This window comes from Scomber japonicus, chromosome 20 (genome assembly GCF_027409825.1).
Source record: "Scomber japonicus isolate fScoJap1 chromosome 20, fScoJap1.pri, whole genome shotgun sequence".
Lineage (NCBI taxonomy): Eukaryota > Metazoa > Chordata > Actinopteri > Scombriformes > Scombridae > Scomber > Scomber japonicus.
In genome coordinates, this window is record NC_070597.1 from 11,874,664 (window position 1) to 11,996,559 (window position 121,896).

At 38.9% G+C, this 121,896-nt stretch overlaps 10 protein-coding genes across 11 annotated transcripts; 6 read left to right on the forward strand and 4 right to left on the reverse strand.

Moving 5' to 3' along the window:
* Positions 1 to 11,469: 11,469 nt before the first annotated feature.
* Positions 11,470 to 13,728, reverse strand: fbxl15 (F-box and leucine-rich repeat protein 15). 2 transcript variants are annotated; one of them, XM_053341434.1, is made up of 5 exons: positions 13,592 to 13,728; positions 13,096 to 13,255; positions 12,469 to 12,971; positions 12,113 to 12,339; positions 11,470 to 11,960 (listed from the first exon to the last, which is right to left on the reverse strand). In XM_053341434.1, exons 1-4 carry the CDS (start codon positions 13,615 to 13,617, stop codon positions 12,150 to 12,152), a joined length of 879 nt encoding a protein of 292 aa, XP_053197409.1. In that variant the 5' UTR covers positions 13,618 to 13,728; the 3' UTR covers positions 11,470 to 11,960; positions 12,113 to 12,149. The 2 variants fall into 2 exon arrangements, with proteins under 2 accessions (XP_053197409.1, XP_053197408.1); XM_053341433.1 differs by having other exon boundaries at positions 13,096 to 13,258.
* Positions 13,729 to 15,087: 1,359 nt separating this feature from the next.
* On the forward strand, positions 15,088 to 16,872 carry gpx9 (glutathione peroxidase 9). The gene is made up of 5 exons (XM_053341260.1): positions 15,088 to 15,219; positions 15,347 to 15,440; positions 16,358 to 16,488; positions 16,576 to 16,706; positions 16,815 to 16,872. The coding sequence occupies exons 1-5, from the start codon at positions 15,088 to 15,090 to the stop codon at positions 16,870 to 16,872; spliced, it is 546 nt and encodes a 181-aa protein (XP_053197235.1).
* An 800-nt stretch (positions 16,873 to 17,672) lies between these two features.
* On the forward strand, positions 17,673 to 20,745 carry ndufb8 (NADH:ubiquinone oxidoreductase subunit B8). The gene is made up of 5 exons (XM_053340872.1): positions 17,673 to 17,805; positions 18,044 to 18,170; positions 18,365 to 18,464; positions 19,049 to 19,204; positions 20,584 to 20,745. The coding sequence occupies exons 1-5, from the start codon at positions 17,673 to 17,675 to the stop codon at positions 20,674 to 20,676; spliced, it is 609 nt and encodes a 202-aa protein (XP_053196847.1). The 3' UTR covers positions 20,677 to 20,745.
* Positions 20,746 to 22,167: 1,422 nt separating this feature from the next.
* Positions 22,168 to 36,079, forward strand: sec31b (SEC31 homolog B, COPII coat complex component). The gene is made up of 26 exons (XM_053340871.1): positions 22,168 to 22,257; positions 22,919 to 23,027; positions 24,228 to 24,351; positions 24,738 to 24,933; positions 25,021 to 25,116; positions 25,688 to 25,828; positions 26,250 to 26,392; positions 26,494 to 26,593; positions 26,703 to 26,864; positions 27,083 to 27,235; positions 27,346 to 27,576; positions 27,668 to 27,742; positions 27,847 to 27,939; positions 28,958 to 29,075; positions 29,191 to 29,369; positions 29,485 to 29,611; positions 29,808 to 29,953; positions 30,680 to 30,853; positions 30,949 to 31,101; positions 31,216 to 31,408; positions 31,494 to 31,889; positions 32,757 to 32,815; positions 33,296 to 33,421; positions 33,522 to 33,641; positions 33,755 to 33,826; positions 34,557 to 36,079. The coding sequence occupies exons 2-26, from the start codon at positions 22,949 to 22,951 to the stop codon at positions 34,734 to 34,736; spliced, it is 3,636 nt and encodes a 1,211-aa protein (XP_053196846.1). The 5' UTR covers positions 22,168 to 22,257; positions 22,919 to 22,948; the 3' UTR covers positions 34,737 to 36,079.
* Positions 36,080 to 37,739: 1,660 nt separating this feature from the next.
* scd (stearoyl-CoA desaturase (delta-9-desaturase)) lies at positions 37,740 to 46,268 on the reverse strand. The gene is made up of 6 exons (XM_053340880.1): positions 46,113 to 46,268; positions 45,586 to 45,844; positions 44,554 to 44,684; positions 44,179 to 44,384; positions 43,483 to 43,715; positions 37,740 to 41,731 (listed from the first exon to the last, which is right to left on the reverse strand). Exons 2-6 carry the CDS (start codon positions 45,818 to 45,820, stop codon positions 41,532 to 41,534), a joined length of 1,005 nt encoding a protein of 334 aa, XP_053196855.1. The 5' UTR covers positions 45,821 to 45,844; positions 46,113 to 46,268; the 3' UTR covers positions 37,740 to 41,531.
* Positions 46,269 to 50,552: 4,284 nt separating this feature from the next.
* Positions 50,553 to 55,427, forward strand: dnajb12b (DnaJ heat shock protein family (Hsp40) member B12b). Its single transcript, XM_053341368.1, has 8 exons — positions 50,553 to 50,685; positions 52,960 to 53,137; positions 53,230 to 53,375; positions 53,754 to 53,927; positions 54,042 to 54,112; positions 54,346 to 54,455; positions 54,957 to 55,129; positions 55,273 to 55,427. The coding sequence occupies exons 1-8, from the start codon at positions 50,553 to 50,555 to the stop codon at positions 55,392 to 55,394; spliced, it is 1,107 nt and encodes a 368-aa protein (XP_053197343.1). The 3' UTR covers positions 55,395 to 55,427.
* A 2,084-nt stretch (positions 55,428 to 57,511) lies between these two features.
* On the reverse strand, positions 57,512 to 59,353 carry ddit4 (DNA-damage-inducible transcript 4). The gene is made up of 3 exons (XM_053341384.1): positions 59,227 to 59,353; positions 58,748 to 58,980; positions 57,512 to 58,639 (listed from the first exon to the last, which is right to left on the reverse strand). The coding sequence occupies exons 2-3, from the start codon at positions 58,962 to 58,964 to the stop codon at positions 58,140 to 58,142; spliced, it is 717 nt and encodes a 238-aa protein (XP_053197359.1). The 5' UTR covers positions 58,965 to 58,980; positions 59,227 to 59,353; the 3' UTR covers positions 57,512 to 58,139.
* Positions 59,354 to 61,472: 2,119 nt separating this feature from the next.
* Positions 61,473 to 64,847, reverse strand: anapc16 (anaphase promoting complex subunit 16). Its single transcript, XM_053341377.1, has 4 exons — positions 64,759 to 64,847; positions 63,697 to 63,850; positions 61,917 to 61,991; positions 61,473 to 61,813 (listed from the first exon to the last, which is right to left on the reverse strand). Exons 2-4 carry the CDS (start codon positions 63,836 to 63,838, stop codon positions 61,704 to 61,706), a joined length of 327 nt encoding a protein of 108 aa, XP_053197352.1. The 5' UTR covers positions 63,839 to 63,850; positions 64,759 to 64,847; the 3' UTR covers positions 61,473 to 61,703.
* A 171-nt stretch (positions 64,848 to 65,018) lies between these two features.
* On the forward strand, positions 65,019 to 78,266 carry ascc1 (activating signal cointegrator 1 complex subunit 1). The gene is made up of 10 exons (XM_053341157.1): positions 65,019 to 65,260; positions 65,959 to 66,061; positions 66,194 to 66,291; positions 66,381 to 66,559; positions 66,646 to 66,779; positions 67,270 to 67,389; positions 67,521 to 67,645; positions 68,269 to 68,342; positions 70,418 to 70,535; positions 77,211 to 78,266. The coding sequence occupies exons 1-9, from the start codon at positions 65,146 to 65,148 to the stop codon at positions 70,532 to 70,534; spliced, it is 1,065 nt and encodes a 354-aa protein (XP_053197132.1). The 5' UTR covers positions 65,019 to 65,145; the 3' UTR covers position 70,535; positions 77,211 to 78,266.
* Positions 78,267 to 82,123: 3,857 nt separating this feature from the next.
* On the forward strand, positions 82,124 to 121,265 carry LOC128381425 (testican-2-like). Its single transcript, XM_053341437.1, has 11 exons — positions 82,124 to 82,300; positions 101,527 to 101,535; positions 103,768 to 103,813; positions 111,333 to 111,447; positions 115,204 to 115,312; positions 115,844 to 115,958; positions 116,662 to 116,781; positions 116,928 to 117,146; positions 119,201 to 119,263; positions 120,205 to 120,342; positions 121,120 to 121,265. Exons 1-11 carry the CDS (start codon positions 82,124 to 82,126, stop codon positions 121,263 to 121,265), a joined length of 1,257 nt encoding a protein of 418 aa, XP_053197412.1.
* The last annotated feature ends 631 nt before the right edge of the window (positions 121,266 to 121,896 follow it).

Consider the following 121,896-nt stretch of genomic DNA (forward strand, 5'->3'; position numbering starts at 1 on the left):
TTTTAATGAATGGAAAACCAAAACAATACAATCAACATCACCAGAAGCAATGAATCATAAACCTGCACATAACTGACACACATACTCGTTCTATATAGGCTAAGTTAGCAGTAAATCGGACTCATGTAAGAGCAGCTAGTACAAAGAATGCCTGGTATTTGCCTTTAGCCTTGTTCTCTTACAAGACATATTTTATGATAATACCACAACGACGCAGAGTCATCGAGAGGTCCCAGTCTTTTGTGACCCCCCTACCTGCTGGCCTCAAACCTCCCATTTGCCTCTACTTATATTTCAACCTGCCTTGATATACCTATTTACCTGTCTGTGGGTGGTCCGGCTGGTACTAAAACAAATTCCCTTCCCCCCACACTGGCAGATCCAGCCATATAGTACCTGTTTATCCGATTTCAGGAAAAGGCTAAAGCTGCCCTCTTGTTTTGCAGTTTACGTCTTCGGTATGAAAGAGGCAGAAAAGGATTGAGGGTGGGCACATGGGAGGAGGGGATCATTCAGCAAAAAGTCCCCCTGGCCAGGCCTCAGGACCACCTAACCTGTGGCTTCTATTCCTGACCCCGTAATGTGTGTGTGGGAGGGGGGATATTACCTTTTCGCCGACAGTGCTTCCCCATATTCCCTGACCCCACAGAGACATTACAGTGGGCAAATATAAAGCAGGGCTTCATGAAGCCTGAGCTTATCTGGGCTCTGAAAGTATGTGAGACATGCCTGGGAACAAAAGGCCGTCTCTCAGACTGGGAGCAGGCCAAGGGGATCTCTTTCAGCAGCCACAGATTGCCCTGTGTTTTCTTAATTGACAGACCCCGGCCACATTTGATAGAAATGACATGCAGCTGGCAGGGAGCCCCGGCCTTCCAGGTAGACCACCTTTCAGCAGGAAAATTGTCCTCAATCTAGTTCATAAAGAAGTTCGATGGAGGTCTCTCAGCCTGTGCCATGAACATATTGTGCTGTGGTGGATTACACCTGCATGGGAAAAGTTGACTCTCCAGAGTGTGTGGTCAGCTTATGGCCTCATATCTGCACTGATGGACATGGTGGTATTTTACACTAACTAGATAAATTATGAATCAACATCTATTAGTTCACATATTTAGTTGGTAGTAGGTTAAATATTAAATGAGTGAATGAAACACCCACATTTAACAGTAGATACTCAGTGCTGGGGTACAGTGAGTAGGTGAGGCTTCATAAACCTATATGTTCCCCTTTCCCAGTCTGAGGAAAGCATGTCCTCAGCTGGCCAGATTCAGTATTGCACCCTTTGTTTTTTGTTTTTTAATAGGCCTGTCAATCAAGCCTGAAAGATGGAGCTGTTCTTTAAAGCAAATTTAAGCAGAATTACAAAATTGCCTGCTTGTGTAATCTGTACTTAGAGTTCTGTAAATTAATGCATCAATGTATAATTTTGATTTTGGTTGTTAAACTTATGGGATTTTAATTGTTGGGAAGCGGCATTCATTGAGGCAACTACCTGAGTACAGGTAGCCACTTAGTGCATCTGTTGGTAATAAGTTGTTTTATTGACTTATTGTTGGTGAAACGTCAAAAGGACCAAACCCTGAAAACTGCACACCGAAGAAGGCAATGCTGAAACACTGGTGCATGTATGTTTTTCTTGTGCTTGTGTTCAATAAATAAAATAAAATAAAATAAAAGCAAAATGCGAACCCTTTTCGGACTTTTACAACTTAAAGGCTAAAATGTAATTTCCAATACAATTCAATGCTATTTTACTCAGAAAATTTGATTTCCTTATTTGATTGATGCTTTATTGTGGTTTGTTTTCCTGTGGTTACTTTGTATACAGGATGTGTGGTTGTATAAAAAAAATGTCTGACGGTAAATTCTCTTTGAATTCTCAATCTCAGTGAGACTGTCTACTTCTTCCAACTCACTAGTCAGAGATGGTTTGCAGTATAAACATTATAGTTTCAATTAAGAATTGAAACATGCTGATACAGAAAATCTATAGATAGATTAAGACAAAATTATTTTTCAAATCTGAGATACCTAATGGAAAAAATATGTAACACTGTTTGTTAAAGGGTTAAATGAAGATATTTTGTGCAAAATTATACAAGTAACCACTAAAAGATGGGCCGATCAAGAATCTAAAGACGTACTGTTTCATGCTCACGGTCTGCGGATACAGTCAGTAAAAAAGACACATCTTTGATTTTAGCAAATGCAAATGAATCCCACTGATGTGCCAGCAATGACAAACAACAACATAAACTGCCAAAATGCCTTTGTCACGGCACATATTGTCAAAATCTCTCGTGTACATTTAGATGCCGGGCATCCCAAAGGCCTGAACTCCACAGAGAATAAAAAGGGGCCATATGGCATCCATGTCTCCAGCCCCAGTGATCCACTCAGGCTGCTTTCCCATCCGGTGTAGGAGAAAGGATTTCAGGGTGCCAAACAGTGTTGGTCCCCTGTGGATATTAGTGGGCCATGGAAGATAAGAAACTAGCCATCCCAGACAGCCAGTTCCATCAGCAGCAGATAAGAGCAGAAAAGGCCTCCGTGCCTCCACCTGAACCTCCACAGATCCACTTCAGGGCTTAATGTGGTGTGACTATAATCTCACAGCATTCATCCAAAAACAGATTTTTGTTTTTCATTTATATTTTGATTAATTTATGTTTAAATTAGCACAAACATATTGTTTCATAATCAGTCTAACAGTAAGCAGATTGTTTAGTTGCAGATATGAAATAAAAGCTTCTCTCTTTGCCACATAAAGCCCCTCCATAAAACAAAAGTCTTTAATAATCATCCAGGCAAAGCAAATGATCATAGATGGAGGACATTTGCATATAATCATCATTTAATGAACAATAAAGTTTTTCCACCTCTTGGAAAAGTGAGTGTCTGTGTGCATTATTTTTAAAAGTTTGCTATTTTGTACCACACATCTGCATCATTGGTTAAGACATAGAATAATTTAACTCAACATTATGAACATGGGCGCCTGGTCTGGTATCATTGTCCTCTATCTGATGAAATCGGAGGGAGGGGGGGCAGTTTTATATACCAATAAAACTATTTGCTTTCAAAAACCCCTGAGTGGTGAAAAGGCTACTCCTTTACAGACATTAAGTATGTTGTTTCTACACAAAGAAGGGCTCATTTTAGCCCTAGAGTGGTTCAGATGCATAATTTTACCAATAAAATTAAATTCAAATTTATAGTATTGCACTATTGTGACAACAGATTTATGTTCTTGTCAAAAATAGACAACATATCACATGATTTACATGTGTTTCCTATGTGTTTTCTTAGCATAAAGAAATATATAAAGTACCACTAAGCTTATAATCTGATGAAGGTATAGATCAGTACTGAACAGAAACACTGAGCGGTAAAAACATTCACAACACACACACACGAACACACACACACACACACACACACAAAGTATTAATGCATGTATAAAACACATGACTTACACTCTCTTATCTAAATGCACCATGCACAAAATAGCATGGTAACACTTGTTATTCTACTTTTAGTATGAAGAAAGTCTAAACTCTAGTTATTTACAGCTTATTGCTCAATATAGGCTACAGCTCAGCTTAAAAACAAACAATGAAGAAATTGTCACAAGCAAGTAGCCAAACCTCTATACACACATTCACACTTCAAACAACATCAACAAGTTACTGAACAACCAACCACTAAATGAAAAACTGTATGAAACTCTGTGCACACGTCCAAACAGCTCATTGTAATTGTTCAACACCAGCTTCACTGCAACAAGTTAACTACCTAAAGCACTATATCATCTGTGCTGCGTTGTTGTTAAGGAGATACATTCACACAACAGTCACAGAAAGACATTTAACCATCAGAGAATAAATAGCAACCAAAGACATGGAGAATGAGAGAAGGTGCATCTGACTCACTGTATCTGGAGATGAAGTAAACTTGCTACTTGTTGACCACGTCACCGTATTCCCGCCACTGACTTTAAATAAATATCAAAGACTTGTCTCCACTTCCTGCCGCCATGCGAAAGTGCAGCCAAGCAGCCAAAGTATCTCCGTTCAGGGCCCGCCCACTTCACCTGAGGAGGTTTGAGAGCGGATATCACAGCTGTCAATCATGACGTCACTCCCCTTCTTATTAATTAAAAACATTGGCAATTTAAAATGACAGAAACCACCATTGCTACTTTGAATTTATAGTTTGGCTCATGCCCCATCTGCTAACATGGAGCAGGTAACAGTATCTAGTGTTCGATTAAAAAAAACAAGAACAAAAAAACAGGTAAGTTAAACCCTTATTTAGTAAAAAGGACATTTTAATTGCTTTACCAGCTAGAGTGGTATTGATTTGTAGACGCAGTTTGGAAACTAGCATTGAACCAATGTGATGTCAATACTGTATTCTGGTTTAGCGTGCAAGTACAATGCACTGATGTAAGATGTGATACGATATGATAAGATAGGATATTCCTTTATTTGTCCCAAAGTGGGGACATTTACAGTACTGCAGCAGCTAAGTGAACACTAAAAAATAGGGTTACTCTCCTTCACACACCTTGAGTGAAGGAGTCTGTTACTGAATGAGCTCTACAATGTCCCACATGGGGTGGGAGTCATTGTTTATCAAAGTTGACAGCTTGGCCATCATTTCCCACAACCTCCACCAGGTCAAGGGGGCATCCCAGGACAAACCTTTATTTATCAGTTTATCCAGTCTGCAGTGGAGATGCTGCTGCCCCAGCAGACCTCCCCATAAAAGATGGCTGATGCCACCACAAGGTCCTCAGAAATTCCCCCTGCACACTAAATGATGAATACTGTGTTGTAATGTATTTTTGAAATATAATTGATAATAAAATAAGATTACTGTATATTCAAGGAATGTCATCAAATGATTTATTAATTATGTTAACATACATAACTTTCCACTGAGCCTCTGTTCAGAATAATCTATCTAGTTTATTGCAAAGCATCTGATATTTACAGTATATTTGGAGGTTCCTGTCCCCACTAACAGCTCAACTAAGATAAGCTTTATATCTAGCCTCAGTTGTCAGAGCCTGAAATCAAAGGTTAAATTACTGTGTACTGTTACCTTGTGACATTTTGAAAGTAAAAATTAAAACACTGTTTACTGTAACCGTATATAAGTGCCAAATCTGACACTGTGAAGGACACTGGGGAGATTGTGTTTTGTTGTATGTGACTTATTGCCTTGTCTGTGAAGCGTAGTTTTCTGTGTCAGCTGTGGGCATCAGTATGAGCTTTAAACATTTCTTTTACTGAATGTTCACAAATAGCCCGGAAAATATGTCTTGTGTCAAATGTACAAGTGTTAGTGTGCAAACAGACAGCTGCAACTGAGAAAATTACACGTCAGCAAAAACTGTTGAAAACACCTGATTATGAAATGCTTTTTGGAAGCAGCTACACACTACTCCTTAATCTTGTGTGATCTGAAACTTTATACACCAAGGACTCTGACTCTTAACTACTCTGAAGGGGACAAAGATATGAAAACTGATCATCTGAAAACTAGTGAATAAATCATGAAACAATGGATTACACAGAGGAAATATCAGCACTGAGATTATGCAACTAATCATCAATTTGGGACCAAAAACCACACTGGAAACATAGTTTTATTCTCACATTTCAGGCCTGAACTCAATGAACAAACCCAGCTCTCACTGCTAACACACTGACATGGTCCAGATTATTTTCCGATTGGGGATTCACACCCAGATAAAACTCTTCTTGTGCCCAGCACTGCCTGATGGAGCGCCTCTCTCTCTCTGGTATTGTGCCAGGCAGATCCTTTTCCCAGCTGGCTTTCTACACAGGGAACTTTTTTTTCCTTCCTAGAGGCCCAGTAAAGGCAGAGTGGGGAATTTTTGGGGGAAAAGATGGGTCACCACTTCCCTCCCCTGCCCTACAGATGCTGGTCGGTTAATGAAGTAACAACAAATTGGGCCGCGGGCTAATTTGGAGTGGCGTTTCCTGGCCCCTCTTGGCCCATAGAGATGTGTTTCATTTTCTCTTATCAGTGACTCAGTCATGTGGATTTACGCATGGACGCCTCTGTCTCCCCTGATCGCTGTGCTAATGGAAACTTCGTTAATGTCATTAATCTACAGGCCGAGACATGTACTAAACACATATTTTGCTGTTTGTGCTCCATTTGTGAAATAATGCTGAGAGCTGCTTTTACATCAGACTTTCTAGACAGTGAAGCAACAAAGCAGAAAAGAGACACAGTAGACAACTATTGTCAGATACTTTTGGTCTGCATTTTTTGAAGTGTTCAGGTGATATTAATCCTCTTGTGGCTTCAAACATATAGACTATATCCCATCCCAAGTTATTATATTCACCACACCCCACAAACTGTCCACTGTTGTCTCTCTTTGTCTTGAATCAGATCCTTACCTCCCTACAAAGTAAACGATGAGACGGCCTCTAGCATCTTTCAGTGTCCGCTAAGCGTAACAAGATGTGATCTGTGATTACGGCAGAATGCTGAACTCTGATCTCTGCTGGCTGGAGGACACAAGTTCAACACAGTTAGTAACAATTTAGCAGCCCAGCTTAGTCAGAGGGCAAAATGATCCTGCCAGGCTGAATCCTCATCATGCTTATTGTTGTAAATTGGGATGTTTATATTGCAGGTAAATTGAGCGTATCTATAAAACTTGGCCTCTGGGTACTAAAAGTCGGGCAGGAGGCTTGAGGTCAAAGTGGAGGACTGGCAGGAAGGAGGTCAATAACAGGACTACAGGCTAAGGAAGTATAGGAATGCACTTGCTTTTAAAGGACAAACAGAGTCATTATTGGTCAAGGTTATAAAATGAAACATCATCACAGTCATCTTAATGCATTTTAGAAGTTAAGCAGCAACTACCATGGCTTGAGGCTGAAGCCAGTGCAAAAAGTGTAACACCCTCAATGGCTGCTACTAGATGCTGGGAAAAAAAAATTGGCTCCTGTTGACTCCCATTCAAAAGGCATCAACAAGTCATTATAGTCCCACTTGCTACATTCAGAGCCCTCTAATAAGTGTGCTATTGGTCATTTTTGGGAATTATTTATAACATTTGAAGACTTATCATAGCTTTGATATCTGCTGTGTGGACATTGATAGACAGCTGTGATTGAAAATTGGCTCACTTACTGCTCTCTTCGGCTCCGGGACTCACACTGAGTCCAACTTTCTGAGCTTCTCTACATCTCTAAATTCTTTGTATGAAATGTCAAAACTATAAAATATTTGCCACAATTCATAATTTTGTTCCATAAAATAGTAAAACTTGCTGCTGTTGCTGTTGAACTGGACCAACACATTCTCCACCCAAGCAGTGAGTAGTTGTGAGTCAGACTGGTCGTGATGCTTTATTCACTCAAAGCAAATGAGGAAAAATGTCTTAATGAGTAGATAAACTATGTGAGTAGTAACCAGAGCTAGCTCACCATGTGTTTCCTGTCCAGTCTAGGGTTACAAGCAGAGTAATTAAAGAGATGCTAATGGGTCTGACAGTTATGAGTCTGAGGAAAGCTTCAAATGTCACTTCAATTAGATGGCACCTAGAAGATGTTTGGGGTGGCATCGTCACTCACGCCCCCCAGAGGCTGAAATCACAACTCCGCTTGGTCTGTCTCTCCACATAATAGGTGTTTTTCATTTAATCCTGACATCCATGACATACTGTACCAACACTCACGAGTTTGTCTTTCACAACCTTCAAAATCTCTCTAAACTGAGCCCCTTGCTGTTAAGTTTGACTGATTCTAAACATGCATGTTTATTCATGCTGATTTTAAAATCCAACATTATTTCTTGCTTGGTTGATCGACATTTTGATGGCCATGCTCACAAAGCCACTTTAATGTTGTCATTAGTTATGCTTCTCTGGTGGCCAAAAGATGGATCCTTAAGTCCCAGTTTCCAATAAGGTCGTATATGAATGGTTGGAGCAGATAAACTACATCAAATAAATGAAAGAAAGACTCATTCACTGATGGAAGACGGGAGGAAAAGTCTGTTAATTAAAAATATGAAAATGAACAAAATCTCTGACACAGTTTTTGGCCCATCTCTGTACAGCTGCAGTAATTCTCTCTCTTCCTTATACGAACATCATTTACTTAACAGGAAGCTGAAAAGTAACCAGTTTGATTATTTCTTCCTTAGCAGGATCTTAGTTTACACATAGTTAAGATTAAATTAATATTTTGCATTCATATAAATAATTAAAACTATTTTGATAATTACTTACTTTATTATTCAGTTGGTTAATGATACATTAAAATTGCTCCCATGCATTGTAATTGTATTTCTCTTGGTTTTCTAAACTAAAGTATTATCTTTTTTACAGGTTGTCTGACATTCATGCTTCAGGACAGAAGACAAATGGTAGTTTACAGTTTAACAGCTACTTAAAAGCAGAAAAACACTTAAGAAACATTATATTGTCACAAGGTTAATGGAAAAAATGTTGTTTACTGAAAGTGGTCTGAGAGCATAAAATGAGTGACACTGAAACAAAAGGACATATTTATTTATTTTACATTTTTACTTACTTTTACTATTTATTTGCCTTCGATTACGTATGGCGTATTGATGTATTTCACTGAGATATTTTCCTTTTTCCTCCCTCCTTATAAGACATACAATTTGTATTATGTGTACATGCTGCTACAGGTGGAAGGGTGGATGTGTGTGTTCTTCATCCTTCCTGCCGTCACAGTATTGCTTTTCAGTATATGTCTTTTTGTTTTGTTGCACAGTGTTGTATTTCCTGACAAAAAAAGGCTTTGTACCGTGGATGTGTTATCTGATTGTGTTGACAACCTTCAATGGGATAAAGGAAAAAAAAAGATTGAGAAAGAAAGAAACTGCAAATGGCAAACAGTAAATGTGTCCCCTGCAGATGAGTTTTGAGGAAACTTATGACAACATTTTTGTCATTTTAATCCACCTCAAAAAACAAGAGGATCAATCAGAATCTCCTCCTATACTTGTGTGTTTATAGTAACAACAAGCATGTCATACTTGCCATTTCTGTCAAGGAACAAATATACCTTATCAGAGCTCAAATCCAAACACCAAAGAAAAGAGAGACTTCGAAAAGAATATGACAGCCTTAATTGGACTTTTGTCACTGCAGACATTTTGACATGTCACGCTGGAAAAAGCACAGGTGTAAATAGTAAAATTAATTAAGGCTCCATTTCCATTTAGCTGCCTCCTTCTTTGGACAGTAGCTTAAAACTGAGCCACCGTCCTGCATGTTGTTAGTAACATTAGTGATTTTCTTGTTATAACAAGTCAAAATGTCTGCCGTGAAAAAGGCCTTTACTCTTTTTTTTTGTCCTTTTTAAGGATGATGGTCTGTTTTGTTAGTGAACCAGCTGTCACAGCACATATGAATGAAACTGATGAGCCTCGAAACAACATAAGCAGACTTTGAAAGCAGCCAGAGATTAAAATTAGATTTATTCTTAGTTTTAAGAAGTACAGTATATTGCATGCTGCCAGAGGCCAAAACTGCATACTGAATAACCAACTCATTGTTGTGCCTTGGTATGAAATGATCAGTTGCTATTGATCAATAATTTAGAAAAGTGCCAGATTATTGACAGGAAGACAAAATATGTGAGGCCGGCTATGTTTGAGAAATCCCCCCATACACTCAATCACTGGAACAGAAATTGCTCCGTGGTATATAATAACACGGCGATGTTTCTTTCCCCCCCTGCAGATCAATGCTAATTGAGGTCCTACATGATGAATGTAGTCTGAAACGTTTTTAACCCACTGACTGCCTAGCAACAACACAACACGGACAGGCCTCTGTTGGGTTCCTGCTTAACACTGAGGATGTTTTTTTTTCCACTGGTTGTTATAGTTGCAGAAGTTATGTTTTTACTTCAGTAAATATTCTGCTGTAAATTAAAATTCCCTTTCTGATACAAAAGTGTGTTATCTATTTTGTAACATTTGTAATTTTGAGGGTAAAAACTGTATGATGTCACCCAGACTTTTGTGTATCTTTGTTTGTAGAGTTGTTAAAATAAAAATATAAGTTGGTTAAATAAGGACGTCTACTCCACACATATGGCACATCAGTTTCTACATGAATTGAAATTTCAAGATTTTCTTTATAACTAATGACACTGTGTTGTCTCCTTGGAGGCATGGCGGTACAATATGATGATCAACACAGCTAACAGAAGGATGCTGGTCGATCCCTGAAGCCCTCCAAACACAACTCTCTGCTGGTGCAAATTCGGCTTGTGGACAGCACGCAGCAGATGGGCTAAACCATGCCATCAAGTGGAAAATAGACCTGTTGTGTTGTCACAGAGACAAGTTACAATATAGTCTGCCAATCGTACCACAAGAGGAAAGTATAAGAGGGATTTTTTTAGCACATAGCTGTGGCATCGAGAGGAAGCATTAATTCTTAGGGTGCATTCACTGCATCAAGTATTAACAAGATCATAACATTGTTTTTTCCCCACAATCTGCCTAAGAAGTCAAACATTTTCTCTTAAGTATAGAGAAAGAGAGTCTTGACCTTCTTCTTGAGCATAGATCCTGCATCTTTCACATTAAATATCACTATATGGTTCCAACATGTGCTGTAGTTTAGATGTCATGCAGCCTCTCAAACAACAGAATAACCAATATCCTGACTCATTGCTGCCACCTTGTGTCAGATTAAGTCACCTCATCTCAGAACACACCAGCACAATGCCTCGACAAAGGCCTGCCATGTTTGACAATCAAAGTACTAATACGAATGTTTAAACACAACTTTTTATTGAAAGAGAAGCAATCTGTGGACTGGGATGAAAAAAAGTGGATGAAGGTCATTCACCCAAAATCATGTTGCGGATACTTGAGTTGTTGTTTTTCTGTCTTTGACTTCTATATTCAGCACTGAAGACTGAATACATTACAAGTATCCCAAATATCCTTCCATGCAATTGTATGCTTCTTTATTGAGTAATAGTATAGCCATGGCACTAGACAATTGAATATTTTTAATATAATTCATTTACTGCATTACTGGGAAACAGCATCTACACACACATACTTTTGAAAGACGTAATGAGAAAGACTCAAAGAAATCATATACTTATTTCAAAGACTAGGCTATACAAGAATGCATTTAGTAACAATATGGACTGGGGGTTGCTTCACTCATGTCACAAAAATGTAATTTTCTAATTAACCCTAGTAGTAACTAGGTGTAGTTTTTGTGTAATAAGAGAAAAAACATTTTTAATGACAGTGAGGCCTGAGGATAATCCTGAGGATACTGTTTCTAGAAGACACGCAATCAACAGCACAAACAAAACTGCATTCACCTTTATTGTATTGCTGTTGCAGCTGAAGTCTCAGTAGTAGTGGAGACAATAAAACATATACAAATAAAACAGAATAAGTGACAGAATATTGAGGTTGGCACATACATGCAAAATAAAATGTTTAATTAAACTCAAACATGTTTTAATGTTTCTAAATGAAACATAAAATAACAGATTCTTACAATGTCCTATACACAAAGGACTGTTTAAAAATAAACAAAAACAAAACAAATCAAAATATGCTGTACTAAGAGTTGCCTTTTGAAAAAGTCACATTACAAACACTGAAAGATTAAGAAAAGGTTCAGTGATATGAACATGACACAGCAGTTCTTAAAAGTACATGGCTTTCTTCAGTCATATGCAAGAGAGGAGAATTGTTTTCAGTTTTTTCTTAAATAAGCATCTTTGATCACATTCCAGTGAGGTTTTTTTTTTGTCCACATTATTCTGCCACACAAACATAAGTGCAACACATCCATGTCTTCTTGGATTGTCTTCACATTTCTTCGAAGAATCGACATGTCCAAGTGAGGCAGCTGACACTGATGGCCTCTGTTGTGAAGACACCTGTAACACAGGAAGTTAAATGTTGATTACAAATGATCAGTTGTCACTGAAAATAGACAAATGGTTGACATGAGGCCCTGTCTGGATTTCTCACTTTTGAACATAAATATGTCAGAAGCTCACACAGTAGATGTACTACTGATAACACCTACCTGTGTGTACTTGTTGGACAGACTGATGGCCCTTTAGCTATATTTGGAGATTGATAAAGGGAGCAAACCCCAGCACATCCTGAAGAAGTACCAGCGCCCTCTGTAAAGGTGGCTCAACATCAATCACAACGTTGCGTTTCCGTAGAGGATCGAGGCTTGATTCTGTCACATTGTGACAGTGATTCACCTTCAGGGACTGCAACTTTGGGCAGTACTCTGCGAGCGTCCTGTGAGCACAGCATGCAAAAATCTTACAGATGGGTGCTCAAGTATGGTAAAACATGTCAAAGTGTGGGTAGAGTGGCAAAAAGTTAGCTGGATTACACTAGAGAAAAAGACATGATATGATGATATACCTGATGGACTGGTTCCTGACCCGCAGGCAACCTGTCAGGTCCAGCTGCTCCAAGCCCCTGCAGTTCTTGGCCACCTCCTCCACTGACTCATCAGTGACATTGGCATTGACTGCCAAAGATAGGGACGTCAACTTCAAACACTTCTTGGCCAGGTAGCAGATGGCGTCGTCCTTGAGCTGGCGGCAGGCGGTGAGGTCGATGGACTGCAGCCCCCCACAGTGGTCAGCCAGGCTGCGCAGGGACAGGCTGTCCACCCATTCGCAGTGTGCCAGGCCAAGGTGCTGGAGGTGCGTGCAACTCAAGGACACGGCCACAAGGGAGTGGCGAGTGAGACAAGCACACCCATTCATGTCCACTCTCAGCAGGTGCTGGTTCTGTCCGATAACTGGCAGCAGCTCCTTGTCCGTCACCCAGGTTGAACAGTTCTGAAGTGACAGACTCTGGAGAACTTTGTTGTCCTTTAACATCGAGCAAAACGCTTCCTTGGGGATGCATGGTCCAACCTGTGCATATCACAACAGAGCAGAGAACAGACTTGTTTTTATTCATGCACTGCAACGTAAATGTCTCTGCATATATATTTAAAGGCTGGAAAACATAAAACAACAACAACTCATCAGGACTTACCGGGGACAAATTAAAAGTCCTGCAGTTCGCTAGATACACCTGGATGAGGCTGTGGAACTGCTTACTCACCCTCTGCAAGCTGACAATGTGTTGCAGTGGCAAATGGCATAAAATGTGAGGAATTAATACATCCTCCCAGGGCAAATCCAAAAGATGACATCTGCTGGAGAAACACAAACCTTGTTTTACAGCCTGAACTTTGAAACTGCCTCCACAGCACTTCCACGGTAGCACAGTATAACAGTCCTACACTTTATCTAATGAGTAGTAACAGTGGCAGCAACATTACATTAGTAATAGTGAATGTCATGTCAGGCTTGTCGCGATAACTGGCTATGTACTTAAACCGAAGTCAGTTTCCATAAATAAACGGGAGCTTTATTTCTCAATGCCTTGGTTGTTGTTGCTAGCTGAGTAACATAGCTAACGTTAGCTCGCTGAAAGCCGCTCCAGCTGCTTTTAAGATACAAAATTCAGTATTTTAAGACACACTTACGTTCCCATTTTCACCTCTTCATCCATTCTGACTTGGCTATGTTATGCACAGTTTTTCAGGACGTATTGTTTTCCACAAAGATGCCAAAGCAGCATATTTCCCTTCATCATTTTGCAAACGATAGAAGAATAACCAAGCCCAATGCTGCCTTCGCTTACTGTCGGATGAATGTATGTTCAATTAAGATGGGGTGGCACATAAAGTATTAAACAATGCTGAATTAGACAACATATGGAAATTGAATCAGTGACGAGCAGTAATGATCACTGTGATGCAGATATTAACTCTTGTTATACATTGTAAACCATTCCCTACTTGTTCTATTAGTAAAGCACATTTTACCTAACTAAAATAATAACTATCACCACCTTGTGAATAAACAAAGAATTTATTGTCGTTTGAAAACAAAAGTATGTCTATATGAATATCGGAGACGTCGTATTTTGGGATATTTAGGTCTACTGTAAAGCTAGATGTAAGCGTTTACGAGGCACAAGTGAACGCAGCAGTTTTAACCTTCCGGGTTCACGTCAAAGATTATAAGGCACATACATTTAAGGCACTATGATCTTTATGTATGTATTTATTTATTTATTTACTTACTGACTGACTGACTGTCTGACTGACTGACTGACTGACTGACTGACTGACTGACTTACTGACTTACTTATTTTGTGCAGTTCCCTCATTACTATTTTTAAATATAGCCTATTATATGATTTAAATGTTGTGCCTGTAATTTCTTTCTATATCCTTTTTGAAATTGTTTAACTGTTTTTTTTTGGTGATGATTTTCCTATATGTGTGTATTATTTGTTTGTATTATGTATTTCAATATTTGGCCAATAAAGGTGAAGGGGGAAAAAACATATTGGTTTTATAATAACTCTTTCAAATGTTTTTAGACCCCCCTAAACTTTATAATTATACATTTGCCAGAATTAGTTGGTTTCCTGTTTTTCATCTATTGTGCACAAAATAATGTCATCAGTCTCAGCTTACAACAAACTAACTAGTTACAAAGTGACTTGTATATAGGTCTAATCAGTAAATAATTAAAATAATAGGCCACACTGTTTAGTTACAGTACAGAATAAAACACTGTGCACAATTGGGGAAGTAAGAGTAAAAAATCCTGTATTTTATCTACTGAAGTTCTCATCTTAAAGTTAGACTTCTTTTTGTAACTGTCAGTAGTAAAGAGGGAAAGAAGCTGCCAAATGAGTGTGTTCTTCAGACCCATACATGTTCATTTTGTTTATTTAATTTCTCTTCCAATTAGCTGTCACTGTAGCAGCCACGCTTCATGTTACATGTGTTGAACAAATGATGATCCTGCCAGCTCACCTCTGCCCAATAGAACAATGAAGCCAGTCATGCTGAACAATTGCTGACCCATGAGTTATGTTTCAGGGAATGAGACAAGCCAACAGGATAGCTGAGTGAATACTCACTCTTGACCGACTACAATCCCATATACAAGGTAGAGTCCCAGCATGGCTAATAATTCTATATTTGATTTCTCTGCTGAGAATCTGGATGGACAGCTGGTTCCGCTCAGTACCTTCAGGGGCAAGGTGCTTCTGATCGTCAACGTTGCCACCTTCTGAGGGTCAACAATAGAGGAGGTATATTCTGCAGGAGCACTGACTGATTACAGTCAGATAACATTATCTCATAACACATAACCGGTGTAGTCATTTATTGTATTAGAGGAATTTGATTTTGTGCTCTTTTCCCTCACTCACTCCTTAGTACCACCGACTGAATGCACTGATGGAAATGTTTGGTGACCTCAACTTCACCGTCCTCGGATTCTCCTGTAACCAATTTGGTCTTCAGGCACCTGGTAGGTACACTTTTTGTAATTTGACAGAGATGGCAAATAATTATTAAATGGACAATGATGAAAGTAGTAATCAGATTTTTTATAATAGTACAATCACACTGTACAAATCCTCTATTATACATAAAGGTTCTCTGTTTGAAATGTTTCTTAAGTGCCGAATTATATGAAACTAAATTAAAGGACCAGTGTGTAAGAGTTAGTGACATCTAGCTGTAAGGTTGCAGATTGCAACCCAATTAATACCCCTCCTCCACCCTCCCCTTCAATGAGTGTAGGAGAACCTATAGTGGCCGCAAAACTCACAAAAAAACACAAAAGGTTCTTTCTAGAACCAGTGTGTCCATAGAAACATGGCAGTGCATCATTCCAAGGTAATGAAAATACAACCATTCTTCTTTTTAGGTGATTACACACTAATTAAACATACTTATGAATATAATATTCCATTTCTTCCAAGTCCACAAGATGCCACTAAATTCTACACACTGCACCTATAAAGTATAGTAAAAGTATTCATATACAAAATTCTCATTGTCAGTGTTTTATGAATACATTATTGTATTTTTACTATTGATGCATTAACATGTGAGCAGTATTCTAATTGTGTAGTTAGTCCAAGTGAAGCTAATCTCATTATATCCACATTCATATGAAAGGTAAATGTAGTGGAGTAACAAGTAAAATATGTCCCACTGACACGTAATGGAGTAGAAATGTGAAGTACTATAAAACAGAAATACTAAAGTAGACTACAAATATGTCAAAAAGCACAATACGTTTGTGAATGTGCTTAGTGTAAATCCACTACTGCTATTTTAAAAAACTAAGACAAAGTTCTGAATACACACATTATGATTTTCATGATGCATAAGTTGGAAATACATCATGAGCAACTCTTTTTACTTCTATTTTCACAGAGCTGAATCATGAAACCTTAAATATTCTGAAGTATGTCAGACCTGGTTCAGGGTTCGTGCCAAAGTTTCCTGTCTTTAGTAAGGTTGAGGTGAATGGATTAAATGAAGAGCGGCTTTTCACCTATCTAAAGGTAACCTGCTTTGTATATAGGATTGAAATATACATAAATGATTAATGAATGAATCACTCATACTGATACTGTCATTACTCATCACAGGAATCTTTGCCATTTGTGAACCCTGTTATTGGAGATTTAAAGAAATTCTACTGGTCCCCAATTAAGGTTAATGATATTCGGTGGAATTTTGAGAAGTTCCTAATTGCTGCAAATGGCATGCCCTTCAAAAGGTAAAATCATACACAATAGACTTCATACTATAAACCTCAAAAGACCTACATTAGGTCTAACATAGATGTAGCTATTACAGTAGGTCTAATGTTTCATTTGTGCTGCAGGTATGACCTTCACTGTCCCATTGAGAAAGTGGAGAAGGACATTGCAGACCTTCTCTGATGGACTTTCTTTAATTTATCACCGGTGGCAGAGTGATGATCGCCCAGTAAATGCACATGTGCCCCTGAGCTGGATCTGATGGGAAGTGGAACAGGACTCAGAGCTTCAGTGCATTCACTCTGAGAACAAGTTCCCTTCAGCCACTGGAGGTGTTTTCATGTCACATCGCACTTTTCTCTGATATGATAAAATAAATATGAATTAAAATGTTATAAAACAAATCATCATGGAGTTATAATTTCTTTTGTTTTCACTCTTGATATTACTGTTATTAATAGATTCATACTAATTGGTGAGTGGGCTGTAGAACTGCAACGATTAATTGATTAATCCATTAGTTAGTAACTAGGTAACTATTTTGATAATCAAATAATAGTTATAGTTATATACTGATAATAATGATAGTAATTTTTCAAGTATAAACGACAAAAACCTGATGGTTACAGCTTTTTAAATGTAAAGATGAGCTGTTTTTACTTTATATATATGACAGCTAACTGAATATCCTTAACGTGTAACATTTTGCACTGTTAGTAAGACAAAACAAACAATCTGAAGACCTCACTTTTGCCTCTGAGAAATAGGAAACGATTAATCAGAACGGTCAGCATGGTCAGCAGTCACTACTACAACTTTAATGCAGACATATTGTATACTTTAGACTAATTTAGGCATGTCTTTATTTAATGGGGCTATTTGGTGTGCATTTTAGTACAGTTTTTTTATTTTGTTCAAACACAATTGTATGATTAGTTTTACGTATTTGGCCCTTATGTCAACCCATACTTCCAACCTCGCGCATGCGTACTTTTGTTTCGGTCAGTCAGCAGCAGCCAGTAAACATGGCTGGTGTTGGTTTCCGACGGTGGGCCCAAGCCCTCTCTACAGCCAAAAGGTCTGGCTTTCCAGCACTTCTGTCGGGAAGTAGAGCAGGTCAGTTATGTTATAACACTTTATAAAACTGTGTGATGAATCTCTTTGAAAATACATGTCAGATTTTAAAGTTTGAAGCCCCCGAACTGACATAACCTTGACATGCTAACGTTAGCTAAGTGGCTACCGCTGTTCTGAATGAGGGTAAAGGCAGGCTGAATAACATTTGTTGTTTCTCTCTGAAATTCTTTCTCTATGTGACCTGTTTTATTCGCATGTTCATGTATTGTTGTTTCAGCCTCTGCTTCGTCAAAGGGTAGCTTACCTGGTCCATATCCGAATACTCCTGAGGAGAGGGCAGCTGCTGCAAAGAAGTACAACATAAGGCTGGAGGACTATGAACCATATCCAGACAAAGGCGAGGGGTGAGAGTTATTATGAATGAATCTGACATTCGTAGTAGTTTAAACTGCATGTAATTTCTTTGTGGAGCGGAAAAGTATAGCATCCTCATGTTTGTGTTTACCAGATGCACATAGACTATTTTCTGAGACATCATCACCAGCAGCAGATAAGTATTTACATAGATGACAAATGCCATCATTGTGTGTTTTTGTAGCTACGGTGATTATCCAAAGCTTCCTGAAAGATCTCAGCAGGAGAGGGACCCCTGGTACCAATGGGACCACCCTGACCTGAGGAGGAACTGGGGCGAGCCGGTAAGATAATACTGATATTATATGCAACTGGATTATGTTAAATAAGTCACAGATAGATATACATTAGGGCGCATTTAGAAATAGTGTACCATTACATAGTTTGTCCATCACCAAGCAGTGACAAGTACATTTTTAATCTGTAAAATAGTTCCATTAATCTTGGTCCCTATTAATAAAGTAATATGTGTTTATATCAAATATTTTAGATTTCTCATCCTTTGATGTAAGCCTAAAAAATCTAAAATCCTAAATTTTAGTTATCTATCTTTCTTCAGGTCATTCAAAGATCATTTGCACATTGTTTCCTACACAATTGATAGTGTTTTAATGCTGCAGTAAAGACACATGAAACACAATGCCGACATAACATTGTGTAATCTCTGATAAAAATCATACATGCATAATTGTGTCTAGAAGGACCTTTGTTGCTTTATTTTTTAAGTGCATCATTTTATTCCTCTTTAAAGGATGTCTTATGTAGATAGTGTTCAGATCAGCTTATTTGCAGTTATTTCTGTACAATCACCAGTTGACGAAGAATAAATCGTTCTTATAGTTTGGGATTGCTCTCTGTCTGTTTTTAGATGCACTGGCATTTTGACATGTACATCAGGAACCGTGTGGATACATCTCCCAGCCCCGTGCCCTGGTCCTCGATGTGTAAACAACTGTTCGGTTTCATCGGGTTCATGTTGTTTATGTTCTACGTTGGGGAGGTATTCCCAGCTTACCAACCTGTTGTAAGTACAGACCGAGGCCTGAAGTTATGGTTCATGTTATAAAGTACTTTTCCAAGTGTGTGAAATGGCTTGGTCATCATAATTGTTTAAAAAAACTCTGTGGTTTGGGAAATTATTATCATGATTATTTTTTAATTAATTCTAATAACTCCTACACTTGCCACAGGTTCAGGACCAGAAACATTACAAACTCCCCAAATGATTAATGACTCTCTGTGTGCAGTGGTTATACTGCGCTGAACTGTGCCTTAGATGCACATACATACACTGTGTGTGTGGTGAATCCCATGAAGACTAGTCAATGCTTATGCTTGTGATAGTGGGGGAGAAAGGAAGATGTATATATCGTGTTAGTTGTTCCTCACCAACAGAATTGTCATCCCTGAAAGTCCAAGTAATATGGTTAGGTGGAGTAACTCAAATTTCTTTCCTGACTCTCCTGACTGATATATATGAAATTAAAAAAAAGTGTAACTTCCAATAGGTACATATGGAAATACTGCATGAAACTAATTGATTACATTTTTAAAGGTTCGCAGTTCTACTAACAAGCTGTGTAATTATGCCTGTTGGGATAAAGTAACAGTGTTATGTTGTCATATTTTGAATAAGCTTGGGTTGACAGCTGTACCCATTATCCAAAATGTTTTTAAGGAAAATATAATTAGACTTTTCTTCTCAAGCACTGCAGATATTTCAGTAGAATTAGCAAGTCATCTAGACATCTTTGAGTGTTTTAACTCATTACCTGTATATTACTTTGAATCTGAAACAAAATTTCAAACCTAACTTTGTTTAGTTGTCTGACTAACTTGTAAACTTAATTTGAGACACTTACTTTATTAAGCTGTCTGTGAGAGACAGTCAATTAACAAATTGATATTCTCAGTTTAATGGGCATATTTTTTAAAAAAATGCCTTTTCTTGTAAGCTATATATGACATGAATGCACATTTGTGAGTGATGATGTGATTTCAGATCTTTTCGTAAATCCTCACAAAATAGTTATTACGGTGTTAGGTGTCACTCAGCTTTAGAGAGATGGCCAAGTAGACATATATATGATTTACAACCAATATAACCATTTATAACTCATAACAATGTATTCAACAATGGACCCTGTTCATTGTATTTTGCAGTTTTCTGGCTGTCCCGTTGGTTTTGCAATCACTTAATGTCACTGTTTCCACATGAATGCTTTTAATCATTTCAAATACATTATGAGCAAGACTGTTAAGATAAAAAGGGAGTTCCATTAAGGTATATTCTTAGCAGTTTTTGGATGTTTTAGTACATATCTGTTTAGTACTGTGCCACCTGTACAGAAAATGTTTTGGATAACATGCACATTTTGATCAAAGCCTTTGTTTCTGTCCCAGGCACCGAAACAGTATCCCTACAACAACCTGTACTTGGAGAAAGGCGGAGATCCTGAGAAACAGCCTGAGGAAGTCAAGAATTATGAAATCTAAAGACTTCAACCTGATTCTACTTGTGTACATATATTTCTGTCAAGAATAAAGACTTAATGTTAACAGTTACCTCTGTGTTGCTGTTTTTTGTGTTGAATGAAAATGAACCTGCTAGAGGTTTTTGTTTTTTACATTAATTGGCGTTAAAGGACGGTCACAGTTTTTCAAGTCTGTCTTGAAACAACATATGAACACTGACAGATGTTTCCTCTTTAAATCCCCTTCAAATGTGCTTTCAATATATATGATGGGGTGGCCAAAATTCACTGAGTCCACACAGTCATTTGTGAAGAATTATCAACTGTCAAGGTTTTTGAAACATTTTTTTAAGTTTATGCAAAGCTTCAGCAGTCTTTTTATTTTAGCATCAAATTCAGTCAAATTATTGTAACAACACACCCAAAGTGGATGGAGTATCTACAAATCAGTCCAGTTTCCCTTGATTCAGTCTGTCCTCAATGACTGAAAATCTTCACAGACACATTATTCAGATTCAGCTTCGGATTACTTGATTCATCCCAGAGGGCAATTCAGTTTTTACATTCTACCCAGACGCTATAAATATAATAATAATAATTAATATTCTAAATATCTGGCTCAATATGACCTTTAATGAATGATCATACCAGCCATGCGAGAAAGTAAAAACAGTATATAAAACAACTATTTTGGTTAAGAAAAAATAAAATGTACAACAAAAAGAGGGACTTTGGCACTAAAAGACTGCAGTATTAAAAGATATCTACTTGATTTGTCTCATTTGGACAACTAGAGCTTCAGATTACTTTCAGACAAACTTTTAAATACATTTTTGCACAGAAGGAGGCTTATGGACCTAACCCCTCCCAACTCACTTATATGTTTAAGTGCATTGTGAATAGATCTTCTAATGTTCAATATGAACAGAAGGAAAGATTACGGTAAGAAAAAAACTGTTTCATTGTTCATTTGGGCACCTGACTGTTGTTTCATGACAGATTTTCACATACTGTTCATATTCTGACTCATAATTAGTCTCTACACCAATTCACATGAATAAATTCCCCATCAGTCATTAATACATGTTTGATAAATCTTATGGGGAAAAAAGACATTCACAATCACCAGTGCAGGAGAACATTTTATAGAATATGATGAATACAACATAATTTAATGCTGATTTTTTAAAAATTGTTCAATAAACAGGTCATATTTACTATATTTGTATATACAAAATGTGTATCAGCGGCACAAAAAAATTTAAGAATTTAAAGAAGGATGTATATTGATTCCATTTTTTGTATAATGTGAGTTTCATTAGTAAAAGTCTAGTTAAAAGACGTGCATACTGTAGGGTGTGTTTTTTTCACCTCCCACATGTTAAAAAACGGGTCAAATTTAAACTTAAGTGTGACATCGGGGTTACCTCAGGCCACGCGAGAAAAGTCTGCGTCGGCCACCGTAGCGCAGTGACAACACGGCAGAGCCCTTTGGTCTAATGCTAAGCTGCTAGCTGCTAGCTTGGCCGATGATCAGCAGCTAACAACTGTAGCTGTCTAGGTTGTGAATAGTGGCAGTCGGGCTGTGACTGAGACAGTTGACGTGAGTTACTCTTTTGAAACACCGCGTTAATCTTTTTTATTTTTTACTTTGCTGTCTTTAAACATATCTGATACAGACGCTTGTCTTTTCTGTTGAAATAGGATATAAGGGGTGGTGGCTGTTAGCTTGCTTGTTAGCTGGCTCTGATTAAGCACTGGGATTAAAGGGCCAGACACTGATAGCAAGATAAAAATAACACATATGACTTAAAACAAGAGTAAAACTCGGGTTAATATTGAGTTAAAGATAAATAATGGCTGCCAGCAGATTTTCGACTAACGATCATATGTGTGATATGCTCACTTGTTAGCTACAGTTTAGTTTAACCTAAGCTAATGATTAATTATTTTACAACCGGCTACAGTTTAATGGAGATAATGTCACTGCTGCTTAGGTTTTAATCACCCTGATGTTATCAACATACAGCTAATATTGTCACAGTAAACATTTTGTAGCTTTGAAATGGTTTGATCTGTAAACGTTAGCCAGACATTTCAGGAAATAGTCTGAGACATTCTGTCTGTATGGGTGGCACCCGGTGTCAAGGTAAAAAAAAAAACCCAACATGAATATTTGAGACGTGAGTGCAGATTTGTGTGTCACTAACAACAGTGAATGTAAGAAGTAAACCAGTGTGTTTTATTGAAATTCCTCTGTCCAGGATTTGAGACTTGAGCACCTGTAGAGGAAGATGAGGCTGAAGGAGATCCAGAGGACTGCCCACCAGGCGTGGAGTCCAGCCGGGCACCATCCTATCCACCTGGCCTTAGGTAGCTGTGATATACGACTCTTTACTATCTCTCCTAAACCAAATGACTGTTTACAAATCATGTCTGTCTTTACTATGTTTGCTTTGAGCTGCTTTAGCAGATTTAACAAGCAGTGGTTAGACTTGTTCTCATTCCAGTAGTGGAAGATGTACTGAGATCCTTTACTTAAAGACCCTCCTCCAGACATGTACTAAGACAGGGGAAGACCAGGATTTTATATGTTGTAAACTCATTTAAGAAAAAAAACAGATTTACAACACTGTTAATGATTGTATCTAAAGGGAAACACAGCATTTCTTTTCCACTGCTGAAAGTTGTTGAGTTCATGTATTAAACTTTAATTTCTGGAAAGATTATTGGACTTAATTTCAACACGATTACCTGTGCAGGTAGTATGACAGTTTTAATGCCTGTGCTGGTGTCAGGGCAGGATTAAATGCAACAAGTATGACAATAATTGGGATGCACGGGAGGCTTGTGTTTATTTTGCTATTTGTAGATTTATAAATAACTATGTTAATGTTTTGATGTAAACTATGAAAGTCAGGGCCAAATATTTCTGCTGCAGGGCCGAATTTAGCCCATGGGCCACTATTTGCTTACCTCTGCACTATTATATATATAGATTTAGCTTGGAACAATAATGTGTATCTGATATGTTTTTTCCACAATAAATATGAATACTACTTTAAAATAAAAGTTTAACTGCTGGAAACAAGATGACCCCTACTTCACAGTAAAGTAAATTTACAAAAGGCTTCAAGTTTCATCATACTTTTGTAAGTTGAATATTGGTCCACAGCTGGCTCCACACTAGTTGTTTACTTTGACCCATGTGAGGGGAGATGTGTATTTGGTGCAACAGCAAACAACACATAAACATCTGAAACATGTCAAGTGTTTCAGACACAAATACAAACTGATATTTTGTAAGAGACCACAAGCCCATGTCATTTATAATTGTGTCATTATGTCATTTATTGTAAAATATTCATTTGAAAGGTTACCAGTAGCTAAAACTGTCAAATAAATGTAATGGGTTAGAAAGTAGGATATTTCCTTCTGAAATGTGATGGAGTGGAAGTATAAAGTACTTATAGTGAAGATAGTATAGTAAAGTGCAAGTATCTTAAACTTGTGCTTGAGCAAATGCACTTAGTGTCATTTAATCATTGTCTGATTCCTCTTATCATTGAACAGGCACATCAGCACAGCAGCTGGATGCCTCTTTCAACACCACAGCTGCCCTGGAGATATTTGAGGTGGATTTTTCTGATCCCTCTCTGGACATGCAGCTTAAAGGGTCATTACCCACCTCAAACAGGTAAACTATACGAAGTCATGCAATTCCAATATTTATTTTGATATACAAATACCTCAAATTTATTTTATGCTTTTATTTAGACACATCAAAACCAAAGGCAAAAATCTCCAGTATTTTGGAAGAGCCCATGTAGACATTTTATGCACAGTTTGTATGAAATTATGGCAGATTTTAAAATGGAAAGGGATTTTTTTCACTCTAACCTATTATTTTACATTACCTGTGATTCATCTGCAAAAAAAAAAAAAAAAAAATATGGTTGATTTTTAGCGTAATAGGCAAAGAGTTAGAGAAATGAAGCATACAGCTGCATCCTTTGAGGCTGGCTCATCACTTTGTCATATGTGTCATTTACTTAAACTCACAATACTTCTCATGGTCCACAGGTTGCACAGTATCGTATGGGTGAATTTTGGAATGGGAGAAGATGGTATAGGAGGGAGACTGGTCGGTGGCAGTGAAAATGGCACATTAACTGTATATAACCCAGAGGCCATAATTAACTCTGGAGCTGAGACAATAGTGGGACAGTCTGACAAACACACAGGACCCGTCCGAGCACTTGATTTCAACCCTTTTCAGGTAAAAGTTGATTGGAGACAGTTAATCTTTTTAAATAATTTGTACTATACTTAACATAATTAATCCTTCTCAATTTATTCCTCTCAGAGTAATCTCCTCGCATCAGGAGCCAATGATTCAGAGATTTATATCTGGGATCTCAACAACTTCAGCAGTCCGATGACACCAGGAGCAAAGACACAGGTGGGTGACCACAGCTTCAATCTGTATCTTTTAAAGTTTACATTTTTTTAGGGATGAGCCGACTTGTTGTATAAATCAAAACACAAAAAAAGAACCCACAGTGTTAGACAGGCAGCTTTCTCTTTGTTTCTACACCTTGTAGTTTCATATGTGTGAGTTAAGAATGAAAGCCACAGGTTTATGTTTATGTTTTCTTTTAGGTGTATGGTGGGTGTAATTTTCTTTTTAGATAATGGAAATGATGAAAACATACTTGAGAGACATTTTCCATAATGTTTGAAAGGAATTTAAGTGTCCTTTTTTAATGTAATCATTTCATAAAAACAATAAAATCTTTAATTATGACTATACAAGCTGTCCTCTTTCATACATCTGTGATACTGCTGGATCTGGCACAATCACAATCTGACCTTAATCCTACTACTTACTGGGTGGCAATTTTAAGTTGGTACCATCACTGTTTTTTATGGCATTAGCCTGACGTATTATTATTTGAATATCAGGGATCTTTGTGTCTCAGACTTACTACTTGATATTTTGTGTCAGTAACAGCTTCTGTCTCTCCTTTCAGCCCGCTGAAGACGTCAGTGTCGTGTCCTGGAACCGGCAGGTCCAGCACATCCTGGCCTCTGCTAACCCCAGCGGGAAGGCAGTTGTGTGGGACTTAAGAAAGAACGAGCCCATCATCAAGATTAGTGACCACAGCAACAGGGTTGGTGGCTTTAAAATGAAACACAGCAAATCCCAAACTACATTCTGTTAATTCATTTCAAATTCATCCTGGCTGGACCAATCAGTAATATTGATCTCCTGGGAGAAGATGACCCTTTGAAATATATGCTGGTATCTGCAGTTACTTCTCTTTAGACAATAAGCCAGAGTAAACAGTTTGGGGAGGGGGTGGGTTAAGCATAAAAGCTAAACAAAACAGCAACTGGAATAACACAACTTTTTCATTGTGGCCGCCTATTAAATAAAAAACATACACAGCTAAAACTTTCACTTCCTCTACAAAAGTCTCACTACCTCATTAGAAAGTGGCGAGGGTGGAGAGAGGAAGGAGATTAATAATGAAGTTGATATATAGAAAATCCTTTTCATCATTGTAATTGTGATCTGTGATGTGTGTTCAGATGCACTGTTCAGGGATGCTCTGGCACCCTGAGGTCGCCACTCAGTTGGTGTTGGCCTCTGAAGACGACCGCCTGCCAGTCCTCCAGATGTGGGACCTTCGTTTTGCCACATCACCCCTTAAAGTCTTTGAGAATCACACAAGGTAAGACTTAAGCAGTTTATGTGTCGTGCTGTTCTCTTTTTTTTTTTGTGGCCATCTTGCAGAATATACAATATGTGCTTTGTATTATTATTTTCTTATAGGGGAATTCTGTCCATATCGTGGAGCCAAGCTGACCCAGAGCTCCTACTGAGTAGTGCTAAAGACAACCGGATCCTCTGCTGGAACCCAAACACTGCAGAGGTATAAGAGATTAAATGCTGCTTCTCTGTCATCCCTGAATTACTTCACCTTGTTATTATTATGCTTTGGTGATAACATAATACATCATGTGCAATTTATTTAATCCCAGGTCATCTATGAGCTTCCAACAACGAACCAGTGGTGTTTTGATGTCCAGTGGTGTCCCAGGAATCCAGCTTTGCTTTCAGCTGCCTCGTTTGATGGGAGAATCACTGTTTACTCTGTGATGGGAGGGAGCTTGAAGGCTCAGGAGCAAAGCGCCGCTGATAAGGTAGTGTTCTGTTCTGTTTTTATGTGATGTTTTTAATCCCAAAGGCCGTGTGCTGAGCTGTATTGTTTGTCCACAAGATGGTGCTCATGTGAAGGTTGACAAGATTGACAAATGAACTACTCTTAAAACGTGTATCGAATTTGGAAAAGTGTCTTATAACTGTGGAATTTCATCTAGAGAGTTGTGCTTGCTTTAACATTTAACATTTTATTTAACAGATATCCTCCTCATTTGATTCAATGGATCCCTTTGGTACAGGGCAGGTGCTCCCTCCCCTGCAAGTTCCTCAGCCTACAGTGCAGGACACCATAGTTCCCCCTCTGAAGAAGCCACCTAAGTGGGTGCGCAGGCCAGTGGGGGCTTCCTTTGCTGTAAGTACAAGGCTAACAATGTTCTGCACCCACCTTAATGAGAAGGACTTTGCTAAAAATGTCCCAATTCATTTAATTTATAGCTGACTTGTTGCTTTGTTTTGCTTCAGTTTGGTGGGAAACTCATAACCTTTGAGAATCCCAAGATGCCTCCAGTGCAGAGCCCCCAGCCCGTCCCCAGGCAAGTGTTTGTGAGCCAGGTTACCACGGAGACAGAGTTCCTCCAGCGCTCCAGGGAGCTGCAGGCGGCGCTGCAGTCGGGTACTTTCAACAACTACTGTCAGGCCAAGATTCAGCACGCCACGTCAGACGCTGAGCAGGACATATGGAAGTTCCTTCTGGTGGGCCCTCATGTCCTCCTGATAAGAAAGAAACATCATTAAATCTGTCACCCAGTGTGTGTGTTTAAGCTTTCACTGCCTCTGTTTACAGGTTAATTTTGAGGATGAAGCTCGCATTAAATTCCTCAGACTGTTGGGTTTCAGTAAAGATGAATTGGAGAAAAAGGTATATTTCCTCTGATACACTATTGTATTAGCATCAATTATAAGCATGTATCATACCTATGAATCATATTGTGTCTTACCTGTGAAACTGTTGTTATCTTTCAGATTTCAAAATGCCTGGGGAAGAATTTTCAACCCAATGGACATGCAGTTGATGCTGAAGACTTGGCAAAAAAGATGCTGCAACTCTCCACTGAGGTCAGCTGTTGTTCAGTTCAGAGCTTTATTGTCCTTCGAGGGGAACTTTGGTTTGCAGTGACAGTACAAACAACAACAAACACAACAAACATGAATAAATAAATAAACAGTGACATAACAAACATCATCTCAGCATACAGCACAACCAAACTTGATAAGTTCCTCCAAAAGTGGGTGGTCAGAGCTGGAGCTTTCTTTAAAACAAGCCTGTCAAAGATCTCTGAGAGAGAGAGAGAGCGAGCTGCTGCATGCCAATTATCTTACTGGCTTCTTTCACAATTTGGAACAGACGATTTTTGTTTTTCACTGACAAGTTTCCATGAAATGAAATTAAGCAATAACATTAAAATGGACTCAAAGGATTTATAAAATAAAACCATCAAAATCTTGTCAACATTAAAGGAATTTAGTCTGCGCAGAATGTATAATCCCTGCAGGCCCTTTTTGCAGATTGTTGATGTGTTGAGGTCGTGTCAGTTATCGATCACTGTCCCCAATGGCCCATGGTCAACCTCTCCATCCTGGAGCAGACTGACTAAGACTGTGTCGTCCACAGATTTCAAGAAGTGCCTGTCATTGTGGTGACTTCTGCAGTAATTTGTATATAAAATAAATAATAATTTCACCATACCAACATCAAGACTAAAAAAGGACACTAGTTTATGGCATAAGATGGGTGGCTGAATTGAGTTAAAAGCTGAAGAAAATAAAAGCAAATAAAAGTCTAGCATGAGTTTTCGTACCCTCAAGATGCTTGTAAATACAGGGGCACTGATAGTAAGTGGGGAGGTGACACTGTATTCACCCCACATATCAAATAAGTTACTTTAAACATTTGAAAAGTCATTTTCATCATCAAAACGTAAATAAAAATCATTAGATGCATTTGCAAGCTCTGATTTTTCAGTAAAACAGGCCAATATTAATTGGCCTGTTTTTCCTCTTTCAGACAAGATGATTATTTATAAATCTTTTTGGTCATTTTGATGTTAAATACTCCTTTTTTTTGTCTTTCCAGAGGTCTGATGAAGCAGCTTCAGTTGGTGACGCCAGAACATCAGGTTCTGTTTCCCCGGCAGACTTTTTCAGTCAAACTCCAAAGGAAAACACCAACTTCCAGATCCCTGTGTCATGTGGTAAAATCCCTCATCTGCATTTGCACTTCATTAGCTCTGTTTGGATATTTAACACCATGTCATTTTATGTGTGTTTCTGAGTGTGTGGCTAATCATTTTTTTTTTCTTTTTGCAGATACTGATGGTTTGATAAGCCAGGCTCTGCTGGTCGGTAACTTTGAGGGAGCTGTGGATCTGTGTCTTAACGACGGTCGCTATGCTGAAGCCATCCTGCTTGCTATCAGTGGAGGAGAAGAGCTGCTCAAGAAGACTCAGCAAAAATATCTAAGCAAGCAAAAGAACAGCATTTCAGTGGTGAGAAATTTGATGTTACTACATTTGTTTGATTGATGTTTGGTTGGTACAATCACTGGGGGGAATGTTTAAGCTCTATATTAACTTCATTTAACTCTTTTATCCTCAACTGCAGCTCATATCATCAGTGGTGACTCAGAACTGGAGGGACATTGTCCAGAGCTGTGAGCTTGACAATTGGAAAGAGGCCCTCGCTGCTCTGCTAACCTATGCCCATCCTGAAGACTTTGCCCGGCTTTGTGGTAGGTTACTCACAAGTGAAGCAGCACATTGTTCATGCTGTGACTTGCCTCACTTTCAGGAGCATTGCACCATTTTTATCCATACCTGTTTAACTTGCTGAATAACCTTTTTTTGTCTGAGCTCATCACCCCTGCTCTCATGTTAACCCCTCTTGCTGTTCTCAACACTTTTTATATCTGTTGTTCTTCTCGGTAGATACCTTGGGAGGCAGGTTGGAGCTAGAGGGGACAGAGAAGCGCTGCCTTCAAGCCTGTCTGTGTTACATATGCTCTGGGAACATCGAGAAGTTAGTGGAGTGCTGGGCCTTGCATAGAGATTGCTCCTCCCCTCTTGGTCTCGAGGTATAATCTCTTTTAAGTTTGATGTGGACATTATTTTAGTTTGTTTTTTTTGCACCAAGTACTTACATGTACACAGATCAGAAAAAAATGAACTATGTGGCAATGTTTCCCACAGAATCAGATTATATTTGTGGTGGTAGGTGATGGGAGGGGGGAGGGGGAGGGGGGGGGGGGGTTTAAGTGTGCCTATGTAGAAATTAATGGAATAATGTCATGATTTTAACCTCTTTAACTATTTTTAAAAAAGCAGCAGTAAACAAAGTTCACTGTCATTTGAGTAGAACATTCTAAGTTTACAACATGCATCTGAATGCACCATGAAGTCCGTTGTTAGCACAGTGTACGGTGCTGTACAAAGCAATGTAAAACCACACTCGGTCGTTTTTACATTTTTAGGTGGGAATTGCACCTCTCAAGTGCAGATGGTGTGACGTGCTGCAGGGTAAAAGCTCAGATGAGGGTGTCTTTGTGCAGTGGGTGTAGTACGAGTCAGTGCAGGCACATCCGCATCTTTTTTAGAAGTGAAAGAGTGCTTGAGCAGGGTGTGCAGCTCCAAAAATAGATTAAGTACTCGAAAAATGATCGAGAAGCCTATTGGAGTGCTTATTTGAGCCATTTGTATAAAGATTAAGCTGTAGGAGTAGAGTAGAATAGTAACCATAATAGATTTTTTACTTTATTACTTACTTACTGACATGTTTCTGTTTGTCCATTTTTACTTTCCAGGATCTGGTTGAGAAAGTAATGATGCTGCGTAAGTCAATTGAACGTCTCCGCAACAGCGAGGTGGCAGTCCAGAGCCCCATCCTGGCTGAGAAGCTAACCTGCTATGCTGGTATCCTGGCTGCAGAGGGCAGTCTGTCCACTGCTATGACCTACCTGCCCGAGAACTCGGACCAAGTAAGACGACCCAATTTCCAACACCAGAGTCATAGTATTTCTCTTTTTGGATTGCAATAAGTACATTTGTTTGTGCTTCATTTTGTGTTCTGCAGCCTGGGATCATGATGTTGAGAAACAGGCTGTTCCACGCTCAGGGAGAGGCTGCCACTGGACAGCAGCCTCCAAACTCTTTCAACAGAGTCAATGTGTCCACAGCCAAGCCTGCTCCTGCTGCTCAGACTCATGCACCAAAAGCACAAATTATGGTATAAATAGATTAGCAACCAAAAGCATAAAATCATTAATATATCTTGTTAAATTATCTTCTATTTATGGATCTTAGCACCTTTCTTGATTGTTTTTATTCTCTCCAACCTTAGGGTCAGTACCAGCCTTCTGCTCCTTCCCAGGCGGCTACACAACCGCAGCCTCCTCTGCCATCACTTTTTAACCCTCAAGCTGCTCCAACCAACACCGGGCCTGGCTTGCCACCTTCTTCTCATGTACTGCCGCCCAGTGTGACTCGCCCTGCCATGAGGCCTTCCTACCCCCAACATCCTGCTCCTGCTCCAGGTTTGATGCTGACTATTTGTGTTCTACTATCAATTATGTCAGACTGCTTTGATTTGCTGTAGTGACTTATGTGTCCTTTTTTTAGGTTTCCTTCCGCATCAGCCATTCCAGCCTCAGCCTGTGCCCATTGGCGGACCTTCAGCCTTCTCTCCTCCAGGTCCCACCATGCCAGGGGCTAATTTATCTGGACCTGTTCTACAGCCCCCTTCATCGAACCCTGGAGGCGCACCCCCATTGCCCAGCCCCGGGGTTCCACCGACAAGCTTCATGCCATCTACCTCTATGCCATCAGGCCCTTTGCCACCCAGCTCCCAGCCAGGAGCCCCAGTTCCCATGTACCCAGGGAGCCTCCACAACCAGGGGCCTGCACCCCCCATGGCTGGTCCCTATGCTCCTATGGGAACAGGCTATCCACAGGGAGGCCCTGGAGCTCCTGCTGTGAAGCCCTTTGGGGCCTCTGCTGTCGCTCCTCCTCCTACAGGTAGATACCATGTTGGTCACTTTATAGTCAAAAAAGCACAATTACATCAAGTAATTTCTCATCTACACGGCATTACAGATGTTAACAGCAATCTGTGTCTGATTATATTCATGAACCATGAATCATATTCATCTGTCCCCCTCATTTGACTTGCAGGATACTTTCCCTGGCTGAGTTCCCTGTGTGAACAACAAGGTGACAGGGTTAGGGTTGCACTGAGTTCACTGAAATCTACAGAGTAACCATAAAAAATGGAAATACCAGTACAGCTTAATACAATGCAACACAACATCCGTGCAATAAATTCTACCTGAGTTTTTGTTGAGACCACGTCTTTAGTTGCAGTTTATAATCAGTGGACTGTTGTTTTGGATTGTAATCCAGTGTACAGGCTTTCTATATTTTTCTGGTCACCTATTGTGTGTTCAGTCGTGTTTGCTTTTGCCGCTTGAATCGAGAGAGTGTATTTTTTTAATTTTGGATCATACATTGTCAGGCCCTTACAGATACCATTTACAATCATGAGAGTGAACTCAGATGGTTTAAAGATGCATACATGTTCCTGATGAAAAAGGTAGATATGAGGTGCTCATAATTATTGAGTAGTGGGCTGTTGTTGCTGTTGAGTGATTATAAGGCTGTTGCCTGAACATTTTTTTTGCCATATTTGCGGTTTTGTTTCTGCATTAACTGCCAGAATATGTTGCACATCTGGCAAGTTCTCACTTAAAGCATTTTTGCCATGTTGACTAACCTTGGCTCCAAGAGATTGTCTCACATAGACAATCTTGGACTGCGTGAGTGTGACCAGGGCCAGTAGAAAATGCCAATAGTCTTTTCTAATTGTCTCTTTGTCTTCTGATTTAGGACCTCAAGAAGGATGGAATGACCCACCAGCAGTACGAGGTGGACCCAGGAAGAAGAAGGTAACGCTGTGTCTAGTAATTGACAAAAACACTACAGAAAGAATCAGTCCCTGACTTCTTCTTCTTAATAATTTGCCAGTTCAACTAATGTCCATTTTTATATTATGTTAAATTAGAATGAATGCTTTTAGCAAGTATACAGTGTTCAGTCTATCTTATAAGCATGACAGTGAGCAGCAATTACATTTTTATGTATTTCTGTCACAAACTTTTGGAGGAACTTTTAACTTGTATATTACACGGTTGAATATCCACCTGAGAGGACAGATGGATCATGCAGTGTAGTAGTACTGGCAGAATGTAAATAAGTCAGCCCTTCAAGAGCATAATCCAATAATTTCAGTTTGTAACTACCTAACCAAAGCCAAATCCAGTTCTTGCAGCCCAAAAAGTTCCTGTAATGTAATCAGATCAGAGATGCTGATCACAGCTCCCTCTCTGTTATCTAACTATCTTCTCACTAACTGTGTTACCATGCAGGTCCCTGATAACTACACTCCACCAGCTCCCATCACTGCTCCTGTGATGGGATTCCCCGTGGAGGCCCCTCAGCCACACGAGCACGCCCAAGTCCCCCCCGGAGCCCCTCAGGAGCCCAGTGTGCAGGTCGGTGTTTGACAAGGGGTTGTTATCTCTATTCTCAGCAGCAACGCACACAGCAAACATGTCAACAGCAACCTTGGATTTGTGTACTTGTTTTCCTCAGCTCCTTCAGCAGCTGCCAGCAGAGCGGGTGGAGCAGAAAGAAATCCCCGCTGAGCACATGGTCCTCAAATCCACCTTTGACAGCCTGGTGCAGCGCTGCCAGCTAGCAGCAGGAGATCCAGTAAGTCTCATAGTCGGTCTTTGGCATCAAACAGATTGTATTTGCTTTGATGGAAGGACAACGTTGAGTTTATTAAATATGAAATGACTGAAAATATTTTTCCCTTTTTTCAGCAAACAAAAAGGAAACTTGATGATGCAGCCAAACGTTTGGGATACCTGTATGACAAGCTGAGAGAGCAGTCGGTAAGGAATTAAAAAATGCAAACAAAGGTTCAGTTCTTTATAGTCAGAGAAGGAAAAGAGATTTACAAAAAACTGATTGTTCTCAGCCATGTGCTGAAGTTAAAAGTGAACTGGTGAGTGTGTGTCTTCAGATCACAAGATTAGCTGAAATCATGAATCAACACGTTTGTTGCTCTCACTGAAACCTAACTGATTGGTCCTGTTTGTTATGTATGTCTCATTGACAAGTGATCATTAAACTCAAATCACATATAACATATTTTTCTCATGCGCTACATAGAAGTAGTTAATGGTGAGGTCTGTGGATTATCCTGAGGAACCGGGATATTGTTTCTGTCAAGACATGTTGAAGCTCGTTCTTCAAATATATTATTTGCAGCTTATAATAACATTTGCCTCCATGTATTTGGGAGGTGGCTGAAGTCTTTGTGACATATCTCACAACATGGACAGGTATTATCGAAACTAGACTAGATACCAGATAACAGTAAAGTACTTTTTGTAATTTGAGCATCTTGAAGTCAACAAATCACAAATCTTCATTGAAGTCAGCTGGATACATTCAGGATTTTGGCAGTTTATTAGATTAAACAAGTTTAGCAATCTGAGAATTTGTGATGTTACATAAACTGATACACATAAAGTTATAGTAGCTCTATTCAGAGCAGGCAGATCAGCTGACACATTTAACATAATAATGTTGTTTCTCTGACGATTTTATTTCTTTCAGCTCTCCCACAACATCCTTAACGGGCTCCACGAGATCGGCCGTTGCGTGGCGAGCCAGAACTACCAGCGGGGTCTGGAGGTCCACACCCATGTGGTCAGCAGCAGCAACTTCAGCGAGATCTCCGCCTTCATGCCCATCCTCAAAGTGGTCATGACCATCGCCAACAAGCTGGGTGTCTAACCCTGGAGACACCGCCCACCAGACTTCAGTGTTATCATATTGTTATATATGTATTTATTTCTCTCTCTCTTTTTTTTTTTTTTTTTTGACATAATGACGTGCTTTGATAATAAGAATAATTACAGATGATATTGCTGATTGTAGTCTCCATCACTCCATACATATTCCTTCCTAAGGATTTGGCTGATTTGGGCAGCAAGGTGGATGTTTTTGTAGAGATTTGTCGATGTTGCTGTGGTGATTTTACGATAAGATGAATGTATTCTGAAAGTTGTGATTCTGTGTAAATTCAACAGTTGATGTAATATAAAAAGAGTCAAATGCTGCAAAGTTTGAATTAAGGTTGTGCGGTCGTACAAGTCGGTACATTTTTGTCGTCCGTATGACACCACTACATATTTCTTCCCTGGCATCAGCAGACATTGAACCCCTATAGATACATTATTTTGATTTAATGCAAACAGTGCTCCATCTGCAGAAACTAAACATCTGGGACTATCAGCTTCTACATCCTAAAAAGTAGGGGTGAAAAAAAAATTGTGACAATAAAACTTCGGGGGTGCACTTCACATCCGTCTATCAGAGTACTTTGTACACGGGAGAAATGACTGATATTCTGATATTTCATGACAAACATCGAGAACATTTGAAACACTGTAACATACTGTAAGTACTGATTGTGCTCTTCATCTGCTGTAAACTGATTGTGTCCAGTGAATTGTGCCATGAGGGTTTTTGGGCCAAAGCACTGCAGAAGAATGTCATACAGTGATTGTCAAGTTGCTGTTTTTTTTTTCTCTTCCCCATTTTATGTTAACTTAACCCCCATTAGCACTGAGACTATGAATGACTGAGTCTTAACCTTCGAACTTGCTTCTGTGTGCATGTTTCTTATGTGAACTCTTTAACTGACTGCTGAGCTCACATGGCAGCTCTTAAACAAAAATTATATTAATTTATGTTGAACTGCAAATGATTTGAAATATGCATCCTCTGTGTTAGCCTCTCCCTCTGTTTAAAGATGCTTTAACTCATCTTTCCACCCAGGCTTCATCCTCTCCTTTTCTAACTCGGAATTGCGTTGTTGTTTTTTTTAAAAGTCATACTTGTTTTAGATTAGATCATACAATTATACCAACTTATATGAACTGATGAATGAAAAAAAATATGATATACTGAGGTTTGTAGCTGGACATTAAGCTGGATAGTTTGGTGTATCATGGCAGCAGAAGGCAGTAAAGTGCCTCAGTGTGCTCATTTTGGTTGCACAGATATTTATACAATCCATGTTGCTTTACTCATTTCAGTATCTTTTTTTCAAATAAAAATTCACTTCTAAAGTTTCCAGTCTTGATGAATTCTTCATTTATACCTCACAAAAAATATAAATTGATCACAAAAAGAACTCTGATCATACTCTAATCTACAAAACTATCGCACATTTCTACTACACATGTGATCAGTTTTAATAAGTCATAATATCAACAGCGGTATTTCCACATTTATGCAACTTTATAGTTTTACTCAATGAAATTAAAGAGGGAAAATGTGCTTTTGACTGCACTACATTTATTTGACAGCTGTTGTCACAGATTTTACACACAAAAACCAACAAATAAAGTGCAACAGTGTAAGTAGAAGTCAGAAAGCCCCTCCAGATGTGATTTTCCCACAAAAAGTTCAATTATTTAGTTAAAAATTGTTAAAAACCTCCCTCACTAAAACTACCAGCATCTATCAGTATGCAAACAGTATTATTTTTTTCTCATCTATTTTCCAAACCTTTCCCCCCTCCAGCAGATGAACGTGAAAAATATGGTGTCAACTGCACAGTTACAAACATTTAAATAACGACATCATTTTGAGTGGAGGCTGACTTTATGAAATACAACCATCACAACCACCTAATTACATGACATGAATTCATCCAAAACCCAATAATACAATGTATGTAGCCTATGTGTATAACATTATCATACTTGAAGTGGATGTTGCTGATGACACATCTCTATTATATAAACCAAGCCATTGTTTTATCACATATTATTGGATTTAGGGTTATCCTACTTTAGGCTATTTCCAATCTGAACAGTAGATGGCATCTGCTTAACATACTGGCATGTGTTTATCATGTCAGTGTCTCTATTCAACCCTCACACAACTGCTGAAACAGCACTTTTACTGTACTTTCTATACAAAACAATCACAGGTGGACAGCATTTGCTCGCAGCTTCTTTTTTCCTATTTTCGTTTGAAGCAATTGAACGCACCAAAATCAGCAGACTTTTCTCTGTTAAAGACTTGGAGGAGCGTTTCATTACTCATTCATTTTATTCACAGTCAAATCCCGAGGCAGTGTTGCTGCTGTGTAATGTCAGTTTGCAAGCTGGCACAGGTGGCTCATCCGCCCATTGGTCCAGGAGGATCACAAGTCAGGACCTCGCTTGTGATTGGCCGGCTGGAGTCAGACGCTGTGCGGAGTGTGGCGTGAATGTTTTTGGGGTATTTTGAACTGCAGTAACCTCGATCATGTAAGTCTGGTGTGATAGTAATATAATGCAACTTTAACCACACACACCACCACACCACTAGGGCCTGAGTCATGCAGATCTCTCCGTTTCTGGGACACAGGCTTGCAGGAGTTTGGCTCAAAGCACTGATTATTATAACTCCATGGAGACTAAATGCAGTTTATCCAAAAACTCATGTCACTTAGAAATAAAGAGCCTTCTAGGATGTGAAGGGCTTAAAGCTAGAACTATTATATCTGTTATTAATAAAGAAAAAATGTGTTGATTCATCGGTTAAGAATTTAAAAACACATTTATGTAATCTCAAAGTTTGAAGTGACGCCTTAAATTCCACATTTTATCAAATCAAAACAAAAATGTTCCCAAAAATGAAAGAAATAATAAACATTTGAGCAGCTGAAACTAGTGAATATGTTTTACTTTTACCCATCAACAAATTGATTAGTGAACTAATTCATTTCAGCATGGGGAGGGGGGGGGGGGGGGGGGGGATGAACTGGAATCAATTATAACTTGTCAGACTTCCTCAACCAGAGAAAGTGTGACGCAATAGCCTAAACTAGTCTCCTGTGAACACGCCGGTCCTACATTCCTCCCTGCCCTGTGTAAACCATTATACACATCTTGAGAGTGCTTTATTCATCTGCAAGTGAGAGGCTAATAACGGGCACTATTAAATAGTTGGGATATATTTGACTTGCCTACTCATGTCAGCAGAAAACTGGATGTTGTTCATCTCTTTTTTTTTTTACCACAGAAGGCAAAAACCCTGAGCAGAGGAACAGAAAATCCCCCCAGACAAATCCCAGCTAGATTCCTACCAGAAAAAACTGCAGATTGCCATCCTTTGCCTCCCTCTTACTTACAGGACCGGTTGAGGGTTATTCAGGTCATTTAGTTAAGTAAATGTTGCAATACCACAATGTAAAAATACCCTTATACAAGTAAAGCTTCTGTACTGAAACATTTACTGACTCCAGACTCTTAAATGTGAATACTTCTTGTGATGTTATATAATAGTTTACTGATCACTTTAAGGGGGGTGGGTGGGTTTTGGACTACTAGTTGGACAAAACAAGACATTTTCAATAGGATACCTTCATTATTTTCCAACATCTTATAAACAAAACAATGAATTGGGAAAATAATTACATCAATCAGCAAAAAAGATAAGAAATATTTCAGCTGTTAATCATCAAAAGTTAAAGCATGCGCTGTACAGACTGTACCATATGATACTCTATATTACTAATGCATGAGGTGTAAGTAGGAAGTCAATGTAGCTGGTGAAAGCAGAGCTAAAGTTTCATCATGTTTTATTAGCTGATCATATGTGTTGTGTGTGTGTGAAATCTTAATCTAAAATGAATCCAGTAGTGATTTTAAAATATGAAGAAAAAATGCAGCAGCCGAGTAATAAAGTAGAATATTTCCCTCTGAAGTGTATTAGAGTGGAAGTGCAGTATAAAGTTGCAGTAGATGCCTCTGGGTACTTTCCACATCTGACTCTGACTTCCTTTTTGTTTCTCAGTATTAGTACACTGGGTGTCTGCAGTGTATTGTAAATTGTGTGAAAGGTCACACTTAAAATATACTGCGGCATCAACACTCTACTTTCGAGTCAAACAGAAAACAGCAAACAGAAAGCTTCATCTCCAGCACTGTGATGCCCTGACAGTTTCTGGCCCCCTAAATGCTTCACAACAATCAAGATTAAATACTTCCTGTTTGCAGGTAGTCAAAATGTGATTGTGATCTTTACATTGCTCAAACATGCTTTAAGCTAATTAATGTAATTCAAAATGAATACAACTCTGACAAGTCATATCACCTATAAACATAACCTATAAATTACAAGTAGAGGTCCAGATGGCAGATAGGAGTTTTAAATTTGTACCAGACTCTAGTTGTGCCAAACATATTGAAAAGCAAAAGGCCAAATATATAATGTGGCAAATGAAGCTCTCTAGCCAGTTCAGAAAAAACTCAAGAATATGTACAGTGCAGCTTTAAATCTGAGAAAGTGAAGGGAGAGTATATGAAATAAGAAAAAAGAAGAGCAACAACTGTTTATGGAATTACGAGTGTATTGAAAATATTGTGAATATTATTTCAGAATAGAGTTACAGTTTGACATAATCATTCAGACTGACAACCTTTTGATCTCCTTTGTCATATTAGGAAAATGTTGATTTTGGCGCTCTGAACAGCAGGAGTTGTTTGCATGGCTTGTGATATCATCAGGGTGTTTGGTAAGTGCTCATCAGAACATTCCTCGTGACGGCACTTTTTTCGTTTTGGAACTTTTAAACATGGAGATGCTGTGATGGGTTAAAAACTAGTTGGCACATCCATCGGGGGGGGGGGGGGGGGGTTGTATTTTTGCAAGTTAAATCTCGGGGATTGAACCCATTTGTATCTGATTCTTCAGAGCGAACATCTGTCTTCTATTTGCATTTACAGCACCTCGGTGTTGCCATTGCTATGCCAAGTTGGGCCTAACTTAAAAATGCTTGTTTGGTTTAAGAATAAAAGCAATGTTCCACCTGGTGCTTCGGCCTGTAAACATGGACCTCGGTCAGATTCATTTTCTGATTCTTGAGCCTTTTTTTTTTTTTTTTTTTTTTTAAAACTGACAGGACATGAAGATCAGGAATGGATTCAAGTCATAAGGCATTAGGTAGTATCCTGACTCTTAGGAAAAAAAAAATAAGGTGCCTAAATTTGATATATTTTATGAGACTGTTTACCAAATCTTGGAATGCAGAAACTGGTTCTGGTTTGAGCAATAATTTTATGTCAATAAAAAAAAAAAACGAAATAAATACATAAATAAGATAATATAAGCATTCCGCACAACAGACTCAAAGATGAACATTAACATTGATGCACCTGAAATTTTTCAATGACAATCAGCCTTTGCAGGACATCAAAGGGAAACCAGACCCCCGTCTCACCACCGAGTCACCACGGCAACAGTTCTGGTGATCCAAAAGTGATGCAGCTCTGCAGCATGTTACAAAAATAGATGCGGTTCTGCCGACAGAACACCTCAGTACGGCACCTACAGTAATATCATCGTGCATGGGTGGCCATTTGTTTTGTAACACCAGGACTGTCGCGTGACTGGCTGCTGCGTCGACCAATGACATCAACCGGTGGTCTCTGCTGCAGATGTTTCAGGACAAAAGAGGGACGTTGTTGCATAAAGTCTTGAGAGGAAGCGAAGCCGCGCCGACACCACAAGGTTAAAAAACTTCCACAATCATGAAGCAATATCGACTTAGTGTGCTCTAGTGGACCGTAGAGATGGTTATAAAAATGTCACAAAATTGGCACTAAATATCTATTAAAAACACAAAAAAAGCCAATTAAAGCATCGCATTGCTCCAAGTTAAAATGACATTTATCATTTAGTGTTAATCTTGAATGGCAGTTTTGATTTAATGATAAATGTGCCCCTATATTGTCCTGAGAACTCTTGATCCAATCATCACACAGACTATCTCTGTGTTAAACTCTCTACACCTTCTACGTATTTGGTTTTCTGCAGAAGACAACCAAGTTATGCACAGAAACATGCAGCTGCACGGCTGGGTTTCCATGCAGTTTTGGCATGCTGGTTGTCAGGTCAAAGGAAGATGGTCTGGGTTCCCTCACATCTCCATTATGTGCCATATTTTCATATTTTCTTAAAGCCAAATCACTTTTTTTTTTTCTCCAGATCTTAAGAGCGCTCAAAAAGTTAATTTACATCAGAACTGTAAAATCTTGCTGTAATCAGCAATAAAAGGCAACAGTCTCCAATCAGTAATGGACCATATCAGTTGAAACATTGTCACTCTATAGTTGAGTGCTCCACTTGTTGATTAATAATTGAGTAATACTTACATAAAAATGATTGGCTACATGACTGACCTTGCATGAAGAATGCACACCAAAGTGGCAAAACAGCGGAGAATGAAGTTGACTTTTAAAATGAATCTACTTCAAAATCTAAAACATCTTTGCAAGACCTTAGCCTGACTGAACAATAGAAACCAAGGCCAAGAGCTTAGCAAAATGTGTGTTTTTTTATCCATCTTTAAAGAATTTCTTAAGTTACAGCTACAAAAACCACAAAAACAAGCAAAATGTGGTCAAGGCCCTCATGAAGCGGACTGTTATCCTCAGAGAATGAGAAATGTATAGCTGTCAAAGGACTGTGAAGCGTCTTCTTTTCGATTTCCTTCTTTGCCTTGAAGCTGATCACACTTTGTTAATCTTAGCCACTCCGGTGACTCCCATCTCCAGTGCGCTGCATTCGGGCCATGATCACCTCACGGGACACTCTCTTGCAGTCCTTGGCCAAGCCCAAGAAACACATGAAGTCGATGAAACAAGTGGTAAGGTTCAACTTGCAGCCAAACTCACTGGTTGCATAGTCATAAGGGAATGTGTGGTGGTAATTATGATATCCTTCTCCTGTAAGGAACAAGAAACAACAACAATTTAGACTAAAAATAACAATGTAGCAAGTTGTGTCAGGTATGTCACAAAAACAGAAATAATTACATGACTGACTGTAAACGATGATCCCTGTTACTCACGCTAATTAACTCCAGCAAAGAGCTTGTGTTTTGTCTCTCTGTCTATTAGTTACTTAGCAATATATCACCCAAAAATGCTGCCCAGATATCAGTGAGATTTGACTGAGAGACAGGCCACGGACCAAGAAAGACTTCATTCTTTTTCAGTTTAGATGGGTGGCCATTTGTTTTATGTTTTGGCCCATAACACTGGAATAATGACTCATGGTTAGCACAGCACTGAAGTCCCCATCAAACACTGCAGAGACCTGTAGTAGGGTTCAATTCAAACACAACAAATGCAATTGACTATGTTTAAGGTTGGGAATCTAGTGGGGTATTGTCCTTGTAGCTGCATTTGGGACTCCAACTGTTTGGTTGGGGCACAATCTTTTAAGCATACTGACGCTTCACAAGGTGCAGTGTGTAGGATTTAGTGGCATCTAGCAGAATGGACAGGGCAGAAATTAAACATAAATATTTAAATTAGTGTATAATCTTATCTATCTAATGTTTACTTAATCTTAAAATTAGGGCTAGGTCCATACGAAAAATTTGCGTCGACGTGTCGGATCAAAACAAAAAATGGCGGCAGTGTGTAGCAGCAGCAGCGAGAGTCAGAGAAAAGGACTCTAAAGAGAGAAAAGTAGACAGCAAAAACAGAGCTTTTAATCAAGAATGGACACTCTGTACCCTGTGTCTAGAGAGTGTCTACACAGGAGGCGTTCAGGTACATGGTTAAGTGTAGGTCACCCACGTTTTGGAAGTGCTCAGAGCCCAAATCACAATGACTGTAGCTAAGCACGTAAAAAGAAGGAAATGCTTCCACAGGCAGTTCAAGTCTCATCTATCTGGAGAGATTTTGGGAGCAATACTCTGATGGGATGTATTAAAGAAATGTTAAATAAATATTGAAATGTTATAAGAAATCAATGTTTTTTTTTTTAATATTCATACTGTGTAAATTGCTATAGTAATCAAATAATGGGAAAATAATCGATAATCGAAAAAACAATAGTTTAGGTAATCGAAAAATTCATTGTTCAATGAATTGAACCTTACCCTACTTAATATGAGTCACTTGTATCTACACAGGAAGCAGGTCTAATCTGACATTCACATCCTCTTCATGGTGACATAAAGTGGGTTGGGCTCTCTTTTTTCATTATTTATACAACTATTTCTGCCAATTTGTGTATAAGCTGTTTAAATGAATGCAACATTATGAATGGCTTCAAGGAAGGATTGCTCAAAAGTGTGGACAGTTATCCCCATTCATCATGTCTCTCCCCTCTCATTGTTTGCCAAAATTCTTTGAGGCTTTGATTCTCACTGCCCTAAATTTTGAAGCCAATGTGCAGCCAAATGTAGGCAGCATGTCCTCTTATCAACTCAAGGAAATCCTACAAAACTTCAAATCTAATTTTACACAATTTAATAATGTTCTAATACTCCCAAATAAGATTTAGGATTTAGATTGTATTCCCCAAAAATCCACATGAACAAGAATCAACACTGTAAAGCATTATCTTTTGAATTACTCATTTTAACTGTGCTGTACTTTGTGGCTTTAAGTTACTGCTCCGGTTCTCTCTATATATTTGCTTTTGTAACAAAGGAAGGGCCACGTTGACAATTCATTCATACCTATAGCGCTGAGCGTGACAAACTTGTTCTCCCTGGGGTTGATGTTCTTGTCATAGGGCCTGTTTCCCCACATGTGAGCCGCACTGTTGACCAGCCACGTGGCGTTCAGCACCATGGTGTACCTCATCACAGCCGGGATAAAGTATGCCACCCACAGAGTCTCTCCCCAGAAGTACCACGGCACAAACATGGGGATGAAGAAACACATGAGCAGCACAGAGGGCTTGTAATACCTGTTGAGGAGGCACAGCAGGTGGAGAATGAATAAAGCCGTTTACTTAACACACACAGAAATGCCCTACTTGTCAGACACGTGATTACTCACTTTATTACTCATCAGCACATGACACGGTTTTCACTGAAGCCAAAACTTGAGTCGATCTGAACATGCGTGAATTACATCATAGCGATTTTCACTTTGTTAAACAAGATGGATTAAAACAACTTGCACTGGAGACACAACTCTGCAGCAGTGGTCTGTAATATATAGTAGGTAGAAGAGGTTGTTTTTTCTTCCTTTATCACCCTTTAACTTGTATTCAAAATATTTACAGGAAATGCTATCATAAAACCCCAAATCTGCTTTACTACCATGTACACTACCTGCCAAAGAAGTAAAGTGCACTTTCTGTTAAATTTTAGCTAGCTTTAAATAAGGTTTAAAATTAATCATTGAATCATTGAAGAGCTACTTACGTTCTTTGAAACATTACAACTTTGTCAGCCAGCAGATCACTGAGCTCCAGCTTGCGGCCTTTCTCAATGACGTCAGGGTGTTTGCGCACTAAAAGCCAGCCAATGTGAGCGAAGAAGAAGCCCCGGACAGCGTTGTGAGGGTCGGCATCTGTCTCGGAATATTTGTGATGAACCCTGTGGTCTCGAGCCCATTCAAAGATATCATTCTGTGGGTTGAAGTTAAGACAGAGATTACACTGTGGACTCAACATGGTAGTTACTTACAGTCAATGAAAACAGCTATTATCATGAGTGACTTTAGCTTTAGGTGTGCACTTGTGCTAGTTGTGTGTAGACAAAAAAGACGGCAGATCTGTGTGATGCATTTTTAGATACCTGAAATGCCATGGAGTTAGCAACACCAAGAAAGATCTTTAGAGGTAATGTGGCCTTGTAGGATCTGTGACTCCACAGGCGGTGAGCTCCTGCAGTAACTCCTAAAGCACTTGTCAAAAAACAAAGAAAGGCTGTGGGGAGAGAGAGAGAGAGAGAGACATTAACTAATTAGTTTGACCACATTCTAGTCATTAAGTGGCATTAGCACTTCTTGCACTAATAACGCACACTACAACTGTGGAGGCAATCCAACAAGTGATGTTAAATTATTAACACACTACATCATTTACTCACAACACTGTATGTATATGTCCTGTATTTCTCACCAAAGACAGAATCATTGTGAATCAGTTTCAATATGTCCCTCTGAAAATGTTAAACTACATTATAATAGCTTCCCTGCACAACATTTCTAACTGAAAATTATTAAATTTAGCATTTGCCTGAACTGGTTTGTGCTCGTCTCTCGCTCCACAAGAGATTTAATAACCATGAACAAAGCAAGGCACGTTAAACAGATCTGTGACACTCACTGTGTAATGTAATTACTTCATGTGGGATGACAACTGATTGGATGCATAAAACCATTTGATGATTGCATGTGTGATAAAGGCCGGAAGCATTATAATCTATTCAGAAGAGGCTTCAAACAATGGGACAAACACACATCTCAGTTATCTTGAACAAAATGTGCAAATTAATGAAGAATTGTGCTTTTTTTTTTCTTTTTTAGCTTTGATATTTTACTACCACTTAAAAAAACACACATGTTCTGACTGGCATGGACTGTACATTTTTCAGTTTGACAATGCATGCTGTTACATCTCTAATCTCTAATGATACATTGCTTGATCTATAATCCCCCTCCATGCAGGATCATGCACAAATCTAAGCAATCACCTTTTTTTTGTGCATACACCAATGTGGGCGAACTTGATGACATAACAGCTGTGATGTATGCATTAACACTGACAGGAAATGCCAACTTGCAAATAACATTTTAACAGGTAGATTTATACTTTTTTTACTTACTCCAAAGCAAGGTCAAAGGAGCTGCTGAAGGGATGAGGCACATGCCGTACAGGGCACCTAAATGTAACACAATCATCAAGGCGACATTTTTCCATACGATGATCGTGGGAGGTTTGGGGCCTTCCTTCTCTTTGTATGTGTGATCAAACATATCTTCTCTGGTGGCCTCTGGAAGAACATTTCCATTGCTGGGCTTGTGCTGCTGCTTCTTCTCCAACGCCTCCGCCTCCGTCATTGTGGCTGCGGTCTGTGTGATGCTCTGAGCGGCAATAATAATAATATATTTTTAGAAAAAGGCAGACATCTTTCATTTTAATCTGTGTGGACATTAGCGAACGTCGTCATTGAGGCACGGTGAATGTTTTTTGTTTTTAATGCTAGCTAGCAACGATAAAGCTAGCTTGACGAGGAAGAGCACGTTAAGTAACGTTATATAGCAATGATGGTGACACGACGTTGCGTAACATTTATCACACAGCTGTGGTAGAGGGAGGAAAACATAACAAATACACATGTTAATAACTCACCTGACAGAAGCTAAACGAGAGGAGAGCTGTTAGACGGTGATGTCGCCGGTCTGCTCAACCCAAAACTAACAGAAAAAGGGAGAGTGATAGTCGACTCTGCAGCGGACGCATCGATGGCAGCTGGAGCTGGAGGTGCCTCGAGAAGCAGTTGACCAATCAGCGCTCAGATGCCGCCTCAAGCTCGGGTTCCGATTGGCTGCCTGTTTATCTGCTGTTCACCTTTTATTCATCCTCCTGCCAGATGTATATTTACCTCCTCTAGAGAGCAGCTGCTGCTGTCTAGACATGTATTGAATTAACCGCAATCATATATCTCCATTCAATCGTGGATTAAAAAAAAAGAAGGTACGAGCAGAAGCAATGAAGTGTTAAATCTGAGCTGAAAGTGGAATTAAAGAAACGTTCTTACTGAGCATTACACGCAGTGGTGGTAGAGGACCCCCGTCCACACAAGGAAAACACAGGCCATCCTCGTCCCAAACATATCAATAAAACATTAAAATATCATATGCAGGGTTGGGAAGGTTACTTTGGAAATGTAATAGGTTACAGATTACTAGTTACCCTATTCAAAATGTAATAAACGTATTGTAACTATGTCAATTACTTAATCAAAGTTACGTAACTTGTTAGATTTGATTACTTTTTGACGAATGTTTTCAACTCTTGGGGTAAGTGTGCCCATTAAGCCCACCAGAAGTTCAAATGTTTTTCATGGGGAGATCATTTCGTATAAATCCAGATTTATCTCTTATTTGAAAATGTATTCATTAATTCGTGTAGAGTTTGGAATACAAGTCTGGCTTAATTGGTACCATGACACCATTTAAGTCCACGTGCTTTCGAAATAACCACGTTACATGTAACCACGTTACTCCCAAACACTGATCATATTAGATAGGTGGTATGATTATTTTTTTTTAATTAAAAATCATGTAATAGTCAGTAAGGCCTGCTTAAAGCCTTATGTTCAACATTTTTCAAGTCATAAACAACAGTCAGGTGCTGACATGAATCATCCTCCTGGTAATTAAAAGATAGTCAGTGTGATCCACAAAAATCCACAGTGTGTGCTCACAGTCATTACGTGCAAAAATGCACTTAAAAGTAGATCCAAAGCTTAAGAGGCTTGAGTAGTCTGAGTTAGTCATAACAAGTGGGTATCAGCCACATGCACAGTTTTTAGCTTCAGATTTCCTCTTTGTGTTTCCTCAGACAGTAACCAAAAGAGGAACTTTGGCTGCACATAGACTGTGACGTTGAAAGACATCTAATGTACTTGAGTGGACTAATTTGGGCGTCTGAAGTTTCATTTTAGTTTCAGATTAACTTATTACAGAAAGAGATCTGTAGATTTTGGTCGCTATCACTTATTGTAAGTGCATTATGCAGGGATCTTTTAGTAGCCAGTATGAATGACTATAGTGAGGAAAAACCTATTTAAATATTCATTTGGTCACCTAGCTGTTGTTTTGAGACAGGCTTGAAACATTGTGAATCCAGCCTTTGAGTGCCATACCTACACCAAAATCTCTTTGGACTGATGGACTGGATGAATTTCCTTCAAAAAAGAACCACAGCTGTTGCTTGAAGGAAACACTTGTGCAGTTGCGAATAGGAAAGTAGTATTTTACAGACTACAGCTCACATTGTAAACTTGCACTTGAAAGTTTTATATTCACACCAGCAAATTCATAAACCAAAGTGCAATTAAAGCCACCGTAGACATCCTGAAACTCAGTCAGCTCCGTAAGGCCACAATAACTTTATCTATATGTAAGATAATGTCTTTTATATGAGCTAAACCCTCAAGCATCACCTTTATTTGTTTATTTATTCTGCTTTTCTGTGATATCTGAATCAGATTTTTTTTATCTTGTTGTTTCTATATTCTTATTGTAAATTTCATGTAGTTGATTAAAAATATGTATTTGAAAAAACATTTAGTGCCACAAATATGGGAGTTTTTTAGGATATGATATTTAGAAAATTATCATAGGAGAACAATTATACTGATGTTTTTATGCGGGAAGGCTTATTTATCTAAAATCTTGTTATTTTCTTTGTGTTCCTTTTAAACACTGCAGCACTTTGAGTTTCACTGCAAATGAAAAGTGTAGAACAAATTTAATGCATCATTATTTTCATTTAAACTGGCAAGTGGATAGGAATATTTCAGTCATACCAGTCATCTAGTCAATTTCAAAATGCTCTGGACTGTGTATTTCAATCAAATATAAAGCCAAAAGACTAACTGTACAGTGAGGTGATGTTAAGCTGTGGAGACACTTCACAGGACTCAAATTAATTTCCTCCACGCTTGACTACTGTCTATGTTTCTGACCTACATTTGAAAACAGACCATTTGTCTCCACTTAGAGGAGAAACAGGGCAGCGCAGAGAGCCTTTCATAATCCTAATAAAGAAGGTTTGGGTGTTGCCTCACAAATATCTCATTACCCATACACTAAGTAAGAGCTTATACACACACATTCTAACCTGTAAAACAGTGTCTTAAAAGTTCCAAGAATGATTGTATGTTTATTTAGCTCTGCACGCATTGATGCTGTGCTTCATGTATTTTGGCATTGTTACCACTAAAAGACTGTGGCAAGAGATTTTCAAGTTACAAAAGAAAGAATGAGAAATGTGCTTACATCATCTGTCTTATTATTATCTTAGCTGGGTTTCATATTCATAAATGCAACTTTGCCAACAAAACAATCCTCTTTTCTAATTTTTTTCATAAGTTCATATTGTTTTTATCCTTTATTGTTGTGCATTTCATTTTTTATTTATAAGTAAAAAGATTTTAAAAAATGAAAACAATGCTTGACTTCCTCAGATGGGGGTGTCTGGTGATAACAGCCAAAACATCCACTGACCCTGAGGCCCACCACTACTGATGATGTGTCCTATAATACAATAAGAATTATTATACAGATCTTTACATCTGAGGTAAATCTAGACATCTAAGAATTAGGAACTCAGACTGACTTTAAAAGCACCTCTTGGAACTAAAAGTTAAACAAAAGAAACCTGAAATTAGTCATTAAAAGACAAAAAGATATTAAAAGTTTTACATTAAAAAATGATCAGCAAGTTGAAATCCTATATAACACACAGGGACTCTTACTATCTTTCCGGGTATGAGACCTACTCCCACCACTTGAAAGCTTGATCACCTCCTTGGCTTGGCTGGTCTGGGTTTCATCTGCCTTGGTGTTCTGGTGTCATGTAAGCAGCGGCGAGAGCACGGCCAGCTCTGGTTTCCTGAGGGATTCAAAGTGTCAGAGCCCAAAAAAAATGAAATGAAGAGAACCAGTTGGAGAGGATTCTGCAGGACTCGGTATACTTTGAGAGATGAAATATGAAGACAGCTGTTTTCTTAAAGTCCATCTCAAGCTGTGTGTTGTCTTAGACTTCTCAGTGTACTGAATCATCTTTTGTATTTAGTGTCATCATGACTAACTCTTCTCAACAGACCTATGTAAAACTCTTCCAATCCATATAATCACAATGAATCGGATGATGAAGATCCAGTGTTGCAAAACTGACTTTGTAATGATTGGTAAGGTTTGAGGAGCAGTCCTGAACTCATTACACTTTCGGATGGTTTCACTCTCCTGCAGCTGTGTAGGACCTGAGACTGGTAACAGTGAAGAGGAAGAGGATCCCTCAGTAGAAATCATGTCAGACTTTATTTACCAGAGGGCTAACCTCCATTGTTTTTTTGTTTTTCATGTTCCTAAAAAGAAAATCAAATGACCAAAAGATACACAGACTAACAGGCATTAACTCAAGATTTAGGTGTATTTTCATTGAAATGATAGGCCTACCTGTTGACCATTTCTAGACATATGTGTAAAAGCTGTGATAATAAATTGGAATGAAAAAGGTCGAACACGGAATTGGGTGATAATTTATAGGCTACCTTATACCTTATGAACAGTAAAACCAGACTCAACTTTGACCCTGAAAGGACAAAAGGAAGACAATACGAGAGTTAGCCTATACAAACTTTAACTAAAGGTTTTACGTTATAGCCTGTAAAATGTACTTTTGTGATTGTGACATTTTTATAATAGGCCTATATTTTTATTCTGAACTGCAGACATGAACCCCAAGAACAGAGATGTTATATTTTCCAAAGAATAAAAGTACAAGGACAACTGAAAAACAAGTGCATGGTTGTTTCACTCTGAAGTCCACAGAAAGAGCAATTTACATCAATCTCTTTTCTTTTCTTTTTTTTGCACATAATGTTTTGCTGGATGTCATCTATGGAGAAGTTTGAAACACATATTTTGGGCCGTTTCTTGTTTATGCCCCAAAACTGGAACTATTTGCAGCCTCCAGATGGCGTCATCAGCCGGCGCCTTTATTTACTTCTGGTCCAGTTAGCTCTGAGTTAGCCGCCTCTGGTTAGCCGCTGCTGCAATGGAGGTAAACAGGGACGAGGCGGAGCGCTGCATTGACATTGCAACCGCGGCGTTAACCAACGAGCAGCTGGAGAAAGCGCAGAGGTTCCTGGAGAAAGCCCAGCGACTGTTCCCGACAGAGAAGGCGAAGGGTGAGTTACATAAATGATGGCCTATAACCGAGGTTAGCAGCATCACCTGCAGCATCACCTGCATCCCAGATGAGCTCTGCAGTGCATTTAACCGGGGCCTGTGATGGCAGACAAGCAAGCAGGCTCACTTCCTCTGCTCACATTGGTCATGTTGGGATTTCAAGACTAAGCATAATAGCAAATCACTCCTGCTGTGGCTATTAAATACTCTTCTTCTGCTTCTCAGCCTAAAACAGATGTGGTGATGCAGATGTGGTGATGTAAAGCTTAGAAGTCAGTCATCCTCAGGGAAAGATCCTTGGAAGCAATTCACAGTGGTATTCAGATCGTTTACTTGAGTAAAAGTAGAAATGCTGTCATCTAAAAATACTAATTAATAGTAAGAGTCTAGAATTCAAAATGTTATTTTAATAAAAGGTAAGGTAAGATAAGATGTATCCTTAATGATCCACCTTGGGAGAAATTCAAATTGACACAGTCGTACAGTGGGGGGGAAAATAGGAGCACAAGGGTGAAAGTGTACTACAAATAGGATCAAATCAATTAAATACTATATACAGGAAACGGGATCTTTTTGTAAGTAAATCTGCAATATATAAATGTGCAGTATGCAGAAGTTCCTGAGATCATATGTCAATGTTCCTGAGATTTACATAGAGAGTATACCCTCATACAGATAAAAAAAAAAGAATGTGCAAGTACATAAAGTATTATTAACAAAATGTACTTGAAGTATGCAGCCTGACTTCTTTTGAGTGTTATTATTATAGTATATCATATTGGTTGTTATTGTTGCTAACAAATACATGTAAGAGCATTGCAATGCTGTAGTCAATGTGTGTGGAGCCAATTTGAGATACTTTGGGTAAATTAATAGTAATAGCACTGCACCATATTATGTAAGTGTATATAATAAAAATAATAATAATATACACTTTATGTACAGTATATAGCATCTTTTAAAACAAAAAGCATATCACATTTTAAAACAGAAAGGAGCAGACCATTTAAACAACAGTTAGACTATTATATAAAACAAATAAATGTAGTGGAGTTGAAGGAGGAAGTAGCATTAAATGGGAATACACAAGTTAAGTACAAGTATCTCACTGTTTATCTTCAGTACTTGAGTAAATGTACTTAGTTAGATCCCACCACTGACAGTTGATATGGATGGTATATTATCTATATTGTGACAAATACTGTATAGCATGTTATTGTACAAGAGTATTGGATAAGAGACTAGCTATAATATTTTGGTTATTATGGTGTTAGGTGTTGTGGGTGAATAGTGTGTGTGGAGTTTACCTTACTATTTTAGTAGAGCTACATACATTATACCTGAATTTCTGTCTAAAAAATGTATTATTCATATTTATTTCCTTTTAATGTCAAGCAGTCATCTCTAAATGATTTAATTCCATTTTAATTTTACTATGTAAGGATGTTGTTACTGCAGGATTATGACACACAGCTCAAATGTGTTTTAGGGTGATTTTAAAGGCCTCACTACTGCTCGAGTTTTGCTACTGTGCTCTAAATTGTATTTAATTGTTTTAATGGTTAAATAGAGGGATTGTGCACATTAAGAAACACTGCTGCTGTAAATACACCAGAGATTGTCAAGAGGCTATTTTTCATCTGTAGTCCCTTGACAGATGTTACACAACCACCCTAAGAACAATATAAAATTAAAAGTGACAGTTATTTAGTTCATTTATATGCATGTAGAGCATTAATAAAAAGACAAGGGGTATTCATTCTATCAGATACCAATTAAAACATGCGACAGACACACAATAAAAGACAAAAATATTGGAAGAAATATGGACTGAATAAGACAACATTGTGCTGAATGATTAGACAGTAATTAAAACCTGCCAAGCAGAAGCACAGCTATTAAAGGGCATACAGTAGTTAAAATACATCAATCTGCCACAAAAAAGACATGCCCGTATATTTTAAAATTGGTCAATTAATAGAATAATCAGACTGTCGAGTAACAGTGGCTAATCTTTTGAATAAAATAGATAATAAAATCCAGTATTACCATAATGTAGTCTTTTTCATTGATTTGCAGCATTGTCACAATATTCATCTACACACAGATATTACATGTATAACTACTACTGTGTGGCAAAATCTCTTGCAGTTGAGAAATTTGCATCATCTCATGTGTCATAGCCGTGGTCAGAAATGACTTCATCACCCATGCTGAATGCTTGTTTAACTATTTTGTGATGATTGCAACACTGTTATCACTTGTGTTCATAGTACTGTTGGACCTAATAGCAAAGAATGGATTTACATCCAGACAAGGTGGTCACTCAGACTTCGGTGGGGTCTCGGGGCCTCGACAGCGGCAGACCACCAGTGAGGACAGCAGACCTGCAGAAAAGCCTGCAGACACCTCAAAATCCTACACTGCAGATCAAGTGGATGCTGTGAGGAGGTGACTAAGCCTGATCATTGTGTAAATTTGTGTCTTTACGGGCCTCTTGATGTACTGTGATATATTGAGAATTGTATATGATCCCTTCACAGGATAAAACAGTGTAAAGACTATTATGAAATTCTCGGGGTACAGAAAGACGCCGCTGAGGACGAACTCAAAAGATCATATAGAAAACTTGCACTGAAATTCCATCCGGACAAGAATCATGCCCCAGGAGCAACAGAGGCATTTAAAGGTAATCTGCATAAATGTATTAGTATATACAGTATCTCACAAAAGTGAGTACACCCCTCACTTTTTTGCAAATATTTTATTATATCTTTTCATGGGACTACACTATAGAAATGAAACTTTGATATGCGTGTACAGCTTGTATAGCTTATAGATTTACTGTTAAATTGTATCAAAGTTTCATTTCTATAGTGTTGTCCCATGAAAAGATATAATAAAATATTTGCAAAAATGTGAGGGGTGTACTCACTTCTGTGAGATACTGTAGGCTATAATTATGGGTACAGTAAATAGCATGTCAAAGATTTCTCAATTTACCCTTTTAGTCCTTCTTCATGATGCTCAAACATAACATGACTCCATAACTTGTCATTTCCAACAGCTATTGGTAATGCTTACGGCGTCCTGAGTAATGCCAACAAAAGAAGACAGTATGATCAGTGCGGAGAGGAGAGGAAGCATCCTTCAACACATGGACCAGACGATGGCAGCTTTGAGCCGGATATATCACCTGAAGACCTCTTTAATATGTTCTTTGGAGGAGGTTACCCATCAAGTATGTTTCACTCTTTTCTCTCTTTTCATAGCAAACTTGTGAGATGCAGTATTTTTATTGTAAAACTGATTATGATATATCTATGATGTCTTAACTGCATTTGGTTTAATGTAGGCAATGCCAATGCATACACCAATGGGAGGATGCGTTATCAAAGGCCAGAGAGAAGAGAGAGACAACGAGACGTAAGTTCAATGCTGTTGTTAGAGCTTCTGTACACTGCAGACGTGCAAATAATGTAATCTGCCATGTTAAACAGCAGAGGGAGACATTGACTCATCTTTGCCATCAGCTGCATTCTGTGTCTTTCAAACATGTTGACAGCAAAGAGCAAAGAAAGTGGTGGTGACTATGTGTTGAATCAGCTGTAATGTTGAGTGATTTGAAATGTTTTTTTTCTTGTTTATTCCTTTTACAGGGAGGCCTCGCTCTCTTCGTGCAGGTCATGCCCATCCTCATCCTGGTTATTGTGTCAGCCCTCAGTCAGATAATGGTGAACAGCCCCCCCTACAGCCTCAGCTACAGGCCGTGAGTGTGATCCCTGTTCTGAACGCCTGGCTAAGAAGGATGTAAAATAACACCGCTAACTGTTGTTTGCAAATTTGCCCCAGGGACTGTGATTTAAAGATTACCTTCATGTTACATAACCTGCAGCATAATGCATAATCCACCTCAGGTTTATTACATAATTGTGAGTTGTTATATTTTCATACTGTTGATTAACCAAATCAAAATATATTTTCTTTAATAATATTTGCAGTTATATTGCTCTCTGAGGCAGATCCATTGTTTTTGTTGTTTCATTTAAACGAATAGCATCTTAATGCTTCCTCTGTTAGTTCCAAATAATCACAGACCTCCTCTGTGCTTTTTAGGATTGCTGGCTCTGTGTGTTTGGCCTTTGTGTTTTTAGCCTTGTCTGTGAGCCATTACCAGCCATGAGTCATTTCAACATGCCAGATCTGTCATTCTTGTGCCGGCGGTCAGTCATATGATATGTCTCTCACACTTTGTCCCATCATCCGACAGGTCAGCAGGTTACACACAGAAAAGGCTGACTGAGACCCTGAAGGTGCCATACTATGTGGGGGACTCCTTCCCCAAAGAGTTCACAGGAGTGAATCTGAAGAATTTAGAGCGGACGGTAGAGGATGATTATATTTCCAACCTTCGCAACAATTGCTGGAAGGAGAAACAACAGAGTATGTTTGCCAGGAAGACCAATTATCCTTATTATTGACCATTTATTATGCCATTATCAGTTCTGGGAAAAGAGTTTAAATAATATTCTGCCCTATATATGCCCTCATAAATATTTCATGAATGTTTCTGTTGTTTCTTGCAGAGGAAGGCATGCTGTACAGAGCTCGATATTTTGGAGACACCGATTTGTACCAAAGAGCACAGAGAGCTCGCACACCAAGCTGCGCCAAGCTGTCTGAAATCTCAGCTTCATTACATGGTTGAGGCTGCTTTCATGATTAAAAAGCAAGTTCTTCACACTTAAGTTCTTGTTTCTGAACACATATGAAAAGATTTACCTGCATGATCAGAATAATTTCAAAAATTAAAGTTTTTTTTCTTTCTTTTTTTTTTCCTTTTTTGTCTACAGGTTTCCAGAATAACTACAAATTTATTATTGGCTGTAAATAAATGAGCTTTAACAATCTGAAGATGACTCAACAAGCAACACAAACAAACCAGCACCAACGTACATGGAAATATGGGAAACTGAAATGACCACATCCATGTTTTCTGTGGTGTTAGTATGTGGAATGAATAATGTTAATATATTGTTTTAAAAAAATAGAAAAGCCATTTCCAATAGCTTGTCCTCTAGACAAGTTATGGGTTTCGATAACCTCCAAGCTCCAGTTTTGACTGGGAGCCATGAAGCTGACAGAGCTCCCTTCATGGTTTTTGCACGAATGCAGTATGAAACCAGAAAAATAGTGAGGATAGATAATAGTTGTACGGAAGTCATTTATGTAGCAGTTGATTAGATTACACAGTGAACGCTTCCTCTTTTTTTATGCAGTCAAATCAGTAAGAGAGTTTTTGTCGTTTGACTTAAATTGCACATTGTAACCTTCTGAAACTATGCAGAAATAATGTGAATATACACTCACCTCTAGAGCTTGTCAAACACTTGAACACCTGTGATTTGTCCTCTTTGCTGTGTGTGTGTGTATGGAAATATTTATGACATGATCCATTTCACTTTGCCTCCTTTAACTGTATCAAGGGTAGAATCATAATACTGTAACATGATGGCTCCTCCATAACAAATGCCAAGAGAGAGACGTGCCTACCCACAAAGTGGGACTTTAAACAAGTTCTAGTTTTGGAGTGTAATGTCTCTGATAAATGTTTTGTGTTGGGAAAAGCAATTCTTTGTCATACTTTTATGTTAATAGAATGCTATTTATTGTTTAGTTATTTGTATTATTTATTGAAAAATGGATTATGAGACTAGGAAAATGGTACAGACCCTGCTCAATTTTTCCACCATGTTTTTACTCCCAGATGAAAATAAATATGGATGCCTAAACGTGTTGGGAGTGACTCATTGCAAAGAAGAGAACAAAACCTGGAGACAAAAGCTCAGTCAGCACATTCGGCACGCAAAATTTGCCGGCTGGCACTGCTGGCTGAAAGTGGGAACTGGAAACATGGCTGAATGCACGTTCACATTTTTGGGGGACGTGCAGCATGTGCTAGGCAGGAACTGCAGCGTCACATCCTCACCGCAAATGTACTCAGCTGTTTCCAGCAGCTGTTGCAGCTCCACTTTCCGATTTCCACTCACCAAATTTAGTTTTGACAATTGTGATACTTTCTCTTTAGATTTGAATCTTTCATTGCAGGGTATGACTTACCTGTCTGTAGATCAATGTCAGTAAATAGCTGCACATTATTCTTCACTCCAACAGGTATTTTAGTATAGACTGTCAAAAAACAGGCATCAAAGGATAGCTTCACAATGTTTTAACTCTCCTGAAACAATAGTCAGGTTCTCAAATGAACAGTGACATGTTTTTCTTGCAGTAATCATCCCTCTTCTTCATACTGGCCATTAAGAGATCCCCTCATAATGCATTTGCAATGTGAGCAATGGGGGAAAATACATAGCCCTTAGATGCAAAAATGCAGTTTAAGTTTGTTTAAACTAATATTTAAGCTGCCACTGAGCATGAAAGCACTGTCTATTGAGACACAACAGGGTAATTTTTTTAATTAAAAGACTAACTGTGGAAGAACTCCACTGTTGCCTCATATTATCTTGAGATCAACTTTAAACATACATCTTTGAACAAAAGCAGACTTGTGGTGAGAAAATGAGGGATGATTACAGTGAGCAAAACCTATGTTAGTGTTTATACCTGAGTATTGTTTTAAGTCAGACTTGAAAATTTGGTAACTTATCCTTTAATGTGGTCATTCATTACTTCCTTACACAGTACTTCTACTCACTTTGATTATATTCATAATCTCCCAAAATTGGACAGGAACCCTGAAATTGGATGTAAAATTGGAAATGGATGATTAGTTAAGAAAAGCGACAGAACATAGACTTGTTAAAAAAATAATTTATTTCTTGGAGTTCATGAGTACAAAAACAGTGCAATGTTATGAATATTTGAATATCAAATAAATAAAGTTGAAAGCAGGATAGGTCCACACAGATACAGGATCAAGTTACATTTGACTTCTTAGCCGCAGCTTGCACATACCTGCACAAGGCAAGCACTGGTAGGCCTTTGCTATTCAATTCAAGCAGTCACTAAGGTCCCTAGCGATTTGCTTGATGTACAATTCTACTAATTGCCATGTATAAAAAAAAAGAAGGAATACAATGGTCTTCAATGACTATAACCATATAGCTAGCTGCCATTTTATGGTTTCAATAGAAACTGAGGTACGCACTTTAATGCTTGCAAAATGCCTATTTACCATATAGCGTGATGGTTATGCATTTGAAAATCTGAATGTCAGTGAGGAGCAAGCATCAACTGCTCCACGTACCATAAACTGTGGCTCCTTTAAGGTAGGAACAATAGTCTACATCATGTCAAAGTCAATCCGTACACTTCAGAAGGCATCATATACATGTAGTTATAGTAATAAGGCCCTTCTGTGAGCTCAGCTGACATTTTGAAAATGCAAACAATAAAATGCTGATGTCCCTTGTTGCACCCCTGTTTGCATTTCTCAACACTCCTCAATGAGCAATTCTTCAGAGCAATACAGTTTCTTTTTGATCACGCGAAAACCAGTGCTAAGTTTAATAGCTTGTCTCACTACTGGAGTGGTAGGAGACTTTGTGCTAAAAAGTCCTTGGATTTTAGGCCACAGCCCATCAGACTCTAGACGCAGCACCAGAGTCAGCTGGAAGGTGGGGACAAGGTAGGGGTCCACAGATAGCTGTCCCATACTCTCACAGACGCCCCCTTGCTCCACGCAAAGGTCGATGAGAGCCCCTCTTAAACCGCAGGGCTCACTAGCTGCCAGGTGAAGGAGCTCCTGGCCGATGTGCTCCAGGAGTTTCTCGGGAATGAGCAGTTTGGTACATCGTAAGGCGCAGTCTGAGTCTTTGGCTTCTCTCAGGCTTCCTGCAATCAGCTCCACTACTTCTTTCAGGATGGTCTCCTCCATTGGGTCATAAAACAGGTCTTCATTAGAGGGAGTCAGATCACCGGAGACATCTGACACTGAAGAAAAAAAAGCACAATAGGTCAGTCAGAGCTGGAACAATGCATTAAGAAGAAAATCCAATTCACCTCTTAAAAATGATTAGACATGTTTGAAGCCTTGTTTACCTGAGTCTGAGAGATCACTCCTGCTGCCATTGTTGGACACAGAGTCTATGCTGCTGTTGTTGGCAGATGTGCTGAAATCAGTCAATCTTTGCACCAGTTTGCCCCAGGACAACCTCCTGGGACTGCTGTCCACTGGGGATGGAGGTGAGCTGCCAATATCAATGGGTGCAGAAAGAGCAGGCATGTTTGTCCTCTTTGCAGTATTCAAGTCTATCATCTGCTTCTGTGGTCAGCTGTTGGCGAGGAAACAAAGCAACAGATAAGCACTCAAAGTCAGGACACAAAACGATAGTTAAATGTTAAAATAAACATTAAAGTAACGAGCATTTTACGTGTGGATAATGTGAGGGAATGTATGAAAATGATAACTTTGCAGAAAGAACATCTTTGTTTGAAAGGTAGCTAACCCACCAGCTGTTTAAATGTTCATATTAGCTATCAAAACGAGCAAAAAATAGCATTAATAACACAGTACTTACAGCTTATTTGACAGCGAAGGTGCTGACGTCCGTTTTCGAAGTTGAAGAAGGTTATTTTTAATGGTTATTGTCTGCAAAAACAACTATCCGGAAACTTCTTCGTCCTGCGAAGCCTCCTTCTTCAGTCACCAGCTGCCAAGCTCTGCGGTTTAGGCTGCAACAATGCTTTTATAGAGTCTGTGAGGCCCCGCCTACCCCTCTCCAGCCAGCCAATCAAAAAGAGAGGCACGCCATCGGAGCTGTATCTTGCCTGGTAACATGCCAACAGAGAAGAAAGACAAACAGGAGAGAGGAGGAGGGAGGAGGAGAAGGGGGGGATGTGGTGGTGGTGATGAATAGCAGAGCCCAGTGTTATGGAAATGTACAGGGACTTGCCTGGGCTTGCAAGTATCATATTGTATTTCTTTGTTTAATGTCCCCCCACACCCCTCCATAAGCATTAATATAAATGCTTTTGCTGTATGTGCATCCACAGCATTATTGACTGTGGTTGAGTGTCAATGCATGCAAGGCTCAGCTGGTTCAGTGTTGCAATGCACATTACGTCACCTGTTTTGCTCAAGCATTACATCAGGGTTTTTCATCTGCCACAAAGCGATGCAAACAACACGTACCCGGCTGCAGTACTGAACACTAGGTACATCATGCAATTCTAATAAAAATGTTTTATATATGTCCTACATAAATAAATATGTGTAACACGTTAATGTATTTGCACTAAAATGGTACAACAATGAAAAAATCCATAGCAATAGGAATAGTTTATCTGACAGACTATTATTTAATCTTTTCTAGTATGGTTGCAATGATTATGCTATTAATTAATCAACAGGAAATGAATCGGCAACTGTTTTTGATATTTTGTTTTGTCATTTTGAGTCATTTACTCAGAAAAATGCTAAATTCTCTGGCTGCACCTTCTAAAATGTGCAGATTACCTGGTGTGTTTAGCTCTCTGTGATTGTAATCTGAATTTTGTTTTTGGGTTGTTGATTGCTAATCAGGATAAAACAAGATGCTTACTGTTGCATCTTGGCCTCTGGAAAAGAGTGATTGACATTTTTTTTTTTTTATCATTTTCTAACATTTTATAAACCAAATAACTAATTGTTAGTTGCAGTCTTAATCTCTAGAATGTATCATTACATAATGTTCTAAAAACTTGTTCTGGTGCTGCTATCAATGTGTTTTAAAGCATAAAACAAATTGCATGAGAATAAACTTAAAGATGTTAGTGACTTATTGTATGCCTGATGAATAAAAGAGCAAAATTCAACATAACTGTACAAATTTAGAGCAAAGGTGAAACCACTGCTGGCTGTGACATGACTCTTCTGTACATTGGTGATTGCTGAAAGAAAAGTTTTGGAGAGCAGCCAGATATACGCTGTTCTGCAGCACGTGAGTGGGCGTGGAACGTACTGTTCTTTATAGCTGAGAGGAACTGAAAGATGTAAACACGTGCAAGCACAGTATGTTCTCGGAGGGGATGTTATGAATTAGAAAAAACCGCATGTAGTTTTGATCAGGAAGAAAAAATGTTTGTTCTCTTTACATATACTGATACAGCAGCTTGTGTAAAATAGAAAAGACTCTCCAAATCTTAAGACTTATGAGGAAATAGAATTCCTTGAAAGGGTTTCGATGTGCTGTAAAAACAAACTTTTGAACTCTCTAAAGGGAAATCTAAGCTCCAGCCAGAGGTGTGTCTTGTAAGGTCCAGGGCCGTCCTTAGACATTTTACACTGAGAACAGTACATTCTGTACACTCCTGCCCCTCATTTGTATGAAAAAAACACCACCAACTGCATGTTTTCCTCATTGTCAACACAGCAGAGAAGAAACACCGGCCAATTACAACAATGAGTTTCAGACCTCAGCTCAGTCAAGTAGCATTTCCAACAACAGGACAAGCTATAAAACAGCAAGCAAACAAAACAGCAAGTGACCAAAGGAATGTCCAAGTATGACTTTATTTAGAGGCCCTCTTTGTTTTGCTCCAAGCGCTGTTAGAGCGAGCAGAGATGAGGACCCACAGTAAGACAACGAGAGACTTGAGCTGGCAGGTTTTCAGATTTAGGAGTTACAGTGCAGCTGGGTGCAAACACAATGCCTCATTTGACTGGATTTATTATTGTTTTCAAAGATATTATTTGCTTTAACATTGAGGCTAAGACCAGATTGAACCAGCAAAACACCTTTATTAGTCTGAACCAGTTGAAAAAACCCATTACAAGTTTAGTTAGAAGTATATGATAGTATTTTTATTGTTTAGCATTTTGCATCAAATAACAAAACAAAAAAAGTAAGCCATTGTTATACAATAGTAACAGTGATAAAATAATATATTTCACATTCAGTATCTCCAGATAATATTTCACACTTTAGATATAGAATAAAATGATAAAGAAGGAATATAATTTACGAACTAAAACAAACCATGATTTATTCACCAAAGGCATCTGGATCTTTTTTATTTAAGATGGTGTAAATCCCAGTAGTTGTTCGATTGGTTTGTACCTCCACTCGTCTGCTTCCAGCTCTTCCACCAAGCTTGCGAGTTTCTCCATTCTAGACACTTGTTGATCTGAATGAAGACACAGTAATTAATTCCGGTACCAGGTGGTTGGTTTTTTTATATATACGCAAACCAAAACAAACACATTTTGCATAAACAATTACTGGCTTACCGTGTTTAACCTGTTTCAGTGTTGAGGCAACTTGGTAACTGAACACAGACTCGCATAAAAATCTGTCGGAGCCATCTAAAAACAGACACAGAAAAAGAAAAGAAGTTAAATATTTGTGAAGATGACTGGCTCCTAAGCTGCTTTAAGTTACCCCAGAAAGTAAAACTTCAGGTTAGATATAATAAAACTTTCATTATTATGTAAATGACCCATTCAGAGTTGAGTGTCAATACTAATGAGATATAAAAAAGGAAAAAGAGGAAACCTGCAGCCTTACTTTGTCAGCCGTTTCTAACCTCACAGCAGTCTGTACTTTTTCTACCCGAGCCAAACTAACCACATCAGTGTGCTAAACAGCTAAACAGGCGACAGTGTAGGAGTAAAGAGGCAGATGGCCTTTTGCTCACTAAAACACATCTTATGTGGAGGGTAATGAAGAGTTATAGCATGAAGCCAGAGGTTGGGACACTGCTGGGCTTCGGGCCAACAGCTGTCTTTGGTTAAAGCCTGAAATACCAAAGATTTGACCAGTGTTTAATTTTAGCCTTTATGGTGCTGTGTGAGCCTTCAGTGAGAGGTGAAATGATTAGTTAATGAATTGATTAATCAACAGAAAAATAATTTTGTTAATTAATCGTTTGATTCATCTTTAAAGCTGAAATGACAAACATTATATAGTTGCAGCTTGTAAATTATGAGTATTTCCTGCTTTTTTTATGTTTAATATAACAGTATACTGAGTATTTGTAGGTGTAACAAGCAACTTTATATCATTACTTTGGCCTTTTTATGGCATTTTATGGATTAAAATAACCAACAAGGAAAATAATCATTGGTTGCAGCTTTAATTTAGCTAAGAGAAAGAGGTTAACCGCAAATCTTGTGATGTTGTTTTATCTGCAATCTGTTTGACTTATGTAATCATCAATTTTAAATTAGAAACTCTCGCAGTGATGAAAACTCAAGCATCTGCCTTTTTAAAAGATAAATATAAGCCAGCTGCCTCAAAGTACATCACAACTGGCTGCCATCTTTGTACGGTTGACAAACTTTGGAAGCGGGTTAAATATTGTGATTGTTACTCATCTCTACTGTGCAGCTTTTTTCTTTTTTTATATTGCAAACCAGTGATGTAAGAAGTATTCAGATACTTTATGTCAAAATACTATTAAAGTAGAAATACTCATTTTGTCTTCATTAGATTATTAATACTGAAGCATCAGTGTATAAGCAGCATGTTACTGTTTTAGATGCTGGACGTGGCGCTAGTTTGAACTACTTTATTTACAGATAGCTAATTTAATCCAGTGGTTGCCAACCTAGGTGTTTGGGCCCCTCCAAGGGTCATCAGATAAATGTGATTGGTCCCAAAATAAATAATTAGAGAGAAAAGAAAAACAAACAAAGTTGTGATAGACGATTCTGTTTTCAGTTTTGGGATTTCTCTCTCCAATCTTTGATTTTTGGTGAAATATTGGATCATTTCAATTTTTACTTAAATGAAACCAGGTGAGGCTAAATATAGATGTAGGAAGTACAACATTTTTCTCTCTGAAATGTAGTGGAGTGGAGTATAAAGTAACACAAAATGGAAGTACTCAAGTAAAGTACAAGAACCTCGAAGTTGTACTTAAGTACAGAATTTAAAGTAATTGTATTTCGTAACTTTGCACCACTCTTGTAGTCTGTAAATCTCACACTCCCTACTTAGATTAGAAAAGAGAGAGAGAGAGTTACAGACAGATACCTTCATAACTGTGTGTGTTTTCACTTATCTTACCTTCCATCATTTCACCTGCACCTTTAGGATACGTATACAGGACTTTTCTAGGAGGGATGAGCTCTGAAGCACTGAACCCGGAGCCAGTGACCGAGCTGCCACTGACACCTCCCGCAGAAGAGGACGACGAAGACGCTGCCATTGCTTTAGCAAACTATAAAACACACACAGAAATCACACAAACTGTCATCACCTCCACTAACAATGTGTGAAACCTGGGTTCAGTGAAAGTTACAACACCAACATACTAATGTTATCTTCAGTGTTGGAGAATAACTAGTTACATGGAACGGCATTACTTCATTTAATTACAAAATAAATGAAGCTGTAATCCGTTACAGTTAATGAGAAAAATGTGTACTTCAATTAGTTTTTGAAAATCTGAATGATTACAAAAGGGGGTTACATCTGAAGTCCAACCTTTAAGATTGTGCTCAGGAGTGTGTTTTCCTCATTTTAAATATTTTACATGTTACTGAATACATATATTTCTGTTTTAATACTTTGGAAACAATATATTTTAAACTATTTTTTTAAATAAATCATGATGTGGGCTTCAATGTTGTCGCAGTACCAATTAAGCCTTTTGACTTTTTCCAGTAAATATCTTTATTTTATATTACCATACCTACATGAACTAATTAATACATTTATACATCAAATAAGAGGTAAGTCTTGCTTTATAAGAAATTATCTCTCTTATACATCATGTCAGTATCCATGAAAAACATCTGAACTTATATTTTGGTGGGCTTATTTGGCAGACATACCCCAACACACTCGTTAGAACATTAGAAAAGTAATCTAATGTAATGAGTTACATTACTTTGATTAAGCAATACTTACATTACTATGACATTTTAAACAGAGTAACTAGTAATCTGTAGTCTATTACATTTCTACAGTAACCCTGTTTATATCATGCTACATTCAGATAACAAGCTATCAGCTAGTAGGTGCTAACAAGAAAACTATCCACATTACGCTAATAACCATTCACCTTTAATGTTAACAGTGAACAAAATGACATCAACTGCTCAATTTTCTACCAATGTGACTTACCCTCAATGCCCAAGTAGTTTTTTATAAAGACTTTAATATCCGCGCAGTTGTGGTTGTTGTTTGTTTTAGCTGTCGTAGCACCAGTCGACTAGCTTACGACAAATACGACGCTTTATGGTATTGCCAACAGCACTTATGATACAGATCTTACACTCATGTGGATGGGTCGCCTGCTTCTGTCGGACGGATTTGTCCTATAATGTCGTTTGTAGATCTTCAAACACATTACAACTTTCTATATGTGCCGTAAACCAGGACAACTGAGCCACTAACTACTTCGTTAGCTTGCTAAGTAAAGTCTTTGAAAAGGCTACATAAAAGCTAAATTGCACGTTTTTTAATGGTGTAGCTAAACTGCTGAGATTTCATTGACGTTATTATTACATTATGGATGTTTTGCGTCCACAACTTATAAATATAAATGGGAGAAAATATCGAAGAAACATCATTAAAGAAGAGCATTATGAGGAGGAGGAGGATTTCTCCTACATGGGACCACCAGGTGAGTTGAGACCTGTCAATACACTCATGAATATAGATAGATAGATACTTTATCGATCCTTCACAGGGAATTGATTGGTTTACAGCAACTACATCCACATTTAAGTCAGCCACACATAACATCACATAAAAACATATCTCTGACTCTATGACTCTAACTACAAATGTTGTTCTAATAAATCAAATATATGTGTGTCAGTGACAAATAAGGGTTGGCAAGATGAGCAATTCAAAAATATCTTTCAATTGTTTTAAAAACATGCATCAGGTTTATTAATTTTGTATGTGTATTTTTACCAAAAGTAAGACTGAATGCTCCTGAAAATGTCAAATGGTGTAACCACAAAAGAATGATAAAAATAAAAATATTTCATCCAACTACAGTGGACACTATGGTTACAGAACCATAGTGTTGCATTGCAAAAGTGGATTATATTTATTTTACATTTTAGTGCTGGTTATACTAATTAGACACTGAGTTGCATCATGTCATTGACCTGTGTGTGTGTGTGTGTGTGTGTGTGTGTGTGTGTGTGTGTGTATATATGTATGTATGTATATGTGTGTGTGTGTGTGTGTGTGTGTGTGTGATAAATTATTATAAAATATTTTGTGTGCAAAACATGCCAGTGAAAGTGCCACAACTTCTGGGAAAGAAACTGATGATATGTTTGTATATTTGTGGTTGACCATGTTTAGAGAGTGAGGAGCTTGCAGAAGATGAATCCTGTGATACACACTTAATTGAACAGACTGATAAAGGATTTCGCTGTGCCATTGATGTCCCAAGTGTCCTGTACAAGTGAGTACATGCTCTGCAGACATAATTATGATGGTTCTCTATCTTCCTCGACTTGATAAGCTTACAAGGTTTTGTTTGGGAACAGCATCATGTGTGTCTGTCGGTGTGTGTGTTTGCTTGTTTCTTCTACAGATACATCATAGGGAAAAAAGGAGAAACACGTAGACGTCTGGAGTCTGACACAAAGACATCTATCAACATCCCAAAACAAGGCATAGAAGGACAGATTGGTGAGGTTTAAGAGCAAATCATGATACTGGATCAGAGATCTTTCTGAAACATAATATTTTATCTCAGCTTTCTTTCATTCTTCTGACAGTTATCACAGGTTCCCACAAAGCCGCGGTCTCCTCTGCAGTCACACGAGTTGAGGTCCTCATTGAGAGTTTCCGGAAAAAGCAGCCCTTTACGCACTTCCTGTCATTTCCTCTAAATGACCCCAAAATTCAAGAGGGATTCCTGAAATTTAAAGATGACGTCATGCAGCAGTGTTCACAGGTGCAGAGGGAGCAGTAGCAGCCATAAGTTGTTTGCTCATTAAACCCTTAATTAATACAAATTCTTAAATTCAATCTTATGTGTAGGACCACGGAGTCGATGAAAGCATCTTTCAGAACCCTGCAAAGCTTCACCTGACAGTCGGCACCCTGGTTCTATTAAATGACATGGAAGTGAGAAAAGTGTGTGAGCATCTTCAGGACTGTCAAAACTTCATCAGGTAGGGGCTCAGACAAGGTTAATGTTCAGTGTCTTGCTGTTTTAGGTTTTTAGCAACACAGAGACTTTATGCTGAGGACTACATAGACTGTGGATTTTGGCAAATATTGAGAGACGAACTATCGCATGGTTGGTTTTGGTCTGTTCATTGGATTTATTACAAGAAGAGGAATATAGATTATCGCCAGCCTAATCCTTTAGTAACTAATGAACCTATGTCATTGGACCTTTTTCAAGATTAGATTTAGATTAGATGAGGTAATGTAGATTAGAGAAGATTATACTTTATTGTCAGATTCAGCTGAAATTTGCCTGCCACCACAAACCAACTCTATTTCACATACTGAGGAAAAAATACATACAATTCAGTGCAATGTATGCTGTTTTATTGCTGAACAGTCAGTCTCAAATATAAAAATACATAAAAATGAAGGTGACCTTATACTATAAACATGCTGTCAGTGTTGCATCATTGTGCTGTCTTCCATCAGGGACATCACAGAAGGAAAGCCTCTGCCTTTGGAGGTGACAGGTATAGAGTATATGAATGATGACCCAGCCATGGTGGATGTCTTATATGCCAAAGTCAATGTGAAAGACAGAACTGACAAGTAAGTTGAACAGTGACAAATCCTTTACTTTAAACACCTTTTCAAAGCTGCCTGTATATTCATCCTGCTTGACTTTCTGCTTTTCAGTCTATGTTTTAATATAAGCTTTTCACCATTCCACTACTCCTCAGGCTGCAGGTGATTGCAGACCGGCTGGTAGAGCACTTTGTTTCAGCAGGGCTGATGGTCAGAGAGTGGGACAGAGTCAAGTTGCACGGCACTGTGATGAACACACTGTTCAGAAAGGACTCCACAGGTGAGGACATGCTACACAGGCTAACCAACAGCTTATGTAAAAACAAAGTTATTGACCAGCTGTGATCACACCGGTAGCTGCTGCCCTGAACCTATTTGCCAACGTCCCCTTATTATCTTTTGGCTTGGACTGGAGCTGCAATGACGACAAAGCTGAGTCTTTAACAACTCCAACAACAAATACCTAAAGAGAGGCATCAGGCAGCTGGCGCTCTGTTTGGCTGCAGCTCTGTTTATGTGCACCAAGCTGTGTGTTTTCCAAGTACTCTGACAATGGCTTCATTCATTTTGGCCATGGATCAAGTCCAGCCCCAGTTCTCAAATTTGTACTGGGTTGACCAACAACACAGCACAAGGGAGCAGCCGTGTCACTGCTGACCATGTTTACCAGCATGTGGACAGCTCCTATTAAAATTCAGTGGTTTCTTTTTTTCTCCCTTGTTAGTTTCTCTTGGCTTCATGGAAATGAAATACTGCATGGTCTGAATTTCACAAACTAAATGACCTTTATTCTCACCTTACTGTTGCCCACTATAGCTGCCTGTAAACATGTGTATTTCATAAGGAGATAACATATCTGTATTTTATGGGTGTGTGTGACGTTGTTACACTGTTTTTTTCCAGTTGAAGACACGGGCGGCCAAGGAAGACAACCTATGAGCGAAAGAGAGGCTTTTGATGCCAGGAACATATTAAAGGTTAGACAAAATGTGCCTTTGCCTGCCACTTTAAATACTACTAAATTACACAACACACAGACTTGTATTCACTCCTTGACAGCTGTTACTATAGATAACAAATGCCCAGATATTTTTCATTGTGGTTTTGTTAGATTCCAGAAAAAAAACAACCCTGACTTGCATAAATATTGGGCTCACTTTAACATCCACCTGTTTGCTCTACTTAGAAGTGTTTTGGTGCATAGAGGATAATCAGGCTAGTTTTGGGACTGATCCACTTCCACATATTAAAGGATTTTATTCCCCAATTAACTGTGGTGTACGATATGCAATTAAATGTTTACCTGCTTCTTCTAAAGAGCCAGTCATGGTCACACCAATTTCAAATGACAATCATGTCTAATATTCATGACAATCCCTGTTTTTGGGTTCAGTTTTGGCTTAAATACTTTGATTTGGCTTTTTCACAGCACACATTTTGACTCGTTATAGTTGGGAACCGACAGGTGTTAAAAATGACATTAGCGAACACTCGATTCTATTCAGGAGTGCCAATGACCCTGTTATGACTTGTATTATGGCATGTGTCTCGGGTTATCTAATCGCAGTTGGACAGCTGAGATACATTGGCGATCACACCTATTATGTGTCTCCAGCTGACCATTTGTGTCCAGATTTTGTTGCTGCCTACGTCACTTCTGCTAGAAGGTGAAATGGCCCTGCTCACAGTTATTATGTCAGTCAGACAAGCGCCAGATTAGTTTTTTAGTGCACCTTAAAGAGCTAAAAGCAAATACATTTTTTTCAAAAACTAGCCCTAACCATTCAGATCATTCCAGCCATGTACATCTGTGCTCATTTCCATTACCAAAATAACCACCATGTCCTGCAGTGATGACCTAGTTTCCTGGTAGGTCCTTTCCAGGGCAGGGACACATCAGGACACATTAGCATTTAAAGTACATATGACATGTGGTCAAATGTGGTTTGAGTGATGGGATCACAATGTACTTACACTTGTATTTAGCGCTGTCCACTTGTGATCAGGTCACCTGAGAAGCATGTTAATGTCAGATGTAAACAGAGAGCCAGCCCCAGGACTCTGAGACTAAAGCATCTCAATCGAATTTAAAACATCATTAATTTAATTATTTAGACCTGTACTTGTCCTGCAGTGACATGTCAGTGTGTGAAAAAGGCTGAGTGTGTGCTTTAGTCCATGTTTATATGTCATTATCGAATTAGTAGGTTTTCACAAAGTTGTCTGGTGTCTGACAGACAAGATTAAATTACATGGAAATGATATTTTAATGTTAGATGAGCTGATCTGGCAGACATGCTGCATATAAACATTATTGTAGACAGTCCTGGTATCAGTTGTAAGCTAAATGTTTAATACAGGTGCCTAATTAATTATTTCCAATTAAATGAGAGGTCAGATGTATTCCTTACTTAAGTTTACAAAATGTACTGTTTTTCAAATGTATTTACAATGCTTTTGATCAAATTTAGCGTGCTAAAAGGAAAGGAAAAGCTTGAAAGGTTTGGATTGCTCTCCTTAACATTAGACAACAAACAACATATGATTTAATTAGTTTGGGATCTTGTTCTTAAGACAAGAACAAGAATACATCCTAGTTCAAAGAGAGGAGAGGTTTCATTCATTTTAAGAAATGCCCAGTAGAGCCAGACTATAAAATCCTCCACATGCACTTCCTGTTTCTTTGTATAGCAACTGAAATTAACACTGCAGATACAACAAGGTCTGAAATTCAACTCCCTCTCCTCTCTGGTAAAGAGCCAGTCTGTTAGTCTGTTTGAGAAACAAAATCTCTGATTTTCTTCTGAGTGAAAATGAAATAAAGGTGCCTACCAAATGCTCAGTCGCATGTAACCATGGTAACACCATGTTTGTGAGTGAAAGTTTATCTTCTTTTCCCCATACAGTTGAACAAGTTGGGTCAGCTTTTTAATCATAGTGCTGACTTTAACTTTATATTTGGAATAAATGTTATTCATGAATCATGATGAGCTAAAAATGATGTTAAGTCGTATGTGTCATTATTTTAAGATGTTTGCTGTTTTCATTACAGACATTTGGTGCTTATCGTTTCGGAGAGTTTGAGCTGAATACTGTCTTGCTGTCCCAGAGATATTCAACAGACTGCACAGGATACTACTCCTCTGCTGGAAGCATCAACTTCTCTTGAGGTATGCATATTCTGAGGTGGGAAATTAGATAAAGAAAGTATGTGTCTGTCATGGCAGATCATAGCTGCATTCATGATGGTTTTGTCCAGTAGGTGGCAGCATCATTCTTCTTTTTTTTTTAATTGCAAAGAACGACTCATACAGCATATCTAAAGCAAAGTCTTTGTTTTTAAAAACCCTTAGGGAGCAGTTTATGTGGAAAAATAAAATGATCAGAGTGCAGAATGATTGAAATTAGAGCTCATTCAAAAGATGAGACATGCATGCAAATCCATTCTGAAAAGCTTTAGGCTGCTTTAGGCTGTGTTTTTGTACTCTAGTCTCCAAACAGTTGACTGTCTTTAGGGAACCTGAGTCATCAACATCAACGTTAAAGACACAAAATAGATTGTAATAGAGCAGGTAATCAAAAGAAGACGTGAAACAAGCTTTAAACCTCCATCAAAAACTTCACTGTTTACCCTTAATTACTTTTGTCTCAATTTTGAAATGCTTGTCGAAAGATTGGAATGGAACTATTACTTTGTGGTTCTGTTCAAGCAAAGTAAGAGGTGGACTCATGCTTTAGAAGAGGCTTGGGTCAAATTAAGGGTTGTTGACTTGCAATACATATATAATAAATGATATGCAGTTTATCCAAAATACATCCAAAGAAAGTACAGTATTATTCTTCTTGCTGTCAAAAAAGAAACCTGGTCATTCTTGTTGAGGTGATTAGCTGGTACTTCTCACAAATGTTCAGGAAGTGTTACTGGCATGTTCTGAATTATTTAGGGTAGTCTTCCTGCACTGTCTTACCTGCACGTTAGCTGGAACGACTGATCAGAATTGTTTCACCATACGTCAGCTTCCGAATCTTGCTGCTCTATTTTGAGATACTCAGACATTTACAAAAGACATAGCGTGACTAAAGATTTCATGAGCGAGCAAGTAGTTTAAAAAAAAACCAAAATCGTCTTCGTTCATAGCTGTTGAAACATTCTGGTTGAGTTTCACACTAATCTGCATCCGTCCAGACACCACTCTAAGTCGAAACCAAGTATTTACCCATTTACTTTCATCTCACTGCCTCATGAATGTGTTAATACGTCACTGACATGATCTATTACACCAGTCTGGGCTTTTTCCATCTCTTTTATCCACCCCCCCCCCCCCCCTTCCCGCACGAACAGCAACCTCATTCCCACTCCCCGTCTGTCGAGTGTGTCAGCAAAATACAGACATCGGACTCAGAGCCTGGCCATTTGCTCTCGCTGTCAGAGCTTCTTCTTTTTTTTTTTTTTTTTTTTTTGTGCAGCCCTCCCCTCGTCTGGTGATGCTCTCTGCTTGGCATTCAGGAGGGTGATCGCAGAGCGGCCAAAAGTTACACTGATGTAAACTGAGGGCTCTTTTTGTTTGTCAGCTCTGCCGTCCCGTCTAGTCCACCCTCCCATCTGAGCAGTGGCGAGATACCCCCCCCCCCCCCCTTCCCCCCACCACCACCACCCGCCGCCACCTCCCGCCCACCACTCGTGCTCCTGGTGTATTGTCAACAGACGCCATTAGACAGGGACATGCAAATTTTGTCACCGGACAACAACAACCACCCAGCCGAGCCGACCAGGCGTTGTCTGTGGCATAACATTTATCTTCTCAGACTCAGGAAAGGGCCTAATTATACGCCCCCCTGTCTCCTGAGAGCATGCTTGTTAGTGGGTCAGGAGTACACATCCTGTGCAACGCCACTCTCAGGTAACAGATGAAGTGAGGACTCTGCAAATCACCAATAGTATTGCTAATAAGCATAAGAGAAAAACGATAGACGGAGAGAGAGAGAGAGAGAGAGAGAGAGAGAGAGTAGATGATTTGCAAGTTAATTAAATTCATTGAGACTGTGCATCCTTGTTTCTGTTGGCAGGGACATAATTAAGGATGCGTTGGACAGATGTCCTCGGTAATGATGGTACTGAAAACACATGAAGGAACATACGTCATCCCACAGACAGAAACTGAAGACAGATTTAATTTGTCATGAGATTTCACTAGATGTTGACACTTCATGTTTATTCAAATGGCCATATGTGGGTGTTATTTTTTTGCCATTAATTGAACAATCCATCTATAAAATATTACAAAAAATAGTGAAAAGTGTCTGTCACAGATTTCCAGAGCCCAAGGTAACATCTTTTAAATTTCTTTTTTTGTTTGTCCAACAGTCTAAAACCAGAGAGATGTTACCAGAGAGAAGCTGGGACTAGACAATATTTGGTATTTATAGTCGATAAATGACAGCAATTATCATTACGCATTTTTGTCATATCCTGGTACATATTTGTTTGATTTCCCCAGATCCATATTATGTCATATAAAAGGATTTGGACTGACTCCTGACAGAATCATGTAGTGATGCATGTCTGTGGGGTGAGCTTGATTATGCAGTGCCCGACATGCATATTTTTTTTTTCTGTCCGTGCTACATCTCTCTCACCCTAATTAGTCAGCTCAGCGTTTCCTGCTGCGGGAACATCCAACCTGACCCTTGAGATTTCGAGACTTGCATGTGTTTCTTGACGTGATAAATGAGATCCAAGTGTCAGTTTGTGTTTCCACAGACCTATTTTCCTCAGTGGATCTATGTCCCTATTTCTAAAGATCTAACAGGACACAAGAGCTAAATTTTAATTAAAATGTTAAACAGTTTAGTTAGTGTGTGTGTGTGTGTGTGTGTGTGTGTGTGTGTGTGTGTGTGTGTGTGTGTGTGTGTGTGTGTGTGTGTGTGCTTGTTTGCATGCGCTGATGAGTCAAAAGGGCTGTATATTTAGACAGCTGCTTCACTCCACTGCTGAAAACAAGCGCGTTTGCAGTGTATAACCACATGATTAGAACTTATTTTCCAATCCATTTACTTTTTTATTCTCTGTGTCAAAAGTGTGGCAAGAAGCTGCTTTGATTTCAAAAGAAGCAAAGCAATCACCGAGATGAGCCCAAAACACCCCAAAAAACTTTAGCTGAACCCTTCATTAACGAGAATTCATGGCATGTTTTCTAACTGAAGTTTTGTGTTATCTTGACCAAGTATTGTTTAGGCCTCTATCCAATTTACATATTTAATTTCATGCCAGTTTTCGAAGTAGCCTTTTTTTTATGAAAAGGCTGTTTTGAAATAGGTCTTGATCAATGTCGACGTTTTTTAGCACATTTTTGGTATTTTGATATTCAGAACCTTGCTATGCAGTTTTTCATAGTATAATTGGAAATTAAGTTTCATTCAGAAAGGCTGGCCTTAACGTCTGCTGGAGGAAAAAAAACAATGATGTTTGACAGACGTAACCTTTTAATACAGTGGATAAGTTTGATTTGCATGCTCGGACTAACTAAGAACACACATGAAATTGATAATTTCTAATTAGTTTTTAAGGTCACGTTAAGGTCACAAATGTTGTTGAGGTTCATTTGGCAGAGCGATGCATTGAATATTTTAAACCAAATCCAATTAACCGATAGATGGTAAAAGGGTGAACTTGACAGCGAAGAAGCACTAAGATGGCATTTCAGCAGGTAGCTTCATACTCCCAATGTCATGTTTTTTGTCTTAACAAGCTTGAATACCAAGATTGTTTTAAGAAGGCCTTTTGATTGATCAAACATATCTTAACACAAGCAACCAGAAAAGGGGCTCTATAAATGATGGTGCTCGACAAAAAGCCGACGAATCTTTCAAATTGGATATCGTTAGCGGTGAAATATGACAGCACGCCTTGCTTGGATTGTTCTCTTGTGTTAGATGTGACTCTCTGGTTGAATGTCACCGCTGTTTGAATTTCACACTAATCACTCTGTCACTAATGGGCATGAGCGGCCTTGACGGACAGGCAGGGCTAGTGTATTTGAAATGTCTAATCTGTGTCTCCAGCGAGTCGGCAGGTGATCCCTGCAGCAGCTCTTTATCATTCAGAGTGCCGAGTCTGGAGGCTGCCGGCAGCTGTCTGTGTCTGTTTACTGCTGGAGGCATTCACACAGAGAGGAGAGGCACAAAGCCGAGTGTGTTTGAACAGCAGGTAGTGATTCAGAGTTGCTGTTGACTTTATGTACACTTTGCACAATAAGAATTTAAAATAGGGCTGCGGCTAACTATTATTCTCATAATGGATTCATCTCTTTTATCATTTTTTTGCCAAGGTGAAGTCTTAAAATTGCTTGTTAGTCCAAAACTATAAAATATCCTGTGTACAGTGATACGAAACAGAGAAAATCAGCAAATCCTCACATTAGAAAATAGTGGATGTTTGGCATTTTCACTCCATAATTAGTTTAACTGATTCATCAAAAAGTTTGGCAGTCATCGACATCAGTCAGCACTGAAGCCCATAACATAAAGACTATAGAGGTAGGATGACATTATTTATAGCCCCCACTCAAAAGTGTATTTTGCTTATTGTTTGAGCTTCACTGTACAGAATGGTGTATGTGCAGTTTGACACTAGAAAGCTGTTTTCACATTCATCTGCTGAAGTGGGGAAAGTTCCTCTGTGCTCACCTAAAATCTGAGTTTAAGAAGAGTACCTACAAGCATTATTTGGGACATCACAACTAATTTGGAGCCAATTGTCATGCTCTATGCATTCTACACAGTGGGATGAGGAAAGATGAATCCTCCAGTGCACAAATAATAATGAGAATGGATTTCACCATGCAACATTTCTCAAATCCATTCATAGATTCTGTATTTTTCAATGAGGGAAAGCAGTCAATGTCAATTTAAGGATTATAATGAAGCAATTTAATTGTCTTTTGTGGGGGAAAAAAACATATTAGATACACATTATTGTTCAGTTAGTGTTATTTTAAAACATATCTGAAGAGGATCTTTACATTTCAAATGAATTTAGTCAGTCAGAATATTTTTTTTTTAAGTATTGATTCGTTAAGTTATTATATTTGTTTGCTATGTGGGGGCAGCAGAACAGGCTGTAAACACAACACTGATCTATTATCACTTAATACATACAGTTGTTATGGCAACTTTTACCTATTTACACATTCAGCAAACACAGAGCAACATTATCTACATTTGGAGTCGTGTTCCAAATGTAGATCTGGCCACCTGATGAATGTGATTCTCATATTCACTCTCCTTTTTGTCTCTGATTTGTTCTGCTGAGGGTTATGTGTGGCTGTTTGGTTCTGGGCAGATTGTATATAGTGGTTGTATCAGAGCTTTTTTAAGGAAATAACTTGCGAACAGAACCAAAGCAGTAAAGATCTGGACCATAAACCAAAAACAGCGAGCTGGAGGACACTCCACAGAGGTGATTGTCTGAGGGTTCGTCACTATAAGACTACGTTCACACCGCAGTTAAAAGTGACCTGAATCTGATTTTTGGAAATGTCAGATTCAATGCGACTTGTGCTGTTCACATTGTCAGAAACAAATCAGATATGGGTCACTTTTAACTGCAGTGTGAACATAGCCTAACTTGATGACATTATGTATCTTATCTCTGTATCACTCACACTGTGATGCATCCAGGTTTAAAAAGCAAGAGTTGAGATTCACTGCTCTTTGTATTAGAAGCTATCAAATCCTCCTCCTGGCGTCAAGTGTTTTATCCATCTCTCCAAAGTGTAGCAGTGTGAAATCCCTTAATACGTACACTTTATGCTGTTTCTTGTTGGTGGATTGCAGAGTGAGACTGATGGGGATTTGTCATTTATAGTAGTTGGTATAAGCTTGATAATACAGACTTAAAAATAAATCATGTGGTGAGACCGAGCATGTCTAGAGTTCAGAATATTAGCTAGCGTCTCTCTATTGTGTACATTTAATTGAAAAAGGTGCTGCGCTCTCCCTTCCCTGCTGCAGCTGCCCGCAGTGCAAAACAGCAGCTCCACTACTTGCCAGGCAAACTGCTGTCAGACTGCTCTCAACCAACTTGGCACTTTTAATAGCTGTATGACCCAGTTTGAATCCAATTGAATTAAATCTATACACATTTATAGCAGCTCCATTTTAATCTCACTTGAGATTACTTATTAAATGCCTCCCGATGTGGTTTATTCTCTGCTAAACTTTCAAAAGAACTTCTTCTGGTGGTTTTCCTATCCAGGAATTTATGCTTTCATGCTACTTTTTTTTTTTCATGTTCACTTTACAGCAGCTGAATAGCCATCAATCAGGCAGCAACTGCTTCACAAGTAAGCATGAGTTCTGGATGCTGTAGCAGAAATAGAAGAACAGAATGTGTTTATTTAATGGTGTATTATATCATATTCCTTTATGATTTGACATCCTGACTAAATATATGAAAATGTAAAATATATAGGCAGTCTTTTAACATTTTCTGTTCCTGCATGAGCATCATCATGTAACCTGTTTGTACTGTCAGTGTACATTGGATAATCAATAATATTATTAGCCATTCATCAATCAAAAATGACAAATATTCACATTTACAGCTTCTTAAATGTGAGTATTCTCTGCTTTATTTTGGTTCATATGATTGTGGATATATTGATCAGACATATCAAGCAGTTTTGAACACATTATTTTTCTCTATTTTTTGACATTTTATAGTCTATATCATGTGTCATTTAATTTAAAAAAAGAAACAGATTAGTTATTGATGGAAATAATGATTAGTTGCAATCCGAGTTTGCTCTGAAGTGCAAATGATGATCAGTGATTATGTGTTTCAGGTCATCGATGAGCATGGCAGCGGGATGAGAAGTGCTCAGTGTGGCCGGCTGATGAAGAAACTCTCTGATGTCAGGACAGTTTCCTTCAGATTTGTACAAGCTGAACATGAATGGATTTAATATCAAAGTGCCATTGCATATTTATTGACTGTTTTTGCTGAATTAAAACAGTTAAAATGACACTTGTTTCTGTTGTGTTTGGCAGAAATAAATAAATGTGTAAAGCAGCCATCCCTTAGACTGTTAAAATGAAGCGTGGTGCCAAAAATTCCTGAAGCGATCCTCACAGAGTTGCCATATGAGGATATGTACAGCCACGATAAACAGCAACGCTATTGTAAGACAGCAAAGGGATGTGCTGTGTTTACTGTTGGAACACAGCAAACATTCACAGATAAGCAACAATTCAAATTTTGCTGCACAGTCTTGTCTGGTGTTATTCAAATGAAGCTTTTCTACCCTCAACTCCTTTTGTGTAAAGTGATTGCGCTCGGTGAACAGAATAGATAAGTTTTATCAACATCTGCTTGGAGAGAAACAGAGAGAAACTGATGACATCAGTTAATCCCTTTTACAATTAAAGGCACTCTTCCACAGCGTGACTCCGATATGCAGAAGGAGATGTTAAACAAGCTGTGGAGCTGCTTCTATGTTGAAAATAGAATATGCCTGCACATCACGTCTGTTTCTTGGATGTGTGTTGGTGTAGTTTTGGTCAAATAAACTCAAACATTACTCCTGAAGCAATCCTCACGGGGCTGTTAATCATGTGAGAATGTGCTCAGACTCGATAAGGATATAAAAATACAAAAATGAAAGTCAAGTCAAGCATTAAAGCCAACTGGAGGAGACATTTAAATTTTTTTTTAATTAATTTGATTCTGTTAAAGAGGATCTGTCTTGTGAAACTTTGGGGTTAATCTCAGCTCACAAACATAGCTCACATTCAAATGGAGTCATGTTGCTATGGTAATTAATGCTGCAGATTAAACCTGCATCAGTTTATTTTTCTTCAGGTATCAAATTATAATGGAAAAGCCACAATGAAAAACACATGGCAAGAGTTGTATACACATACATTAGATGCCATATAAATTGCCCCCTTGTCATATTTTGGTGTGCTGACATTTCTTTCTTTTTAAAAGCTAAAACTGTTGCTGTGGACCCATTTCTCTAAATAAATATGTTTTGGAAATCTTTGCATCCTTTTCATCATTCAACAACAACATCACATGACTCCTTGCCACAAAGGAGCTGTCGAAACCTCAAGGGTGCACAAGAGCTGCAGTTAAATGCTGACAAGATTATCTGAGGTGTTTTTAAAGTGTCAATCTCAGATGCACTAATGACACTTTAAACTGGCATTACAGGTTGTTGTCCACTACTGTCATCAAGATAGAGTGACACAAAAAGTCACTCGGTAATCTGAAAAAGCTCACTGCTGAAATGATTAAACTGGTAGAGACATTGACCTTTGAGAGTTCAATCAGATTTCCTGAAGCAAGAACATGCTAGAAATCTTTTTTTTCTAGCATGTTACAGTATGTTCTATAAGTATAAAAATGGTTTGCTGTGATTACTAGCTCAGATTCCTTCAGGGGGTCTTGGCCACAGTGTTACTTTTTGTGATGGTGCAGGAGATGCAGTGGCAGTCTCAAGTTCATACAAGAACCCTCTGTAATTAGAAAGATCCTCTGAGTCTTCTGATCCCTAAAACCTACCATCTGAATCATGTTTTCCACTTGCCGTTGCTCCACTTGCACATGTAGGACTCCCTCAGGAGACTTCCTCTGCTACGGTCTAAAGAGAGCCGTCCAAATAACATCTCAGCCCTCAAACAATCTTTAAAAGCTAATGGTGCAAAGCAGAACACAGTCTTTAAATGCTTCTGAGCAACTCTGTAGAGCTGTGTGACCATTAATCTACAGCATATTCACCCTGAACATGACATGACTGATGAGGACCTCTTGATTAACACATCATGTCCGCAGCGCAGTGCTTTTGACGTGCACAGCTGGCTGACGCTGCAGGACATTTCTCCTGCCGCCCTTGCTTCCCAATCCCGGAGCTCTGCACATTCAGGAAAGCCTGCATCTGCCACATCAACTCTTTTGATGCCAGTGTCAGAGGAAGTTAGGGCAAGCTAAGCAGCATCACAGGAATGTGATCCTGCCCCCTGGCCACTCAGCCCCGGCCAATATTGGTAACCTTAAACTCAAATGACTCTGAGCTGAGCGCTGGATTATGTTTATCTTCATGGGGATGAAATAGAGAGCAGAGGGAGAGAGGGCATAGAGAGTTTAGGCAGCAGCAGGAATAACGTGAGCAGACTTGAAATGATGTGCAGGTGCAGCAAAACTCTGTAGGTCAGAGATTGTTGAGGGAAAAAGTATAACATATATTTTTAAACTTCTACAATCCTGCAGTCTCTTAGACAGATCCACCCTTATCATTGTTCAAACCAAAGAAAGATTAAAAAAAAAACAACAGATTCCAGTCCAGGTCTCAGGGTTTGAATATAAGACATGCTTTTGTGTTCATACATCTATAGAGTATTTCTATGTAGAGAAATTGAATCAGTCAAGAAGGAATTGTTACTGTGATAATATATCAACTTTTTGATGTATTTTAGCAGCCAGCAGAGACATAAAAGAAATCCCAGACAGCTAAATTGATTGATAATACACAGAAGGCTAACCTTTTTGGATATATTGGCTTTTCAAAGTGGTTCTTACCTTTGGATAAATTGACATACACTATGTATAAAAATGTCAAAACATTCATCAAGATACCATATGGCAACCAGCAGCTGTATGTGTGTATATCTGTGTATCCAGTGTCTGCTGTTTGCACTATATGTGTCTTTGATATATCTGTATATGTTTTAATTGTCTCTCTTGGATCCCTGTGTCTTCCCTCAGCCTTGAAATGATGTGTACAAAGACTTGAGGCAAAGCTTATGACTCTTACTTAAATTCAACTTGATCCTATGTTCATTTGTCTTTAACCCAATTACCACACAGTTAATAGGTGCCCACTGCCCAGCACCTCATTTGGCCCTGTTGTGACCTATATGGTGATAGAAGGGTATGGAAAAAGGGCTTATGTTTTGTATTATATTTCGTTTGCCTGGTTCTATTTGCTGAAATACAGAATGACGTCTTAATCATAAAAGAAGATAATAGCACCCAGTCGTAAATGCAGCAGACCTTTCTAAACTCCACTACTGGTTTTTAAAGGCCCTGGGGCTATCGGGTGTCAGTTCTGGTTCTGTCTTTGTTCTTCAATTGACTGAAATAAAGTCTTTTAAATACAACAGAACCTCATATTAAAAAAGAAGAAGTTGAGGGTTGGATATAATTGATTCACTCCACATTATGTGTGTGGTAGTGCATCTGTAAATTCAGGGAGAGAATATTGTATGAGCTGCTGTTAAACTTTAAAAATACCTAGTATTTGGGGAAAATGCTGGGTTTGCATTTTAATACTGAATTAGCACAAGATAAAACAGTGTCCTGAATAATTAATGTTAAGAAAGCAGCTCATTTATGAAGTTTAGACCACAGAGCTTTGATAAATATTTGCTCCAGGTATATCTGATAGAGATCCAGGTTTATCAGACACCTTATTGACACCTCTGATCTGAATCATTCTCTCCCAGTTCTGCCAATGACTGAGCACATTTTAATCTAAATTGAAACTTGTGTGCCCTCAGGCCTCCCAGGAGTCCTTCAGTGACCCTTAGCGGTGTATGAAGCCCTTTTATTTTAGTTAAGCTGCTTGCAATTTTCCCCGCATTGCCTCCAACTTAATTGTTTAATTGAGTCACCAGTTTTCACTGTCTGGTTGGAGCTCAGTTCAGAGAGACTTTATTGGCGTAAATATTAGACGAGCGCTGGCCTTCCGCCGAAAACGATTAAAAACAATGAATAAAATCTGATTGATCATCAGTGCAACAATAAACATCTGTTCCACTTGTATGATTCATTTGCAGTGTGACTATCAGGGAGCATGTGTGTTTATGTGTGTGGGCTGGTGTTTTAAACAAGAAAAAAAAAGACAGACTAAAAACACTGAAATAATGAAACCCAAGTAAGCAGAAATAAATGATTAGTGCAGGATCTAATTTCTCCTTTAACCCCTCCAATTCTCCTCTTCCCTATCTCAAATGCATATTCAATTTAAATTTGCTCTGTTGGCAAGAACGTCACACCACTATTGCCAATGCATCAGAAAGAATCAATGAAATGAAATAGCTTTAACATAACAGAAGCACTGACATATATAATTATACTATAGTATATTTATGAACTTATGTATAGGCTATAAATATTCAGTATATCCTGTGTCTGTGTGTGTGTGCCTGCGTGTGTGTAGTCTGTCTTAGGCTACTTTTAGGGACACATTTCAGATTGAGCACCAGTAAATTGGGCATGGCTTGTCCAGTTGGAGACAAAAGTCATGTCCTCAACAGGGGACAGAAATGATTCAGGGTAAGTCTTCAGGAAATTAATGTTAGTCAATGTAATGTCCCCATAAGTGACCATGAGTGTGTGTAGGTTATCCACTGTCCTTTTGATTGTGGCATATTGATACATATTGGGCAGCATTATAACTTCTCCTATTAATTAATTATTTTTTTATATTGAGAGGTATATTTAAGCTCTTACAGACTGGAATTTTAAAATTTTTAGTTGAACTCTCTGTGCTTTTCTCCTCTCCCTCTCATTCTCCTCCTCCTCCTCTCTCCTCTCCCTCTCTCTCTCTCTCTCTCATTTCCATTCAGTGTGTTGAAGCAGCAGCAGCAGCACCATCACCACCACCACCACCAGCAGCAGCAGTAGTCTTGTATGTGGATCCTTGGCTAGATGACAGCAGCAGGATACATCCCAGTCCCGAGCTGCCTGAGCAACATGGTCGCTGTGAGAGTCATCGCCTGCTTGTGCCTGCTGGTGGGCTTCTCGCTCCAGGTGGACGTGAAAAGTGGGAAAGAAGCAGGGAAAGCTGGGAATTTCATGGAAGATGAGCAATGGCTGTCAACCATCTCCCAGTACAGCCGTAAGATCAAGCACTGGAATCGCTTCAGAGACGTGAGTGGTGTATTCAGTGTAGTCAGAGCAGCGTGTCGTATCTTCTATGTGCTCGGTGCTGTGCTGTTGTTTGAGATGCTGCCTGTGGAGGCAACGCCGCTTGTTTTCTCAGGTGATTTTGCGCACAGTTAACTGTCGCTCTGAAGTGCACATTTTCACGCAATATTAGCAGATCCGTGCAACAGAAATACCTGAAAAAGAGGGAGGGGAATATAAAACAGTATTAGTGTGTTTAAAAAATGTGGATGCGCGTGCGTGTGTGCGTGCGCGTGGCCCTTTTTGCGTTTTTCCTCATCATTTTAGACATTGATTGCCCTCAAATTTACTGATATGTCAAACAGGCTGCTATTCTATACTCATATGGTTGTATGGACTCTATTTTTTTTTTTTTAAATCTACAGACACATAAGAGTGAATGAACTAAAAGGTAATTCATGACATTATTTCCAAGTCTCACAAGCCATTATAAAGCTCCTTTTGGGGAAACTGTGGTATCCAGAACAGTGTCTGTATTCCCTGATCAATACCCTCTGATGTGCCATATTGCACATAAAATGTAGGCTCACAGTTAGGAGGCTGTCAGATTAAAAAAAAAACCCCAAAAAACAAGACATCAGCTGTGTGCTGTCTCAATCACAAATATATGAGGATGCCAATAAGAGTAAAACCGTTCGTATTCTCATGTGGATCTGTTGTCTAGGCTGTCAATGGACAGATTTGTTTATTCTGTTCAGCACCATTCACTAGAGATAAAAGAATTTATCGTAATACAGAAAATGTACTTGAATTTTCAATAAATAAACTGAGAATTACATCTATCCAATCAGCCCCACACTCCAGACTATGGGTGGATGATATGGATATTATAACAATACAGCTTGATAGCAATATAAACCGAGAAAAACATTTCATAGATACAATAACCTGTTGGGAATGTCAGTTTTTAAATCATTGAATTAAATGCCTGCTCATTCATTTGCAACATAGTCTGCATTGGGCTGATACAGCTATATATATGAAAGCTACTTAAATATTAACAGTATCAGTATAGTAAAGAATCACAGTTCTTACTTGGTGTGTTTAAACCAGCAAAAATCTGCATTTACAACTAAAGGTTAACTGTTTTGAGTAAAAAAAATGTCTTTTGAAGGCTCCTGCCTACTGCTGTCTGCTTGCTGAGGCATCAAAATGTTTGTCCTTGATCACTAAAGATGAAGATACAGCAAATGTAACCCTCAAGAGACTCTGAGAACAAACCAGTTAACCTCTATTTTATATTGTCTTATCATATGTATACCACCTCAGTCCAGTCTAGGGATGCAACTAAGAGATAATCGATTACTTGTTTGGTCTATAAAATGTCCCTAAATGGTGAAAAATGCCTATCACTGTTTCTCAAAGCTCAAGGTGATGTCCTCAAATATCTTCCTTTGTTCCGAGCAACAGACTATAACCCAAAGATATTCAGTTTACTCCAATAGAAGCTTAAATAGCTCAATAGCTTAAAATCTTCAACTCATCATACCCTAAATAATATATCAGGGTATATATCACGAAATATCAATCACTCACTGAAACATTACATTTCCAGTTTATATGGTTAAACTCAACCAGTCTAACACAACAACTCTGTAATCAGTACTGCCTTCATTTAGATAATAATGTTCAGTTCTTGGCTGAAATCACTTATTAATACACTGATTCAACTTTATGATCATTTTGGATGCTGTGGTTTGTGGTGTTTCTGAATTGTGTTGCATTATATTGAGAGGTGTTTCTTACATGTAGTGTGATGCATATAGTAGGGTTGATATATTATTTCATCTAGCCTTTATTTTCACTGTCCTGTCATGAGTCAAAAAAACAATAAGCCAGGGAATATCATGCGTGATTCTGAGATTGTAGTGAGCATGGCTGGGAGGCTGTGACGCTGGGTGTGCCACACCAGTACAGTGATGACGGCTCCCTGGTGCCAAAAGACAGAAAACATGGCATGAATCAGGTTGCTAGAGATCTCTGAGGAGCAGTCGGGTAGCAACGGCTCAGATCCAAACCTCTACCTTGACAACCGGACAGTTGTTTGATCTTGTTGCTGAGAAATATCACCTCAGACAGATAGTCTTATCAATGATAGCCAGAGAGAAGATGTAATACCTTTGACTGCGCTTGCTGGCTTACAGGAATGTGTCCTAGAGCCCTGGGATCCTCAGGGAACGAGAAAGCCCAGTTAGAGAATTTGTACTTGAAATGCAAATTTGTGCAGTCATGCAAATTTGAATATTGTCTTCGGTGGTGTTTGGATTAGTTTGGCTGAAATGTCTGATTGGATCTGTGCTCGGCTTGAATGTTTGTGATTTCCCGAGGTTGGGTATTAGATGTGACTTCAATGTATTTATATTTAGTTGCATCTGGAATCTCAATGTGACAAATGCAAAATGTTTTGAGGAAACCATGACATCATTTTGTGATTGAAATAAACATAGAAATAGTTTTTAAAATGTTGTTGTGCGGCACAGCAATCAGGATTAAATGCTTTCACGAAAGTGGTTTAAAAGGGGATGGTCTTGGGGCCCCACATTTGATCTAGGGCCACAAAATGTGTAGTAAGATTACAGTTTATATTCTACAAGAATACTGAATGTATACATTGTCTGTTAAGGATGAAACAAATCATATGACCAATTAATCAGCTACAAAACATGAATAAATGTGAAAAATTCCCCCATACATTTCCCAGACCTCCTCAACTTGCTTGTTTTGAATGTTCAGTTGGAAAAAAAATTCAATTTACAACACTAATCTGCTGAATAAATTACTAAGATTAATCGATCAGTGATCATTTTTTGTCGATTGGCTACTTGATTAATTAATAAATGTTTCAACACTAGTGTCAGTAAAAGGTTTTCACTCTCCTATACTTTTTGCTTGATTTATTATTTTACCTCTTTGTCTCCCAGTAGATTAATTAAGCCTTTCTGCAGCTGATCATGAGAAGAAGACTCTTAAATGTCAAAGGGAAAACAAATCTGTTGATCAGTTTCATCAAAGCTTAATTAATCTGCTGTGATTCAAATTTGTAAAACTATAGAAGATGAAAAAGTCACAGGGTGGATACTTAATACAGCCACTTTGTGTGTCTGTGTGTGTGCGTGCGTGTGTGAAACTTCCTCAAAGTTTTGCATTAGCATACTGTGATATGATTTAGATGTAGCCACTAGAGGTCACTGCAGCCTGTGAACAGCATATGTTTTACACTTAAGGAGGGACTTATGGGTAAGAATAAGTGGCAACAACCTTGGCCTGAAATGACTACTGCCTACGCGGAAGTCCCTTAAAGTGTAATACCACTGACAGTGACTAGATACTGGCTCCAAAAAATCCCTGGCTCCAAAAGACTCCCATTTGAAAAGCATCAACTTCTCTCATGAAATACTAAGTCAATCTATTTTTCAATGATCCATTACTAGCTACACCATTTGTATGTTACCTACCCAACGTCATGCCCGCGGTAGCAGCTTGTCAATCACAACGTAGCCACACCCCAAAGCATACCCTGCTTTATCGTCTATTTTACTCTAAAGGCCATAATTTACAAAATGAACGTCATGCTGTATTGAAGAAGATATTAAACTAGCGATTGAGACCATGAACTCACTGGGAAGGGTTTATTAAGGTAATAAATCAAGTGAGATGTACATTCATTTTCTCATAGACTTCTATACAATCTGACTTCTTTTTGGAGCTGGTGGCGTCGCCCCCTGCTGGCTATAGATGGAATACAGGTTCAAGTCACTTCTGCGTTGGCTTCACTTTTCAGATCTGGAGCTACCTTCTTGAGTAGCGCAAACCATAAACCATAAACCAAAAATAAGGCATGTTGACATTTTTTCAATTATGTTGGTTTCTAACTGAACAAGAAAGCAATTTAACATTTCACATTTGTCACTATTGTATTTAAGTATTTTACTCAAATTTGAGAGCCGAGGCACACAACATAATCATGAGTTGGTAGTGGTTGTAGATTTGGCTCATTGTAATTCAAAATGGTTTCGATGGGTGTTGTGAAAGGATTGTGCCCTTGCTTAGTCCTGTGTGTCCATGTGAATCTATAGGTTCCCCATTAAAAACTAAGCAAATGTTGAACCACTGCACATGAAGAGCTGTGATACTGTAAGGAAGACAGGCAGCAGAGCTTGCTTGGTTCTGCTCAGATGGGATTGTTTTCTGATGTACCGGGCAGAGAAATGCACCATCTGAAATGTGAAGGGGTCATATTTGTTTACTAGCTGTCTTGGCAAACAGGTGGTGAGAAAACAGTGTGGAGGAAAATTCATGCTGCATCTAAATAAAACATGAAAAAAGTAAAATCATTACGTGGGCTTTATAAACACAGTAATGCCAGCTTGATTGATGTGAATGGTGTTTAAATTGGACCAGTGTACATATGATTATCCAGTACAGATACATAATGAGGAAATGTTGAAAGGAAGAACAATAAGACCCACAGCTGCAGAGGCAGGAAGTGTTGGGATAATCCACAGCAGGTTACAGGGTGTTATACAAGCTCCATTATGACTGGCATCGATGTTAAGACATCAAATCTCCCGTTGAAGATTCCCCCACATTCACGTTTGCACAGAATTCACCCACACAAAGCCGGCTGCACTATCCACAAATTAAGCTCAGCAGTAATTAATTAGCTGATTGTGTCTTCCTGAATCTACTCATCACTTTAAAAACCTCTTTGACTACTTTATGCATTTGTGATTTTTCATCCTAACACGAGTCCCACTTTGCATTCTGGTGTGTTCGGGTGGATCTGCTCAGGCCGCTGCTCATGTGAACAATACTGTGCTGTTCATTCATGGCCAGATTAGATTCTCGCATCTCGCTCTGTGAGCGGTGCAAAGAGGGAACTCATTAAGGAGCTGTGCAGCCTTTCAGCCACAGAGGGCTGTTTAAGATTTGCACCTGCTCCACTGCCAGCTACATTTTTAATGAGGGAAAATTGCTACATCTTTTTCAGGTAAATGGCTTCCTCGGCTCGTTTGGTTGTTAAGATTAGCAAAGAGCAAGTCAAAAATATGAGTGATTATTAGCCTTATCGGTGCATATGAATTAATTTATTTGATTTAAGACAGTGATAAATGCAATAATTAGATAACAATGAGCTTAAAATTTCACCCAAGCCTCTCAGTGTGCTTGAAGCTACATCCTCAATATTCAAGAAGTAATATACTGTATGTGGAGAAAGGCACTGAGAGAAAATAACTTAAATGTTTTACATATTACACATGCATAAGCGTTAGGGCTGCAACTAATAATTCCTTTCATTATTAATCTTATCTATTATTTTCTTTATTTTAAGATGTCAAAAACTAAGTAAACTAGTTAAGACTCTACAGCCATGCTAGCAGCTCTGTGAGGCTGCACAATGGTGCTTTGAGCTAAATGCTAACATCTGCATACTAAACATGCTCAAAATGACAATGCTAACATGCTGATGCTGAGCAGTTTATGATTGACCTCATCTTATTTTAGCATATAAGCATATGCTAATAAAAATTTTACCTGATAATTGTGTTAGAGTAAAAGTTAAGGAAACACCAATGTATAATCTTAATCTATCCAGTAGTTGTTTAGGTATGTGAGTGGTGGACAGACTGACTGACATTGTCATCCCTAGATCCATGTCACTAGCATGTATATTCAATTCATAATAATGAGTAACTGAAAAAATAGAAAAATCATTTGATAAGTTGGGGGATTTTTGACATTAAATGATAAATGAACAGTCAACATTCTTGATGATTAAATTTCTGTTCATTTTATCTACAGTGACATATAAGCAAGTGTACATGGCAGTGTTTAGGCTACATGAAGACAGCAAAGGATGGATTATCTAATCAATCCCTTCTCTGCTCTAATAAGCAACCTGGTGCTTCATCCATCCATGGACCGGCTACAGTCATTATTTATCTGTGTTACTGTGAATGAGATGTTGGCGATGGCCTGGTCACTGATCCTACATCAAAACAGCTCCTCTGTGAGAGCTCTTTGATAAATGCAGGACCAGAGTTCACTCTGTTTTTCTTCAGATGAAGAGCGAACATGATGCTGTTGCATCTTAAGTGACACTGAGCTCCTTTACTTAGCTCAAAGACACACTGCCAGCTGTGGGTTTCTCTGCTCCTGTCATCAACCTCAGCCATTTATTAGCCTCCCACAGGATTTATGCTCCAGTACTAATAGCCAGTGTAATTGCGGATATGAAAAATTAGAGTAAGAGAACAGTATGCAATTGTAGAAAATATGATAATGAGGCCTATTTCCAATAAAACGTGAATGGCAGTGCGGGGGTTGAAAATTAAGATGAGAGAAACCATAACTGTTAAATGAGCAAATAGTTATCTGTATTTCCTCTACTTTCTGAATCTGAAGATCAGGCTATTAAACCAACTATCTGTGGAATTCCACTTGGTGCACACTAATGAGATCAAAATGGCAGAAGCAGTGGAAAGAGTTGCTTTCTTGTCTTTGTGTCATCGCCGTGCATGTCTTTTGCTGGAGGTGAATGTCGGGGGGGATTTGCTGCAAGTGTTTGGACTGGACAGATACGATTCACAGTGGAAACAGAGAAGAAAGGAGATTCTGTTGGCTTCCCAACACAAGCGTGGGTGGCTCTTAATTGAGTGGAGAGGCTGTTAGTGTTGTTGCTCCTGTGGAAAAGCTCTTCTCGCCAGATAGCAATTTATGCTTTTAAAAAAAAAAGAGAGAAAAAAAAGCAAAGGAAACAGTGAGAGAAGCTCAACTGCTGCCTTGAACAGCAGGATGGCTTTTTCATAAGCGCAGCCATGTTTCGCAGCCCACAGATTGTCCAAATATACAAAATCTCTTTTCCTTTTTCACCATGACTGAGTACGACAAAGCAACTTGTTGTGATAGCACAGTATATATAGATTAATGTGTTTCATAATGGAGCCTGTCTGCACCTAATACATCAGTATATTAACACGCACATGCAGCAATGACGGCCTGAATTCTATCTTTTTTAGCTGTTAACTTCTCTGTGAGTTGCTGAAATGTCGGGCTGAATAATTAGCCTTTCCAAGGTTCTTCTGGCTCTATTGTTCATGCATTATTTATAGTGGCATCTGCCTGAGAGTTGTCTCTGTACTGGTGAGGCTCCTCTATGCCTTACTGCAGGCAAAGCGATTTTATGCTGCCACTCTGCTTGTCTGTCATGGCATGGTGGCACACCCATGACTCAAGTGATAATCCAGTTTTTTAACAATCTGAACTACGTCATCTCTTACTACGAGTTGGTTATAGAAACCGATGGAACATCCGTTTTTTTGCTCATTGTTTACAGGAGGATGTGCTTGCAAAGCTTCCCGAGGTTTAGAGTACACAAGCATAACATTAGACAAGAAACCAAAAATATAGACACTAAACAGCTGTATAAAACTAAAAGAACTAAAAACCATGAATCTACAACTTTACTTGCTGCAGTGGTGCTTTGAGCTTAATGCTAACATTACAGGAAAAGTGAGGAGATCATCAAAGTCAGTATCCTCTGGGCATCTCACATTTGCTTGTACATACTTTCCTCACAAACACTCCAGCTGTTATTGATATATTTCAGTTTGCATCAAAGTAGTGAACTGAGCGATGACATTGCCATCTCTGTAGCCAACACTGCTAGCCTGGCTAAAAAGTAGCAAGACAAAGTTTTAAAAAAGCAGGAAAATTTTAAGAAATGAAAAGACTATATTTTATGTTTACAACAGTAAAATTCATGCTGCTTATATTTGTAAAATACAATGATTGATGTGAGTGGAAAGAATGTCATCTTTCAGATAATTTAATGTAGGCCTGGAGACAGATTGACCTTTCTTGGCATTCCTAATAAGATTAAGTATATCTTTAAAATGTGTGTCACTTACAATTTAAAACTCATTTTATCTGTGATATATTTGATGTGAGCTGTGTTCTTCAGACAATTTTAGGTTTTTGAACAGATAATTGAATCTTTTGGCTTTCTATGCAGGATTAAGATTCAATAAAACTAGCACATAGAAATATATTATACAGGTTGGCTTAAAAAAATGTCACATGCATGTGATAAGAAATCCACCTGTATTTACCACCTGGAAATTCATACGCTACTTGACCGCAATGACATCCCTATCTGTTTATCTGCAATGACCTTTATTGTTATCTTGCACAGACAGGGGGGAGAAACCTCAGTTTACCCTTCACTGGGTAAATAGGCTTCATCTGCTGAAATCACACTCCAGTAAGGGTATAGTCATGGGACCTGTTATTTCAGTGGAAATTATAGATATAAAAAAAACCCAACCTGCAAACATAGCTGTGCATATATTAGTCAGGTGGAAATATATTGAGGCAGCAGAAAAGTGCTGTCCTGAATATATTCAAGTCTGCTTCAGGTGTTTTATGTTTGATAGATGTGTGTTTGTGGCCACCATTATTTTTATGAATCGCAGAGGACCGAGCTGCACTAGACACATGGTCTGAGCAAAAAAAAAACATATCACTTATGTTCAGTAACAATAGGTGTAATAATGCAAGGTGCCCAAGTTCAACCTGGCATTGATAGATTCTTTGCTTTAGGCCACAAATCACTCACTGTTGAAACAGCGGGGCAAGTACTGTACAATTAGGCCAGGCAGCCTTACAAAAACTTTAAGGACATGCTCTTGCCTGAGGAGAATTGGCCTTGTCTGTATGTTTGATTTTCACACGGGATGAGACGGGTGTCTGGCCGTGTTGAGCTTGACTGTCCCAGAGCTGCATATGGAGGAGCAGGGAGAGCTGAGTCTCCTCTCAGTATTAACTGTCAGAGTAGGAAAGAGGTGTCAAGGACATGCTTGGAAGGGACTGTGATCCTGTCTGTGTACAAGCTGTATTTAGTATGTGCGGCTTGTGGTGGATATATTTGTTTGTGTGTGTGTATGTGTGTGTGTTGGGGAGAGCGAGAGACAGAGACTGTTAATTTGTCGAGTTGGCAGGGTAATGGATACACACTACAAAGTCATATTGAAATGACCTTAAGCAAATTGTATAGCAGCGATAGGGTGCAGAGCTAAAGCGCTAATAGCTTTTTTCTCAGTTGAAAGAATCTGACAGAATCTCATTTATGCGTGATGTAGTCCCTCCTCAAGCCATAACGTGACATCTCAATGTGGCTCCCTGTTTTACTGTAATATCCCGCTGCCACTGCAGGAGATTAGCATTATCAGCAGCCACAACAACCCAATTTGTTCTCATTGCCATGGCAGACAGGGGGAATTAAATGTAATCAGCCAGCTAGCATATTTAACTTAGCTACCCCTGTGAGCTGTGTCATGCAGATCCCTGTGGCACTTCAACTGGGATGGTTATCATCATTATCTTCTCTTTACCATGCCGCTGGTTTCTAAATTCATACGTCTGACAGTTGTAAAGGAGCTCTGTAGCTTCTATGGACTTGTCATTGCAGACTAATTCATTTAAACAGCAGGCATAGCTGTTGAAAATTTGAAAACAGCCAATAAAATGATAATCACAGGCACTGATAGACTGATAGGCTTTGCTCAATACACGTGCTAATAGTGCTCTACAGCACGCTCAAACAGTTTCACAGCAGCTGCTCAGCAAAACCAAACAGGTTTTTGGCTACTGAGAAGATCCGATTCTGTATTTTTTGTGTTGTCTATAAATGCAATGAAAATGAAAAACCAAAACTAACTGCTTCCCAGTGCTGTCTGATTTCCCTTCCTTAACTGTGGCTATCAGCTCCAAGTACATACTGTAGTTTCCTACTCTTTAAAAATACGACACAAATATATATTCCTTTTTTTTCTCAGTAATTCTCTGAAACAGCTGGGCACTGCTGTGTACCTGCAATCAAATAGGTGTAAGTGGTATGAGCAAACAACACACCCTCTCATTCAGAAATCAACAAGAATAATGAATGAAATGAAACACAATGGCAATTAAGTGTGTTTTTAGCTGTAAGTGGAAGTGAAGTTTGAATAAATGATGAAGGGACATGTCAACCAACTAGTTTTTTAGGAGTAATGGAGGACTATGGCACAGAAGAATCAGGAGTTGGCTGCAATGACTTGTTAGTTGTTAGTAGGATCAATTCACAGTTGGTTTTGTTCTTTTCTTGGGATTTATTTATATTAAAAATACAGAATATCTCTATCCTTATCCTTTAAGAGATTTGCGTCTCTTGCTTAGGATCAAGTGGGACTCATTTTAAAAAAAGCATTACTCACTCACCTTTCTCCACTACACTTTGCATAATCTTTTATGTAACAAGAGGAAATATGAATATACAATTTGGGGAAAAGGGGGTTTAATACACAGTGGATTTATGAATAAAGAAAACATTTCAAGCAAGTTGAGATTGACACTTAAACACTAACAACATGATTTGAAGAAAGACTGTATTTGTCCACAAGAATACTATTGCCCCCCTTTGATTAGATTTATAGTTTTTGTAGGATCTACCACTTGTACTTTGACTAGCGATAATTAGGATAATTTCAAGTCAACATCTAAAAATATGTTGCGCCAGTCACTAGGTAACAAACAGTACAAAGAACAAGCCCATACAATAACAGTACAATTAGTAAAACAAACTGTAAAATTAATTTGTTTGTATTTATATTTCTTGCTGTGTTTTTATAGATTTACATAAATTAAATTAAGATTTAGAAAAAGAGGGCAGACTTGAATCTGGCCATCATATGTTTTCTGAATCCCTAAAAAATTCTAAATCAATCAGAAGTCTGTGATAACCAATTCATGAAGATAGCTTGTATTTTAAGTAGTAAAAACCCTGCTGGTCTTGTTTATCTCCAGGGACACAAAGTCAGTTTGTTAGAGTCTATTGGAGTGGAATTTATTTTCTTAGCAACCACCACATTCAATATTGATTTAAGTTTCCTGGATTAGAAGAGTGTGCCAACACCAAACAAGATTTAAGCTCATTCTTCTATGTATGTATGCTGATAACTTTTTGTGTTTGCAGATCAATACTGATGAGTCTAGCTACTACAAAGTGGAAAATAGCACACAGGCGTCAGGTGCTTTTGTTTCAGTGGAGCCACATGCTTCAGCTTGTCTTAGTATAGCTTTTTTTCTCCTTGCTAATATTGTATGCAGAAGCAGCGTGGCTCAGCACAGTAAAGACGGCCCTGCATAAGCTGCGAGCTCCCTGGGGCATCTGTGTTGAGCTCAACCTGAAGGCTCGCCTCTTCTCTTTCTGCTTCTTTGTTTTGCAAATGGGGGGAGGGAGCGATAAGATGCTGCAGAGTATCCGCCGTTCCAGGGTTCTGCTTGGCTCAGCAGCGGGGTCCAACAGAATCCATTTTTCTGCAACGCCGTCCTCCTCCTCTCCAATTACTGCACCTCTCAGAGCATGCAATGCCTTGATTCAACGGTGGAGTCTGTTACAGTGAAGTGAGCCTGGCCACTGTTTGATGTGTCACTTCATCAGTGATTTTTTAGACCACAGCTGAAGGGCTCCTGAGAATGGAAGAGGTTAATTTATGATGCAACTTCTTGAAATTAGGTCTTATTAGCCAATGGTTGCGGCTTAGAAGAAAAGCCTGTTGAAGGTCTTAATGCTTTCAGATTTGTCTCAGGCTGGAAAGAGCGTCATTTATATTAAATACACACAAACCGGCCTGTGACTTGACACAAAGTATTGCGACCAGTTAGTTAAATTGTCTGCATTCTTAGGCAAGAGCTAAACTAAACTCTCCAGTCAGCCTGATTATTTCTGCATTTCAGCACAGTGCAAATGTTTCAGATGGATGCACGCTTGACAGTCCACTACTTCGTGGCTCAGGAAGAGGGACGTGCCCTTCAGTGTGCAGAGATGGCTGCAGATTGTGCTTCGACCTGTACTGCATTGCAGGCAGGCGTCTTACCTTGTGAAACAACATGCGTCCTTCGCCTGCAGGCCCCTGAGCACACTGGCTCAAATGATCAATTTGATCCAGCTCTGTGTTGCTGGGCTGTGACTTAATCCCAAAATACTCTGGTGTTTTGTTGCAATCGAGACACCCCCATTTTTCCACATGGGTTACTCAATTTGTCTTGGGAGTGTAATAAAAAAAATAATGCGCCTTTCATGTGCACAGTATGTAATCACCTTTAACAGCCTGTAATACAATCATAGTTCATGGCAGCGTATGTCAGAGCATACATGGTGTAGAAATCTTAGACCTGTCACGGTTCAATATGAGAAACCCAAGGAATGGTTTCTTTATCCAGTCATGGCCACCACATAGGTTGGCATGTGGAATCAAAGGAGATGTAAAAATGTGTCCTTAGCTGTTTCTGTGTGATTTCTACCTCATGTTCAAGTGAAATTGCAATGTTTTGCCACTCTAAAGCCAGTGGGTTTCAGGCCGAAAGACATACAGCCTCATTTTGGAACACTCTAATGCATTTCTAAGTGGTTCAATCTGTGGTGGGTCCGCGCCATTAGTGTCTCTCCCATTTCTCTGTCGTTTTCAAAGACGGCAGGGTACAAACTGAGTGAGACATTACCTCCACCACTCAGGCCCCTGCTGAATCGGAGCGCCATAATGTCATGGCAAAGGCGAGATGCACTCCCGTTGTTCCCTGGTAACTACAGAGACACAGAGAGTGGAATGTAGATTCACGACAGCCTCCGCCTGTGTGCCCTTTTACAGCGATTTAAAGTAGGCAGGGAGACGTAGCTAATTCGGCTACATTAATCAGGCAAAGCACATTACTGTGCAAATGACGGCCGGAGTAATGATGAGCTGACAATGTCCTGCCAGTCAGAGAGTCAGACACACCTCGGTGATCTGATAGGATGACACGGCTCCAGCCTAGAGCTGAGCAATCAACTGAGGAACGCCTCTCTCAGGTTTCATTACAGACATGACCTGGTTCACAAGTCCATCCATCAGCTGGTGTTTATCTCGTCACCGCTACACTAAATGACTTCATGAAGCTGGATAAATGACAACTGGAGGAAATGCAAAATGTCCAGATCATCATTTAGCCTGTAACGCAGTGTTGTGGAGGATGAAACACACAGTAACTGTGCTGAGAGGGAAGGATTTTATTTACAAGGCAGAGTCTGTGAAGTAGAAACTCTGATATTTGAGTATGTGTGACTTAAGAAACATGGGTTTTTGAAGGCAGCACCAACACCAACACAGCACAAGTGTTGGTGCTGTTTAGAAATCTGTCCAGAAATCATATCGATCCAACATCAAAGTAGACACAGTGATAGATGAACATGCTGATTGAGTTTTTAGAGAAAAACCCACTCTAAGAATACTAGGGCTTTGAAAAAGTAGGAGTTATAGCCATTTCAATTTATCATGCTGCTGTTGTGCCACCTAAAAGCCAAATGCCATCAGTTTTGCAGGATCACTAAGTTGTGCGTTTGTCATCTAATTTTGGTTGCATTAGCGTGATTGATTCAACGCAGTTTAAGTCAAATAGGCCATAGAAGTAGGAAGCCAATTTTTGGAAAGCAGCTTGTAATGTCTGTTTAATTTATTGGGTTCATCCAGATGTAAAAAGTAGGACATTTGGGAAAGATTGGATGAAATTAACAGGTTGCACCTTGTTTTTAAATACATACAAAAATCAAATTGTAGAAACAGTGACTTGAGGTCTTACATGCGGTGGAGGATGTATTGAATGAGCAGTCTGTATGCTAAAATAAGCTAAGCTAAGCGCCTCCTGGCTCCAGCTTAAAATTTAACGTACAGACATGACAAAGGCAAAAAAGACCGCCTTCTTGGTGGAGGTAATGAAAATCTTTAATCATTTTATATTAAGTCAGGATGACCTATACATTAGAGCCTGTTTGGATACAGTGTCTCTTGATAAGAATCAGTCAACAAAAAATATGATATTTCTGAATTAGATGAGGAGATATGATGATCTGTGGTCAGAGAGGAGCTTATCTGGATGAGATAACGCTGATGTTTATCTGATATATAATATTCGTGTGTAGGTGGCGGTGTTGCGGTCTGTAAAATGTCCTGTCTTTTCATGAATTCTTTGACAGCCACCTTTGTTTGATGTCTCCACCATTTCCTCAGCAGACATGTGTTGAAGGTTTGTGTGTGTGTGCTTGCCCAAGTTTAGCTCTGTGTGCCTATGTGTCCTTTAGACCCCAGACTGTACCGACCCTGTCACATTACCGGGACAGATGAGCTGCAGTGATGGAGCGAGCAAGCAGGCTGAGTGCACGTGATGGATCATTGCAGTAGGGCGAGGAGATGCAGATTTTCACTGTGACATTTCTTTTACAGCGTGAGCGTTTCTCCGAGGAGCTGAAGTGAGGTCGTGCTCCGGCAGCTCTCAGCTCACACACTCAGAGTCAACAATCTTCTCTTCGACAATTCTGCTGTGCAGTTTTTTGAATCATATCTGTGGAGACAAGACCGTGGATATTCTCTTTATTATTAGAATACTAAATAGTTTGTATTAGAAGTGTGAAGTATTTTGGGCGTCGCCTGTGAATTGCACTTGACCTCTAACATTTAAACTCTGAATAAGCATTACTGATGACCCAACACCACTTTTTCAGATATCAGTTACACAACACTAAGTATTTTGTGGATGGATATCAACCCACTGATTATTTTTTCTTCTTCTGCTACAATGTTTATGAATGATAATCTCTACTTTTCGGAAGATAGCTATACAAAAACATGCTGCATACATTTTATGAGACTTAAATCGCATTATGTGAATGTACATAAGATTAATGTGACTCAGTACTCATTAGCTTGGAGCACCACTTTTTGCAATGCAGCAAAATAAAGCTGTGAGATGCACATTAGAGTTCCAAAAATCAGTTATAAAAGTCTTTGCATTTTCCAAACGTTTCTAAAGGAAATCTCTTAACTTGCATGGACTGATATTGAATCAATAACCAATAATTCCAAAAAAGAAACAATGACGAGTTTGTGGTAAGATGTTTTGAAATACGGAAAACAGTTGGTCATCGACTAACATGAGTTCTGCACTTGTCAGCTTGGCTTGGTTGCCTTTTGATGGGAGTTTCTCACTCTTCACTGTTTCTTGTTGTGGGGACACTTTTCTTCTCAATACTTGTTGCTTGTATGACTTTCTCATATTCCTTTTCACGATGCTTCTGCACAGTTGTGGTATCATATTGCAAAAGTGTGAAGTCTGTCATTTGGATGTTTTCCTCTTTTTGTGTAAACTATGATAACAGTGTCCTGGAGCTGTTATCACATGATATGTTGCTACAAAGTGTTGCTGTGCAAGTTTCGTGATCTATTTTTCAATGGTTATTATTGGGCTGTAACTTTTTTTTCAAACAATCTAAACCTGAACGTAGCCTTACCAGTGGGTAACCTTAGCAAGTCGGCAAGAGGACAGAGCATGTACCTGGAGTCACATTTCTCTTATTTGGTGGCAGCTAACCTCAATTCCAGCCCCAAGCTAGCACGTTCCAGACCAGTCTGTCCAATAAATGCACAGACCAAACTGATATCAACCCTCCAGCAAACTACCAGTAAGACAGCAAACAAGTCGACACCCAAATTGTTAAAATAATACAGCATTACTCAGATTAACTGTAATATAGTTAAGGCATTTCAGACATCAAATTACTGTAATGCATACTGCTGAACACTGAACATGAACAGTTTTTTACCTTAATGACTTTCCTAATGATCTTTTCTCCTGGTAACTAATCCAGTGTTGTGCTTGTATCAGACCAACATTGAATATTGGATTGGTGCATAACTGGCCAGCTAACAAGCCCAGCAGAGCGATTTAGAGCAGAAATTACCTGCTCTAAGATTAAAAGGTTCAGTTTACCCTTGTGGTTGTCATGCAGAGCAGGGATGAGTTAGTATGAACATTTTGGTCAGTGCTCAGGACAGGTGTGTGCCTGTGTGCAGCAGGGGGGTGACGTTAGGGTTGGCCGGTTCAGGGTTATCAGTGGTATTTATGTCACCAGCAGACCGGGGCTCAGTCGAGGTGAGATAGACGTTAACTCAGAGGAGCGCGGTCAGGCTTACGGCCAAATGCTGTCTGCCTAACACCGGCGAGTGGTCCAGGAGGAGCAGTCACAGCATCTGGATAGTCAAGCTCCATTAGCCTCTCGGCTCTGTTTTACACCGGCTGCATTACAGTCTTGTTGACAAATGGCAAAGAGGTGGTGTGTGTGATATGAATCACATAACTCAAGGGACCTCCACCATGAATATATACCTCCTTGCTCCCTGATCTTTCCCGTCCTCTCCCCCTCCCTCTTGTCTGGGCTTACTGCATACTGTAGCAGGAGCCTGGCTGGGATTCAGTGGGACAGCATTAGCTCTCAACCTTGGTGAAGGACTAAATGTAGCCTCAGCCTGGTGTCCTTGCTGTCACACTGCTGCTGGGAGAAGATAAGCACTCCTGCTTTAGGACACACTGTAGGGCTCTCATTGGTCCCTCCAGCAGTGTGAGCTGGGTAATTGCAGAAGCACTGCGAATAATTAATTAAGTAATCGTTACATCTGACGTGCGACATGCTACAGCAGTCATATCTTTGATGATGAGGGCAGCCGTTTTGGGGGATTTGATGATACTCCATATTTTTCCCAGTATTTGCAAAAGCACATTCTGAGACAAAAGGCTGGTTTAGCCATAGTTTACCTCTATACTGTGCCATCTCCCTGAAAGTTGAGTGTTAAACCTTTAAAATGCGGTGTAAAGATGCAGATCTGAAAAGAAAAGGCAATTTTATTCAGTGGATGTGGTGTTTACCTTTCATATGACATGTTTAGAGGTTTTTATGTTTTGTTTTTTCTCATATGACTCCAGCTGATTCAGAAAATTCTAAGATAGCAAACAGTGATATTGCTTCTGGTATATGTAGCACTGGAACATTTTAACTGCCACAGAGAAAATATTTCCCTCGAAGAAACAGTCTCCGAGGTGAAATCTAAAGTCCTGCTGCTGCTTGGTGATGAATACTTGCCTCAGTCTTTTAAAGCCTTCCGCTGACTTTTTGGCTTGTCCTTGTGCTGCCTGTAAATTGTTCGTAGTGATATACTAAGATGGTGTCACAGCACTGTTAAGTAGACAGGTATGACTGTGTGTGTGTGTGTGTGTGTGTGGACCAGGTATTCCTCATGTTATGGGGACATAAATCTGCTTACACATTGTGGGGACTCGCCTCCCTCATGGGGACAAAAAGCAAATAAATCATTGTAAAGCATTAATTTCAGGGTGAATACTTGGTTTACAGTTAGGTACATTTAGAGTTAAGGTTAGGCCTATAGTCAAGTAGGGGTTATGGTTAGGGTTCAGATGAGTCTCCAGGAAACAGTGGCGTGCACAGACTTTTTCAAGGGCAGGGTCGAAAAGAAAAAGAAAGGGCACATACAGTACGTTCTCGCCACTGAAGAGGACACTTTAGTGCGTGTTTTGCCACCCAAGAGGGCACCTTAGAACACGTTTTGGCTCCCAAGAGGGCACCTTAGCCCACGTTTTGGCTCCTAAGAGGGCACCCTAGCACGCTTTTTGGCTCCCAAGAGGGCACCTTAGCACACGTTTTGGCTCCCAAGAGGGCACCTTAGCACGCGTTTTGGCTCCCAAGAGGGCACTTTAGCACGTGTTTTTCAACAATTGGGCCGTGACCGCCTCCCCCTGCCCCTCCCTTGTGCACACCACTGCCAGGAAATTAATTTAAGTCAGTGTAATCTCTACTGAAGTGATGGAAACAACTGTGTGTGTATGTGTATAAGAACTGGGTTTATTTAATGTGTTGAATTGCTTAAATCAGGTGAAATGTAACAATTATACGTAATTATGGCACTTAAGAGTTTTTACATTACTGTTAAATTCACTTTGACTTCACTACCACTAGCTAATGTAGCTAATGCTGCTATTTTTTCTACTTGCGAATTACAGAGATAATATTTACCACTGAATTTTTTGGAATTAGTTCAACATAAAACTCTTGAAGACACCTATAATACTGAGGTACTCATACTGGTATAACTTGCTAGCCAAATATTTCCTCAGGTAACTTCTATTTAACACTGGTAGAGGAAATATTTGTGATAATTGAAGGTTACAGAAGAGTGTTGAGGGCTATGACCATGGTTCAATCATTCTTACATGTAATTACAGAGTAATCACAATGAAATGTAATCCCATCAACTCCTTCAGTTTGTGCAATAAGAAGGAAAAAACTGGATTTTGTTCTTTAAATTTTTGAAGTAGTGAGTTTTTCTTCAAGTGTAATGTCAGCTCCATTTTCTAGGTGGTGCACATGCTTAAAAGAATAAACAGAATTGACTTGTATGTTTACTTTCAATACATAAGTACATTGAAAATCAGTCAATTACTTTTGATACTTAAGCATATCAGATACTTAAAGTCTTAACTTCTACCAAAGTCATTTTCCTGGTAAGCTATCAGTACTTTTACTCAAATGTGGCTTTCATGTACTTTATCCACTACAGGCTGAAATAAACCATGCAGAGCTATATTTCTCGCAAACACACCAGAGCATTGAATGATGAAACACACAGGGAGAGGCTGTGGTGGGTATTGATGTGTAATGCCCTTGGATCGAAGCCTAGACGGTGAAATGGAATGAAAGGAAAGCAGTCACTCCCCTGTTAACTCAAGGTTGTACTTTACAGGAGCTATATCTGTCTGCGTTGTCAATGCTACGCTTAGTTAATGTGCACTATGTGTCTGCTGCAACTATAAAAAACATCTAAATCACATCTGCCTGTTGACTTTGAAGATTCCCACCAATTTGCCTGTATATTCCCAAGGCCGACGTGGTATGTCATGGCTTATCCACAACTTCCGAGTTGGCAGGGGGATGGCGTTTGGCAGTCGATTGTAAACACAGCCAGAGAATGAACCCTTAGTAATCGGGACCCCTGCCAGCTCATAGAAGTGGCAGCTGATCATCCTCGGTTAATAGGCGCTCATAATCCGCTGTGAATGTCTTATGTTGTCCCCTGAGAGGAGCGAGACTAAGGCATGTATTTGCAATCAGAGTGCATTAAGGGCTGACAGTTTAACTGCTGCCATAACTGTAATAAACCAGCCCACTGTTTGCATGCTGAATGGAAGCAAAATGAAAACTGAAAAGTGTTATTTTATCTCTAACAATGGCTCTCTCTTTCTTTCTCCCCCACTGCTGCTTGTCATTGCTACAGGAAGTCGAGGTTAGTGGCTCTTTTGTGAATGTGCACAAAGCATTTTATGTCTTTCTTTTGACATCTTTTTTAGACTGTAGGTGTCACCTGCCCTGTGAGTAACAGCTCATCTTGGCTAGAGTACAATAAGTACATCATAATACATCATTGTCAACTATAGTGGAAATTTGCCTTTGACTACAACTCAAAGGTGAAAACACTACAAAAATAATTTACATTAGAAGCAATAACATTTAAAATATGAATAACATCTGCATATTATAGGCATACTGACTCCTAGAAAAAAATAGTAAAGTACTGCCAATAGTGAAAGAAAACAAACACAACTGTAAAATGTATGTGGTATGATTCATAAATGGACATGTTCTTGTTTTTTGGCTTACAACCATCATTTCAGTCCAGAAAAGCCAAAATATGAACACAAATGCTACCTCTTTAATGCTGCACCCTGTGCACAGTATTTAAGATGCCTTCGGCTATCCTCTTTCAGCTTGACTTGAGAGCTCAGTCTTCGTGTCCCCAGAGCCGAATAAGACCGAGCTAAACTGAACAGACTTGATCCGCAGGGTCCTCTCTGGGCCTCGTGCCGAGTAGTAACCGCTTTATAGTTGATCCTCTCTGTCCTGACACAGAGAGAAATGGGTCAGAATGGATATGGCAGGGCGACGCTGAATTTTTATTATCGTTCCAGTGCAACTCCGCCAGGGACGCAGTCTAAAAAAAACAGAGTTAGTTTGCAAATATTCCCTTTGCAACAATGCAGGAGCTAAAATAGTTCAAGATTTTTTATATTTCTATAAGATTGCCTTGACTTTTTACTTGATGTTAGAAGCTACATCTACAACAACTACTGTCTGTGGTAAATAAATAATAAAGAAATAATGTATAATAATACAGACCTCTTCAAAACAAGAGCTGTCCTCGACGAGAGCGATGCAAATACACAAAGTTTTTCAGACAGCAAACTGTTCTGGAGCTTGAAAGGGACTGTTATCTGATAAAGATGACATATTTCTCTGGGTCTGAAAATTGCGAGAAACATTTGAGATAATGTACACATAGGTTTTTGGACATTTTAAAGTGTTAGTTACATATTATAGCTTAAAAAATGAAGTACTTAATGGACAAATTAAAAAAATTAAATAAAATTCAAAAGGGATTTTTTAAGAAGATACTGACTCATTCAGCCTGATGTCCTCAAGACATTCACACTGAGTTTGCAGGCTTTCAGAGCCAAAGTCACCTTCACAACAAATCCTTTCAGGGGGAAACAGCCGGGAGAGTCCAGTGTGACGATCTCAAGCTGCTCTGTGGCTCGTATGATGACAGCAGGTCTGAAATGTAGCCATGAACCAGACCAAGCAGTTAAAGGTTAAGATTTGTCCTTAAATGAACTGTTTGTTTGTTTTGGGTGCTGTTTAAAACTTAATTTTGAAACAAATATGACATTTTATTGATCTCCAAGATGAAATTAGGTGTTAACAAGAAACAGCCAGATAAAGATATAATAGGAAAAAAAACAGGCAGACAACTTCAACATGAGTGAACATTCAATACGGATGCGAATAAGTCAAAATATTATATTGATTTGGTTAACCAAGAAATGGTGTGTGTGTTATCTTGACTTAGACTTTTATCAATTCACAACTTGAAGTCATTTAAGATTTTTCTTAATTATTATTAATTATAATTGAATGTCGTCAGCAAAAATACACAATTTAATAGTCATGGTCAATGAATGACAGCCCTGACTGGCAGTTATAATCTCTTTTTGACATTTATTCATTGTTCTGTGACTGTGTGACCACTTTGTAAATGTCTATTCTCACTTTTATTAGGCAATTTAAAATAAATAAAGATTGATCCATCAGACTGTCACCAAAAGATCTCCCAGAATTTAATGGGATGGAAATAAGCAGAATTTAATTTAACCCTGGGTTTTAAAATATCTTCATGTCTTATTGTGTTTTGTGTTATGATAATTTGCTTTTTGCTCATTTGCTACCATGTCTTTATTATAAGAGCTTAATGCATTTGAATTGCTAAAATAAGACCCAGATTTAAACTGTCATTCGTGATGTGAAGCAGAGTTTCCACATCATTTTGCATGACTGTTACATTCCTTCATTATTTATGCTCCTCTGAATTCTCATTAAACATGAGTGCAAGAGCATGCTTCCTCCACTGTGTTGCCTAACATGAATTATTAAATCCATTAATGCAAATATGTTTTCTTTCCAGGATGACTACCTCAAAAACATGGAGGAGAACACAGGTTCTGATGAAAGTAAGTAAGAAAAAAAGACTTCCTGTGGCACTCATGTGTGTAGAGGATGGATGTGTGGGTTCATGGGAAGTTTTATATGTTTTCCATTTACAGCCTGAGTGCATGATACTGTACTGTATGCAGAGACAGCTTAATATTTAAATGGCTTTACTTAAACAGCCAGCTCCACTGCAAAAAAAAAAGCTACTGCAGTTCAGACTCTACCAGCATAATCAATGCTAAGTGCTGTCCGCCTTTATAAATCTGCTGTAGACAATGAAATAATGCGGTGCACATTATCGAAGTGCCAGCTTTTTTTAATTGAGGCAGTTGTCTGAGGTGATCCAACCTATGGTGAGCACTGGTCCAGGGTGTCAGAGCTTGTGGAGATGTGAGGACGCAGTTGTGATTCAGGAAAGCAAAGACTGAGCCTTCAGTTCGATCCATTAGTTTGAAAAGCCTGCTATAATTGCCTTTGTTGCTAAGGGCTCAACTCGAAACTCCCACCAGGCTCCATTTACCTCCATTGGGTCTGTTCCCAGCTGGAAAAAAAAATCTTACATTTAGAAAAATCAGCTGTGGAGGAGGAATGGAGACTATTTGAACACAGAGAACAGTTATGCATTATTTCAGTCAAACGGTCTTTTATTGAATAGAAATGAAACTGATGTAATTACAAAGCACTTAGAGAGTGCATACTTCTGAAAAAGTTGAACTTTTCTAATAATTACCCAAATCTTTGCATTTTGAAAAATGAATCAGCCTTTCTGAGACAGTGTCCTGGTTACTGTAGTTTTTTTAATTTTATTTTTTTACATTTGATCACTAATTTATAGCTGCTGATGACCTGAAATCTAATTGCTGTAAAGTCAGAAACTGGGGTTTAAAACCCAGCGGTGGTTTAGCCCAAACACAATCCCTGACATGTACAATTAATTGCCACTAGAGGTCACTGTCTCTGAGATTTAAGATGCACCTGTGCAGCTTTAATTGAGGTTAGTGGTAATAGAATGAAATGTAGGTGTACATAAACAGATGTTTGTAGTAACAGATAGTACATTGTAGGCAAGAAATTATGTATTGTAAGAGTTAAATAGCTACGTATAATTATCCATTCACCTGAAGCTTTAAATAACTGACAACAATATCATAGGTAAATAAGATTACTCCAACTGCAAAGGCTAATCAATAGATGTTAGTTGTGTATTTTAATAAGACAGAATTCTTAAATCTATTTAGCATTTGTAGGGGCAAATGATTTTACAAAATATGACCAATAAAAGTAATAATTATTGATGTGTAAACAAAAGTGATCATAATAGCATCATTATTTTCCTAGAAATTAATCAAATAGTAGGTTCTATAGAAAACCAATTTCCCATTTTACCTTTTTTGAGGGAACTTAGACACCTGGTTGTACATCAGTAAAGGTAACTGGTGTGTCATGTTGCCATTAATCAACTGTGCTGGGCAGATTTTAAGATAACTCCATAGTATATCTGCTTCAGCTGCAGTTCGACCTGTACATGCTTAATTATAGAAACACTGATCCTTGCATGCAGCTGTTGGTTCAACCTGTGCAAGTAGCTGCTTTAACTGAACTGCAGATGCTAACCCTTCTTTGTTGGAGGTAGTGAAGTGAAGTAGGAATCGTTTTACAGGTCAGGCTATAAAAGTATGTTTCATACATAGTGTAGCCAATTTAGTAGCCCCTTAGGGTTACCAGTGTGTTCCTGCTGCAAGGTGAGTGTGGGAGGTCGGGTATAGCACCACACCCACACTGACTCACTTAAAAGACATTGAAGACTTGCCTCAAAGGAGCGAGATGTAAGAACAAGCAGTTCCAGACGTTATCCCAGTCATCTGTTCTTACAACAGGGGGAATAACTAATGTAATCTCAAGAAAACGCCTCGCTTGCTGTAGTGTGGGCGATATTCATTTGAATACCATTGATTTCATCCCCGTCCCAGCTCCCACTGGGACTAATTCTGCAGACTTAATTGATCAGGGTCTTCTTCATTGCAAATTCAACAAGACAGCAGAAACTCTGGAAAAGGTGTACCTGCAAGCCCCGGATAGAACAAAAGACCTAACAAGACACTTCAGACACCGCTGGTGCTTTTTTTTTTAAAGTGAGCTGATTAAGACGTCAGCTCAGCCCTGCAGAGTCAGCTCTGTGTTTGAGGGTCATTGAAAAACAATAAGGTTGCCACTGCTCAGACTTAATAGAGGCGCTGTCATATTTGACCCCGAGTAAAAGAAATATTCTACTAATTGGACAAAAAAGAAAGCAATTGAACTTGCACAGCGACTTCAGAAAATTATTCAAGGTGTTATAAAAGTGAAATTAGAGCTGAACGTGTGTTGCATATTTACTAATTACTAGTAAATAATTTCATAGCTCCAGTGAAGTTGAATAAAAGCTGCAGGCTGCTTTAAGTCAGTAACCACCAATTAAATTGAAGGGTATTAAAGAGTCTTCCTAGATGACAGTAATTGCAAATCCAGTTGAAGCTAATTCACTTAAAGCTGTCAAATGGGCCCATCTCTCTCTTTTGCTTATCACAGGCAAATCTTTTGGTTTCAGACTGGTGCTACTGTAATTCTTGGCAGCCCGAGATTTTTTTTTTCAGAGCTTCTAAAATACTTTTTTATCAAATGAACTCTCTGACAATTTGACTATAAAGCAAATGGTTGAAAGCTTTTGATGGAGGATCCTGTCCGACTGCTAGACTTCACGCTCGGCAGAGAATTCAGAGCTCTGATGAGAGTGCAGACTGCAGCTTGCGGATGAGAAAGCAGCCGCGTTCTGATATGGTTTTGATCGAGGCGTAATAATAATAATCTCTGAGAAATTGGACGCTACCTCAGTGCAGTAACATCGCCTTGGCTGACATGATTATAGGGGGATTTAAAACTCGTAATGGCCTCTGCTCGTAGATGTCCCACACAGAAATCTCTAAAGCATCAGTGTGTGAACAACAATCAGGAGAGCTGGTTAACACACTTGATCTTTATTGCAAATTAAATCTTGTACTTGTATTTCCTTTCCAGTATATTGTGTAGGATGAGAATACCAAGGTTTTAAGCTGCTGTTTGGAGGAAGACTTGAAGGTGCATGAGAGCAGTGAGAGAGCTGCACGTCACTGTCTAAAATTATGCTGCAACACAGAGCTGTTTCTACGGGGATGAACAGTATAGGAACGTCGTGTTTAAGGTTGCAGGATTTTTTTTGAATAACAGATATTGTAAGGTTTAATCAATACACAGCTGGAGTAGGAATGTCCTTTTGTTGACTGGATGTCTTTGACTGCTTTATATTATAGGTCCCTTAATTTTCCACTGATATCCTAGAAATTTAACAGTTAATTTAATTTTTAGGGCATTTTACACATGGTGTTGCAGCTCAGTACAAATGAAATGAAAATAAATAAATAAATAAACGTAAATGAAATGAAAACGATAAATTGATTTAGTTAGTAAATGATAATTAAATAATTTCCTAAAATTCTAGCATGCAACTTTTGCACAGTTTAAACAAATATGATGTAATGTGAGATTTAGCAGTTTTTTTAACCTTTAGACAAAGCCAAGCTAGCTGTTTCATCCTGATTTCAGTTTTTATGCTAAGCTATTTTAACTGCTTTAATATCTCGGGGGATGATAGTGGCAGTGAAAGTGGTATCAACCTTCTCTGTCATTCTAAGAAATCAAAAAAGCGGAAAAAAATGCATTTCCCAAACATGTGGAACTATTCCTTGAAACACATTTTCCCATCATTTCGGACCTTTTCATTAAATCTATACATCTAATACATCTAAATCTAAACATATTAAGATTGCCTTTATTACTATTCTAGTTTTTCTAGGAATTCTCTCAAAAAGTTACAGTCACCACCAGCTGATCATAAAAATGTTCTGTGATTTAACTAACCTAAAGAAAAATGTAAGGCCTTGGTGTGGGTGTGTGCTTTGTGAATGCTGTCTTGTTTTATTTGATTCTTCCTCACATATGCATGGCTCACTGCCTGGCTCACTGCATGGCTCACTGCACCTCCTGTAGCTGTGGTTTCTGTGTAAGTAAATGGCAGGTAGTGACTGCTCAGTGGCCAAAAAATAATAAAATGGTACAGAAGAAAGATGAAATTACACCACACAAAAAAATACAGTGTTTGGTTCCTTGCACCCATAAAGGTTTATGGTCCTTGACTTGAACCTGCATTAAAGCAATGAAATATTAAACCTCATACTCTGATAGCAACCACCAACAAAATATACAGTGACAGTCTCTGTAATATAAACCTGAAGAAAGCCGGACTAAAAACTTGAATGATGAGTTTCACTGAAGATAACTGTGATCCACTGAGGCAGACGGAAAATATGAGATGTCTTCACTTTCTTTATTGCCGAGAAATAGTCAAAATTATATGTATGGCAACAGTTAATGTCTTCAATCAAAAAAGGAGCAGAAGACAAATGAATTCTCAGTCTGGATATTAGTCAGCCAGTGGGGTTAAATCATGACAGTGCAGAATACCTGAACAGATGAAAGGAATAAAAGTCAAGTGGTCACAAAATCTTATGGAATGACTGTTTCGAGTTTATGAGCTATCAGCACTGCCAGAAACCAGCTATCTGTCTTTGAGATTCTCTGCTGAGCCTAAATGCTACGTCTTGTATTTTTATGAGTTTCTACCCCAGTGTGAAGTGTAAGATAAACTGATTTGTAAATCAATTAAGATGGCATTATGCCAGTCGCCTCTCACTGATCCTAATGCCTTTTGCGTCTGACTATTTACCAGTTGTTGCCTTTGATGTGGGTCAAACATTTTTGGGAGCTGCCGGCTTATTTTTACATCAGTACAGCTGAAATCCTGGTTTACTTCAGGGTTAGTGTCTGATTTATGAACCTCTATTGCTCCATGTACTTCACACAGCAGAGGGTTTCATTCTTCTGTCCTGCTGTGAAGTAAAAAAAAAAACGGAAGGGGGGGGTTGTTCATATTGTAAGTCACACATTTTATTAAAGGCATAAACATCTTGTGATGAACCATCTTGTTTTCAAGGGGGTCCAAATATAAAGAAAATATAGTACATAAAGCAAAACAACCCACGTAGACCTACACATAACCAGAAAAAAGCTCTCCGAAGCCTAGCCACTTCCACACCCACGGATTTCCCCCAAAATGCCAAAATATGTACAGTAAATGTACATATTCCCATACTAAGCTCTATACCTACATTTGTATGTACCTACATATAAGAGATACATTATTTCCATATTCAAGTTTAATTAGAAGCAAAAGAGGCAAGAGTAGGTTGTTTGAAGATAAGTAAAGAGGTGTCTCAAAGAAATTAAAAGAGGTGAACTGGGCAAGTTGTTCCAGAGAGATGAAGCTTTGAATTTAAATGTGCATTTCCCAATTTCTTTAAAGATTCTACAGTGGGAAGAAGAAACAGTAGGAAGAAAAAAGGACACTCAGTATGCCGTAGACATACAATAATTATCAAATTATTTTCTTTCTTCTATCAACTATTTAAATTCCTCCACTTTCTCAAGTGGTGTCCCATCGATAAGAAATGAAATGACCAATCATTGCTAAAATGCAAAGAATTAGGTCTAGTGCCAAACAATATACTACAGTATAAGACTTCTTATTTACTAGAAGTTTGTTAAAAGAAAACAATTACTGAGTGGCATCAACATCAGACTGTAATGTACATTGAATTTGTGGGATGTCAGGCTTGGGCAAGTAAATCACAGTATCATCTGCATATAATCCGATATGACAATCAGAACAGATTTTTGGGAGATCATTAATAAAAATGAGGAATAGCAATGGCTCTAGAGATGAACATTGAAGTAACATCTTTTTCCATAAGCATACAATCTGTATGCAGATGACTGTCCTGAGAAGAGATCAAGATTTGAATTGAACCCAAGTAAAGAATACTATGAAAGACTAATAGCAAATAGTTTGCCGAGGAGAAGGCAGCGAACCCTGAATCCAACTAGAAAGAACTCAGAGGACATACTTCCACCAAGGCTGAACAGTCTTCTGAATTTATTATTGTTAATAATAGAATATGTTTTAAATTTGTTATGACAAAATTGTGGAAATATTAAAATGTCTTGTGATTTTTAAGAGTAACTATTTTTATAGTTTAATAATCCTGTTTGTTCTGACAACTAGTACTGCAGTGAAAAAAATAAAGTTTTGACTTCCGCTATGGTTTTCGGAGAGAACCCTATGTGGCCAAATCATGAAGTAACATAGAGAGATGCCTTTGCTATACTTGAAGATAAACCACTAGGGTTAGGGTTAGGGTTAGGGTTAGGTTACCAAAGACATAACTTCTCTATTAACACTGTGAACAAAAAAGCTGGTTGAACGCAAGTTAGCTTGGAAGTGGAGCAGGACTTTGGTTCTTTGCAAACTCTACCAGTATAGTCTCTTGCTTGGTTTTATCATAGCACAAAAACAACACAGGCACACAGCCTCCTTTTTGGACTCCCAAGTGTTGTCTTTTCATTCACTGATTCCACAAAACTCATCTGTTCCCTCATATTTTCCTCCTGTAGCATCAAAGTATCACCTAGTCGCCAGATTTGCAGGGATCTGGCTGGCAGCCACTTCGTCTGTTGACCATGTTCACGACAAAGCAGCTGCTCAAAGCTGAATCGAGATTTCACAGCTTAAATTTTACTCAGCGTCCACCACTTGCTACTCACTCTTAAATTTAAAAAATGTAAGTGCCTGTGAGTTTTCAGAGGCCTCTCCGGCAAGGCAGTAAATGGACAGAGACAGTGTGACATCCAGTTTTAGATGGCAATGACCACAGACTGAAGAAGGTGGAGGACACACAGCTATTTCCATCTCAGTCTATCACTGGGAAAGAAGTTGACATTGAACCATTCAACTCACGGAAGATAGAGAGGAATACTGGTGTTGGGGAAAATAAGAGAACATGGGAGACAAAGATGGAGTGCTTGTGTTTGTGTGTAAGAGAGAAAAGGCATGCCGGGGAGAGACAGTGATAAGTTGACATGGGGGAAGTGAGATGTGACAAGCCGAGAGAAAGAGATGCTCAATCAGGGCTGTCAGGTTTTCTTGCAATCAGAGACAGCTGCTGGAGACTGCTGGCAGTACTACGATGGGCTGCCTCACTAATGACAGCTAGGCGTCCATGTTTTCAGCAGTGCTGACTATAAAATCAATGGACTCATTTGTGCATACTGTTCATCCCACATTTCATGATTTTTATTGCATATGTCTGTATAAAAGATCATTTTAAACTATATAAATATACAGAATTTGATTATACAGCAGATAAAATAGTTGCCTTGTTTTTTCTTCTTGTCAGTATGTGCTATCAATCTGTTGAACAAATGCTCCATGTCAAAAGACAAATAAAAAACAGCCAGAAGCTGTGTTGTGTTTTTTTCTCGTGGAGGTGGCAAAACTAGAGAATTAAAGCAAAACACCCCAACTGTGATTGACACCTCTGGATTTTTAATGCTCTTGTTTTCTGTTTGCAGCCGTGGACACCACCAAGGACCCGTGCCAGAATGTGAAGTGCAGCCGCCATAAGGTGTGTGTCGCTCAGGGCTACCAGAGGGCCATGTGTGTCAATCGCAAGAAACTGGAGCACAGGTAGGTGGAGTTTCAGTCCTGAAATCAGATGGTGACTTGCTTCATGTTTTCAAGGCATGTCACCACTGTTTAAAAGATTTTTACATGGACGGGACAGACATTTCTGTGACGCTGGTGTCAACAGCCATTAGCTGTGTGCCAGTTAAAAGCTTTTCAGTGTCTAGTTGGAGAGCTATTGATTAAACTTGGTAACAGGGCCAGAGAGTGTCATGAGCCAGGAGTGATATCATTTCAGCTGCAACACTCACACTGAGCAATGACTAATTAACTGTGTGGTTGGAAGGTGGTAAAACCCAACAGAGACCGTTATAACAGCCATGCTACAATCACACACATGAGGAAGAGAATTTAAAACAAGGGTACATACCTCATGATTTATTAATGCATAACTATTACATGACTCATCATCGTCTAATGCATGATGAATCAGTGAACTCCTGTGACTCAGTATTAATTAATAATGAAGCCACTATTGCTCAGTTTAATTACTTAAAACTACATGGATCAGCAGTTTGTGAACTCATACATATGTGTAGTGAAACCAGACTCAAATTAAAAATATGATTAAATCAGGTGAAAACTGGCAAAAGTTAGACTGCTAAGTGCGGTTGATAAAAGCAAAATAGTTTTTTTATTTTTGTCCATAGCATGAACCACTGAACTGCCTAAACAACAGAAACTGGCTAAAGAGGCTTTGATCGGCTTCCTTGGCCATATGGTGTATTAATGTATGGTGTATCTGCATTTGAATTGCAGTTCACACATATGGTATACTTACAATCTGACCAACACTGACTTAAGGGTTTGGTGAAATCTAGGCTTACTCTGTGTTTGCGTCATATCGTACACATCATGAATACAAGCACATCAGAAGGAAAAATCGCTTGTGTTAGACTGTCTATTTGAAATATGGACAGCCGTGTTATCTCCCACTTGGCAAGAAGAACTGCACAAGTGTTAACAGCCCAGTGCCAAAATGTTCAAATCATTACTGTGGTTCAAGTAAATAAATATGATTCAAATACAATTTCTCATACTACGAGCTTTAATACTATTGATTCTGATATTTTCACCAGGTCTACCAGGTCCTGTTCTTTGAGGCTTTCCTCTAACCTCAAATCTGCTGAAACTAAGATTTCTTCAGGGGTTCCACAAGGGCCAATTCTTGAACATTTCCTTTTTCATTTCTACATGCTCCCTCTTGGCAACATTATAAAGAAACATAATAAATAATATTATTCATATGAATGATACACAACTGCTCTGTCTTCTGAAGAACCATAATATCAACTACTGGATGCCAAAAAAATGGTAACAGCTAAATAAAGACAAGGCTGAGATATGTGTGTAGGCTAAAAGAATGGTAAATGAAATGTGTTCACACCTAGAGTCAATGTCTCTGGAGCACAGTGAGCAAGTCAGGAGTTATTTATTATCTTAGCTCTGAATGTCACGTCAGTAACAAACCGGGACAACTTTTTATCTTTTGTAAAAAATCAAGAGCCAGAGGAATTAAAGCTCAAGATTACTGTGAGAAGCTGCTTCATGCCTTCATCTCAGCCAGGTTAGATTACAGCTAACAAACAATAAGAAGACTCCAGTGCATTCAGTCCTCACATGGTACATGCAAAAATGAATACATTACTCAAAAGGTTTAAAGGATAAGGCAATTTTCTATGTTTTTCTCATTGTCAACTAATCTCATGTGCAGAGCCAAACCAACAATGAATTTATCCTACTTACAAGTATTGTGTATAAATCCAAAACCTAATATATCATATTCCTCTGTGCTGTAGCTAAAAAAACCATGTCACTGAGCCACACTGCTGCACTGGGTGACATGTTCCTTGGCCCTGAGGGCAATGGCTGCGGTAGTCTGTTTAGAAACGGCTCCAAAGAGTACTAACAGCGATCACATTGTCAGTCTCAGGAGAGAAGTTGTGTGTATGTGAGACTGACGGTTCTTTATGCAGCTCTGTTTACAGAACTTTGCTAGCTTATTGTGCGTATCACAACCTCTGAAGTTCTTTGAGAAATGTCTAATGTAGAACATGTTTCAGCAATATAGAAATTCACCAGCTTTAACCTTTAACTCAGATTTTAGGTGAGCATAGAGACATTCTCCTATAAGCAGATCAATGCAAAGACAGATTTCTAGACATCATTCTGCACAGCTCAAACATCCATCTGAATGAAAGAACAACATGCAAAACACATTGGTGGGGGACTTTAATACTGTATAAATGAAATGGTCTACTTGACTTCTCATGTCCAAAATGATACTTCACTCAACTTTCGATGCTGATAATGGGGCGACTTCAAAAACCATGATGCAGACTAATCGGAGGAAGTGGAAGCAGACGAGGGAGGAGAGCAGGCTGAAACCATAACAACAGATTACAGTACATTACTCTATGCTTTTGGCCATTTAATATGGTGTAATACAGGGGTTTATGTCTGTGTTGCAAATGGCCCTCCTTTCACATATGTCTTTTAGTTTTCTCTGTTAAACCTCACTAAAAAGCATTTATCTTTTCCCTCACCCATTCATTCCATTTTGACTGAAAAACAAATGAGCAGGGTCGCAGTCTGAAAAGAATTAATGGAGTGAATTATTACTACGTGCAAAGTCTATCTGCAGCGACAGGCATTTATCTTTTTCAATAAAGTGCTTCATTTACAGTCACTCTAGAGATGAGAGAGACTCTGCCGAATAATGGGTAATAAGCACGGCTGCAGCCACGCTAAACCATCCTAGCATCATTATGTAAAAGCCTCAGAAGTCGTACTGCAGAGCCTGATGCTTGTGCTCACTGAACATGAAGTCAATCACCATGCGAGAGGCAAGCAAGCAAGGAGAATTTTTATGAAGCTGTGCATCCAGATATTAGCAGGCAGATTATGGCTTTCTGGTAACTGTGATTAGAATTGTCCTGTTTTGTTATACAGATGAAAAATAGAGTGATATAAATGATACTGAGTTGTAATAAAAAACATCTTGTTAGACAGGATTTGTAGCTCTGTATTTGACATTCTTTGGCCAGCTTGCTCAAATTACAAGACAGTTAACCCTAGTGCTTTACAGCCATGCAGGTATTTTTGGTTGTATACACTCAGGATGTTAGATATCTGCCTTTTGATATTTATGTTCCCAACTGAACACACTGAAGTGCTCACAGCATTGAAAAATAAGATTAAAAAAATTCAACAGAAGCAAGTCTTCCCCAAAACAGCGTGTCCCATTCTATTACACTATATTCATTTTGCAGACTCCTCCATCCAAAGTGACTTACATTCAGTGCATTTAAACTTGATAGGGACAAGAGCTAGCTGTCACCAAGAATTGGGAGTGCATCTTGCTCAAATAAGCAACTAAAAGCATTTTCGGTGCTACAGTACAAATGCTTAGGTTTGCTTTAAGAAATGAGACATAAATAAGTCGGATTGTCGAGATATAGTCTGAAAGGTGAGATTTCAGCCAGCAGCAGAAAATGTGCAGCGACTCTGATGTCCTGGTTTCAGTAAGCAGTTCAATCCACCATCATGAGGTGCAAACAAGCATTTGGCTTACTCTGTCAACAGTTCACTAGGACTACTTTCTACCAGAGAAATAGTTCCTATGAATACTATTATTATTTATTTTCACCTCTATTGTATAAGGGTGGCAAGTGCTATTGCAGAGGAAATGAAAGTATCTGCATGGCTAGATACTACTAGAGAGTGAGAAAATGTTATTTCAAGTCTTTTTTTTTTCAGAGTCAAACAGTCGGGGCAGCTGGAGGCCCATGACAGCAGCTGCAAGCCTTGTCCTGTGGCTGCCTCCTCACCTGTATGTGGCTCTGATGGACACAACTATGCCTCTGAGGTAAAAGAGAAATATTCTACACCAGCTTCTCTCTTTGAAAGTATTCACTGCTACTACTTTTTACCTAGATAAATGTTCTTTTGCTTTATGACTTGATTCTGCCACCATAAAATTCCTGAAAAGAAATGGAAAACTGCCTGTGTCATCGTTTTCAATAATGAGCAGAGTCCAGTCAAGTGCTGTTTCCTGCTGCGCTGACATATACGTGGGCATCGCAGTTCATCACTGCGGACAAGTGCGCCAGCTTGACGTGGCTGTATGATTAATGACTGACGTTGTTTTGAGCTGCATCACTGTACACCGGCCACTGCCAGGACTCGTTATTGATTTATGTATAGTTTTTAATTTTGACCTTGCATGAGAAGGCAGCGGAAAATGACAGCTCATTCTTGCTGCCTTTCTCTAAGTGCAGTGTCTCATCTGAATGAGCAATCTCTTTTTTCTGCGGTCACCCCCATAAATATTTTAACTGCATCCGTGCCTCTCTCTCTCTCTCTCTCGCTCTCTCTCTCTCGCTGTTTCTCCCTACAGTGTAAGCTGGAGCAGCAGGCCTGCCTCGCAGGCAAAGAACTGAGCGTGATGTGCGCAGGATTTTGCCCCTGCGCCACAGCCTCCGTTACACTCACAAATACTGACGCAAAACGTGGCAAGTGCTTTTTTATTCACTGTAATTTTAGGATTCACACCTTCCTTTCTGCATGACTGTCATCCCTTTTATGAGTCAAGGTTTCAAAAGAAAAAAAAAGAAAGAAGTTATACTGTAGTCAGGACTCCAATTTTCTCACAGAACCTATCAACCCAATGCTCGATGTTTGGGATCAATACTCACCAATTTCAGAGATTACATTTACCCAAATATCCCCCATGTGGTTAAACTGCTCCTTCAATCATGTAGTAATTAATTATTTAGAGTGTACACTATCTATCATTGCAGCCAAACAGTATTGATTGTGCAGGCTCTTGGGCACGTGAAAATGCCAATTGATCAAAGGGATGAAATGTTACTCCTGTTTTTCATCTGTAGCATGGGATAAGTGCTCAGCCTGAAACTGAAAGTGGATTTCTATTGGATAACAGCGCTTTGCTGTGGTGGAGTTAATTGCAAAATAATGTTTTGTTTGATTACTAGATCATACACTTATAAATCACAGTATGAAAACCCAACAGTGCACCTCAGCAGCCTTATAGTGAGGGAAACCTCTGCCTGTGGTTCTGTTCACTGTACATCAATGAGAACAATATGAAGCCGGGCTGAGCACCTGCGCGCCTTTTAGGCAGGTGAGTCAGATTGCTGCGATAGTGTGTGCCAGGTTTTTTTTAATGCCAGGATTCCCTTTTTGCTCCCTCAGAGAGCTGCACAGGCCAGGACCTGGCAGACCTTGGTGACAGGCTGAGAGACTGGTTCCAACTCCTTCACGGAAATGCAAAGCAGAATAACTCTGGCAAGCTTGGATCTGGCACTGCTTCAGGTTAGAAACTCACAAAGCTACTTTATTGTCTGCTACTTTCACACTTACAACTCAATTGTCCATGCAATAAAATGTAGTGCAGACAGGAAAAACATTAAAAATGAAAGAGAGATATACTAAACTACATTGCAAATTATTTCTGACAGCCTTGGACAAGAGCCTGGTAGCCAGCTGCAAGGACTCCATCGGCTGGATGTTCTCGAAGCTGGATACCAACAGTGACCTGTATCTGGACCAAGCTGAGCTGGCTGCCATTAACCTGGACAAGTACGAGGTCTGCATTCGGCCCTTCTTCAACTCCTGCGATAGCTACAAGGATGGGAAGGTCTCGACAGCGGAATGGTGCCTCTGCTTCTGGAGGGAAAGTGAGTGGAAGGAGCTGGAGAGCTGACAAAGTCTATTACCAGACTCATTCTAAATGTGTGAATTAAAATCAAGATTACATCACAGGAAAAAAGAGGGTATGCATTGACGAGCCAGGTTAGCTGTTTCCTCTTGCTTCCGGTCTTTATGCTAAGCTAATCGCACAGTGGCTTTAGTCTCATATGTTTCACACAGCTATGAGGGTACTATTGATGCTCTAACCTAACCTCCCCACTAGAAAGTGCATAGCGCGCACTTCTCAGAATGTCAAACTACTCCTTTAAGTAAGTCTGACAGCCAACAAACACCTATTTTAAAGCAGGATTTGCTGCTCAATCAAAATCAGAGGATTATCTGGTGGTTCTTTTCCCTTCAGACTTCAGTAGTCTGTACAACCTTGACTTGCTAAAATTCTCCATTCATCCACTTTCCATCACTTATCCAGGCCCATAGAGTACTCCTAGACATGATTAGCAGTTCTCCTGCTCTGCTGAAAAAAATCTGGGAAAGAAATCTTTTAATTGACTCATCTGACAGTTTGCCAAAATCTGTTTCTGACCAAATTGAAAGTCTGTCTCTATGGCCACACCTAGTAGTCATTTCAAGTCCACAATAAAAACAGACATTCCCTGATTTAAGCAAAAAACCTTTGGTCACAACTGCACAATGATCCACAACCAAGATGCAGGGAAAATTGAAAAACGGACGGAGGAATCTCAACAAATAATCCTCACTGCATGCTTGGTTTTACTCGGTCTATCCGTTGGCGCACACGACAGCCAACTCACAGCTGATGACTTTGAATTCAATTTCCGTCTCTTTGGACTATGATGTTGTGGTACTAGGTGTATTTATGGACTGCCTTATACTCGCACATGGTGTTTGCTATGGACAATCTATGAGTAGCACAGAAGTCCAATACCAAATCAATACTCAAGCAGTCAGCCCCCTCCAGGTTTCTCCCAGGAGAGGTGGCGCCCTCTGTAGGACCTCTACACACTCTTTACTAGTGCTTTGAGTTATTTTTACAAGCTTGTAAAACTTCCTTTCATCTTTGTGCTGTAGATGTTTAATTGAATTTTGAAATATAGGTTAAGATCTGGCTTAATTTGATTATTTTGACACTAAGATAGACATACTTTAGTTCTGTTTTTTGAAAGCGTGTCATTTGTTCTGTGAAGACAGATAAATGACGCGGTGACGCAGAGAATTTCCATAACAAGGAATTCCTCAGTTAGTTAAGAGAAATGTCAAATCATGCAAGGAATTAATCTAAAGATACCTAGTACCTAATACCTTGTGCATTAATTTGAAAATGAAGCTTACTTTAAAAGTTATATTTCTGATATTCATGTACAGTTAAGGTGTTGTAAAATGTGAAATGATCTGGTGCCCCCATGTCTTGCACATGTGCACCATGTGCACCATTTGACATTTACTAAACAAATACGGGATTTCCCTGGCAGTAACCTCATTTGCACGCTGATTATCTGATTGATCAGGCATTTAACCTGCATGCAATAGATTACGCCAACTGCCCAATCAATTTTTCATTACAAGCAGGTGACTACCCCGCACTAGCCCATTAAATAATAATGGTATCATGATAATAATTGGGATGCATACTGCAGAAATGATTACTGACTTGCCAGTGTAACATTTTTTTCCCTTTGCGACTTCACAGTGAAGTCCAAGGAACTGAAAATGCCCTGTGAATTAATCTAGTCGGACATATTGCTGTGACAATCTACAAATACTGGCAAAGGTTTATCGCCTTGGGCGTCAAGATAAAGTGTCTTTCTCTTCTTTGATTCTATTTCTATCTCTCCTAGAGCTTCAGCTTGTTTCCTTGTTATTCTCAGACTACAAATATGTTCTTTCACCTGAGCTCTTGACAATCGATCAGGCCCTGAGGAAATGAAATATAAGATTTAAACAAATCAATACGGGCAAAAAAAAAATGTAATTATGAAGAGCATTGATTGAGATAAAGTTCAGTGAGCGCAGTTTTTAAGTACTGCCTGTCATCACTTTTCTTGTTTGATTCTTTTCATAGAGCCACCGTGCCTTGCCGAGCTGGAGAGGATCCAAGTGCAGGAGGTGGCCAAGAAGAAGCCTGGTAAATACATTTGTCATGACATAACTGTAGAATTCAAGATATATTTGAAGATCTTTTTTCATTCACCTACACCTTACACCTATGAAAGTACACCTTTCAGGCAGCAAAGTACCACTGACTCACTTCAGATCCTATTAAAGCAACACCACGCCACGTAGTCAGCCATGAGCTGTACGTTCTCTGTGGCGTGTGCCCCACACTCGCTCCAGGTCTCTGGGTGTAATTACGTTACAAGGCGCCTAGAGCAGCCGACGAGAATCTGTAGGAGGCTCATTAAAGAGATCACAAGCACACAGCTAGGATTAGGCCCTAATCAGGCTGGGGGGGATTAGAGGGCAGCGCTGGCTTTGGGAAAGAGCAAGGCTAACGCGTCCATTTGGCTCCCTGAGAAACGTCACGCTATCTACCCAGCATGCTCAACATGCTGCTTTTCCCTCTTGAGCTCCAAACCAAGAGATATGTTCTTCCATTTTTGAAGCCCAGTTGTCTCATTCCTAGTGTTTTCTCTGGTTTTCACAGGGGGGCGGGAAGGTTTTGATGCTTGTTAGAGAACTTTGCTTCACAATGAATGTGAAGTTGCAGTTCGGTTTGACAAGAGTGTCCTGAGGGAGGCTGGAACAGTGGAGTGCTGTCACCAAGGCTGTCACTACATTTTTACATGCCACTCTCACAGCATAAAGAAACACACCATGCCAACATTACTGTGTGAAATCACATCCACCAGCATATGCGTGGTTGTATAAAGTGTCTCTGTGGTATTCCCTGCCAAAAAGCTGCCTCTCTATCCTGACTGATGGTCTTATCAAAGGTTCACTAAGGCGTGCTGGCATTCCCGTTTATGTCGCACTCATCTCAGGCAACAGCATGAGTCGGCAATGTGTGTTGAGGGTACAAATATTTAACAAATAGATATGTGTATGTGTTTGTATGCATCCTCGCAGGAATGTACATTCCCAGCTGCGACGAGGACGGCTACTACAGGAAAGTGCAGTGTGATCAGAGCCGAGGTGAGTGCTGGTGCGTTGACCAGCATGGTGGAGAGATGATGGGCACCAGAATCCATGGCAACCCTGACTGCGGTAAGATATTTCTTTCACTCTGCACTAGTTTTTGTCTGTGATTGGGTCCATGACGTTGTATTTTCTCAAAAGAAGAAAGAAATCTGTTTTCATGTATCCTTCCCTCCTACAATTGAATGTTTGAGTTTCACTGTGCAGAATGATGTATGTGCAAGACTTTGACACTAGGAGGCTGTTTTCACGTTTATCTTCTCTGTGCTCACTGAAACTTAGTTTTTAAGGGGAGGGCCTACTATTATGATTTGTGGCATCTTAACTAGTTTGGAAGTCATTTGTGATCCAAGATTCAATTGACACAAGTGGGATGTGAAAACTTGAAACTGAAAGCTGATTTTTTATGGAAAAATGGTTGTAATATTCTTATTTCATTTGCAGGTTTTGCACTTTTAAAAGTTTTTAGGAGTCAAAAATAGATAGAAATCATTTTAGAAGATAAACAAATGTTTTTTTCCATTATCAATTATGCTCCTTTAATTGTTCTTTTGAGTAATTAATTCTATAAAATGTCAAAAAATGGTGAACCATACACACAAGTTCTCCAGAGCCCAAGATACAATTTTCATATTGCTGTTTTTTTATCCATCCAACGGCCCAAAATCCAAAAAGAAGAAAGGAAAAGCAGGAAAATTCACGCTTGAGAACTTGGAAACAATTAATTATTGGCACTTTGCTAGATAATTTACCAAAGCAGTTAATTATCAAATTTGTTTTTAATTAATTTTCTATGTCTATGGACTTTAATTAAAAATGATTCCTTGTGTATTTTTCTATGGCCAGATGAAGTGGCTGGATATTCTGGAGATTTTGGGAGTGGAGTGGGCTGGGAGGATGAAGAGGAGAAGGAGGCAGAAGATAATGGGGAAGAGGCGGAAGAGGAGGAAGAAGAGGAGGGTGAGGCAGACGATGGCGGGTACATCTGGTAGAACTGTCTGACCCAGACGCGGAGAGCCAAATCACAGCTGCTGGCCTGAAAATCGACAGGGATGGCTCTCCTAACAGCAAAAGATTTTGGGATCAGGCTGGGGAGGCATGGAATTGTGTATCATCCTGGTGGGATATGGTGCTGGGCAGGTCCGGTGATGAGACAATGACCAGTTTTTGTCTTAGATATGTGTAATTGCTTCATTCTCGTCTCTGTTTTTTGAGCAACGGAGCTTTTGTTTTGCCGTCCTGAAAAACAGGACCCACTGACTACTGCGCCATAGGTAGCTAAAGTCCATCAGAGTTCCTATCTTGTCTGACCGCCATCTATGCATATAGAGATTACTGGTAATTTTGTATTGTGAAAAATTGCTTGAGTATTAGAGCCGCCGTCCCACTGGAATGACTAGAGATCCAAATTTAAAGGAATTTTTTGGCATTTTGGGAGAAACGCTTTCTTTTCACCCCTCTGACTCTCAGCAAGATAGCAAATAAGCATACATCTTAAAATGTTGAACTATTCCTTTAAGGCAGTTTAGTGCAATGAGGTTAAGTATTTCAAAACTGATTCTGTATATAAATCCAGTGTAAATGATCTTAGAGAATTTCAGGTTTCAAGCTACCTTTATGATA

Bases quoted from the DNA above. Each gene is read 5' to 3' on its own strand.
- fbxl15 (XM_053341433.1), bottom strand. From the start codon at position 13,617: ATGGATGAAGAGGTGAAAATGGGAAC. The intron at 13,259-13,591 runs GTAAGTGTGTCT...GTGTTTCTCCAG, and splicing joins GAAGAGGTGAAAATGGGAAC to CAGATGTCATCTTTTGGATT. The intron at 12,972-13,095 runs GTAAGTCCTGAT...TGATATGCACAG, and splicing joins GGACTTTTAATTTGTCCCCG to GTTGGACCATGCATCCCCAA.
- ndufb8 (XM_053340872.1), top strand. From the start codon at position 17,673: ATGCGTACTTTTGTTTCGGTCAGTCAGCAGCAGCCAGTAAACATGGCT. The intron at 18,465-19,048 runs GTAAGATAATAC...GTCTGTTTTTAG, and splicing joins GGAGGAACTGGGGCGAGCCG to ATGCACTGGCATTTTGACAT. The intron at 19,205-20,583 runs GTAAGTACAGAC...TTTCTGTCCCAG, and splicing joins TCCCAGCTTACCAACCTGTT to GCACCGAAACAGTATCCCTA.
- sec31b (XM_053340871.1), top strand. From the start codon at position 22,949: ATGAGGCTGAAGGAGATCCAGAGGACTGCCCACCAGGCGTGGAGTCCA. The intron at 26,393-26,493 runs GTAAGACTTAAG...ATTTTCTTATAG, and splicing joins GTCTTTGAGAATCACACAAG to GGGAATTCTGTCCATATCGT. The intron at 27,743-27,846 runs GTATATTTCCTC...GTTATCTTTCAG, and splicing joins AAGATGAATTGGAGAAAAAG to ATTTCAAAATGCCTGGGGAA.
- scd (XM_053340880.1), bottom strand. From the start codon at position 45,820: ATGACGGAGGCGGAGGCGTTGGAGAAGAAGCAGCAGCACAAGCCCAGC. The intron at 43,716-44,178 runs GTAAGTAGCTCT...CCTCCTCAACAG, and splicing joins GTTGTAATGTTTCAAAGAAC to GTATTACAAGCCCTCTGTGC. The intron at 41,732-43,482 runs GTATGAATGAAT...TGTTCCTTACAG, and splicing joins TGTCACGCTCAGCGCTATAG to GAGAAGGATATCATAATTAC.
- dnajb12b (XM_053341368.1), top strand. From the start codon at position 50,553: ATGGAGGTAAACAGGGACGAGGCGGAGCGCTGCATTGACATTGCAACC. The intron at 54,456-54,956 runs GTGAGTGTGATC...ATCATCCGACAG, and splicing joins TACAGCCTCAGCTACAGGCC to GTCAGCAGGTTACACACAGA. The intron at 55,130-55,272 runs GTATGTTTGCCA...TGTTTCTTGCAG, and splicing joins CTGGAAGGAGAAACAACAGA to AGGAAGGCATGCTGTACAGA.
- ddit4 (XM_053341384.1), bottom strand. From the start codon at position 58,964: ATGATAGACTTGAATACTGCAAAGAGGACAAACATGCCTGCTCTTTCT. The intron at 58,640-58,747 runs GTAAACAAGGCT...TTTTTTCTTCAG, and splicing joins GAGTGATCTCTCAGACTCAG to TGTCAGATGTCTCCGGTGAT.
- anapc16 (XM_053341377.1), bottom strand. From the start codon at position 63,838: ATGGCAGCGTCTTCGTCGTCCTCTTCTGCGGGAGGTGTCAGTGGCAGC. The intron at 61,992-63,696 runs GTAAGATAAGTG...GTCTGTTTTTAG, and splicing joins TGCAGGTGAAATGATGGAAG to ATGGCTCCGACAGATTTTTA. The intron at 61,814-61,916 runs GTAAGCCAGTAA...GTCTTCATTCAG, and splicing joins ACTGAAACAGGTTAAACACG to ATCAACAAGTGTCTAGAATG.
- ascc1 (XM_053341157.1), top strand. From the start codon at position 65,146: ATGGATGTTTTGCGTCCACAACTTATAAATATAAATGGGAGAAAATAT. The intron at 67,390-67,520 runs GTAAGTTGAACA...ACTACTCCTCAG, and splicing joins GTGAAAGACAGAACTGACAA to GCTGCAGGTGATTGCAGACC. The intron at 68,343-70,417 runs GTTAGACAAAAT...TTTTCATTACAG, and splicing joins ATGCCAGGAACATATTAAAG to ACATTTGGTGCTTATCGTTT.
- LOC128381425 (XM_053341437.1), top strand. From the start codon at position 82,124: ATGGTCGCTGTGAGAGTCATCGCCTGCTTGTGCCTGCTGGTGGGCTTC. The intron at 115,959-116,661 runs GCAAGTGCTTTT...TTGCTCCCTCAG, and splicing joins AAATACTGACGCAAAACGTG to AGAGCTGCACAGGCCAGGAC. The intron at 120,343-121,119 runs GTAAGATATTTC...TTCTATGGCCAG, and splicing joins CCATGGCAACCCTGACTGCG to ATGAAGTGGCTGGATATTCT.